Raw genomic sequence first — 131,172 nt, forward strand, 5'->3', positions numbered from 1 at the left:
CATCACACAACACCCAATCATCACGAGGCAGAGAAAATCCCTGACACCGCCGGGAATCGAACCCGGAACCCGGGCGCGGGAAGCGAGAACGCTACCGCACGACCACGAGCTGCGGACGTTGCGATTTAGACGGTATTCGCGTAATTGTACTGATCAAAAGTTATCGTTTCCGAAAGACGCAGGTTCGATTAAAGCTGTGTGGACTTTTGCGCGTATAATGAAAATATTCATAACACGTCGCGTAACAAAAAGAAACATGCGAATCACATCCGTGATCAAATGAAGAAAATATATGATAACATAAATGTTCTTCGCTGTTATTCAGGACAGGCTCAGATTAGACCTTGGAATTTTTAGTTATAGGAAATCACAAGACGTTACACTTTAGAGATATTTGTTTTGAATAACTTGTATTTACCTTCTCTCTCTCTCTCTCTCTCTCTCTCTCTCTCTCTCTCTCTCTCTCTCTCTCTCTCTCTCTCCTCTTTTTACAGCCTTTATACCTTCATAGTTTTGTAGTACAAACAATGCTAATTTATTCCGTGCACTAGAAAGTCTTTGATACACTGAGCACAAAAATGAAAACAATAAAATTATAATTACATTTTTAATATCACGAATACTTCTTTAAATCATGAAAATAAGGTTAGCACTACAGCCTCCAGGTAGGGTTTCATCGTTGAGTACGCAGCGCTCATTGAGAGCACTTCATCTGTCTAAACTCACGTAGAGACGTTATCTGAATTCCGTCCCTGTGGCTGGGAGTTCGCGTTTCTTGTCTGTAGAACACAGAGAGGAGAAGACAGTATTAGATTATACTAGTCAGAGGACCCTCTTCTGAAGTCCCAGTGTTTGATCGAGTTTTTTTTTATATATATATTTTGTGGCTGGAGTTCTTCCGTCTTCGCAGACGTGTAGGAGAACCATCACTCCGACGCATCGGACGCATTACATACGGTTCAGCTTACCAGGGCTATAAAGGTAAGCAGCTGCGATCACGTAAATTTTATTTCCACTGATGCTGCACACCACTGTAGATAATCTTTGAAAGTAGTGTCTTCTAGTCTTTGGTACATAGGTGATGTCAGTCATCTCGCGTTCTTTATATTAGATCACGTAGCCATAAAAAGGGGTAGATTTGGGCAATCGATCAGTAATATTAGTTAGGAAATATAAACATTTGTAATATAAAGGAGTTTTTAATCTACAATTAATGTATGAGCAGAAACAGGATTTATCATTTTATTGTTACTAGTTCCCCTAATCATTCATTTATGTTTATGTCGTAATTTATAGGTTAAAGAGCAAGCTGGAGGAGATAATATCACCATTAGGGGATCCTAAGATCTGCTTCAGGGGGTAGTCAGACAGGGCCAAATCTTCATTTTTGCGATCAGTATTTTCCGTTGCGCACATTCATTTTTACACCCGCCTAGAGTAGCATCTTGGAAGTGTTATCAAAATAATACTGCTGAGGTGACCCAGATATCATATTTATTTAACCAATGACTGTCACAGAAGAAAAGAATACTAACATTCACTTAAAGAATTAAACATTGTGGTCCAGAACCAGTCATCTGATAAGGTCGTTAAACAAACTACAGGCAACATAGACTACCAGTTAAATGTTAACATTTATGTTTTATGTGGTAGAGAGGTACTTCCAACCATTTATGTAAAAATAAAATTTAGAATGAACAAGTATTTTCCTTGGACGAGTATTATTAAACGAGAGTGGAGAAATGGTACACAGACTTTTAATTGTTTTATTAAGCCAAAAACTAATGAGTCAGTCAGAAAATTGGTACTGCTTATTTCTAACAACCTTTTTTTATAGAACAGTCAAGTAATTCCCTGTGCATCTCAACTGATACCTACTACTCCTGTTGTTTTGTGCAGTCATTTAGTTCCTTTACTAGTTTCGAAGTGAATCATGAAGCAGTTTATGATTTATTGGAAGAACTTCCTATAACTGTCAGAAGATATTTTCATTACATATTTAAGCTTATGTTACGTATATGTCTCCATCTCACGGTCATAGGTGCGTGGTACAAAGTATAAACTTCGTGTGCAGTCGGTGGACTATGTGAGGAAGAAGACGTTCATTAATTCTTTTCACAAGCTGTAACCGCCACCACACTGTGTCACATGTTAATGCTAGTACTGTAAATTCAATTAGTGGCAAATTAAGTAACAACAATAACAAGAATAATACTGTGTAAGCTCTACAACAATGTAGCAGCGATTACATTGTCACTGTCGTATGATGCTGTCAATTATCAGTACTACCGTCTTACGAAATAGAGATAATAGTAACCGCATTTTAAAAATAATTTAATTTCTTGGCCAAAGCAGAATGGAAGCCTTTTGTTTTTAGCCCACAAAAAATTTCATTTTATCACTCAGGGGGTAATTACCATCAGGGTGGGTACCAATATTTCCAATAGTAAAAGTACTTCCCAAATCGACACAAAACTAAAGCCCTGACTCAGTATCGCTACCATGTCTAAACACTTGTTGTATAATTTTTGAATAGAAATAAAATATTTGTAAACGTTCGGAATTGTTTCTGAGAAACAAAACACCTGAACCAGCTGTCTTTGATGAAGCAAGTACTTAACGTTGTGTAACAAGATGAACTAAACTGTGCACTGTTTCTAGACTTTGATCTGATCACCCACGATCTGCTACTTGACATAAAAAAAGTTGCCTGCAGCTGCTGAAGTCATATATTTCCGGCACGCAGAACATGGTAGATATATATCATGAGAGCAGAAATTACTTTTTAAGGCGTGGGGAAATTAGTTAAGGAGTTCCTTGGGCTCTGTGTTAGGTCATCTGTTGTTAATGACTAGCCTTTTTTATTGAAGGGCTTATTCAAAACGATTTACAGTGGCATTTATCTGTGACAACAAAAGAGGTGTAAGTATGTATTAGAGTTAATTCTATGGCGGACAATGAGAACAAAACGAAACAGATAAGCTTTAGAGTTTTAAGAACTGAAACCATGGCAATATAGTGCTAAAATTATAAGGATGTATCCCTGAACAGGCGCCTTTCAGAAAGTATCTAGGGTATGGGCAGTTGAGGTGGGAAAACTTTTTGAACTATTGGACAAAAGATTAAGTAAACGTTATTGTTCTTTCCAGTTCTGATTCAGGTATAACACTGAACAGTTACTCTGAGCTTATTGCAATAATACGCACATTTTTTTCAGGTCATGGTGTGATATTCTAGAAAAAATTCATGTATCGCAAAACAATCAATTGAACTCCAATAAAGATATTAAAAGGCCTGTTAAATAGGCAGTCGTGCGAAACTTTTATCCAATTTCAATGAATTTTTTCACAGATGTTTCTTACAGAGTAAAGTTAACCCGTGCAAAATTAGAGGTCAAGATACAAAAAAGTTCATGGCTTTTTGACGCTTTCGCGGAAAAGGCAGATGTCAGGGGTTCGAGTCCCGATCCGGCACTCAGTTTTAATCTGCCAGGAATTTTGATATCAGCACTCACTCCGCTGTATGGTGAAAAATTATTGTGGAATTTTACTATTGCTGCTTTCGTGTTTCAATTGTTTCTGATCAATCAAGTACGCAGCAGCTTGTCGAAGTGTGTCTGGCAAAGAAGAATAACGGATGTGTGAGGGAAGTTGAGTGTGTGAAATGCTGAGAGCGGAATTATGCCAGTATGTATGTATAAATGACTGTAGAAGTGATGAGATGAGTAGAAGGACCATAACATAAGAGTTTGATTGAATGACCTAAAAGTGTATTACATTTAAATCGAAGAAAAAGGTAAGACGACAGGAAATATTTTGGTATTGCTGTATTGTTTATTTATTGCAGATTCATTCTATACGAATGACATGTTAGTTGTTACACTGTGCAGTACCATTTTGGACTGTACAACATCAGTTTTCAGCAGTTAGTAGATGAGTGACAGTTCATACTGTTGACTAATTATAAGCAGCGTGTTGTGCCCATTTGTTTCTCATGCCCGAACTTCACCCACTGGCGTTGTCAGAAGCGCGTTGGTGCTTATGAATGGAGGGAGGTTCTCAGTTATTGGTGACTGCCCTCCTCTCAACAAGCAGGGTGTGTGCGATGCTGGCAGATGTCGGCCGGCGCGCCTTCAGCGGCCAGTGAAGTTCTGAAGGACAGCGTAGTACGAGTAGCCAGCGTTCAGCAGCTGCAACAATTCGGTCAAAGTAGGACACTGGCAGCAAAAAGCAGAAAAAGGTTAAGATATCGAAACACGAACTTGCGTAAAACACTTAAGTTAGAGGTCCACTTCCCGTGATCTACGTATAGAAGAAAGAGTAAGATTCTGTTGGGGTGAAGCCATATTCGAATCCGATTCTCCTTTACTTAATTGTTTTTATTGTATCTCTGCCATAGTCAACTAATAGGATAACACCTCCAGAATGAAATTTTCACTCGCCAGTGAACTGTGCCCTGATCCCGACCGAGTAAAACTATCTGCAAGATCGAGTCTCGAACTCAGGACCTTTGCCATTACGGGCAAGTACTCTACTGACTGGGCTACCAAAGCACGATTCACTACGCCCTCCCACAGCTTTCTGGAAACATCCCCCAGCCTGTAGCTCACCCATGTCTCCGCAATATCTTTCTTCCAAGAGTGCTAGCCTTGCAAGGTTCGCATTCTGTGAAGGGGGTAGAGGGGTAGTGAGTCGGTGGAGCACTTGCCCGCGAAAGACAAAAGTCCCGAGTTCAAGTCCCGGTCTGGCACATACTTTTTATCTGCTAGGAAGTTCCAGGATAACATCCGTTTCTTTGCTCCATCATCTGCTAAACACTCCTCTGTCGATGGGATAAATATCATTAATAATTTTCAAGTAGTGCCAATTGCACGGGATAAACAGTATTAGAAATTTGACTCATTATTACTCTTACAAGTCTGCGAGAAAGCAGCATGGCTGTGTGCTCTTGCCTTTAGTGATAAGATAGAAACCACTTATAAGACTTCAAAATCATTGACAATAAAAAAACTGAGCGTTTAAATGGTGATTCCCTAAACCGCATGGGAGATCATTAGGTGGCTTGTGGAGTACGATGCCGATGTAGAAGAATACTTGTATTTCGTCGTCGCACCATTCTATAAATGAGGAAGAAATATGGAAGCAGTTGACCCTATGAGTATCAACTCTATTTCAAGGCCTTAATCTCATTCAGTATTAAAGGTGGAGGATTTAAACAACCACTATAAATCTTGTTCATACAGACTTATTGTCATGGAACTGACGTCACTGATCCTTACAGAAAGACTTCAAGATTGCCTCCACAAAAAAAGAAAAAAAGAAAAAAAAAACAGCTAACTTCACCGACTAAACGATCATATCACACAGATATTAACGCGGTGGACATGCTCTCGGAAGTAGTGGAGCTTAAATAGAGGCGCGAAAATTCGGATTTTGGGTCTTTGTAGATTCCTAAAATCATTTCGTGCGATTGTGGGATGATCCTACCAAGAAGGCCACGATCAAATTCATTCACTGCTCTAATTCATCTGAACTATCACCCGATTTCCACTACACACAACGTCGATGGGCCGATAATACCTAATCTTCCTTTCTTTCTTCGCTAATGAAGCGTTGACTTCCTTGTATTACGAGTACCACGTTGTTTGATTATGTTACCCCATGATATCCTATTATCACTGTCTGCCGCGGTGGCCGAGCGGTTCTAGGCGCTTCAGTCCGGATCGGCCCGACTGCTACGGTCACAGGTTCGAATCCTGCCTCGGGCATGGATGTGTGTGATGTCCTTAGGTTAGTTAGGTTTAAGTAGTTCTAAGTTCTAGGGGACTGATGACCTCAGATGTTAAGTCCCATAGTGCTCAGAGCCATTTGAGACTATTATCACCCCATACAAAAATAGGCGATTGTGACCTATGTGCAATGCCAACTCTCACATAATGCATCGTGCAGTTTTCAAGGAAGCAGTAGAGAACCAGTCTACCAAATTCGTATAAGCTTCGGGAAAGTGGAATAACTTGCATTCGGTAATGTTGCTAAGGTAGTCTCTATAGCTAATGCATGTTACTGCGTTTGCTTTCAGGTGTCAATCCTCTGGGACGTTGTACCATTTTCACATATCTATTGGAAACTGATGTATCTCTGCGACTGTAGTCAAATGACGTACCAATCATACCGCTTCCGAACATGTGGTCCACAACTTTCATGAACGTCATCAATGTCATCCATCAGCCTCTCAACTTCCTTCTCAAAAAAATCATAAACTATAGTCTCTTTTTTGCATATGTAGACGACACCGTATCCAGTAGCGGCTGTGAATATCCAGCTCTAAGAAACACAAATCAGTCATGCAGAATACTGGAAGAAGCTGTCTCATATTCCAACAGAAGACAGTACTGGCCAAAATGCTAAAAGAAAAAGTAAACATGAGTACGGAAAGAAATACACGTTGAGAGACAAGTTATTCAGTCCTATGGTGCCTTCTGCCTCCTAACATTATCGGACTGGACCCACTGATTTCCCCGTTTTCTGAAATTTCTTTCTGAATAAATGATAGCACCAACGAACACGTACAGAGGGAAGTCGAGTAGCAGAACACAACGCTAGGAAGACGTTGCAAAGGAAGTGGAACATCTACAGAGAACTATGACCAGCGAAGTGAGTGAATGAACTCAAAGTAGTGTTCCACTATTGATTCCTTTTTCCTTTGAATAGTTAACTACGATATTAATATTTTAAGCCGCCTCTGGGACACTTATTTGCAACTTTTGGCATGAATAACAATTAATAACACGCATGGATAATACTTACTGTCTCCAGTGCTAAAGTCAGGTGGTCTTAACGTTTCCGAGAGGTTAAGAGTCTTCCAGCACTACTGTCCAATGTGTTCCATCCAATGCCCAGTCTGGTAGGGAACAGTGGAATAATTATAAAGTTTTACCATTTTAACGAGTCCGTTTTGTAAACAACATTCGACCACGAGCGTTGGAGCAGCTGCCGTAAAAAAACTCTCCCCAGCACTGTGGTGTTTAGAAAGTGAAGCCTAGGCAGTAATGGAAAGTTTTTCAGGGGCCATTAGTCTCACTATTGAGCGACAGAGACTGGCGGGATTTGAAGGTTCAAATGGTTCAAATGGCTCTGAGCACTATGGGACTTAACATCTGAGGTCATCAGTCCCCTAGAACTTAGAACTACTTAAACCTAACTAACCTAAGGACATCACACACATCCATGCCCGAGGCAGGATTAGAACCTGCGACCGCAGCGGTCGCGCGGTTCCAGACTGTAGCGCCTAGAACCGCTCGGCCACCCTGGCCGGCAGCTATCGAGTGGACGTTGTTTACTGCTGCACTCCACTTCCGTGTTTACATCGCTGTCCTTGTGCTTCGCCGAGTGCTGTCCGTCCGTTAATCTCCGTGTTCATTCATATTCCTTGTAATCTGATCGCTCCTTCTGGTCGTGCTGCTGTAATTGGAATTTCAGTTGTTTAACCTAAATTTCGTCGCTGGATTAACCATGCCTACAAACCTCAGGAAGAATAGTATTTGCTTTTGACAAGGAATCCCGTCCTGTTCAGCCCACATCCCTGGAAATAGATGACTGAATTACACAGGTATCTGGTCTCAGTTCTAAAACCGTCCATACCTGACAACTGGATCAGGAAAAATATTGTGTTTTTGTCAAATTATTCACTGCTGCGACTGTTAATAAAGTGTAACGAAAGTGGGGCTATGAAGAACATTTTGTGCATAGAAATGGTTATAAAAGTAAGGTTTCCATCTATAGAGCTGACATTAATTACAAAACCGATCGTGTCTTAAATCTTCCCATTGAAATTAAAAATGATAAGATTAGGGGAGCTCTTTCAAACTATTGGGTCGTTAAATCAATTGCAAATGAAAGATGGTCGCCTCGCTTTAAACTGCAATGTTTCAACGGGGTCCGCAGTGTAGAGATGGACGTTAAGACAAGTATTCCGTCTCACATAACTGTTTATGGGTATAAGGCACAAATTGCTTTTACAGGGCCGGCCGATGTGGCCGAGCGGTTCTAGGCGCTTCAGTCTGGAACCGTGCGACCGCTACGGTCGCAGGTTCGAATCCTGCCTCAAGTATGGATGTGTGTGATGTCCTTAGGTTGGTTAGGTTTCAGTAGTTCTAAGTTCTAGGGGACTGATGACCTCAGATGTTAAGTCCCATAGTGCTCAGAGCCATTTGAACCAGTTGAGTCCCATAGTGCTCAGAGCCAGAGCCATTTGAACCATTTTTGTTTGTATAGGTCAGGAAACAACATGCCATATACTTAACGAAACCGACCACTTCAGACAGGAACGTCCGCGGCGAACTGCTGTTCTTAAAAGTGCTGCAGCGTCCGAGACTTACCTTAAACGACCTGTTACCAAAGAATAGCCCGGATCGAGTGGTTGAGGATATTAACGCAGCGGGCCAAGCTGAAGTCCCCCTTCACAATAACAGTCAATTTCCCCCGTTAACAATAAAGGGAAACCCTGTTACCACTGCCCGTGAAACTGAAATGCAACCGGAAAAACGACCTCTGGAGACAACTGATAGTTGCTCAGATGACGAGCTGTCCTGTACAACTCCCTCAGTTCTCAAGCAAAAACAGTGCGATGCGGAAGCGGAGGAACCGGAAGATAAATGTGAATGTAAATTGATGAAAGAAAGATAATAAACATGCGGTACTAGAAAATGAAGGGGGTGTAATCAGTCTTAATTTGCAAAAAACATCAGGTGAAGTAGCTGATTGCAAAGATCAGCAGCTATCTGTTAGTAAATAAATTCAGGGAGAGTTTGCAAAACTGCCGTCTCAATTTGTTTCAGGAAGTAAGAGGTATTAATAAAGAACAAGGAAGTGGTGGTCAAAATGAAATCACGGTCAACACCGCAGGGTAGGCGCCAGCAACAGAAATTGCGAAAGCGTCTGCTGGTGCTCCACATGACCCGCGAAGTAAAATAGACACGCAACCAAATGTGAATGTAGCTCGTAACCAAGGGAACGAAAAATCTGGAAAGGGTGACCCAAACCCAAGGAATGTTCGGTACCAAACGGTCCCACACGAATCGCTGCAGGAAAAATCAGAAAGTTTACAAGGAAATCAGTCTGCTAGCGGTACAAGATAAAACCTCAGAAGTTGAAAGAAAACAGTACAGTAACTAATAAACTGATTGAAGTGTTATTCCATGTTCAGCGTTCCGAGAAACCTGTTAATAGTTTAACTGAACCCTAAACCACAGGAAACCAAATTAGTTCATGAAAACTGCTACATAGTGACAGGGCAATGACGCAATCTTATTCTGTCACCACTATAAACATAAATAAAATTACGTCCGGTTTGAAATCATCGGCACTTAAGGAATTTTTTATACGAATTCGCGACTGATATTGGCCTGTTACAAGAAGTTTTAATCTCGGATTTAGTGATTCCTCGTTATGTCAGTTACATAAATGTGTTTCACGAAAAAAAGTGCTGGAATAGCTGTTTTGGTGAGTGAAAGGATTCCAGTAAGTGAGATGGAACGACTGGAAACCGGAAGGGGAATAGGACTAAATATCTATTATGTGACTATCATCACCTTGTATGCCCCTGCCCGGAAGTTCTCACTGAGCTGACAGGGCATCTTTCTTCAAAGACGAACTGATATACTTGTTAAGGAAAAATCCAAGACAGTTACTTAGAGGTTACTTTAATTGTGTTTTTAATCGAAAAAATCGATTACCTAATTTTAATTACTCAAGTGAACTAAGACAACTAGTTACTTGTTAAAGGATATATGTGAAATCAAATACCCCTCCATCGTTGAGTTCATTTATGTTACGGCAACATCTCGTAGCAGGATTGATAGATTATATATTCCTAACAATCTTGAAACTTCCGTGACAGAAGTAGAAACCATTCCTACCTATTTTTCAGACCATTCAAGTGTCTTAGCTTGCATAAATGTAACAAGACAGCTATTTCGCCGATTCAAGAATCAGTGGATGGTTCAACTGGCTCTGAGCACTATGGGACTTAACTTTTGAGGTCATCAGTCCCCTAGAACTTAGAACTACTTAAACCTAACTAACCTAAGGACATCACACACATCCATGCCCGAGCCAGGATTCGAACCTGCGACCGTAGCGGTCGCGCGGTTCCAGACTGAAGTGCCTAGAGCCGCTCGGCCACTCCGGACGGCAGAATCAGTGGAATTTGAACATTTCCTTGTTAGTAAATCATGATTTAGAAGACCTGATTAAAGAAGCATGGGCAATATGCCTGCGTGCTCGTAGTAGATATGCCACTGCTATCGACTGGTGGGTTAAAATGGTGAAGCCAAAGTTGAGGAAGGTTCTTATTCAACACTGTGCCCAGAGCGCAAGAGAAATGTAATGCACTGTAGAATATTACTATTCAGTTTTGAGAGATCTTTATGATCAGATCTCAGCAGGTTCCTCACTTCGAACAGCAGACATCAAAAAAGTCAAAGCCAAGTTACTTAATGTCAAGAGAAATCAAATGGAAGGGTTGAAAATAAAATCGAAGACAAATTCGGTGTCAGAAGAGGAAAGTACATCCCTGTATCATTTAGTGAACCATACGAAAAACGGACTTTTATTCATGAAATTCGAACAAAAAAACGTACGATTCTTAGAACCCAGGAGGATATCATGGACGAGATCTATCGCTATTATTGCGAGCTATATTCTGTAAATCAAAGTAGTGATGCATCCTTGGAAGAATTCCTGGACATCCTAGCCCCACAGCTGACAGAAGATAACAACGAAAATTTTCTCGAGTTTGTCAGTGAAGAAGACGTGTATGAGACTCTGTGAGCCTTATCACCAAAAAAATCCCGGGACCGGATGGTCTGCCAGCAGAGTTTTTCATCCGTTACTGGCCAGTAGTGGGTCCCAAAATAACGGACGTTGTAAATGAGGTTATTCAGGGTAAAATGATTCCAGCTCAGTTTAAGGAGGGTAAAATTGTTTTTGTGCCAAAAAATAATGGAAAAAAAGATTTAAATAATTTTCGCCCAATTTCACTGCTGAATTATGATTATAAATTAATAGCTAGAATAGGAAACAAGAGAATTTCATGCCTTACGGAGAAAATTATTAGTAGGCATCAGAATTGTGGGCAAGGCAGAACCATTTTTCAAAATCAAGCAGAATTCAGGGATATCATCGCAATAACTTCTGTAACAAACATGAAGTGTGCTTTTTATTTATTTTAGATTTTTATTAGGCCTTCGATGTAGTAAATCATGAATATCTTCTACAGGTTTCAGAAAATAGGCTTGAACGATAGGGTCATACAGTTGATAAAGAACATAGCAATTGGAATAAATGCAAAAATAGCGGTGAATTGTCACCAATCCAGGCCGATACAAATAAAACGAGGTGTTCCTCAAGGAAGTCCTCTGTACATGTCGCTCTTCGCCATTCCACTGGAACCTTTCCGCTGACATGTCCATGCTAGATTAAAAGGCTTAACATTATCAGGAAATAAAACAGTTATAAAAGCCTATACTGACGATATAGGGGTCATTATAAGGAATAATGAAGAGGTAACCACGCTAGCAACAGTGATTCATACGTACTGTAGAGCATCTGGAGCCAATGCAAACTAAAAAAAGTAAGATGATAAATCTCAGAGGTTTTGATAATATCAACGTCGAATGGGCAAAATTAGTCCGACAACATAAAACAATTGCAACATCGTGACAGCATTCCTCATGAAAATGACGGCTTTAAATTAGAAAGTTGCAGCAGATAAAGTGCAAGGAGCAATTATAGATAATCTAACTCGATGCATGAACCAAGTTCAAAGAACAAAGTATAACAGCTCATTCATCCTTGCTAAAGCTAATTATACTGCCCAGCTGTTTCCAATACCGAGAATAATAGCGAAGAGAATAATGTTCAAAATCAACAACTTTTTGTGGAAAGGTGAAGTGTTCAGAGTACCTGCTAAAGAAGCCACTTCAGATCCTAAAAATGGTGGACTAGGATTAACTGATATAACGAATAAGGCCTCTGCACTTTTTATCAAAAGGCAAGTTAATTTAATAAGAGACTCGAGAGAAAGCATAACCAGCCAACTTTTCGAGATCATTAAACATAGAAGCCTGCTTCCCCCGATTGACGTGCAGAATACTAACAGTCGTTTAGAGCATGTGAGCGTTTTCTATGTTGAGTTCAGTTATATAAGTGCCGAAATCAGACAGTCACGACACTTAGCTTCAAGAGCCATAATGTGTGAACGAAAGAAAAGCGGAGGAAGGAACAAAATAGAACAACAGTTTCCAAATATTGATTGGACTGAGATTTGGAAAAATATTAGTTCTAATGTGCTCACGTCTTATATAAAAACATCATGCTACAAGACAGTTAACAACATAGTTAGCACCAATGAAAAACTGTACGCAATCAGTCTCTGCGAAACAAATTTGTGTCAACGATGCCATCTAGTTTACACAATAATTCACAGATACACTTGCAGCCGTCACATGGATAGTTGGAAGTGGATCCGAGAGCAAATAGTTCTGATTACAGGGATATCCCCTGAGAGTATATCGCTGTCATTGATACACAGGCCTGAAGCACGCTATTTCCCAGAGGCAAAAAATAACGCAGTGTACTGGTGCAGGGAAATCTTGTTAATTACGTCATTAACAAACTAGGATCCGACAGAACCATACAGTTCAAGGTACACATGCCGTGTGAATACCACAAAATTAGAAGGTATTCGACTCACATGAAAAAGTTCGGTAATATGTTAAAAATAATATTTGAAAGAATGGGCTTTGATTAATATAAAAAAGAAGACTGTGTTGACAGCGATGTATTGTAGTTACCTTAAGGATATTATTTAAATTTTTAATGTAAATTTTTGGTGAGTGCTTTTTCTACTTCAGAAAGCAGTTTTTGAAATTTTGTGAGCTAATGTACAGAACTTATGTGACAGTCGGAGTGTGTGTCTAATAGTGTCAATACACACAACATTAAAGCTATATTATTTATTTATAGTACATAAAAAATGATAGCTTAATGGTAAGGCGTTCGCTCACGATAAGCGGAAAATCCGGTTTCCAGTCCCGGTCAGACACAAATTTTCACTGTCGTCAATCGATTATACAGTTGATGGTTGTGCATATTCGCAATAGGGAATACATTTCATGTAGGATTATAAGGTGTTATCAGTTTGTAAAGCGAGAAAAGTCGAAGTAGAATAAGTCACGACAAAATATAAATGTTCAATAGAACCACAACATTAATACAATCAAGCAATGATGTTACAAGTGGTGCAAAGTGTGACAGAACAAATCTGAGAAAATCTGTCGTGTTAAGAAACGACTGTGTTTGGATGCAATCTTTGGATTTTAAAACTGCGAACAGAGTGTAGTTGAAGAGAAGTGCGCTGAATAATACGGGGCATCCCAAGGTCAAAGCAATGGCAGATATTAAAGGCACAAATATCAAACAAGAGCATAACGTGGTGCACAAAACTAATGGAACTATACGAGCATAGGATGCTTAGAAAAAGAATAGTAGGATGTATCCGATAATGATGAGGGACCATATACGAAAGATATTAAATGTATTCGCAGTTGTGTATATGGATAACCATCAGCTCTATAGTGGAAAGACGACAATGAAAATTTTTACCGGACCAAGATTCGAACCCGGATTTCCCGCTTATCGCAATCGGTCGCCTTAACATTTTTTATTTTATTTTGTTCGGTATAAAATAGTTCAAATGGCTTTCAGCACTATGGGACTTAACTTCTGAGGTCATCAGTCCCCTAGAACTTAGAACTACTTAACCTAAGGCCATCACACACATCCATGTCCGAGGCAGGATTCGAACCTGCGACCGTAGTGGTCGCGCACTTCCAGACTGTAGCGCCTAGAACCGCTCAGCCACCCCGGCCGGCTTGTTCGATATAGTTGGTTGCGTTTGGTGTGGGCGGACGTCACGAGACGTCTGTTCAAATTGATCGTTGATTCCTTTACTCAGTTTTTTTCTTATTACAGAGGGTTCATGGTTCATGGTGTGGGTTCCTGTAGTCATGTCCTAGTTCATGAACCACGGGCAACGTATGAGTGGCCAAGTAAGTGGTCCCGACAGTCGGGATACCAGTTACTTTGGAATAAGGCTGGGCATCTCGGACATATTCTGAGTCGTGGTCACCTTTGTGCTCATACGGCAAAGACTACCAAATACACCGGTTAGTCCCTCAGCCGTTAGGGGTAAAACCCAATGGGACTCGGGGCAAGTAAGGCTAGCAACCTGCTTCCCTGGTACTTTAAATATGATGCTGGCAACAATCAGAGCAAAATGCCTCGGACCTTTGGAGGTGACGGAGTCCCACCTCTAACTGGCAAACCAGGGACTCCTAAGATACGACTTGACAAACAAATGGTACTGAGATGGGGAGCTATTAATATCAATGGGGGCTACTCTTGGAAGAAGGTAGAGCTGGCAGAGGCTGCAAGTAAGATGGGGCTGGACGTTTTAGCTGTTAGTGACATTCGGGTAAGGGGTGAGAAAGAATACAAGGTCTACTTGTCAGGAGTCAAAGAAGGAATAACACAATGGGGTGTAGGGCTTTACATCAGGAAAGAAATGGAACCCAGCGTAGTTGCAATAAGGTATGTAAACGAACGACTGATGTGGATAGATTTGACAGTGTCTAGCAAGAAAATTAGGATTGTGTCAGTATATTCGCATTGTGAAGGGACTGATCAAGATAAGATAGATAGTTTTTATGAGGCACTCAGTGATGTAGTTGTTAGAGTAAAGGACAAGGACAGTGTTCTGCTCATGGGTGATTTTAACGCCAGGATTGGAAATCGAACAGAAGGTTATGAAAAGGTTATGGGTAAATTTGGAGAGGATATGGAGGCCAACAGGAACAGGCAGCAACTCTTAGATTTCTGTGCCAGTATGGGCTTAGTAATCACAAACTCCTTTTTTAAACATAAGAACATTCACCGGTATACTTGGGAAAGCAGGGGAACCAGATCTGTCATTGACTATATAATAACAGATCAGGAATTCAGGAAGGCTGTGAGGGACACACATGTATTCAGGGGATTCTTTGATGACACTGATCATTATTTAATCTGCAGTGAAATTGGGATTGCGAGGCCGAAAGTGCAGGAGGTCAGGTTCATATGTAGGAGGATAAGAGTGGAGAAACTTCAGGATAAGGAAATCAGGCACAAGTACATAACAGCGATCTCAGAAAGGTACCAGTTAGTTGAATGTAGTCAATTACACTCATTGGAAAAGGAATGGACAAGGTACAGGGACACAGTACTAGAAGTGGCTAAAGAATGTCTTGGAACAGTAGTGTGTAAAAGTCGGAGGAAGCAAACAGCTTGGTGGAATGATACAGTCAAGGCAGCCTGTAAAAGGAAAAAGAAGGCGTATAAAAAATGGTTACATACTAGAACTCAGGTAGACAGAGAAAGTTATGTTGAAGAAAGAAACAAAGCCAAACAGATAATTGCAGCATCCAAGAAGAAATCTTGGGGAGACTTTGGAAACAGGTTGGAGACATTGGGTCAAGCTGCTGGAAAACCATTCTGGAGTGTAATTAGCAGTCTTCGAAAGGGAGGTAAGAAGGAAATGACAAGTATTTTAGACAGGTCAGGAAAACTGCTGGTGAATCCTGTGGATGCCTTGAGCAGATGGAGGGAATATTTTGAAGAGTTGCTCAATGTAGGTGAAAATACGATCAGTAATGTTTCAGATTTCGAGGTAGAATGGGATAGGAAAGATGATGGAAATAGGATCACGTTTGAGGAAGTGGAGAAAATGGTCAATAGATTGCAGTGCAATAAAGTAGCTGGGGTGGATGAAATTAAGTCGGAACTCATCAAGTACAGTGGAATGTCAGGTCTTAAATGGCTACACAGGATAATTGAAATGGTCTGGGAATCGGGACAGGTTCCATCAGACTGGACAAAAGCAGTAATCACACCAATCTTTAAACATGGAAACAGAAAAGATTGTAACAACTGCAGAGGTATCTCTTTAATCAGCGTTGTGGGTAAAATCTTCTCAGGTATTGTTGAAAGGAAAGTGCGAGTATTAGTTGAGGAGCAATTGGATGAAAATCAGTGTGGGTTTAGGCCTCTTAGAGGTTGTCAGGACCAGATCTTTAGCTTACGACAAATAATGGAGAAGTCTTATGAGTGGAACAGGGAATTGTATCTATGCTTTATAGATCTAGAAAAGGCATATGACCGGGTTCCTAGGAGGAAGTTATTGTCTGTTCTACGAGATTATGGAATAGGAGGCAAACTTTTGCAAGCAATTAAAGGTCTTTACATGGATAGTCAGGCAGCAGTTAGAGTTGACGGTAAACTGAGTTCATGGTTCAGAGTAGTTTCAGGGGTAAGACAAGGCTGCAACCTGTCTCCACTGTTGTTCATATTATTTATGGATCATATGTTGAAAACAATAGACTGGCTGGGTGAGATTAAGATGTGTGAACACAAAATAAGCAGTCTTGCATATGCGGATGACTTAGTTGTGATGGCAGATTCGATTGAAAGTTTGCAGAGTAATATTTCAGAGCTAGATCAGAAATGTAAGGACTATGGTATGAAGATTAGCATCTCCAAAACGAAAGTAATGTCAGTGGGAAAGAAATATAAACGGATTGAGTGCCAAATAGGAGGAACAAAGTTAGAACAGGTGGACGGTTTCAAGTACTTAGGTTGCATATTCTTACAGGATGGCAACATAGTGAAAGAACTGGAAGCGAGGTGTAGCAAGGCTAATGCAGTGAGCGCTCAGCTACGATCTACTCTCTTCTGCAAGAAGGAAGTCAGTACCAAGACTAAGTTATCTGTGCACCGTTCAATCTTTCGACCAACTTTGTTGTATGGGAGCGAAAGCTGGGTGGATTCAGGTTACCTTATCAATAAGGTTGAGGTTACGGATATGAAAGTAGCTAGGATGATTGCAGGTACTAGTAGATGGGAACAATGGCAGGAGGGTGTCCACAATGAGGAAATCAAAGAAAAACTGGGAATGAACTCTATAGATGTAGCAGTCAGGGCGAACAGGCTTAGATGGTGGGGTCATGTTACACGCATGGGAGAAGCAAGGTTACCCAAGAGACTCATGGGTTCAGCAGTAGAGGGTAGGAGGAGTCGGGGCAGACCAAGGAGAAGGTACCTGGATTCGGTTAAGAATGATTTTGAAGTAATAGGTTTAATATCAGAAGAGGCACCAATGTTAGCACTGAATAGGGGATCATGGAGGAATTTTATAAGGGGGGCTATGCTCCAGACTGAACGCTGAAAGGCATAATCAGTCTTAAATGATGAAGAGAGGGCTAACCGAGTATGACACACGACCAGAGCCAAACACCCATATGTCGTCAACCTTGCGTCTACAACATGTACTGGTATATTCACGTGCGGGGGAGACATTTTACTTGAAAGTCGCTTGCCTTGTGTCGGTGGATAAATGTGATATTTCAGTGCCTGTGTTATTCGGGAGAACACCTGCAACACCGGCACTCCAGTATCGTAGATACAAAAGCGGATATTATTGACGATTATTTCAAGAAACTAGTCATAAATTTAAGAACTGAAAGAGATGAGAACAGAACTACTTAACAGTCAGAAAAAGCGATAGGAGCTGGATACATGTTAGCTCCAGTCCAAACTGAAAGAGATAATGGACGAGACGGTTGATACAATTACTGCTTCTAGAAACAGCAGTACATGACATAAGTAACATGACGAAGAAAATTACAGGAGACGTGAATGAGAGCAGGATGAAAATGTAGGACATGAATAACGGTATGGAAAACACGAAAAATAACATGAGCTCAACGAATAATGACATGAAGTCAATGAATGACAAAAAGCGCTCAGAGCTTTGCCGCAAAGTTCCGTTAATCAGAGGGAAAGTCAACAACGAATGCAATATAGAAAGACATGGCCTCGATAAGTAAAGAATGATTGCAGCGTAAAAACAAAACAGAGTCATGAAGCTCATCACAGAAGTCTGAAAGAAGTTTAGGCAGTTCAGGTGAGTCCAGATGATGCTAGTAAGGAAATAACTAAGAGAGGCTAAGGATTCGAAGAGGAGGTAGGCCAAAAATTACCTAAATTGATGGAAAAGTGTTCTCGCTAGCAAAAAAATACTGATCAAGCAAAACTCTTTAAGAAAACGAAAACGTGAGACTTTGCTACCATTCCTGGACGAAATATGAAGAAAAAGACTGATCCAGTGAATAGTTCATTTAACACAGTTTCATCTACATCTACATCTACATTTATACTCCGCAAGCCACTCAACGGTGTGTGGCGGAGGGCACTTTACGTGCCACTGTCATTACCTCCCTTTCCTGTTCCAGTCGCGTATGGTTCGCGGGAAGAACGACTGTCTGAAAGCCTCTGTGCGCGCTCTAATCTCTCTAATTTTACATTAGTGATCTCCTCGGGAGGTATAAGTTGGGGGAAGCAATATATTCGATACCTCATCCAGAAACGCACCCTCTCGAAACCTGTTGAGCAAGCTACTGTAATAAGCAATTTATGACAGATAAAGTGTTCGATATGACAGGCAGAAGGCACCTAGTGGTATTCTGCGACGAATGTAGAAAAATGTTAATGAACGGTGTACGAGAAAAAGATGTATAATTAGAGCAGTTGCTTTCTCGGGATGACTGAAGATGGATACTGAAGGCCATAATGGAATGTGTAAAATCTGAAGAATGTCCAAAACACGGAAACGAGGAAATGAGAAACAGCAGGCAGCCTAGCGTGAATAGGCGATGTTGAGAGGAAATACGCTAAGATTCAGATGTTTTGGGGGAAAGTCGGTCAGAAATTGATTTCAGTTACGAAAGCAGATTTAATTAGACTACGTGTGAGAGTGGTAGAAGGTCACTGCATTACAGCATGTGCAGCTGGTTTTTTTTTTTTTTTTTTACATTTGGTAATATTACATGTAGTCGCTTTCCGGGTAAATAAATGATCAGTTCGCTTTCATTTAGCAGAACGTAAAGTGCGTAATGACCGGCTGTCCGCTGAAGGAAGAGTGTCACCCATAAATACATATCGAATATACTTAAAAAAATCGAAATTTGAAAGAAAACAATAAGCGGAGTTGTAATAGATTCCTTCAAAAGTGGAACCGTCATCGTAGACAAATGGAGAGTGCAGTGGACGAAAGACAGATTATGAAGAGAAAAAATCGCTAATCTAAATTAACAATTCTGTTGCCGAAAAAGGAAGAGGCACGATATAACACTAATCCGAACTTTGGAAGAATCGTGAACCGTTTCCGCTTGGGTCGTTTAATATGGGTCTTATGTATTTCCTCAAACTTATAAAATTAAGTGCTCGGATGAGACCTTGAATAGGATTACTTTGTGTTAGATGTCTAGTCCATGCCCAGTTGCTCTCGTGCTCCATCTACAAGAACACCATTATCGTCAGGTGGTGCCACCATCGCGAAATAGTCCAGAGAATTAATGCTGTAATGTCCACAGCAAACAGTATGAAGAGTCATTAAATGCTTACCGAAAGGAAGGTGGCCCTCTGTATGGGGTAGACCCCACCAGCAGTGAGACTCAGAGGCCTCTGTGCCCTCGCCATGACCACCAGCAATGCTCTCTGGAATCTGATGTCGGTATCTGGCCAGCCACAACTGTATGCAGCCACGGAAACCAGCTCACTCTAAAATCACGAAACAGACCAATATTTAACTATGCAAACTGCAGACAACTCATTATCTGAAGGTTCACGGGAATTACTCACTTTTGGAGCGAATTAGAGTTAATTCATTATGAAAAGTATTCTCTAATTACATTTCTGTAGTACAGACTAATATGAGCCTACTTCGTCGAGACACTTCTGTAACTTTGAAAGATCACATGGATTCCTGTTGTTTCCGTCTATCTATTATCAGAGATGATACTATATATTATCTGTAAATCCGACAATTTAGTTGTTCCCTGGTGTTCCATGAAGTAATTTTGTTATGACCAGGGTAGAGTTCAGACAGAATAACAGCAGTCGAGTGGACTGGAAATGATAACGCTTTTATTCTGGAACAGTAACAAAACGAGGTAACACTTAGCAAGTAACCATCTGGTTCTGTATGAGTTACAAAAACAGATAACAATTGGTTGCAACTCCTTTCAGAGTTCGTGATGAAGCCCTAACACAGTGAAGCAAGCGTGTTCGCCGAGAGGGGAGTGTCCAGCCACGGTCGGCGGTGGTTGGGAGCATGTGTGCTACGAATGAGGGACCTTTTAATAATCGGAGTAAATGGTCGACGAATACTCCAACGTCGGCTGTCGCCGGTGATTGGGAGCACATGTGCTGCGAATGAGGGACCGCGGATCGGTGTCTTCACGTGCCCAGGGTTTACTACCGACGAGGACTGGCTGTCGAAGGCTGTACGCCACCCTAACTACTACCTTGGCGAATGACCACAGCGTGAACTATTTTCAGGCATGTGATCTTTGCAGTGGTAAATAGTCAAGCGATGGCTGCACGTTCTGGCTTCGATAGCAAGGCGTGGCTGGCTTGCAGGCGGCTTTGCTGGTTGCAGACGACGCCTGCAGTTTGGCCACCCGCTGCTTGCAGATGTATGTGCGGTTGTCGACCGGTCAGAGGGTAGGCGCATGTACCAGGAATTTCTCATATGAGACATTACTTAGTTATTTGTCTTGGAATGCCATGTGTGGGGCGGCGGATGAGTTTGGAAAAAGTAAACAAAAATCTGATTGATGGATAAACGCTTGCGTATTGAATCAGTATCTAGCTTTTAGAATGTTGTTATTGCTGTCTTTTGCCGTTCTCAACACTGGCTCTCTATTTACTCCGTGACCCCCAGAAAGTGATTTAATAAAACTTGGAGCCAGTAAATAGATATCCTAGTGCCCACTTTACCTGAGAATGTTCTTATAGCTGCAGCTTATAGCTCTGAGAAATTAGGAGATTGTCCGGGATTTCTAATAAAAACGGTTTTCCAAAATAGTTGAGTATATTCTGAAATTCACTAATAAAAACCACAAGTATCCCTACAACCTAAGTAACAGAACAGTTCAGAGTCTAATGCGCTGATGCAACTATAAATGTCCGAATCAAATGTTAAAAAGAATGCTCGCCATAATTTGATGAAAATACTTCATCAAACGCCACGCTAAATATTTGGTAGAATGTCTGTCCCGCGACGGCACGGGAAAAATACGACAATACGCAAACTGAAGCTAGTTAATGAAAATCATTCCAGAATTAACACTTCACATGAAATGTTCTCATGGTTCCGCGTATCTCTAGTAACTTAATACGGCACCCGAGGCTGTTTGTAGCAGATGCACTGATGCGACGCGACTACCGACACAGATGGCGTGTCATTCAGCGTCTGGAGAGAACTGGGGCCTTCCTTCCTCGCGCAGTGTTCTTATATATAAAGCCGCGGTGCGGACGGCTGAGGGAACGCCTGATTAAATCCGCTCTCCCGACTAGCCGCTGGGCTAGTAACGCACCACTTCAAGTTACATAATAATTTATAGCTTCTTTGGCTGATGGCCGAAGAAGCTCTTAATTTAAACGTGCATTCAGCACGCAGGTAAGTATTGATAATAAAATTTTGACGTGGCTAAGTTAAATACTTTGGGCGAGAGAATTAATCTAATTACACAGCACGCAGCAGATGAGCTCTGAACTGTCCCTTTTGAGATCCGCTATCGCTATAATTTTATAGGTATTAAAAAGAAACTTTACACATCTTCATAATCATAGCGGACCTCCAACCTATTTAAATCTAAACATCCTAGCCTTATTTATTAACCTACTTAATCTATCTTGCTTCCTTCAGTTTTGAGATGAAAATCAGAAAATCATGAATTTCCACTAAAGTCTTAATTTGTGAAATCCAAAGTACTGTTTTTATTAAATCATAATGAAAGATGAATCTAAACATAAATTTTGAAGTCTCTAGCTCTTTTCTGTTGCGCCAGTGATTTTTTCAGAAAAACGTCCAAATCTCGGAAACGGCTAAAGTTATCGAACTGATATTTAACATACATTAATTTAGTATTACTTCTGACATGCAACAAAAGTTTTAAGTCATTTGCTTGATTTTTAAGGTATTGCGCAACATTTATGACGTCAGAGCTAGTTACAGCAGACTGGCTGGCACACAATGGAAACTGATGTGAATTTACTACAGCGTGATTAGGCTGCTTCCCTACATCACCCTCTACTTAAATTTTTTTTTGTTTATGAATGTTAATGAATAAAAAAAAATTTAATCACAAAAAGGGAAGCAAGAGTACAGTTTAACTCCCTATGAAAAATCAAAATTGAAATATAAACCTGTAGAAACATTTAAAAAAAACTGATTACGTACATTAATTATTTAAATTGTAGGCATGTTCACTGCCTTTTAACCAATGTCATTACTCACAATTTTAAGCAAAGTCAACGAAATATTTTGGCATACATATTGCCTTAGACAAACAAACACATATAAATTGAAAAATTATGAAAATCTTAACTACATTAAATACATTTTTACATACACACATTCAAAGAAATAACATGATACATAAACAGATATATATATATATCTCTTAGCAGTCTTTTCTAAACCTGAAAGAAAAAGTTCACAAATAATTTTTACACACGTGGTTGTAGCCGCTTTGGCTGGCGTCCTACACTTCCATTCACAAGGGTAGAGGAGGGGAAGTTGCTATGGTGTGCGTCCTTCACGTTCTCTCTAAATTACATGGGGGAAAGGGGAGGGGTCACTGTGAGTTGTGTCCAAGTCACTCCACGCTTTCACGCAGCTACCAGGCTGCCATTATCTGGTTTGTCCTGTAGAACAAACAAAAAGAGTGCCTCAGACTCTGTTCACTTAATATCTAAGGGAGGGTCACAATGAAATGGGGATATATACATTTTATCCTTCAGTATGTTGCTGGAACAAAGTTAACAGAACCTTTCTCAATTTTACTCTTACTGTTACTTAACTGTCATAAAATCGGTCAACAATTGGCTCAAAACGCCGTTAGTCACGTACTGGAGAAAATTTATGCTCCTAAGGCATACAATCATAAATCATATTTAATCTGAATTTCTTATTTCTGGGCCGGAACACTGAACCAATGCTCGGTACATTCCTGATACATTTGTATTTTAAGCACTTAACTGACTCATCTTTGATTACCTTATTCTTAGAGATAGTATGAGTATGATTAGTGGTTGTTTTCTCAGCTTCTTTGTACATGTGAGTAACTTTTGGTAACAGTACAATTGTGAGTGTTCAAAACACACTACGTTTAGTTGACTACAAAATCCACTTATTGGTCCTCTGCTGTTGCCAGTTCCACATCTGCAATTAGGTACTTACTTACTTTGAAGTGTATTTATGCGGAGCTAAAATAATGTTTTACGTCTGTCATTATGTACTTACTTACTTTGCTAGTGTATGAACTTAGGTAATACTCACTCCATTTAAATTTAAAGCATAGGAAAGCACATTTATTTCATATTCATAGTGTATTGCAGCTGATTAGTTTGCTTACGTGGCAATCCATTTCCACTCGATCGGATGCTGAAACCTCAGGTAGTCTCTCTCGGACCTACCAATAAACTGCATCAAGTAATTATGGACGAGCGTAATGCTAAATTCCTTAAACCTATAGGACACCATGAGCTGCTCTGTCTCATCTAACATAAGGGTACCTATGGTCGCATTCACGCCTCCAACTCATAACCTCAATACGTGTAGGTGTATCCTGTCACACACTACACTAAAATAATGGCCAGCTCCAACCTTATAAATACTTCAGGGACGTGTCCTTCACGTCTCAACCACAAACACTGCTCAATTCTATTACACTGCCTTTCCTTGCTATACCAGGTGAGTTTAATCTCACAACTTATCTGCATATTTTTCATAACACTAAGCAATCTCTTTCTTACTATTTATTAGTTAGCTCTAATGCATACACTAGGTTTCACTACCACTTCAGATCTTGCTTGTACATGAATTCATATATCGTTTTAAATTACTGTTGGTGGACCATTTCCAATACAACAACACTTTGTACTTACTATATTACCAGGGTACTATACATAATTGTTACTCAAATACATTTTATATCTTCATTACGTCATACTTCTCTACTGTTTGTCACTATTAGGTTTGTCACATTAGGTATTTTTCTTCACTAATCGGTAGATAGAATGGTTACATAACTCAAGGCTTGATAGTTATAACGGAAAATTTTCATGTCTGGAAAGAAGAGGTCGAAATTTTTGTGGACAGGAAAGAGGAAGAATGAGTGAGACCTGAAAGGGAAAGAAGATCTCACACAGCTGGGACTGCACAGCTGCCACACTGTGTAGAGGTTACAGAACAACCTCCTCCCTACAGCATTCATTGGTTTAATGCTGTAAAGAAGAGTTAGAAATTTTAGGTGGATAGAAAAGATGAAGAGTGAGTGAGACCTGAAAAGGAAAGAAGATCTCACACAGCTGGGACTGCACAGCTGCCACACTGTGTAGAGGTTACAGAACAACCTCCTCCCTACAGCATTCATTGGTTTAATGCTGGCTTGATAGTCATACCGGAAAATTTTGTGTTGGAAAGTAGAGGTCGAAATTTTTGGGGATAGGAAAGATGAAGATTGAGTGAGACCTGAAATGGGAAAGAAGATCTCACACAGCTGGGACTGCACAGCTGCCACACTGTGTAGAGGTTAAAGAACAACCTCCTCCCTACAGCATTCATTCATAACCTTTGACCACGCCATGTCGATCTGAAAATACTTTATGATGCCTTTTTAGAACCTGTCTCAGTTCTTCCTTTTGATTGCCTGAAATCCTACCGATTTCCTGCAATTAAGCTTCTATCTTGTCTAACATAATTGCTTCTTCTTCTTCTTCTTCTTCTTCTTCTTCTGTGTTCAGCTTATTGTTATTAAGATTAACATCCTCGTCCCAATACCTCCTGTTTTTCAGAACTCGTATAGGCAGCTCCCAAGTTTCATGATCAGTTACTACATGTTTATCACTAAAAGGTACTATAATTACTCCGGTTATTGGCAAGACCATTTTTAACTGGCTTCTTTCAAAGTCAACAACACTCTGATATTTTGACAAGAAATCTATGCCAATTAAAACCTCAATACTGAGATTATTTACAATTAAACATGGATGATCAATTAAATTACCACTTATGTTAAAAGGTAGCAAAGCTTCTTGCTTTACTGTTTTTGACACCTTGCCAGTAGCACCAATTATTCTTAGTCCTGATACCCTCATTACTGTAAGTTTGTCTTTACCAGGTAATGCATCAAAGAAGGATTGAGATATTGCACTCACCTCACTTCCACTGTCTAAGAGACAACGTACATTGATACCCAACATATTCACTATTATTATAGGGTGGCTTATTCTAGGTTGTACAGGTGGTTCCTCAGATTCATCTAGTAGTTCCTTTTGGATTTGTCTCCAACTAAAGTGATCAACATCTGTCTTCATTACATTTAGGTCACAGTGTGTAGGGGTTTCCTGAATTACATTTTCAGCTGCCTTTTCCAGTCGGTCTATTAATTTTAAATCGAAACACCGCACGACGTCATTACATTTAGTTTGCTGAACATGACCCAAATTACTGTAGTCTGAGCGATTCTGCGCCTCCAGACCGGGCATAACATTAGTTACAGCTAAACCACTCTTACTATTTTCGTCGGGTTCCTTCTCCAGTGACAACTGGTCACAGCTACTGGGTTCATCGACCCTCAACAGCCTACCCTCTACATTCTCACTTACCTCCTGTCCTAAATCTATTAGTACATTATCAATATCCTGCACAGGCACTTTAGATAAGAGCACATCATCCTCATCGTAAATATAAGCATGAATTTCTTCTGCTTCTTCACCTGTCAATTCAGTATTTTGTAGCTCATCCCTACTGTTACACTGCTGCGCCTTCTCTTTCTCTTCCCACTTAGAAAGCGTCTCTAACACGGTATCTATCAAATACTGTGAGTGATCTAATATTTCTGTTGTATCCTTAGGTGCTACCGACTCTTCATCCACATGTTCAGTTTGAGTATTCTGATCTGTCTTACCAATTCCCTTAACTACTGGCTTAGGAAAAGTAACCGCCTGGTGAGCGCCAGTGTCCTCATAGACGGGAACTAGTTTTCCTGCCTCGGCATACTACTGTTTCCTTTAGTTTCATTATAGTTAGCTGGCATAGCCTTACTTTCCGTACTGTTGTTTACATGCATATTTCTGTTTGGAACAAAATTATTATCCCTTGGATGCCATTGTTGGTTCTGATAATTATTTCCCCAATTCCTATCTCTCTTAGGATGACGAACACCTACTGTTCTGATGTTTACACTGCCATTTTGCTCGTTCCTAAAATTACTATTATTATTATTGGCATTACGGTTATTACGTGCTTGCTCCTCATTGGCAGCAACACGTTCTACACGTTCCAAATATTCAATGAAACGATCCAGATTGTCTCTAGGGGCTGATATAATTCTAGTTTGCCAGTACCATGGCAGTTTGGCTTCCAGACTTAGTATAATCATTTCTGGTTTTAGCTTTTCCGCCAAATGTGACAAACGTGAAATCCATGACCTAGCAAACTCTTTAATAGATTCCTTGCCTGCATTGAAGCGTTTTCCACTCCAAAATTCTCTCAACACTTCATTTTGCTTATTGCTAGACCAATATTCATTAATAAAAGCTGTTTTAAATTCCGCTAATGTTTTACATTTCAACATAACATCAGCTGACCAACGCATGGCGTCACCTGCTAAATGGCTTCTAATAAATGAGATTTTCTCTCGCTCAGACCAAGTTGGTGGAATCACATCTTCAAAATCGTTCCAGAAATCTAGCGGATGGATATTTTTATCTGGATCGAACCGCAAGAACTGCCGACACCCGATAAAAGCGGCGTTTGCAGCTACAACTTGTTGTATACTACCATTACCAGAAGTTACTGAAGCTACTTTACTCTCAATGTTAGCAATGTTAGTACTTATATTTTCTACTTTCATTTCAACATTATCTACTCTTTGCACAATATGAGTAGTGTCAGTTTTGATTGCTTTTACTTCTGCTTGACATATGTTTACTTTTATATTAACATCTTTAAATCTATCTGAGCACAGTTCAGATTCCGCTTCGATCTTTTCTGTTAACTTGTGCTCCAGCTTCGCATCTTCCATTTGGAAGTCTTTGCGAACCTCAGCAACTTCGGATTTAACTGTTTTATACATTTCAGAAAACTGTTGAGCAACCTTTTTCTTAATATCCTCATGATTGCAATCAATTTTGTAATTCAAACTGTCTAGATCCTCTTTCAACTTATTGCAACCAGCCTTGAAGGTATCGTCCATTACCTCCAATCGTTTATTAAAATTTGTTTGGCTGGCCAAAATTTCAGACTTTAATTCAGCGTTCATCCTAGCATTACTGGCTGACATTTCAGCATTACTGCTTTTGACCTGTTCACTTATTTCAGACTTTAACTCAGCATTCATTCTAGCATTACTGCTCTTGACCTCACTTATTTCAGACTTTAATTCAGCATTATTGGATTCTAATTTATTGTCCATTGCCTCAAACCGCATATTAAAATTTGTTTGACTGGCAGCTATTGCTTGTAATATAACATTTAGATCAACAGCCCCAGCATCTTTGGGTTGCTCACGATCTGGCTTTTTATCACACTCAGGTGACGAAAAACTAGCTCCAACACCAGAATCATCAAAACTACATGAAACTTCTGATTGATTAGTCATATCCAATTGCTCCTTCTTAAACTCTACCATCTCTGATGACTGTTTCATTTTTAATTCATCAGAGAAACTATCATCCCATAAATTTACAATTTCTACTTTCCGCTTTACTACAGGGGTCTCTATTATTGAATCATTGCCCCTTCCCACACTACTGTCAGGAGACAATACTTCATTTTTCACTTTAACATTACTACTTTCATGCATATTTACACTTGAACCGTTGTCTGGATTTACAGTTCCCTCAACAGACATAGGTTCTGATTTAAATTTAACCTCAGCTTCTTTTGACGGTTCCATCGCCGACAGTTTTTTAGTGCAGGTTAGTAAAACTTTTAACAGCTTTTCACTTAACTTAGTTCCTTCTGCACGACGTATGGCGTTGCCGGCGCGGCGTACCAGGATTCCTGATGCGACGTGGCACGTTGAACTGCAGACAGCTCTCCGACGGATGTTGTGTGAGTGCGTGGCCCGCAAAAGCAGGCTCTGCGCCGGCTGCTCCAGGGGACGACTGCGGTGCGGCGAGACTTGCTTCTCGCGATGCCGGCAGCACCGCTAGACTCAGTGCCAGCTCCGTCAATCCAGATGCGTTGTTAATCCAATTGCGTCGTCCATATGCTCACGTAACACATTCACTGTTCTATACTCAGTTGCGTGTCGCATTTCACTCGCGAATCCGAAAAGTTAAAAATCACTTTCACTTAGTTAAGATTCCCGGCCGATGCACCATATGTGGGGCGGCGGATGAGTTTGGAAAAAGTAAACAAAAATCTGATTGATGGATAAACGCTTGCGTATTGAATCAGTATCTAGCTTTTAGAATGTTGTTATTGCTGTCTTTTGCCGTTCTCAACACTGGCTCTCTATTTACTCCGTGACCCCCAGAAAGTGATTTAATAAAACTTGGAGCCAGTAAATAGATATCCTAGTGCCCACTTTACCTGAGAATGTTCTTATAGCTGCAGCTTATAGCTCTGAGAAATTAGGAGATTGTCCGGGATTTCTAATCAAAAACGGTTTTCCAAAATAGTTGAGTATATTCTGAAATTCACTAATAAAAACCACAAGTATCCCTACAACGTAACTAACAGAACAGTTCAGAGTCTAATGCGCTGATGCAACTATAAATGTCCGAATCAAATGTTAAAAAGAATGCTCGCCATAATTTGATGAAAATACTTCATCAAACGCCACGCTAAATATTTGGTAGAATGTCTGTCCCGCGACGGCACGTGAAAAATACGACAATACGCAAACTGAAGCTAGTTAATGAAAATCATTCCAGAATTAACCCTTCACATGAAATGTTCTCATGGTTCCGCGTATCTCTAGTAACTTAATACGGCACCCGAGGCTGTTTGTAGCAGATGCACTGATGCGACGCGACTACCGACACAGATGGCGTGTCATTCAGCGTCTGGAGAGAACTGGGGCCTTCCTTCCTCGCGCAGTGTTCTTATATATAAAGCCGCGGTGCGGACGGCTGAGGGAACGCCTGATTAAATCCGCTCTCCCGACTAGCCGCTGGGCTAGTAACGCACCACTTCAAGTTACATAATAATTTATAGCTTCTTTGGCTGATGACCGAAGAAGCTCTTAATTTAAACGTGCATTCAGCACGCAGGTAAGTATTGATAATAAAATTTTGACGTGGCTAAGTTAAATACTTTGGGCGAGAGAATTAATCTAATTACACAGCACGCAGCAGATGAGCTCTGAACTGTCCCTTTTGAGATCCGCTATCGCTATAATTTTATAGGTATTAAAAAGAAACTTTACACATCTTCATAATCATAGCGGACCTCCAACCTATTTAAATCTAAACATCCTAGCCTTATTTATTAACCTACTTAATCTATCTTGCTTCCTTCAGTTTTGAGATGAAAATCAGAAAATCATGAATTTCCACTAAAGTCTTAATTTGTGAAATCCAAAGTACTGTTTTTATTAAATCATAATGAAAGATGAATCTAAACATAAATTTTGAAGTCTCTAGCTCTTTTCTGTTGCGCCAGTGATTTTTTCAGAAAAACGTCCAAATCTCGGAAACGGCTAAAGTTATCGAACTGATATTTAACATACATTAATTTAGTATTACTTCTGACATGCAACAAAAGTTTTAAGTCATTTGCTTGATTTTTAAGGTATTGCGCAACATTTATGACGTCAGAGCTAGTTACAGCAGACTGGCTGGCACACAATGGAAACTGATGTGAATTTACTACAGCGTGATTAGGCTGCTTCCCTACACATGGATCAAGACAGTCACGTAGACGCCGTATTTCTTGACATCCGGAAGCCATCTGGCTCGACACCTGTCCTGCGCTTACTATAAAAAGCACGCTCGTACGTAGTATAAGGAGAAATTTGTAACTGGATTTCCGGTAGGGGGCACGCAGCATTTTACCTCAGCTGGACAGTACTCGGCCTAATTAACTTTAGGCGTGCCCAGGGAATTTTGTTGGGGCCACCGCTGTTCATGTTGCATATGAGTATTAACGATCTTGCGGACAATGTTAATAATAACTCAGACCTCTCGTAGATGCTGCAGATCTGTAATAAAGTATACTGTCTGAAAAAAGCTGCACACGTCTTTCAGTAGCAAAGACTCACAATTAGAGTCGATCAGCTCATACAAGTACATGGATGTTACTGTAGCGATATGAAATGCAACCATCATATAGGCTGACAAGGTAACATCACCGATTACGTCCGAATCTACCTTGTATGCAGGGCTTAGCCGGAAACGAAAGTGACAGAAGAGGGATTTCCAGATGGCCAAGCATTTAGAAGTAAGTAGCATATTTGTCGCGGGACTGGTAAGGCATGATGCAGAGCCGCGCGGGAATAGCCGAGCGGTCTAGGGCGCTGCAGTCACGGACCGTGCGGCTGATCCAGGCGGAGGTTCGAGTCCTCCCTCGGGCATGGGTGTTTGTGTTTGTCCTTAGGATAATTTAGGTTAAATAGTGTGTAAGCTTGGGGACTGATGACCTTAGCAGTTAAGTCCCATAAAATTTCACATACATCTGAACATCAGGATGCAGGCAGCGGTTGGCGCCGCGGGAAAAATGCGGAACGGTAATCTGAAAGCCTATGGTCGAGCATCTATACGGAACTGTTTTTATTTTCAATTTTTACGTGAGTTGCACTGAAAATAAAGCGAAATAATGCTCAATACATTGTATTTATTAATATTTTCATAAAAGGCATGAAAGGATAGACAAAAGAAACTTTGGTCGATGAGCACGTGACAAAATATACGAACGTCATCATTACTTCATCAAAATCTCGGAAACTTACGTCAATCTTCTACAAAAACTTTGTTGGTGAAGTGAAGAAGTTTTACGTGCAGCAGAACAAAATTCTTCTGTTAATTGGCTCGTGGGGAGGACAAGCAAATCCAAAATTTTACAACGGGATTTTCCAAGATGAGTAAGGAGTGCCATCACGCAGTGTTAACGTGAATCCACACCCCCAAATGCACTCGCTGCTGCAAGCCTGCGATATCTATTTTTATCATCAAGTTAAATACTTGATCAAAAAGCTTCAAAACTTTTCTTATCTCATCGAGAGAGAAAAAGAAATCACATCCCGACAACAGTGGATAAAAATACATTCAATTGACAATCTTTGGCGAAATCAGGGTTACGAGTGGTTCACTACCATATTGTACGACGAGAGAGACCTTTTATGAATGCAGAAACTTTAAAACCACCACGTAATTGTAAAAATGTGACTTTACAGCTGTGCAAGAGGCCAACAAAATTACTGCTTCCTCTGTTTTTACGATGAAATTCACGGCAGAAATTGCAAAACAATAAAAGTATGTAATTTTATGTACGACGTTCTCGTGTACGCCTTACAATGTTTTCCTAAAAATTTATTTGCAAACCCAAATTTTCTTTGACCACTCCTTTACACCCATTTTATGAAAATATTAATAAATACAATATATTGAGCATTATTTCGTTTTATTTACAGTGGAAGTAACGTAAAAATTGAACACAAAAAAGAAAAAATACTGAATAGTGTCTCGAACCCCAGACCCTCCGAGTACCAATCTGTACTCCTTTCGCTGCGATAACCGCTGCTTCAAAATTACATTAACTTAAATATCTCATGCCTCGCTTGATCCACGCTGTTCTAAACGCTTGGTCATCTGGAGCTCCCAATTCTGTCACTTTCATTTTTGGTCAAGCCGGTAGTAGACTTCTGTTTACAAACAGATTATACCAGGAAAATGTAATCAGTCTGCAAAGGAGATTACTTACATAACACACGTGTGACCCATCCTAGAACACTGCTCAAGTTGGGGGATCCGTACGAAATAGGTCCAGCAGGGGATTTGTACGAATAGAAAGAGAGCAGCACGAATAATCAAAGGTTCTTTTGATCCATAGCAAAGCGTCACAGAAATGCTAAAAGAACTAAACCGGAAGACACTATCCCTTGAAAGTATACTTAGTGAGTTTTTAGAACCAGTTTTAATTGATGAATCTAAGAATATACTATGAGTCCCAAATTTCGCTCTCGTAGGGATCGCGAGGACAAGTTTATACTAATTAAAGCGCACATCGAAGGGTTTAAACAACTCTCTCCCCTGTTCCATACGTTAATGGAAAAGAAAGGAGCCCTAATACATGGTACTATGTGTAGTACTCTCTAGCATGCAGTTCACAGCGATTTACAGAGTGCGGACATAGATCTAGAAAGGTGTTTGTGCAGCCTTGACCATTGGTGGAGCCTAACTTATTCCATATGTCTTTGAAATGATCTCTTCTAGATATTTATGCTTCAAACAGTAATTTAATGAGGTTCTTAACGTAGGTTCTTAAACCATTTAAAGCGGTCATTCATTGAGCATTGACCGTTTGCTTAAATTTACTAGCTTGCAAATTGTTTGTTGATTACTGTATAGGAAGTTCTTCGCCAGTCTCTATACGTTATGTTCTTCTTCTGACCACAGTTTTCACACTGTTTGGTCTATGAATGTGTGTGTCTCAATTGCTGATATTCTTCTGACGAAGCAAAATGACAAAGTCAGCAACTTCATGCACGCAGTGTTGTATTACCTCCCAAATACAGCAACCTCTTTCTGCTATTCACGAAGTCTTACTTTCAATCTACGTTGTCCAGAGAAACTGCACACTACTGTGTTTTGTTTCTTCGACAATGTAGCGTGGACGGCAAAGATTATATACAACTAACAGCAGATGCGTATTCCAACCCCATCATTGTAGTTAGAAACACGTAATTTTTCTTTCACAGACCTGCTTTATGTATTGGAAAAGACAATTAAATCATGAAAATTCGTAGTAGAAAAAAAGTGCCAGCTCTTTATGTAGTTCATATCCTAAAAGGACAAGGACAAGGGTTGTAAACGTGTAAGACTAAACAATGATCCCCAACGATACTATGTAATATTAAAGATCATGTGAAAAATTTATAGCTAATTTCATTGTATTTAGAAGATATTTCTAACATTCAGGTGATTATGGAAGAGGGACTGGACCACGCAGTGTAAAAGACAACTTGCTGTAAGATGTGACAGGCCGTATATGGATGCGAACTACACACATCAAAAAAGTTTTGCATCAGTGTTTAACGTCCTGTTGACAACGAGGTCATTACAGAGGGAGCACAAGATTAGGGAAGGATGGAGAAGGAAAGGTGCCGCCCTTTAGAAGGAACCATCCCGGCATTTGTCTTAAGCGATTCAGCAGAATCACGGAAAACGTAGATCAGGATGTCTGGACGCTGGTTTGAACCACCGCCTTCCGAATGCTAGTTCAGAGTGCTAACCGCTTCGCTATCCCACTCGGTAGGTCAGTGGTTAGCACACTGGACTCGCATTCGGGAGGACGACTACTCATCTCCGACTCCGACTATCCTAATTTACGTTTACCGCGATTTCCCTAAAAGTGCAGCAGGCAAATGTCAGTATAGTTCCTTTGAATATGCACAGCCGCTTTACTTTCCCATCCTTGAGTCATTTAGAGTTTGTGCTCCGGCTCTAATGACCTCGATGTCAACGGGACGTTAAATCCTAACCTTCCTTCGTCCCTACCACTTCTCTGAGTTATAAAAGATATCTACTGTCTTCTCCATTCACAGTCACTACTATAGTTCAGTACAACCGAACATCTTTCGCGACAAATGCCACAATTCTCGTTCTTCCGTTGTCTTTATTTGTTTGTCTTGGAGATTTTTTGTGCTGTTTCTCTTCATAAATCTTCTGCGTCGGTTCATATTGTTTCAATCTTCTGCTTTTCTCCTCTCCTCCCTCGTGAAGCCCTAGACTCTGTGGGAAACTATAAAACCTGGATGCTTCGCCGTAATATTCAATGACATTATAACAATGACGCCACCATCCCTCTCTCGCAACACGTTCATTCCGCTCGTCGCTGAACTTTCAGCACTACTTCCCACAATCTCAGTACTTCGACTCTCCTCTCCAAACTTCTCTATCTGAACATTGCCATAAAGAAACAACTTCTTTCCACAAAATACATCTCATTTCTCCGCTAATAAGGTGCCACTTCCCTTCTGCCATCATTTTACCTCAGACACCTCTCGTCAACTATGTCTCCCCCTCTATAAAATTACAGCAATAAATTTTAACTTGTAGGGCTATCGTATTTAATATTTACGTTTAATGCTACACAGAGCTTCCATCTGAGTCCACACGAAAAATAACAAAACAGATTTACTTACTACATTGGGTTCGTTTATATTTATGCTGCAATTTGTGCAGATATATGAAATACAATCCGCGAAGTAAAAAGTATACAAATCAGTATCAAGCTCACCATCCATAAGTAAATGCTGCTGTACTAATTTAATAACTATTCTCCATCCCAACCGGCCTCATAAGGCTCAACGATACCGACCACCCGCCTGTCATCCTCTGCCAACAGGCGTCATGGGATGTGGTTATGGAGGGACATGTAGCCAGCAGACTAAAGGTCTGGGTGCACCCCGCTTGCCTACAGAGCTCGGTAGACCCAGACGGTGATCCATACAAGTACTAGCTAAGCCCGACAGCGCTTAATTCCGGTGTTACCACTGCGGCAAGGTCGTTGAATATTACTTTACAGTGGAGAAAAATCTCCGTTACAGGAGTAACTAACAATTCGTTTCTTCTGCTTTGTGCTTCACTTGTTTTTTATGTTCAGGTCAGTTTTTTTAGGAAGTGACAAAATCTGATTTACACTCATAAGACAATGGCATGATCCACACACACACATACAAAGCCATCTGTCAAGAACATGAACATATCCCTCTCCTGGAGAGCGTATTCCAGGAGCTAGGAGGAAGGTAATGGGTGTGATTCCTGATCGCTGCAGAAAAGCAACACCCGGGATTTGTCCAGAGCCGCTCCCCGCTAGGCGCCACGGTATGAGTTGTTGATAGATGTGTAAGATAAACGTAAAGTTCCGCGCTCTAGTCCTGATGGGCTAATCGGGCCCGACCGATCTGCGTCTCATTCTCTGCCAATGACGTGATCGGGTTCTACATGAATGGACATGAAGTCAGCACACCCCTCTCCCAGTCGTTGTCATGTTTCTTCATGCTGTAACCGAAACTATTAGTCCAGCAGCTTCTCAGCTGGCCTCACAAGGCTGGGTGCATCCCTTCCTAGTCCTCCCACGAAAGAAAAATCCCTGGCAGTATCAGGAATCGATCCCGCGTCCTCCGTATGGCAGTCAGCCGCACTAGCTGCACGACTACGGAGGCAGACTGAGAGATGTGCAGCCTCAGCTTAAAATCGACGTGTCACTGTGCTCATAACACACGCCACGACGAAGTTCCGTGAATTACGTCAGACAGGCGAATAGTGGGGTGCCGATCTGGCTTAAATTTGTATCCCTTCCTTCTAATGGTCCTGAGAAAGTCTCCGTTCATAACAGTCTAATTAATTAAGTATTCCGTAATTTCGTCAGGACGCCATATTATTTCTAACTATGGTATTTTATTTCACTCTATTGACTGAAGCAGTTACTATTGGCGCCCAACAATACGTTATTATATTCTGTTTCGAATAACAAACCATATTATAGAGCGTATTTGGAAAACTTACTACTGACTTCATAGATTTTTTCCTATAACATTATACAGTACATTTGGAAGTCACAGCTTCAGCCTCAGTAGTGACGGACGGGGTGGCCGAGTGGTTCTAGGCGCTACAGTCTGGAACAGCACGACCGCTACGGTGGCAGGTTCGAATCCTGCTTCCGGCATCGATGTGTGTGATGTCCTTACGTTAGTTAGGTTTAAGTAGTTCTAAGTTCTAGGGGACTGATGACCTTGAAGTTAAGTCCCATAGTGCTCAGAGCCATTTTTTTTTCAGCCTCAGTAGGGGCGACTAGGGCATATTGCCATAGGTGCACGAAGGCAAAATGGTATTATTTCGTTAAACTGCCGTTAGAGTACGCCATCGATCAAGGAATTTGCTGGTGACAAAATCGCTATCTTCCCACAGACGCGCCAGCGCAGGAGATTGCTGAGCAAATAAGGGAACGTATTTTATGTTTTCTTGATAGTGAAAGTAAATTTTGGATGCTCAAGATATATTGGTGTGTACCCCAAGAGGACGCTCTTACTAAACAAGTCCAACAATTATAGCCTAAAGACGCAGAATTATTTTGACACTGTTCTGCCGTTAAACGATTTCGTTAACGAACTAAAATATTTCCAGTTTGGCGATAGGAACAATGATCGACTTGCCACGCCGTCTATTTCTAAGTAAATACTCTTATTAACTTTAATAGGTCCAATATAGTCAAGGTCTAGATAACATCCAAAGCAATTTTTAGGTAAGCGCGTTGTGTACTGCATTGATTTTAAACAGGTAGCAGCTATGTGACAATTGATTTCCTGTTTTTTTCTTTAACTAATCAAATAAAACGAATGTAATATAAATTTGAAATTATTCCTTGTAGAATATTGAACGACATATATTTTCTAGTTTCAGACCTACAGGTATCTTAGAATGTAGTCATGTCTTTACTGATCCTCGTTCTGCCGATTTGTTTGCAGGATGGTTCGAAATTATAGAAAGAAAACTGGGGGACTTAACGTTTCTGAAGCGACTAAGAGATGAACAACAACAGAAGTACAGGGCTATTACAAATGATTGAAGCGATTTCATAAATTCACTGTAGCTCCATTCATTGACATATGGTCACGACACACTACAGATACGTAGAAAAACTCATAAAGTTTTGTTCGGCTGAAGCCGCACTTCAGGTTTCTGCCGCCAGAGCGCTCGAGAGCGCAATGAGACAAAATGGCGACAGGAGCCGAGAAAGCGTATGTCGTGCTTGAAATGCACTCACATCAGTCAGTCATAACAGTGCAACGACACTCCAGGACGAAGTTCAACAAAGATCCACCAACTGCTAACTCCATTCGGCGATGGTATGCGCAGTTTAAAGCTTCTGGATGCCTCTGTAATTGGAAATCAACGTGTCGGCCTGCAGTGAGCGAAGAAACGGTTGAACGCGTGCGGGCAAGTTTCACGCGTAGCCCGCGGAAGTCGACGAATAAAGCAAGCAGGGAGCTAAACGTACCACAGGATGGTGCTCCACCGCACTTCCATCATGATGTTCGGCATTTCTTAAACAGGAGATTGGAAAACCGATGGATCGGTCGTGGTGGAGATCATGATCAGCAATTCATGTCATGGCCCTCACGCTCTCCCGACTTAACCCCATGCAATTTCTTTCCGTGGGGTTATGTGAAAGATTCAGTGTTTAAACCTCCTCTACCAAGAAACGTGCCAGAACTGCGAGCTCGCATCAACGATGCTTTCGAACTCATTGATGGGGACACACTGCGCCGAGTGTGGGAGGAACTTGATTATCGGCTTGATGTCTGCCGAATCACTAAAGGGGCACATATCGAACATTTGTGAATGCCTAAAAAAACTTTTTGAGTTTTTGTATGTGTGTGCAAAGCATTGTGAAAATATCTCAAATAATAAAGTTATTGTAGAGCTGTGAAATCGCTTCAACCATTTGTAATAACCCTGTAGAATGGCATTATATACCAGAGAACTGAACAAAGACTTTAACATTCCTAGAAAACTTTAGAGAGGTACTGCAACAAATTCAGAGTTTTAGAGAGCTGTGAAACAGCAACAAAATTCTGGAATATGCACGTATGTGGCTATGCAAAAAAAAAAAAAAAAAAAAATCTGTCAACATAGTCCTTTGCTTTGTATAAGGGCGATCAAAAATTTCTATTCCAAGGCCGTACAGACCAGAATCGGTATGCCAATCTGGCAAAATGTTCGTGAACATTGATGCAATCATCCCACCGACGAACCAAGTTGAAGGTACCCGTCTGGTAAAACACCGTATCCTGCTGCGTGAAGAGGTCCCTAACTGCCTGCTGTACACCCTCATTCAACCGTGACACTTCAAGGGCTTTTTTAAGGAACCGAAGAAGCCAATGACATGGTGAGAGTTTAGGAATATAGAGCAGATGCTTATGTGACACCCACTTGAGTCAGCTGGCCTTCCAGATCGGTCGGCGTCTTGTGTCGAATCGCAACCAGCACAGAACTTTGCGCACCATTACACAACGGTTGTTTTCGACAGACCTGCTGTCCTATACACATTCTTCATTCTCCGATAAATGTGTTTGTCCTCCAGCAGTCAAGAAAAGAATGGCAGCACGCTGGTCATGCTTGGACGCATTTGGTAATAACATCGCTATGTTTCACGTCTCTGCACTTCCGCACGCACATCAGAAAGACATGAATACCACACTAATCCCTTGCCTACATGCCGATGCTTGTATAGCCGCATCGGAATCGCACTACACTGCATATACGCTGCTGAAATGCCCTCAGACGGAAACTTTTTGATATCTCCTTAAAGTGTTCCTCTTCATATCTTCACTGTTTTAGCAACAACGTCAAATATAATGGAAAATATATAAAATTAAGTTTCTAATAATTTTATGAAAGCTTTATTTATTCAAAGATTATTTAAATATGTAATTAAGACAAATTCATTTTTCCAGGTGTTTGAGCCAGAACAGGAAAACGTGCTTGAAGAGTACCTTATTAAAGCTAGTGACATATACTTTACCCCTTCACCGAAAGGAGTTAGACGGTTTGCCTGTAACTAAAAAATGGTTCAAATGGCTCTGAGCACTATGGGACTCAACTGCTGTGGTCATAAGTCCCCTAGAACTTAGAACTACTTAAACCTAACTAACCTAAGGACATCACACAACACCCAGCCATCACGAGGCAGAGAAAATCCCTGACCCCGCCGGGAATCGAACCCGGGAACCCGGGCGTGTGCCTGTAACTATCCTGTTCCCTGTTAACGTAAAATACCTCAGTCTTGGACTGATTTTGGAATTGGGGGGGGGGGGGGGAGGACGGATTGGTTTTCAGACACTTCACACAATGGCTTCAGCGATTAATGCAACGGAGAACATGTGCCTTTATTTTTCGTATGCCGCGGTGTTAACGGTTAGCTTCATTTCATCAGAGACAGTAATGTTGGAGGCAAAGGTGGTGCCCATCCATCGGAGTGGATGACAGAAAGTAGCTTCTTGAAATACAAACAACATTTTGTATCACGAGTTCGATGTTCAAAAGGCCACCCTTGCTTGGTACTAATTGACAACGATAGTTCCTATTTATCCGCTGTTTGCAAGGAAAATTGTGTCACGCTTTTGTCTTTTCCAGGTTACTATAGCCGCAGCTACAGCACTTCGACAGAAGCGCTTACGGTTCTTTTGTAAAATATGTAATCCTAGCGTGCGGTGCATGAATGGCTTCAAGCAAACGAACAATGACAATATACGAACTATGTGAAAACTTGACTAGTAAGTGCAGTTACGCACATAAATATGTTGTCTGGATTCAAACTCACGGGCATTCCTCCCCCCCCCTCCCCCCTTAAGGATACAGGGAACTTATAAATGGTGGAAAAAAATTTTAATGACTTTATTAAATTCTATAGTCATTCCTGATTACATGATATATATATTATAGGGTTTCAGATGAAAAATGATCTATATGTATAAAATTTTAAAGTTACAGTCATGTATGTCGCTACGCCCGCTTTATTTCTGTACAGAAACCAGTATTATTTTGAAAAGAACTGTGAACTTCCTGTTTCCAGCGATTATATGTGTGATACATTGTATATGTTGGTTACAGTGCAGGTTTCTAGTGTCTGGAAATGATTATCTTTGCTGGTATTTACTTTTGTTTCGCTGAAGAAGTTTGTTTACATGTTACTGAATGTTTGTTGCCAAAGTGCTACATACATTTGCGGAAGTACATATCCTTTAGTGTGCAATAAATATGAACTGCGCCACACATCAAGAAATTCAAGGAGATTTCGTGGTAACCAGTTCACAAACAAAGCAAGCCACACTGTTGAAAGTAACCTATGTATCAGTTCTTCAGGTAAAAAACTCCCACATGGCACGCCTCCTGGTGATTCAAATTTTTGTGTTAACAATGACGCTGTTTATAGTGGATTTGTTGTTGTTGATGTGGGCATCTTATCTTCTTTGATAAAGGAAGTGGCTAAATGTAAACAATGTGATGGTGTGAGCTGTCTGGAAATAACTGAACAACAAAGTAGCAGGAAGGATTTAGCGTCAAAATTAGTTGTTCTGTGTATATCCTGCAATAAATCTACCTTTAAAATGACTTCGGGCATTGTGCATAATTCATATAACGTGAATTTGAAGTTCGTGTATGCAATGCGTGCAGTAGGATGCTCAAAAGTTTTGTGGTTTTATGGACCTTCCTCCCCCTCCCATTAGGTTCAGCAAGTACATAAAAATACTTTTAGGTGCCTTGACGGTTGTGTCTAAAGCATCTATGAAACCTGCGGAAGTAGAAATTGTAAATATTAGTGGAACCAGGGATATTGCTGTTCCACTTGATGGGACATGGCAACGTCGAGGACATCGTTCCTTGAATAGTGTTGTAAGTGCTACTTCTCTGGAGAATGGAAAAGTTGATGTTGAGTGCTTATCTTAGTACTGCCACACCTGCCATGGTAACACTGAAGACATATTGAACATCAATGTTCTAAGAATTGTGATGGTTACAGTGGAGGTATGGAGTGTGATGGAGCTCTAAAAATCTTTCAGAGGTTGGTGCCCGTTTATAACATTAGATATACGAAGGGGACTCTAGCTTTCAATAAAATTAGTGAGTTCAATGTTTATGGTGATAGTATGGGAACAAAACTGGAGTGTTATGGACATGTGCAAAAGAGGATGGATGCTAGATTGACTAAGGTACTAAAATGAAAGGAAAGTCGCTATCTGAAAGAAAATCTCTGTCTGGCCGAGGCAGATTGACAGAAACTGAACTAGACCTTCTTCAGAGTTATTATGGACTGTCCTTTAGACGAACTGCACCTCTGATGACGTTACAGCAATGAGAAAAGCTATATGGGCCTACTACTTTCATAAGTTATCGACAGATGACCACCCTGTTCACGGACATTGCCCTAGAGGAGGGCCGGCCGGAGTGGCCGAGCGGTTAAAGGCGCTACAGTCTGGAACCGCACGACCGCTACGGTCGAAGGTTCGAATCCTGCCTCGGGCATGGATGTGTGTGATGTCCTTAGGTTAGTTAGGTTTAAGTAGATCTAAGTTCTAGGGGACTTATGACCACAGCAGTTGAGTCCCATAGTGCTCAGAGCCATTTGAACCATTTTTGAACCCTAAAGGAGGAGATTCTTGGTATGATTGCCAAAAATAAAAAGAAAGTGGTCAAATATACCGTCATAAGCATGCTCTTCCTGAGCCTGCTATTAATGAATTAAAACCAATTTTTAGAGACCTGAGTGACCCTGTTTTGCTTAGTATATGTCTTCATGAGGGCACTCAGAATACAAAAGAAAGTTTCAACCATTGCATATGGGAAAGATTACCCAAGAATGTTTTTGTAGGACTAAATACATTAAAAGTTGGTGTACTAGATGCAGTGATATGTTTCAGTCATGGAAATCCTGAGAAATTTAGGCAGAATATGTGGTTCTAATATGGAAAATCAATTGCTTGCGTCTGACAGACAATGGGTGAATGAAGTTGAACGATTCGCTCTTCAAGTTACCATAGAACCAAGAGGTGCTAAAAGGAATGCCAAGAGGAAGCTTGAAGATGAATAAATGCTGCAGGATGAAAACAATGCTGCAGGAATGTTCTGCGGTACAGTATAATTGGACTCATATCATCATTCGCAACTTCCCACAAGTTGTATTTTTCAGAATTCAGGTACAAATATTTCCTAAAGTTTATAAAGCATTACTCTAATTTTTTCAGTAACTTGCAATAGTCAATACTTAAGTAGTGGACCTAATCTTTATTGCAGAATCAACAAAATTATTGAAAAAATAACACTTTTATTGGGAAAAAAATTATAAAAATTAGAATGTAAGATGTGATATTTTTTATCCTTGTAATATACATAGTAGGTGGAATTAAATAGATCTAGTACCTCAGCCATCATGTCATGCATACCTGGTAAAAATTTGGTCTCCTTCAAATGTATAACATTGGATTAAATGGTACCTCAATTTGAGGAAGAGTTTTGGAAAAAGAAATTGCGTCAATTTCTTTGTAAGTTTTTAATAACCCTAAGCAGGTTCAAAAATATTCAAAATATTTTTAATTTGTTTAGAAAGTGTGCTGCATTACCTGACATCAACAAAAAATCTGTAAAACATCTACCTTATAAACAGTGCCTGAAAGAAATAGGTGTTGATTTTTACATAATATTGAGCTGGAAAAGTACCCTGTATCCTTAAACAGGTAAAAAGGTAGATTATCACGAAATGTGACTGTTTGTCTTCATACATAAGAGATATGCCTGATCTTGCGGTTGGTTATGATTTAACTGCTGGAGCTAGCCTTTCGAATGCTCAAGAACACATTCTAGGTCTATTCGGTCAGTAACAACGCCTGTTACATTAAACATCACATCACCTGGCCAAATATCCTTCCCAACACCTGAAGAGGTCAGGCCATTCGCGGAATTGTGAAAAAGAAAAGATACAGCAAACAAACGAAAGAGAACTTGAGCAATACTGACAGACACTCGAGCGAAAGATATGTCACCACGCGAACCAGCAAGCCTCCACACAGAAGAAAAGAGAACTCCGTAAAGAGAAATACTTATGGTTGGCGTAAAAACCTGTTTCCTCAAAAAGTGAAAATCGAAAACGTAAATCACATTATAGAACTCCTCAAATAAAGCGCAGAAAGAAAGCAAGCGTTCCTGAGAAAGTTCTTCAAGATGAAGAACACTAGGATGATTCGTCTTAGGTGTCTTAAATCTTTTTTCGCACAGCAATCCGTATGATGAATTGATTCAATATTCAAGTTTTAAGAGGTAGATATATCTGTCATGTGTTAAAAATAAAGTGAAAGAAGTTTCTTGTTAATGTTTAACCTGTGAAGATCCTATCGGGCATTCAGACAATGAATGATTAAAATTTTGTACATACTTTTTATCAGACTTATTACAACAATGATACACGATTTATGAGAATAGTTTTTGTCATTAGGCTTTAGTAATTTGTATTACAACAACTTGAGTATAAACTAGATGTATTTTCAGTTAATAACTAATCTCGTAACTAAATTATATGATAAAAGCTTATGGGCCAGCTTGTCCAAACTGCTGAGTCAACTTGCCCCGTGGGTTGGCATCGGTGTCATTAATGTACTAAATTTCTTTTTATAAATTGACAAATAGTGCGAAGCCATAATTAAATAGTTTAAAGCTGCTGGAATAATGTACCAATGTTTCCACATAAAAAGATATATGTAAACATTGAAAACACAAGAGGGAAAGAAACAACAAGAAAAAGAGGCCAATCTGCCCTAGTCTACCCACTTAATTTGTTATGTAAGGACCTACACCACGATGTCATCACGCGAAAATGCGAGTCTGCAGGAGTTATAGTGCACTCTTACCTGAAATTTACGAAATTTCGATGGAATATATACAGAATTACAGAAGAATATTTGCAGAATTTTGTTGATACAGTATACCCCGGAATTTTGTTGATTCCTTTTGTACATGACCTCGTAATGGAGTAATCTACATCTACACCTACATGGATACTACGTAGATCACACTTAAGTGCCTGGCAGAGGGTTCATCGAACCACCATCACAATAATTCTCTATTATTCCAGTCTCGAACAGAGTAGATCACACTTAAGTGCCTGGCAGAGGGTTCATCGAACCACCATCACAATAATTCTCTATTATTACAGTCTCGAACAGAGTAGATCACACTTAAGTGCCTGGCAGAGGGTTCATCGAACCACCATCACAATAATTCTCTATTATTCCAGTCTCGAACAGAGTGCGGAAGAAACGAACACCTATATATTTGCGTTCGAGCTCTGATTTCACTTATTTTATTACGATGATCGTTTCTCCCTATGTGGGTCGGCGTCAACAAAATACTTTCACATTTGGAGGAGAAAGTTGATGATTGAAATTCCGTGAGAAGATTCTGCCGCAACGAAAAACGCTTTTGTTTTAATGATGTTCACCCCAAATCCAGTATCAGGTTAGTGATACTTTATTCCCTGTTTCGCGATAATACAAAACGTGCAGCTGTTTTTTGAACCTTCTCAATGCACTCTGTTAATCCCGTGTGGTAAGGATCACAGACCGCCCAGCAGTATTCTAAAAGAGGACGGACAAGCGTAGTGTAAGCAGTCTCTGTTATGTTTTCTAAGCGTTCTACCAATAAAATGCAGTTTTTAGTTTGCCGTCCCCACAACATTTGCTATGTGTTCTTTCAAATTTATGTTGTTTATAATTGTAATTCCTAGGCATTTAGTTGAATTTACGGCCTTTATATTTGATTGATTTATCGTGCAACCGAAGTTTAACGGATTCCTTTTAGCACTCATGTGGATGACCTCACACTTTTCATTACTTAGCGCCAATTGCGAGTTTTCACACCATACATATATCTTTTCTAAATCGTTTTGGAATTTTTTTTAGTCTGCTGATGACTTTACTAGACGATAAACGACAGCATCATCTACAAACAACCTGGCTGCTAAGATTGTCTCCTAAATCGTTAATATAGATAAGGATCAACAGAGGGCCTATAATACTACCTTGGGGCACGCCAGAAATCACTTCTATTTTACTCGACGATTTTCTGTCAATTACTTCGAACTGTGACCTGTCTGACAGGAAATCAAGAATCCAGTCACATAACTGAGACGATATTCCATAAGCACGCAATTTCACTACATACCACTTCTGTGGTATAGTGGCAAAAACCCTCTGGAAATCTAGAAATGCGGAATCAGTTTGAAATCCTTTGTGATTATCACTCAACAATTTGTGTGAGTAAAGAGCTAGTTATGTTTCACAATAAAGATGTTTTCTAAATCCGTGTTGACTGTGTGTCAATAGACCGTTCTCTTCGAGATAATTCGTAAAATCCTGCTGCATATCGACGTAAATGATATGGGTCTTAATTTAGTGGATAATGTTGTTAATGCTGCTATATCACCGTACACAGTTTGCAAAAATGACACAACAAGTTTTAGAGAACGTAACAAACTGAATAGAATTTCAGTTTTACTGTGATAATATATAACTGTCATGTTACACCTCGTACAACACAACTTAATTATTACAAACATTTTTTACTCATATCCTACAGAAAAACCTATAACGTCATCCGTTCCTGGAAGTAGTTGATATTAAATGTGAACATTAGTACAACATGATTCGTAACATAAATGAGTCATTGAGCAGTCATGTCACTTGGCACAGTAAATCTACTTTATTAACATGTTTTTCATTTACTTCACTGTATATGTTTTGTCAAAAAATACCACATTTTTTTCTGGAAAATGACTTCCTTTTTGATTAAACTAAAACAATCGTTGCTCAGCAATTGCGTATTGTCACATTGTCGGCAAGAGGACTAAAACTTGGGGCCCGTCCTTAGAGCCTATTCTTTAACTCTGCCAAAAACTGGCTAACTAAAGGAGGTTTTTCATTTCATTTATTTTTACTCCCTATTTTGTCGTCTTACAAGAGGTTTATAGGCTATTAGTTATGTAATGTCAACCTCTCTCAGCTATGTGTTTTCATACGCCTCAGATGTTAAAATTTGTAACATTTCTTTGAAATACGTGTTACTGAAATATTACATTGTGATTATTGTGTGTTATGATATAGGCAGTTTCGGTAATGCTAGCCGGACGTTGTGGCCGAGCGGTTCTAGGCGCTTCAGTCCGGAACCGCGCTGCTGCTACGGTTGCAGGTTGGAATCCTGCCTCGGGCATGGATGTGTGTGAAGTCCTTAGGTTAGTTAGGTTTAAGTAGTTCTAAGTCTAGGGGGCTGATGACCCCAGATGTTAAGTCCCATAGTGCTTAGAGACATTTGAACCATTTTTGTAATGCTATGGTCAAGATGTATACGTCAGTAAACTACCAAAGCGAAGTGGAGTGGAGTGAAGTGCGCCACGGCCTGCAGAAATCAGTAAGCTTCATTTGAGTAAAGAAAGAAGGACACCCTGTCAGTCCGAAAAGTTCCGAGAGAGACTTTTAAGCGACGTCAGCCCTGTAACTGTGAAAGCAGCCTGAACTAACAACTGTAAATCATAGATATCCATTCGACCGGTCAGTTGTGAGCGGGTAGTGTTAAGTGCTGGACATGTGGCCGTTCTGTGTCAACGTGTTCTGGAGTAACGAACTGAACACCTCTATATAAAACGTGCAACACATTCTTGAGAACATTTTGAAGAAGAGAAAAGAGTGTGCAATGTTGTGAGCGGGTAGTGTTAAGTGCTGGACATGTGGCCGTTCGGTGTCAACGTGTTCTGGAGTAACGAACTGAACACCTCTATATAAAACGTGCAACACATTCTTGAGAACATTTTGAAGAAGAGAAAAGAGTGTGCAATGTTTTCCCTGCATACCTTGACTTCCGCACAAAACCAACGAAGCGTAGACAACTGGCAAGACTTTTGGCAAACTCATCCCAGGTGACGAAACTTGGTTTTATCACTACGAACCTACCACAAAACGACAATCTGGAGAAATTCACATAAAGGGTCACCGCTTTGATGATACAATGGACATTCAAGGCAACGTGGCGTGCGATTTGAACCATACCCCAAAGAAGAACTTTTCTTGCAGTTTCACATGGTTGTATGAGCATTCTGTGGGCCGTACTCAAGTGTGGGATGCTACTGAGAACACTTGAAGAATTAAAACTTCCACCTTAAAGTTTCTTATTTTTATTAATCCAGTTTCGATCGGGCATGTCCTACCTTCACTTCGAATTTGGTAACTCAGTTCTGCAAAAGGATATACATTTCAGTTTTTTGTTAAAGGATATTTTGTAACAATACCCAAAAGGCCAAAAATTACGCTTTTCCTTAACCTTGCCACAGCAGATTCGTAGAATGTAACAACGAATTTAATGGTCATTGCTAGTTTTCTAATTCGTTGGCTTTACGTGTAGAACGTTCACCAATGGTTTGGCGAGCTTGGAAGCGGCAATAAGAGCGTACTCTGTGAGAAGTTTTAAAATTCTGGGAAGGAGTTAAGGATCTCGTAGTGACAGTATGGAATATTTTACGGGGCGGAGCGACCTCTGAGAAATCTTCGAGAAAATCGTTGCTTCATGCATCCCTTCAACTGGTGTGTTATTAACTTCTGTTCGCAGAGCTGAGTATGTATTGAAACTGAAATCTTACAAAGTAACGTTAGTGTGTCGACTAACTAGTTCAGGCATATTGATCGACTTATTGGATGTGATAGAGATGATAGTCCTGAAATAGTATTATAATTTTTTTTTGTGACGTGCTGCTGCACTTCCTGTGCGTGATGTGAAAACAAGAATGGCGGATAATTAGTGCTACACGAATTGTCAGATAGATTTTTCTCTGACATACCATAACTCCTGATATGGATGTAACAGTACACTGAAACGTCTTTTTCCTAGCGAACTAACAAATAAACATCTGATCCAAGACATGAAACCGTACACACTGCCAAGATATCGGTCAACGTTTACTTTAAGCCTCTAGTAAATTGTAAAGATGGGAGAATTTTATCGATGATTACTGCTGAGCAATCAGGCGAAACACTAATAGAAAAATGTGTTTATGCTAATTTTTGCACAAATGTGTTACAGAAGCAATAAATTATAACGGGTCTCGAAGAACCCTGATTTGCTGACGTATCTAAAAAACAGTATCTCGTGCCAAAATGTCCGAGCAACGACGGCAGGCCTCAATTCAGACCTCTTATTTATACGCTTGACAAAATTAGCTGCAACTGTTTATTTCTTGTCGATTCCATAAGTTCACGTTCGACGTACGTGCCATTATCAAGTGTTCCTGTTGACACTACCTTTACATATCATTTTACTCTACGTCAGTATAGCAGTACTATCAAATTTTATATGAGATTTTATCTTATATATACGTCGAGATGAAGTGACGTCCATAAATCAGCTTGGAACTTAATTTTTATTATGTACTACGTTGTTAACATATGTCACGTATTTACTTTCTGTAGAAGAATAATAGCGAAATTTCTTTTGACAATTACAAATTTGTAGGTCATTCCAATGTCAGTGTAGTAGCACTACGAGATTTTGTCTTATATTGTTGCTACTCACGTCTATGTGAAGTGATGTCCATAAATCATTTTAGAACGTAAGTTATTTTATGTACTTTGTTGTTAACAATCTATAAATATGTCGTGCTAATTTTTGAAAGTTGTAAAATGACAAATCGTTCAAATGATATTTTATGTTTACAAGTAAATTATTTCTTAGGTAGTCGGAGACGTTTTTTTGCCAAAGATATTGTGCATTTGTAGATATGCAATTTTAATGCATTTTATGGTTTTTTTGTTTATCGTATTGTGTTCAAATCTTTTCTCTGTTATTTCAATGAAGTTGTCCCGGTAATTTCTGTGTTTGAGATCCGTCCGTTCATTTAGAATGTCATTCAGAATGGCATTTACATCGAAACAAGCTTGCCGTGAACTTACGTGATCAACAAGAGATAAACAGTTTTCATAATTTTGTCAAAAGTGTAAAGAAGATGTCATATCACGACGTTATGCAAGTTGTGCGCGCATCAGAGAAGAAGTTAAGCAGTTCTCCACTGTGCTGTAATTTGGAACGATCGATGCTCCAGGCCAAGATTAAACGTAGAGTTGAATGTGTTTCATACCGAAGTGAAGCTTTGTCACTGATTTTCCGGCGCATAGCTTGTAATGTTTTCTGGAAAAACACACGAAGAATTTTGTTGCTGCATTCGCGCTTTTACGGTTGGCGGTTCGAACTTCGTGTAAGTGAAGGTTTTTGAGTGATAATATCGCAATTTGATCATTGCTTGAAGCCTTATAGCTTGAACGGTATTATTTGGGAGTGTAATTGATTACATGCATTACGTAGACAGCTCATCAACTCACTGGCTGCATTGCTCATCTTATCGACGATATTTAAGAAAAGTCTTAAAGATTTTCTTCTGATAATTAGACTGTGGGACAATGGAAGGGAAAGATGAATATAAAAGGGCTTGTCTGACGTATGTGGTGAAACAGATCAAAAACCCTTACTAGTTAGAGTGATTTTGCCATGAGTGATAAGGTCCTGATAGCATCAAAAGAGGAGGTCAGTGAAGAGAGTAGCGTGTCTCGAGAAGAAAAGAAAGGAAATTAAATCTACTTAGCATTGTATAGGATATGTTACTAGAATTAGACTCTAATGTAAGATAATTAAATAGTAAGATGGATGTCAGTTATAAGGGTATGAGATTTGATAGTCAAGAATTAAGATATAAGTTAGACTCTAATACTGTTAAATCAAATTCTAATAGTGTCAAACCGGAGGGTAAAACAGATGATAATTATAAGGTACTGAAGTCTGATCTGTATAAATTTGAGCCCAATTGTTAAACATTCAAATCAGATTTAAACCTAAACAAGTGAACTAAGAAGGGTTTTTTTTAGGTTGAGTTCAGTTTAATGCAGCAAGCATTGGGAATAACTGTACAGTAAGAATTGAATAGATGCCACGAGAATTTTTCAATATTCAAGGAGGGAGTCTCTGAAGAAGTACGTAATTTGAGCATCGAAACCACGCACCGACAGGTTGAGGAAGGAACAGATGTCAGACACTATCGGCGCCAGTAACACTTAACTCACTGAAATAACGAATTTTTATGAACTAGCATTAAGAACAAAGCCGAGGTAACTGAAACATTATCCACTGATATAAGTAAGATGAAATCTGATGTAAAACAACAGGTGGAGGCAGTACAGGTGAAATGTGTTGGCTAACACAAAATAAGATGCTTAAATCTGGTGTTGAAAACCTATAAATCAAACCAATCGCAATGTAATGCAAGTACGTATTTTAGACTGGTGTATGATAGGGATTCAGCGAGTAATGATGAATTTGTACTACTTAGGTGGATTAATGATGATCCAGCGGCCAACCTACGCTCAGCTGCTATTGTGAAATTATTCGAGGGAATGAAGGGATGTAAAGAAAATTAATATTTTTGTTGATATTTAAGAGGAGGAGTAATTGTATAGCCTACCAAATATTTAGATAACTTTAAGAGATGAGATGTGTTCCCGTTAGCCCTTAGCAAGGCATTTATATGTCTGAGCGAGTACAGTGGGGTGTACATTTAGTAGTTCGGTGGAAAGTAAAGACTTGAGATGTATCTACTGCCAGAATCCCAGTGATGGATATGTTATGTTGAGGACTCCTGATATCATGACAGGTGCGGTGTTTCTCATGTTGCCAGTCACAGGGCTGGAGGGACTTTCAGTTATGTCAATGGAGGAACAGCAGGAGTTATACCATTGTAGTTCTTTACACCGATTTACTTTTATTTACTTATCTCAGGAGGGCAATGGTCTTGTCATAAATTTATTTGCCTGCTCTTGAAGGAGAAGAGTCTTAGTAAGAGGATTTTATATCACTTCATAATGCAAGGAACACTCTTAAGTATTCAGTTTTTTTGTTGCTGCTGCATGAAATTTAACGTTATACAGAATCAATGGACCGCCGACAGAGAGTAAATTTAGTGTTAAGTTTATTCTTTGGTGGCACTAAAGCGTGGGTGCGCGGTAGGTCATGAAATTAATTTTGTGGAATCCCATACTGTGAATATTTTACTGTCGAGAAAGATTTTTTGGTAGTATGCGTGTTTCCCGTAAAGTTAGTTGTATAAGTAGAGGAGCTTTTATGTTAAAGCAAAGTGTGAAAGTGTTGTAGGTATAAATTACTTGAGTCGTGAAAGAGGGGAAAAACGAAAATAATTGTCTTCACCTGTTCCCGGACGCTGTGAGCTCCGAGACAGTAGACCAGCAGCTGCATGCTGACTGCTGGTGCCGTTACCAACACCTTGATCAGCGACCCGCTCTCGGCGTTCTGTGAACAAACGATATTCCCCTCATTTCTTCATCGATGTTTTAGTGTCACACAATCTGGATTACGAAGCTCGAATTTCTCCACCTTCGGCAACACACGGTAACGAGAGCAAAAAACGTGTGTTTTATATATTTACTAATTAGTGCATAGCGTAGGAACTAAGTTGTCTCTTCGTGTTTCCTGTCCACCGAACGACACTACGGACGAGCGAAGTCTATCCAGTGTAAGTCACAAACGTTCAGCGGAGCTGTCGGTTATTCACTCCAAGGCAAAAAAGCGACGCACCACGAAGGAATTATCCCAATGATACAGAAATTAGTAGATGTGACGTACATGTAGCCTGTTCATCGAGGCTCAGACCTAAGCGGGACTCATCACTGAAGACGCCAGTCAATGAGATTCCAGGCCGAAGACGTGTCTGGAGACGCCACAGAGAGCGCTGCTATACAACCGGACTGTTGCCCGCCATACTGCTCGACAACCAGCAGAGGTCTGGGGTGCCACGTTTTTTTCATAGGAGGTCCCCTTTGGTTGTCATCTGCGGCACCCTTGCAGCACAGCGATACGTCGACGATGTTCTACGCCCTGTTTTGTTACCATTTGTGGCAAGTCTTCCTTGACTTACATTTCAACAAGATAATGCCCGCGTGCACACGGCTAGAGTTTCTACTGCTTGTCTTCGTGGTTGCCACATTCTACCTTGGTCCGAAAGGTTGCCGGATCTCTCCCCAGTTGAGAATGTTTGGATCATTCTGGGCAGGGCCCTCCAAACATTTCGTCATTCTGACGATCTAACGCACCTCTTGGACTGAATTTGACACGATATCGCTCAGGAGATCCAACAACTCTTTCAATCAATGTCAACTCGAATAACTACCATTGCATAATGGCCAGAAGTGGACCAACGCTTTATTGGGTTGGGTTGGGTTGATTTGTGGGGAGGAGACCAAACTGTGTGGTCATCGGTCGCATCGGATGGGGAAGGATGTCGGCCGTGCCCTTTCAAAGGAACCATCCCAGCATTTGCCAGAGGCGATTTAAGGATGTCATCCTTCTTGAGAAAGTTTATGTTGGCACAATACCATGGGTTTATGGCTATGTCTCAAAAACGTCTCTAGGAGATCACTCAGGAACAGAGGGGCGTTTTACATTCGCAAAGAGATCCCAGGCACAGGCATTACACTCCTCCCACCTGGCTGTGGCATGGCTGACACCATCTTTGACTTGTGCGTATTCAATATCTATGTCCTATCTCGCTCCACAAATCGTTGGCAGTGGTCCACATTCTTCGCAGACGACACGACTCCTCTATTTTCCAGACGTTATGATCGCTTCGTCGTGGGTGGCGATTTCAACTGTGTAGAAAGACGAGACACCTGGTTATTAGCCATGCCCAACGTTGTGCACTTTAGTCGAAGAGCCGGCCGGTGTGGCCGTGCGGTTCTAGGCGCTACAGTCGGGAACCGAGCGACCGCTACGGTCACGGGTTCGAATCCTGCCTCGGGCATGGATGTGTGTGATGTCCTTAGCTTAGTTAGATTTAATTAGTTCTAAGTTCTAGGCGACTGATGACCTCAGAAGTTAAGTCGCGTAGTGCTCAGAGCCATTTGAACCATTTTTTAGTCGAAGAATTTCAACTCGTGACTTTTGGGAAATAATTCACGGTGACGTCCTTGGTTATACCAATTATTCAGCGCATTCTGCGAGCAGACTCGATCGGTTTTATGTCTTTGTGCACCTTGGAAACACAGTCTTCCAAGCAGAAAAATGGCCCCTCGCGCTTTATGGATCATTGCGCCTTCATCATCACGCTCATTCTACCACCTCAGTCTGTCTGGTGCAGCAATGGGTTCTAGAAGCTTAAGGCTGCCCTACTTGGAAACCCTCATTGCCGACAATGTACCGCCACTACATGGGTAGCCTGTGAAAAGCATCTCCCATTGCATGCTTATTCCACTGGTGGCTCAAATGTGCGAAACCTGCAGTCACCAAGATCTTCATGCAATGTGGCAAGGAAGCAGCAGCATGGCATCGGGACACCACCAACGTTCATTGGACCGTCCTTTGTGAACTCAATGCTGGTGTCCATAGGGAACATCAGTGCACTAAAGACCGTCTCCTCCCGCTCCAAACGCGATAAATTGTACGGCGTCGTGGTGAGTTCGCGACGAAAGTACCTTCTACACGAGGAATCGCTGTCCACAATTCACACAGCATCTGACCATCGTCGCTGACGTCGATTTTGGTTTCTGAACTCGCCACACAGTAGTCGCCACACAACGCAGGCAGCGGTGGCGCCTGCCTTCGCCGACCGCTACCGCCACTTTTACGACGACTGTTCGATGGCGGTGCCAATTCCTGATGGCTCCGCCTTGCTCCTGGACGGAGTCTCAACATTGCAGAGTCAACATCAATGATGTCTGCGATCACTGCGGACGAGGTGGAGGACGCAATTGACAAGAGGATGAAGAACAAGTCACTGGGACCAAATGGTCTTCCAAGGGAGTTCTACTGGGCGTTCACCACTTTAATACTCCCTCGCTGGACAGAGATACTTCAGGAACTCTGTACTTCTGCCTTACAGATACCACACGAATTTGTCACTGACGTTCTTCTACCAGTGCCTAAACCATCAGGAGCGACCAATGTCTCTTCATATCGCCCCCTTACATTAATGAACGCAGATTATAAAACCTATATGTGCCCCTTAACGGCGTGCACACGCACAGTCTTACCTTAGGTCCTTTTACCAGATCAGACTGCATATGGTTGGGATACCTTTCAAACGGCTTTGGTGGATAGCTGTGACCTCATCACGATAGCCACAGGTTGTCATCTCTGTGTGCCGCCGATCTCCATTGATTTTGCAAGTGCCTTTCATCACATTCGACACCCATTTCTCCTATTGGTGTGGCAAGTATGAGGTTTCCGCGGCTCTTTGTGGATGCTATTCGACAGCTTCTGCTTCGTGGTGTCCCTGTGGTCCAGGTCAATTGGAGACTTGTTGGACCAATACCTACATGCCACTGTATTCCACTCTGTGCACCAAGGATGCCGCATTCCACATTACTGCGTGCCATCGCACTGGAGTCCCACATCACCAGTCTTACAACTCGCCCACAGGGTCTTACCTTGCACAATCATATCTATCGCTGCTGGCCCTATACAGATGAGCTCCTGAACCACTCCACACCGGAACTCAATGACACTATCCACTGGATCAAGCAGAATGGACATATTTTGGGTAGCATCCTTAACTTCGGCAAATCAATGACGATGCATATTGGACATGCACTCGAGACTTGGGCGCTGGACCTGCTTCCTATCTGTGCCACTCTCTGTTGCTTAGCGACAAGTGCAGGGGCTCCGCACACTGCGCCGTGGCATTGCTTACTGCCAGTTTTTACAGTCCATACTGCACCATGTTCGCTAACATGTCCACTGTAGTTGGTGTGTGTTCTACATCAACACATATGTGGTCCCTAAACCGGTACACTTTGCCCAAATCCTCCCAATCCTGTTACTCCTTGGTCACAGTTTCAGTTGGCTTTCGGGTACTTCATGTCAGCTGGGACTCTTTTCAAGGTCCACTTCAAAACTCTACCACTGCCTCCTCTAAAAGGCGTCCTTGGACTTGTCAATGTGTGAGCATGATCCACCGCTCTCTTTGCGCATACTATGTTTCAGCATTGGCGGGGGTTCTGTTCATCTCTAACATGCAGTCTCTTGGATGTCCTTTGACTAGCTTCTCTCCAACCCGCGATCGGCTAGCACATGTCTCTCCGGTGTTATTCCTTACCATATCGTATTTCGTCGAACTCAGTTACGTTTGGAACAATCTCCCAGTTACCCACGCTCCCTGTGGGAAGGACTTTTATCCTTGTTTACATCGTCCACTCCTCCCGCACCATGGAGGTATAGCACCCAGACGTTAACTGGCAGATGGCTTGGAGATTCTTCCATGCACCCTCTTTACTATCGAACTTGTATGTACTTTGGTATGTCATAGTCAACAATACGTTTCCGACCAATCGATGACTACAACATATAGGACTGGTTACGTCGCCACTTTGTTCTGACTGCCAACTTGGCAAAACCAGCGAACACCGTCTGAACTGCCCCCTGAAATGTGACGTATGGCTCCTCATCCAACGCATCATGACTTCGGAATTCCTGCTGTTGCCCAGACGTCACATTACCTTCTTGCAAAACAGCATACCCTCATCTGGTTTCGAGGAAGGCTTTAGAATAACTCTTTCACAACTGCCCACATATATTCTTCGACTTCTAGAATCGCGTTGTGATCGCGCACAGTAAGCTCACCCTGTCGCCCCATTACCAACGAAATTTCGCCGGATATCTCGTCCACAGAGTTTTTCTTGACCCCGCTCCCCCATATAGTTGGAGTGTGCCCTGTCTCCCCATTTCGTGACGCATCCTTGATCACTTTGCACCGTAAAATGCACTAACATGTAATGGCCAACGAACGATATTGTACGAACACAAAATAATAAAAAAAAATTAAAATAAAAAAGGAAAAAATCAAACCTTGTTTTATGGTTATTGGAATCTGCTATCCCTTATTCACATCGCCCGTAAAGATCGACGCTCGAACGATTGCCACATTTTCGTTATCTTAGGTTCCTTAGGAGGAAGAGGTGGGTTGGGGGGGGGGGGGGGGGGGCGTTAGGTGTAGCTTGGACGGCAACGCCTGAAGAAGGATCAGTTTATTTTTGTTTGGTAGGGTCCCAACTGGCGGTGCCCCGTAAGGCTAGTCCTGATTTTTTTGTTGTCTTTTGCTGTGTACCCTTAATGCGAGCGTCCAAAAAAGAAAAAATAGCGGTTAAGGCAAGTGCTCGTGTAAAGTAGGAAATCTGGTTTCGAGTCCCTATCCGGTACAAATTTTCCTTGTCATCGTTCCCTTATACATCTGTTGGTTGTTCTTAATAGCAACAGCGAATACATTTCATGTATTTCATAACGGCTGTAGTCACCACAGTGCCTGCACTGGAGAAAGAATGATGGACGCGTTGTTACACTGATGAGGCAAAACGCTGTAACCACGCCACATCGCGCGACTGAGTGCCGCCTCCTGGCATTGCGGGCACGTGACACGGTGCAGGGCGTACTGTATGTTAGCGGAACAGAGACGGATGCAGAATCGTTCTAGCGACGATACGAGACGCAGATGGGAAAATTCAGTGACATAAGCGATTTTTACAAAAGCCAAATCCTTATACCCTGGCACCTGGGAACGAGCATCTCAGATGTGGCGAAGATGGCTGTTATTTTCCTATTGCGTGAGCATCTACGACAAGTGTTGGCTGTCCACAATTCAGCAGAGAACTTGCTAGTCGGAGGTTTGCCCGCTCTATAAATCGGGATAGGCGGCGATCTGTGGCAGATCTGACCAAAGAGCACAACGATGGTGCAGGCACAAGTGTTTCGGAGCAAGCCGTTCAGTGCACGCTGTTGAACATGAGGATCCGCAGCAGACCACCCCTGTTTGTAGCCACGATGATCCAACGACTTCGTCGATTAAAACGCCTTCAGTGGGCAGAGGATCGTCGGGACTGGGCGATGGATGAATGAAAACGTGTCGCCTAGTCTGATGAATCACGTTTCTTGTAACACCAAATCGAAACAGACCTGCTAGTGTAGTGTTATCATGTGGTGGTATTCTCGTGGGCTTCCATGGGACGTGTGGTAGTAATCGACAGGCCGGTCTGAGTGGCTGAACGGTTCTAGGCGCTTCAGTCTGGAACCGCGCGACCTCTACGGTCGCAGGTTCGAATCCTGCTTCGTCCATGGACTTGTGTGATGTCCTTAGGTTAGTTAGGTTTAAGTAGTTCTAAGTTCTATGGGACTGATGACCTCCGATGTTAAGTCCCATACTGCTCAGAGCCATAGTAATCGACAACAGCACAACAACTTTGCACTACGTGAACATTATTGAGGACCATCTACATCCCTTCATACATGATGTCTACCCTGGCAACGATGGCATCTACCAACAGGGCTAGTGTCCGCTTCACAGGGCGAGAATCGTGCTGTCAAAGTCTGAAGAGCATGATAGTGAATTCCTGTTGATCTCTAGGTCACTAAATTTTCCAGATATGAATTCGATGAGACATACAGTATATCGTACGCAATCAGGCGTCAGCTATATGGCCACAAACTACTGGTTCGTAATTTACGGGAATTGCGTGATCTATACGTAGATATTTGTTACAATGTACCTTAGTGAATTGACACTACGCAGAATTAATGCTGAACTGTATTCCAGATATGGATCCACACACTATTAAGTGGTGGTCATTACGTTTTGGGCCATCAGCGCCGTTTTTGGAAGTTTAGGCGTCACTAATAACGCGTATCTCAGGTATCTCAACCGTAACAAGCCAGGTCTCAGACCTCTCCGAGACTTAAATATCCACCATACGTCGACTTCCAGTACTATAGTTACTATCCCCCCTCCCTTTCTCTTTCCAGGGGGCCCACGACTTTTTCCTGATTATAAAGGTAAAGGAACTAATAACCACTGTACTGAACACCGCCGCCTTATTACATGCGCAATACATCTGATGACTAAAAAGATTCATACCCGTATTCATGTTAACACGCTAAACATTTGCGAGCTGCATCAGCGCTCATTCGACTGACATAGAGCCTCGGGCTCAAGAACATAGACTACTTTCACCTGACTAATAGTCACTTTCCTGTGAAGCAGGTTTAGCAACTCGTCGACGGCGAGGTCATAAAAGTCGGAGCACAAGCTTCCTAAAGGTAAGTCTGGGTAATTTGAGCCCCGTTTTAAGCAAAAGCTTCCCAATGTTTATGACGTCATATCTTCTGAACTACGTATCGTACAGTGATACAAATTTGCGGGTATTTTCAGCGGTATACGTGACTAGTGTCTGCAAAATGTGTTGCGAATGGAGTCTGTAGTAAAGAAATAATAAATGAAAATGCCATGTCTGGTGCTAAAGTTTTATTGCGTGAACTGCGAAAATGTAGTTAGCAATAAGGTTTTGTCCTTTCATTTATTTTTTTTTATGTGTTTGCGAGAAAAATTTTCTTTCAGGTTATGAAATTATGTGCAAAATTTGTTGGAAGTCGCTAATTGCTATCATTTTCAATTACTGCGTGAATACATTCTTGCTGTTTGAACACGGTGAGTTACGCTGTCTCAAGGCACATACACTCAAGTAAGATTGGGTTAAATGTCCCGACGACATCGAGGTCATTAGAGACGGGATATATACACTCTTTCTAAGTGTAATACTTGCCTTACTCTGTTAAACCTTTAACATAAGATTACACCTCTTAATGAGTAGATTATTATTGCGTTTTAAATTTTGAAATTCAGTCAATAATTACATGAAAAATTGAAAATCAGATCTTTGTTGTCCCCGGAAGCAGTCAGATAGAAAAGCTAGGTATGAACCGACTTAGCCATTTATTAATATTTTTCTGTATGTAATATGTTTCGACAATACTTTATAATACTTAAAGTCAAAAGGAAGAAAATAATGTGCTTGTCTACCGTTTATACAAAGACGCTAGCTTTGATAGCGCTATATTATATTTGTATGTTGGAGCAGTAAACGGCATCAGGTTTACTAGTCTAAAAGCTTTCAGGTCGAGCATGATACCGGTCTGTACAGACTTTCAAGGAGGAAAGACGGCCGTTGTCAGGTTAAATGGTAAACCTCTAATAACAGTTCCAAATCTACAGTTGCAAATCTACCTGGAGTATCTAGCTCGCCCGCGTTGGCGTTATTCCGATTAGGAGACTTCATATTCCGAGATTACATTGTCCCCGTGTTTATTCCAAAAAATGCTCATTTTTGTTCATTGCATATTTGTTAGCATGAAACATGCAAAGTTTCCCAGTGGTCCGGAATTCCCTTTAAACTGTTAGTCCCTCTATAACAGGCTGGGTAAGTCCGTTTAAAGGTTGGAGGAAGGCGAAGGCATACCACCTTGAACAGGGCCATGCCTACTTAAGCGCTCTGGTGTCCAATCCAAAATTCGGGTCGAAGACGGTTTAAATTTACTCAGGTAAGAACGAAATAAGCGCTCGGCGCCGAGTGCCACGATCACGGGGTTTGAATGTTACCAATTCATAGTCGTCTGTATTCTAAAAATCAAGAACCAGTAGCATTCCTGCAGCGTCTCTAAGAGAATTGGAATACTTTCTTGGCCAGAAATAGTACAAAAATTCATGTAGCACTATTCGGGATTTATATAAGCTTTTAGGATGCTTCAGCTATCAATATTTGGGTTACACCCTATTTCCCTAGTCCTTGCGTTGTAACTACAATCATAAATATTACTTAATGATAAGTACGTTTATACTAACGGATAGGCTAAACTACTCTCCTGACAAAGGTTCTTTTTATGGGGCAGACGCAACTGTACAAGCCCATTTTGTAAAATGAAGAAACCACACAACAGCTGCTTACTCCACAATCTTTTATTGTGTAGATGACCGGTTCCGCAGCACTTAAAGTTTCATTACGTGGTGTGAACTATAATAATGAAAATATGGTGTTATACAAGAATGGGAGGGGATCCTAAAGTCTGACGTTTCAGATAACGAGCTATACTGCTAAAATTTCTAAATTAAAAGAGAGAACAGGACGTTACTTAAAAATAAATCACTCAACTATCGGAAGTCATCCTCTCCCCAGTGTTGTCATGGTTCCATGTCAAAAGGGTAAAAGGGACCTAAAAAATCAGAAAAAAACGGACATCACGACCGGACACGAAAAGCCACCAAAATCTTGAAACACGTAAAATGAATTGAAAATTGGGTGGGGGATGGGGAGAGAAATCGTATATTGTCTGAAATTACTTACATAAATTTCATAATAACCGTTCTCCTGTGCTACGCGACCGGAAACACGAACAGGAAAACTATGTAATAGTACATACTAGCCTTAGTACATACGCCGCACACGACCCATAGCGTAGGCACGCTATGAAACTTACATGCCATTGATGATCTGTTTGAACTGGAAAAGTGGAGAGTAAAAGCAGAAAGGAGACGAAATCATCACAAAATCAAGAGGAAAAGAGGACCTGTACATTTAAAAAAATAGTGAAAAATATTACGTTATGTGGACACCTCAATTTGTTTGGATAATGTCATAATTACCTAAAATATTTTTATGATATAGGTCAGAGTTTGCGTTAATCGTATCGAGAGGTTATAAATGAAGACTTCTTAAGATTTAAATTTCTTCCAGGACATTGAGTCTCTGACCTTAGTCTGCGTTGTGTAAAATAGTTAGGTTACCGCTAACCTGCTGCAACTCACGCGGGTTGTCAATCAAATGCATTGTCAGAGCTGACCTGGAAATGGCCAGGTCTTTATGTTCTTTAAATCTCGTATAAAAATTCCTGTCTGTCTGACCAAATGGTTAAGTGATTTTATTTGCAAATAACGTCCTGTTCTCACTTTTAATTTATTCTGGTTAGAAATTTTACCCACATAGCTCCTAATCTGATATTTCAGACTCGAGGACCCCCTTCCATTCTTACGTAAGACAATATTTTCATTATTACGGTTTACACCAAATAATGGAACTTTAATGTTCTGAGACTGGTCATGCACGCAATAAAAGATTGTGGATTAAGCCACTGTTGTGCGGTTTCTTCATTTTACAAAGTATACTTTCCTCGCAAATGGCAAAAGAAAATAAGTTGCCCCAGGAGCAGAGGTTTAGTGCGACGGAGTGTAATACATGTAACTGTCTCTGTCAATATGAACATAAGCGTATAAATTAATTTCGCCTCCCAGAACAATAATAAACATTCTGTAAGTTGTTAGCAATTCTTCCTGAGGCTACTGGAACGTAACTTAGCGGACAGTGCCGCTCCTAATAAATCTGTGCATGTCATATTTTCCATTGCAGTATTATAGGATTTTTCATGCAAATGTCAGACAACCACATTCGTTTTTGGCGTGTGTTCTACGCCGATTTGTCTGCGGTCTTCAGGGGGGCGAGGTACACTGAGGTGACAAAAGGTCATGCGATAGCGATGTGCACGTATACAGATGGCGGTGGTATCGCGTACACGAGGTGTAAATGGCAGTGCACTGGCGGAGCTTTCCTTCTGTGAGAAGGCGGGAAAATCCCGCAACCGGCTCGTCCTTGGCCTGGACCACCAACCACACCACAGGTCAACAACACGTTGGCCTGACTTGCTGCTAGAGTAATTTTCTCACAGCAGACACAGAATATCATCACCACATCATCCTTGAAAAATTCGTGTAGATAAGGTTCTTCTTTTCCTTCCCACAGGAGCAGCAGAAACAGCATTTCTATGCTTACACTGCTCAACACGCCGAGCAAGGAAAGCTCGTCAATGAAGCGTCAACGTCAGGAGCTGTGATTTGGACTCAGATGATTCAAGTGCAAAGGTTTCCGATGTGATTATGGCCGCACGACGGCAATTAACAGACTTTGAACGCGGAATGGTAGGTGGTACTAGACGAATGGAACATTCCATTTCGGGAATTGTTAGGGAGTTCAATAATCCGAGATCCATAGTGTCAAGCTTGTGTCAAATTTCAGGCATTACCTCTCACTATGGAAAATGCAGTGACCGACGACTTTCACTTAACGACCGAGAGCAGCAGCATTTGCGTAGACGTGTCAGTGTTAACAGACAAGCAACACTGAGTCAAATAACCACAGGGATCAATGTAGGCCGTACGACTAACGTATCCTTTTGGACAGCGAGGCAAAATCTGGCGTTTAATCGGCTATGGCAACACCAAGACATCATCTGCTCCGCCTCTCCCGGACTCTTTGCCATATCGGTTGGACCCTAGACGACTGGAAAACAGTGGCCTGGTCAGATGAGTCCCCATTATAGTTGGTAGGAGCTGTTGGTGGGGTTAGAGTAGCGCAGACCCTACGAAGCCAAGCACCCAAGTTGTCAACAAGGCACTGTGAAAGCTGGTGGTGGCTCCGTAATGGTACTCGCTGTGTTTACATCTAATGAACTGGATCCTTTGGTCCAACTGAAGCGATCATTGACTGGAAATTGTTCGGCTACTTGGAGACAATTTTCACCCATTCATGGGCTTCATGTTCCCAAACAACGATGGAAATTTTGTGGACGACAATTCGCCGTGTCACCAGGCCACAATTCTTCGTGATTGGTTTGAAGGAAATTCGAGCGAATGATTTGGTCACTCAGATCGCTCGATATGAATACAGTCAAATATTTATGAGATATATTCGGGAGGTCAGTTCGTGCACAAAATCCAGCAACAGTAACACTTCCGCAATTATAGATGGCTATAGAGGCTCATGGCTCAGTATTTCTGTAGAGTACTTCCAGTCAAGTGCACTTACAACGCTAGATCTACGATCCGTTCTCCTTCAAAAATTCGATAACAGCAAGTCTTCAATCGAAAAATCGTCCCAAGTATGCCCTTTGATTTAACCGATGTACTTTACGGTAATGCATAACGTCTCCATAATCTTCGTTCAATAATTCCCTTTAAAACTGTTGCAACGGACAGTCTAATGATACGACTGACTTCTGAAAATTTGCTATTCGTACCACCAATGCTCCATTCCTTCAAATTTAGCACATAGAGCTTCTTGATGTACAAAACAATGAATCCCATATAAATCATCTTCGATCGTAGTAATTTTTTGTTCTTTCATTGTCAACTAAAACTTTAAATTGTTTCTGCTTGGCGTAGTAATGCCGTTTCGTGGCAAATCCGTGACACCTGTCGTTTATTAGACTTTGCATTTGCTATTACAATTTCTCATCTTTCCTTACTGCGATTTCCATCCATTTTTAAAGATTTACTGCGGTGGTGCTCTTTTTGTGCAAACAGCCACTGGACCTGTGAACTTCCTTTCAACAACGAACAAATAGCAAATGTTAAACAGCACAGAGAGCAGGATTCTATCGAACTGAAGGAAGTCATGTTGACAGGAAAAAAAAATAACGCACCAAATATCACGAGAAACGGTGCAACATCGCATGCTAAATGATATGTCGCGCTTACACAGTTCCGAGAAGGGCTGTGTAAAGCTGAGACGTACCAAGGAGTGCTGTGACATCCAGAATCTTGGTATGCATGCATGTAGCAACTTGTACATGTGAGCAGTTTTGCTTACCGTGGCTGACACTGGCGTAGATAGAGGAGAGTAATGATACAAGGGCTATTCGGGAAGTAAGGAACGATAGGTCGCGAAATGGAAACCACAGTGCAAATCAAAACTGTTTTATTTGCAACGGTTAATTACACCTTCCAGCTACTTCTCTACACAGTCGCCGCTCAGACTTAGGCATCTGTCGTAGCGTTGTAGCAACTTTTCAATTCCCTCGTTATAGAAGGCAGGCGCCAGTGCTTTTCGACAATTTTCTACTCTGGACTGAAGCTCGTTGTCTGAGTCAAAATATTGTCTTCATAGCCAGCGGTTCAGTTGAGCAGAGATGAAGCTCAGGGGTAGCCAATTAAGGGCTGTATTGTGGGTTATCAAACACTTCCCTCCGAAAACGCTGCAGGAACATCTTCATTGCCCCTGCAGAGTGCTACCGAGAATTGTCGTGTAGAACGAACGGCATGACAGTTACGTTATGTGGATCACATAGCTTCAGGCAAAATGTTTCGCCAGGCCCCTATACTTGGCGGGAGACCCTAATTTCTAGCCATATTTACGTTCTCACTGTGAGCTCAGAACTGAAAAGAGCCACATGATGCGATCGACAGGCGTACTAGACACAGTGCCCAACGCATCTGTGCAAAGCTTCATCAGATTTTCACTGTATTTTCCATTTCGCGACCGATATTTCCTTTCTTTCCGAATAACCCTCTTATTACTGTTTCCAGAACGAAATTTTTACCCTGCTGTGGAGGGTGCGCTGATATGACTTCTTGGCAGATTAAAACTGTGTGCTGGACCGTGAATCGAACTCAGGGCTTTCGCCTTTCGCAGGCAAGTGCTCTACCGACTGAGACACTCAAGCACGACTCACGAGCCGTTCTCGCAGCTTTACTTCCCCAAGTACTGACAGAAGTGCAGCTATGAAGGCGGGTAGCGAGTTGTGCTTGGATACCTCAGTTGGTGGAGCATTTGCCAGCGTAAGACAAAGTCCTCAGGGTCTCGGTCCAGCACGCAGTTTTAACCCGTCAGGATGTTTGATATTACTATTTCCTGTCGTATTGTCAAACCAGTTCAGTACCTTACCAATGGAACAATAGCTCCCATGGAAAGTGACATGAATATTCAATGCTTGAGAGAATACCACCTGTCGGAGGAGGATGTGCAGTACTTATAACCATCGTCTATGGGTGTAAAAAACCTAATGGTTTGAATAATGGGACACATGGAACCTCACTGGGAACTGGGACCCAAGTAACTCGAACCTAATGGTACAGATTCGTCATTTTTTACCTTCTCTGTGATTAGTAAAAGTAATGTTAATCTTGTTTGTCAACATAACCTTATAAATCGGTTATGATGTAAAACACATAGGTTATTGACGTATGGTGTATAGTGGTATCTTCAAACCCAATTGTTCATTTTTCTTAGTGAAACAGTAAACACAAAAGTACCGTAATTCTCATTTTGACTCGACAGGTAAACGATACCGATGTAACTCGCTGTGGAGACTCGTAGTAAAGTTACTTCCTCGGCTGAGTTCTATCTTCTATGATGATGTGGATAAGAATAGTCACAAAGATATTAAGACTGTGTAAGGTTTTGAAATTCTTATTCATTTCCAAACCATCATGCTATTAAGGTAATGGGCAAAATTTCTCGCATACAATTCAACACGAATTTACTTACATACGCTGCCGGGAAAATGAGCATGCAGCCGTTGAAGACTCCGAGGGCCAGCTGCAGCATTGCGATGGGATTCATCACTCTTTCTAGTTGTTTGATGAACCTGAAAAGTAAAGAAATAATGTAAATAACAAAATAATAATGATGAGAAATGTAAATCCGTAGTCTATGCGTTATTTGCATCAAAAGGATTATTTCATTCGCATATTTGTAGATCCATAATTCTACAGGGTGTTCCGAAATTCCCGTTACAAACTTCTAGGACTTGTAGAGGGGAAAGAGAGACAATATTCTGAATAGGAACTCATTTCCAGAAAGGTAACGTTTCCGTGCTACAGCCGTTTAAAAACATGTTTACTAACTGAGTACGAACAGGGTAGCTGTGGTGAGCGATGGTTACGTCGAATTTGCTGATGTCATTTGTCGTCTGTCCTACTTCTCTGACCTGGTTTGAGCCTCATTCACGTGACTGTGGGTGTTAGACCAACATGGCTGAGTCCACATTTGCAGAATAAACCGACATGATACTACTGAATGGCCAAGCTCATGGCAATGGAAATTCTCCTCGTCGCCTTTATCAAGATCGTTATCCACAACTTCCGACTCTATCGCATACCCTTTTCGCCACAATTAAGCAACGGCTTCGAGAAAGGATAGCTTCAAGGTCAGCAGCAAGGTCAGATGTGGATGTGGAGGGGAATGGAGAGAATAAGCTGGATGGAGAGGGTGAGTAATGAAAAAGTATTGGAAAGGATTGGTGAGAAAAGATGTCTGCTGAAGGTTGTAAGAGAAAAGAAAAATAACTGGCTGGGACATTCATTGAAGAGGGAGAGAATTGGTTAGGCGTGACCGACTACATCATATTTTGAGGTTCCGCTCGTTAATAGCCAAAGAAATTGCTCGTGTACTACTTGGCGGGGTCCGGGGTCTCTTCAACGTGATGCAGTACGGCTTCTTCCAGTTCGGGTGTGCGGCGTCCCCTTGGAGCACTATAGTCACGCCTGCTTTCCTTCATCATCATCATCATCAGTGGTCTGCCAATAGGCAGGTTTTCACATGGTAGTTCTCCAGGCCGTCCGGTCTGCTGCCATCCTCTACAGGTCTGCATAATTTCCTCTTCCCTTTATGTCGTCTATCATTTTGTATCTCCTTCTTCCTCTCGGTCTTCTCCCACAAACCAATCCTTCCAAAGCATCTGCGTTGGCAACCTCAGGAGGTGTGTCCACAGATCCCGAAGTGAACAGGTGTGACGTACCAACAAATATGTGGAGAAGAAATTATCGCAACGACCGTTTTGATGTGCAACTGAATTTGAATGTGCAACTTAATTTGCAACTGGATTTCCTATTTCTCATGAACAATCGTTCTAAGCTTGAGCAGCTGTGGCTCTAGTGCAAATTGTGATGTGTCACTTTAGCTATATCAGATTTTGTCTGAATCAGGTTGATTGACCGCCAATAGCCCAACAGCATTGTCGAACAGTGCGACCGTCCTTGCCTGTTTATGTGGATTGCTTCATATTTATATGCGTTCCAAGTCAACTGAGGGTTTCTGCACTAACCATCGATCTTTTGGAAATCTTCCTGCGTTTCACTACAGTGTTTTGCCGTTGTAACCTTCCTATAAACAACAATTTTGTCCGTGAACAGTCTCACCTGAGCTTCCACGTTATCCACTGTTCATTTATGTACGGGTAAACTTTCACTATTTGAGAGGGCCACGATGAACAATAAGTGATCGCAGAACAATGAATCAGGTACTGAATCAGGTTTTGTCTGGATCTAGAACTTCCTAGCAGATATAACAAAACACGTCGTTCTTGAAATAACTCTCGCCACTTGATCGAATGTGGACTGCGTATTCAACTTAATAGCAATGATGTTCTCATTGTGTGCTGAAGGATTTGCGTTGTTGGTGGTGTCAGCGTCATGGCTTGCTGTTAGGCGCCGGTACAGGTAGGACGACGTAGGAATGAAATGCCAAGCACCGGTGTGCATTACAGTTGCAGACAGTCGACATGGGTCTGGACGAGGTGAGCACGGCTTTACTCGTAAAACTTTTTAGCACAACAACAGCAATAGTGCTGCTACTCTTCGCGACTATCCATGCATTGCTCTTTAGCTCCCTCGGTTATGCCGTAACACATTTGGAGAAAACGGAAACATTGACCGGTCCTTACAAACTGCGTGGCCACTGAGATCTTCAGATTTTAACCCGTGTGACTCCTGGCTGTGGGGACTTATCGAGGACAGGTTTTCTCAACGAGACGCAAATACACGTTGGAGGTTGCAGATAAGCATAGCGAGGGAGGTAGCCGACATCCCACTTGAGATGTTTAGGGCGGCAGTACGGCAAACTCTAGAGCGATTCCAGGCTGTTGTGGATCCAGTTTTTCATCACATTGAGCAACTTTTGTGACCTGGAACGTAAACATGGTACTCGGATAACAAATGTTACCTTCTCATGTGGAAATTAAAATGTGTTTGTTTCATTGGTTTATTCGTTATTTCTCTTCCACATGTCCACACACATGTTTCTACAAAGCTTCATTGTTTTACGGTCACTTGTTTTACATGGAGGCCCTATCAAATAGCGAAAGTTTAATTATAACCATCCCGTATATAAATGAACAGTGGATAATGTGCAAGCCCGGGTGAGACTGTTCACGGACAATATTCTACATCTACATCTACATTTATACTCCGCAAGCCACCCAACGGTGTGTGGCGGAGGGCACTTTACGTGCCGCTGTCTTTACCTCCCTTTCCTGTTCCAATCGCGTATGGTTCGCGGGAAGAACGACTGTCTGAAAGCCTCCGTGCGCGCTCGAATCTCTCTAATTTTACATTCGTGATCTCCTCGGAAGGTATAAGTAGGGGAAAGCAATATATTCGATACCTCATCCACAAACGCACCCTCTCGAAACCTGGCGAGCAAGCTACACCGCGATGCAGAGCGCCTCTCTTGCAGAGTCTGTCACTTGAGTTTGCTAAACATCTCCGTAACGCTATCACGGTTACCAAATAACCCTGTGACGAAACGCGCCGCTCTTCTTTGGATCTTCTCTATCTCCTCCGTAAACCCGATCTGGTACAGATCCCACACTGATGAGCAATACTCAAGTATAGATCGAACGAGTGTTTTGTAAGCCACCTCCTTTGTTGATGGACTACATTTTCTAAGGACTCTCCCAATGAATCTCAACCTGGTACCCGCCTTACCAACAATTAAACTTATATGATCATTCCACTTCAAATCGTTCTGCACGCATACTCCCAGATATTTTACAGAAGTAGCTGCTACCAGTGTTTGTTCCGCTGTCATATAATCATACAATAAAGGTTCTTTCTTTCTATGTATTCGCAATACATCACATTTGTCTATGTTAAGAGTCAGTTGCCACTGCCTGCACCAAGTGCCTATCCGCTGCAGATCTTCCTGCATTTCGCTACAATTTTCTAATGCTGCAACTTCTCTGTATACTACAGCATCACCCGCGAAAAGCCGCATGGAACTTCCGACACTATCTACTAGGTCATTTATATATATTGTGAAAAGCAATGGTCCCATAACACTCCCCTGTGGCGCGCCAGAGGTTACTTTAACGTCTGTAGACGTCTCTCCATTGATAACAACATGCTGTGTTCTGTTTGTCAAAAACTCTTCAATCCAGCCACACAGCTGGTCTGATATTCCGTAGGCTCTTACTTTGTTTATCAGGCGACAGTGCGGAACTGCATCGAACGCCTTCTGTATAGGAAGACTGCAACGCCAAAATACTGTAGTGAAACACAGGAAGATTTCCAAAATATCGATTATTGGTGCGGGAGCTGGCAGTTGACCCGGAACGTAAATAAACATGATGCAGTGCATATAAATAGGGCAGGAGGGTTCCATTGTTCGACAATGTTGTTGGGCTATTGGCGATCAATTACTGGAAAGAATAACAACCGTAAAACACCTAGGAGCAACCGTTAGGAGCGACGTAAAATGGAATGACTGCATAAAAACAAATTGTGGGGAAAGCAGGTGACAGGCTGGTCTTCATTGGGGGGGACGGAAGGCTATTTAGCTCGTCCAAGGACTCAATGGCTTACGTAACAATTGTTCGACCGATTTTTCATTACTGCTCGTCAGTCTGGGAATGTTACCAAATTGGATTAATATAAGAGACAGAGAAGATCTAACGAAGAGCGGTGTATTTCGTCACGGTTTGGTTGGTAAGTGCCAGAGTTTTTCGAAGCTGCTGAACGAACTTCAGTGGCAGACGCTAGAAGACAGGCAGTGTGCACTATAGAGAGGTTTTCAGTTTAATTTTCCAGGATGTATGTTTCAAGAAGAGTCAGATAACATATTACATCCCCACAAATGTCTCGCAAAATGATCACCAAGACAAAATCAAATAATCTAGCGCTCATACGGAGTTGTTCTTCGCGAATGAAGCAAGGAAGGAAGCAAATGATGGTGATATAAGGAATACCATCTGCAACACATCATACGATGACCTGCGGTATGAGATGTCGGTAGAGAATTTCTCCGGTCATTGGTTAGCAGAGAATTGTTTCCGCTCTTTCCTGAAGCAGTGCTAGTCCCGTGGTGCGAGAATCTCTGTATGTAAGACACCAAGAACTATGAAGGAATCATCAAGAGACAACGAGAAATTGGATCAGTCCAGCAGGCTTGCTTAAATAGCCTAGGCGACTCCTCATGAAAGGCAGCAAATTATTAGGGGACTGATGACCTCAGATGTTAAGTCCCATAGAGCTCAGAGCCATTTGAACCATTTTGGAAAAGCAAATTATTCTAGTCCCAGTTCTGGAGCAAGTTTTCTTGTGGTACTTTCGAGTAAATGTTTTTAAGAGGGGTAGGACGTCAAACGGGCCGACTTGGAGAGGGAGAGGCACCACAGGGCATTTTAATTTCCACTGTCTATACTTTTACAAGTAAATTTATAAAACTTTGTCCGCATGACCAGGAAGGATTCAGGATTCACACTCGTAGCAGCGGAAGTTGAAAAACATAGCAAAGTAATTTTTTTTTACATGTGAAATTTCATTATTTTTTCACTTACTATTGGCTGCATTTGTTGCTATAGGTACACTTTTCTTCATAAGTAAGAGAGACTGTTCGATGAATTTTGCACAGCATACAAACCATACTTACAGGTGTCTGAAACTTCAGAATCTATTTAATTTATGAAAAAATGAATGAGCTGTTACGTTTTAAACTTTATGTTTAGAAAAAAATCAAATTTTGTAGTTAATTATCTCAATTTTTACCACAGTTTTTATTAGATTTGGAAAATTCTAGAGTTTCATACACCTGTAAGTATGGTTTGTATGCTGTGCAAAATTCATCACAAAATCTCTCTTACTTGTGAAGAAAAATGTACCTATATGTACTCCCTGCCGTCGTTGGATAAGCAGCTGCAGCAGCAAGTCGTATACTCCTAGCTCAGTCATTTGTTACATAGTTTAATTCTTAATTTCTTTGCGTGTTTTTGGTACTTGCATTGTCTAATTCATAAATTTCTGGCGTATTATAGTTTTTGAGAGTTGTAGCATCGCGTTTTAGTACCTGAATAGTGTAAAATCGCGTAGTCTCCTTCCGCCGTCGAGCAGTGTGTCAGCAGTGCGCAAGTAGCAGCATTACTGCATTTACTAGGCAATCTTGTATTTTAATAACCGTTTAAATTTTGTGTCGATTTGTTTGCGCTCTCTGTAGATTAGTTCAGACGTTCTTTGCACAACAGTTTTTAGCATGGATAGGGACTGCAACTGCTGTGTTCGGATGCAGGCTGAGTTGGCATCCCTTCGCTCCCAGATTCAGGCAGTGTTGGCTTCGGTCACACAGCTTGAGGCTGTTGCCAATGGGCATCACTGTGGGTTCCGGATGGGGGTTTGTTGGGGACGGCCAGCTCGTCCCACGCATCCCCCGATCGGACTACGACTGTGGTTGCCCGGGATACTGCCCGCATTGAGGCTGATCCCTCACCTGTGGTAGAGTGGGAGGTCGTCTCAAGGTGTGGCAGGGGGCGAAAGACATTCCGGAGGGCTGAACGGAAGGCCTCTCCAGTTTGTCTGACGAACCAGTTTCAGGCTCTGTCTCAGGCTGATACTGATCTTCGGCCTGACATGACTGCTTGTCCTGTTCCAGAGGTTGCCCCTCAGTCTGCAAGATCCGGGCGGTCGCAGAGGGTGGGCTTACTGGTAGTTGGGAGCTCCAACGTCAGGCGCGTAATGGGGCCCCTTAGGGATATGGCAACAAGAGAGGGGAAGAAAACCAATGTGCACTCCGTGTGCATACCGGGGGGAGTCATTCCAGATGTGGAAAGGGTCCTTCCGGATACCATGAAGGGTACAGGGTGCACTCATCTGCAGGTGGTCGCTCATGTCGGCACCAATGATGTGTGTCGCTATGGATCCGAGGAAATCCTCTCTGGCTTCCGGCGGCTATCTGATTTGGTGAAGACTGCCAGTCTCGCTAGCGGGATGAAAGCAGAGCTCACCATCTGCAGCATCGTCGACAGGACTGACTGCGGACCTTTGGTACAGAGCCGAGTGGAGGGTCTGAATCAGAGGCTGAGACGGTTCTGCGACCGTGTGGGCTGCAGATTCCTCGACTTGCGCCATAGGGTGGTGGGGTTTCGGGTTCCGCTGGATAGGTCAGGAGTCCACTACACGCAACAAGCGGCTACACGGGTAGCAGGGGTTGTGTGGCGTGGGCTGGGCGGTTTTTTAGGTTAGATGGCCTTGGGCAAGTACAGAAAGGGCAACAGCCTCAACGGGTGCAGGGCAAAGTCAGGACATGCGGGGACCAACCAGCAATCGGTATTGTAATTGTAAACTGTCGAAGCTGCGTTGGTAAAGTACCGCAACTTCAAGCGCTGATAGAAAGCACCGAAGCCGAAATTGTTATAGGGACAGAAAGCTGGTTGAAGCCAGAGATAAATTCTGCCGAAATTTTTACAAAGGTAGAGACGGTGTTTAGAAAGGATAGATTTCATGCAACCGGTGGTGGAGTGTTCGTCGCTGTTAGTAGTAGTTTATCCTGTAGTGAAATAGAAGTGGATAGTTCCTGTGAATTATTATGGGTGGAGGTTACACTCAACAACCGAGCTAGGTTAATAATTGGCTCCTTTTACCAACCTCCCGACTCAGCAGCATTTGTGACAGAACAACTGAGAGAAAATTTGGAATACATTTCACATAAATTTTCTCAGCATATTATAGTCTTAGGTGGAGATTTCAATTTACCAGATATAGACTGGGACACTCAGATGTTTAGGACGGGTGATATGGACAGAGCATCGAGTGACATTATACTGAGTGCACTATCCGAAAATTACCTCGAGCAATTAAACAGAGAACCGACTCGTGGAGATAACATCTTGGAACTACTGATAACAAACAGACCCGAACTTTTCGACTCTGTATGTACAGAACAGGGAATCAGTGATCATAAGTCCGTTACAGCATCCCTGAATATGGAAGTTAGTAGGAATATAAAAAAAGGGAGGAAGGTTTATCTGTTTAGCAAGAGTAATAGAAGGCAAATTTCAGACTACCTAACAGATCAAAACGAAAATTTCTGTTCCGACACTGACAATGTTGAGTCTTTATGGAAAAAGTTCAAGGCAATCGTAAAATGCGTTTTAGACAGGTACGTGCCGAGTAAAACTGTGAGGGACGGGAAAAACCCACCGTGGTACAACAACAAAGTTAGGAAACTACTGCGAAAGCAAAGAGAGCTTCACTCTAAGTTTAAACGCAGCCAAAACCTCTCAGACAAACAGAAGCTAAACGATGTCAAAGTTAGCGTAAGGAGGGCTATGCGTGAAGCGTTCAGTGAATTCGAAAATAAAACTCTATGTACCGACTTGACAGAAAATCCTAGGAAGTTCTGGTCTTACGTTAAATCAGTAAGTGGCTCGAAACAGCATATCCAGACACTCCGGGATGATGATGGCATTGAAACAGAGGATGACACGCGTAAAGCTGATATACTAAACACCTTTTTCCAAAGCTGTTTCACAGAGGAAGACCGCACTGCAGTTCCTTCTCTAAATCCTCGCACAAACGAAAAAATGGCTGACATCGAAATAAGTGTCCAAGGAATAGAAAAGCAACTGGAATCACTCGACAGAGGAAAGTCCACTGGACCTGACGGGATACCAATTCGATTCTACACAGAGTACGCGAAAGAACTTGCCCCCCTTCTAACAGCCGTGTACCGAGGGTCTCTAGAGGAACGGAAAGTTCCAAGTGATTGGAAAAGAGCACAGGTAGTCGCAGTCTTCAAGAAGGGTCGTCGAGCAGATGCGCAAAACTATAGACCTATATCTCTGACGTCGATCTGCTGTAGAATTTTAGATCATGTTTTTTGCTCGAGTATCATGTCGTTTTTGGAAACCCAGAATCTACTATGTAGGAATCAACATGGATTCCGGAAACAGCGATCGTGTGAGACCCAACTCGCTTTATTTGTTCATGAGAACCAGAAAATATTAGATACAGGCTCCCAGGTAGATGCTATTTTTGTTGATTTCCGGAAGGCGTTCGATACAGCTCCGCACTGTCGCCTGATGAACAAAGTAAGAGCCTACGGAATATCAGACCAGCTGTGTGGCTGGATTGAAGAGTTTTTAACAAACAGAACACAGCATGTTGTTATCAATGGAGAGACGTCTACAGACGTTAAAGTAACCTCTGGCGTGCCACAGGGGAGTGTTATGGGACCATTGCTTTTCACAATACATATAAATGACCTAGTATATAGTGTCGGAAGTCCCATGCGGCTTTTCGTGGATGATGCTGTAGTATACAGAGAAGTTGCAGCATTAGAAAATTGTAGCGAAATGCAGGAAGATCTGCAGCGGATAGGCACTTGGTGCAGGCAGTGGCAACTGACCCTTAACATAGACAAATGTAATGTATTGCGAATACATAGAAAGAAGGATCCTTTATTGTATGATTATATGATAGCGGAACAAACACTGGTAGCAGTTACTTCTGTAAAATATCTGGGAGTATGCGTGCGAAACGATTTGAAGTGGAACGATCATATAAAATTAATTGTTGGTATGGCGGGTACCAGATTGAGATTCATTGGGAGAGTCCTTAGAAAATGTAGTCCATCAACAAAGGAGGTGGCTTACAAAACACTCGTTCGACCTATACTTGAGTATTGCTCATCAATGTGGGATCCGTACCAGATCGGGTTTACGGAGGAGATAGAGAAGATCCAAAGAAGAGCGGCGCGTTTCGTCACAGGGTTATTTGGTAACCGTGACAGCGTTACGGAGATGTTTAACAAACTCAAGTGGCAGACTCTGCAAGAGAGGCGCTCTGCATCGCGGTGTAGCTTCCTCGCCAGGTTTCGAGAGGGTGCGTTTCTGGATGAGGTATCGAATATATTGGTTCCCCCTACTTATACCTCCCGAGGAGATCACGAATGTAAAATTAGAGAGATTCGAGCGCGCTCGGAGGATTTCAGACAGTCGTTCTTCCCGCGAACCATACAAGACAGGAACAGGAAAGGAAGGTAATGACAGTGGCACGTAAAGTGCCCTCCGCCACACACCGTTGGGTGGCTTGCGGAGTATAAATGTAGATGTAGATGTAGAATGCACCCAACAGTAATTGAAAAAATGATGAAATGTCATATTTTAAAAAAATTTATTTTGTTATGTTTTTGCACTTCCACAGCTATGAGTGTGAATCCTGAATCCTTCTTAGTCATGCTGACAAAGTTTTATGCATTTATTTGTAAAAGCATAGACAGTAGAAAATAAAATGTCCTGTGGTACCTCTCCTGCTCCAAGTCGGCACGTTTGACGTCCTACCCCCCTTGATTATATGTTCTAGGTTCATATATACCTTGCGATATCCTGGTGAGTCTGGATACAGAGACATAAATCCTTGTAGGTGTCATCAATCATCGAATCATTCTTCACTGCTACGTTTCGCGGATGCAAATCAGCGATTCGCGAGCCCACTAATTTCAACTGAGCTCCGATGAGAATCATAACTGCTGTAAAGAAGCAGTCCAAATGCACATTGATTAAACAAATGATTATGACAGAGGTGCCCTGTAAGGCGTAGGACAGTTCGTACAGTGGGAAGGTTGTCGTATTCGCCATGGGCAGCTGCTGGAAGGGCAGTCTCTTGTCGCCAGAGGAAGCGATCAGTGGTGCAACGGTCCACAGGCTGAGCAGGGAGACGTTGTACGTGTCGAGACCTTTGGAGATGCGACTGGCGCGTTGCCGAGCTTCCCTGAAGATTGCCTCGCGCGACGGCTGGTCGCGCACGTACTCTGTCTGGCGCTCCACCAGCGCGTCCAACCAGCGCACCAGGAAACAGAAACTGCCCTCGTTACGGAGGAAGATCGCCACTTTGAGCACTCCGACGATTATGACCGACACGTTGGACAGCGCCAGTGTGTAGTCTTCCAGCTCCCCTCGCAGTGTGCAGAGGTTGATGCCGGCTTCGGCAATGTGACCCAAGCACAGAGTGACTATGGTGGCAATACAGATGCGAAACAGTTGGAAGCCTTGCAGTGGCCACAGACCAGATACATTCAGAAAACGCACGTTGTATTTAAGAACGGAGCTAGCAGTGTACTGCCATGTCAGGGGCTGTGATCTCTGTGGATCCCAGTCCATGATGAACAACGACCAAAATCAGAGACTGCTGCGCTCCCAAGCCCCTTCCTTGCCTCCACCGTTCTCTGCCCAGCACGAGCACCACTGACGTGAATAGCAGGACACTTTTCCAGCATCGGCTCCGTCCCCCACACGATCGCTGCTCTTATAAACGAAGAGCGCGAGATCAATACAGAAGACGCCCAATATTTTTATTACAAAATTTTCTGACATTCAGACAGGTCTCACCGCAAGTTAAAGAGAATTCCTAATCCACGTAACAGAATCTCTTAATTAAATGCGCATGACGCTGATTTACGTCACACCTCCTTACATAACTTATACCAACGGCTGTACGGAATGTATTGCGTAGCCTATCACTAAAATCCGACAAGCGTAGTCAAGCACCCCTACAAATAAGTAATACATTCCGGTTTGGAGTGCCCCAGCTTGCATCATTACAAATATTAGTCAAAGGGAATATTCCTCACTCAGCACAAATTCTGTTTCTCGCCGTGTAAACGAGAAAATTTATGAACGAATAATTAACCAGACTCGATTAAAACTGCGAGTAATTGCAAGTCAGCTGTAAACACAGCTTGCGTACCCCGAACGGAATCAGATTTCTAAGCTAATTAATAAAGCACTTAGTGCTTCTGTTTTCTAATTTATGCTCGAGGTGGACCGTTCCTCAGTGTCGGTAAACTGAACGCATATTGTACTAGAGGTTCCCCTTTCCCGTTCAGCACAGTAATTTACTTGTAGGACCAAATGTAGCACAGTAGACAAGAGGCGGAAGCGGCAGAAACCTGTATATATAATTTCAGAAACCGGTTTCCTTCCATGGTTAAAATGTGGACTACTGCCTACACTCGGAACTATTGGCAGTACATAGTTCTACTGACATCTCCGCTGCTGGCGCTAGTGTGCCAGGAGAGTTTTTTTTTTTTTTTTTTTTTTTTTTTTTTCTTTTTTTAATTGACAACAGTTACTGAAGAGGGATGCAGGTAGACGTATCTAGAAATAAGTCCGTATACTCATTACTGTGTCTTTCTAATTATTAGACGTAAGTATACAGAAATATTCCTCCTCTTTTTTCCTGAAGGTTGTATATTATGTAAGAGTTGTGCACATGCAAATTAAGAAATCATTCAATATGTTATTATATTTTCCAAACAACAAAAAGTCAGTCATAATTCACCCCTCTCTTAACCATTTACATCTGGAAGTCGTACCCTGAATCGTCAACGTTCTCCGTCACCACTCGAATTCTTTTTAAGCTAGTCAAGACTGTGGCAGTTTATACGTCACAGACACAATACCGACGATCTTCAAAGAATTACATCTTGAAACATACGAAGAGACCTCTGTCTTGCAGACTCTTATCTACATCGCTTGTTATAAGAAAGGCGGTCCGAAGACTTTGATGATATCAGAGGATCATGCAGTCTCAAACACTTTTCATTAAATAAAACTTATCTACTTTCACTGTGCATGTTGAGCGAAACGTTGAGCGTAAACACTATCACGCAAAAAATTCTTCAATTTAAAACTGTAATATTCTGGTTAGTTCTAGACACGCTGAAACTTGGAAGTGTCGTGGAAAGACCTACGGATGCTACTCGAAAATTGTCCAGAAATACGGAATACAGATATTCTGTCTATAAGCAGGAGAGAGCACTCCAAGCTATAGCTCAGTTATATCTTAACGAAATATTCTAAAGATAAAAGATAATGGCAATGTATTTCAGTGAACTGCTAAAAGCGGGTTCTCAAGGTCCCAGTGCCCTATATTCAGTCCCTTTATGTGCAGGGCGGGAATCAAATGATGTTTTCTTGACTAGATCCTGGAGATGGTTCGATGTTGTTTTTCTCCGAAATGACGATGAAACATCTTATTGTATTATGTAAACTGAAGACGGAGGGGGAGAAAAGAAAGGAAAGGCAAGGAACTAGTGATGTCAGCTGCATCGGGACTGCATGCGGAATCAGCGGCGACGAGTGAAAATGTGTGCTGGACCGGGGCTCGAAAACAGTATCTCCTGCTTCTTAAGTAGTTGCTTTAATCACCGCCCCACGCGAACACAATGTTTACCGCAAATGCGCGAACAATGTCGGCACACTCCCGCCTAGCGTCACCTGTTCGCAGTTCCCGTCCACGTCCTTCATATTTGCTAGTTTTAGAGTCCTGCTGAAGGTCGAAGGTATATGTGCATCTGTGATGAAGGTTACGGATTCATTGTCCATCGAGGCGAATCGATAATAATGTCGTGTGGCTAGGGCCTCACGTCGGGCAGACCGTTCGCCTCGTGCAAGTCTTTCGATTTGACGCCACTTCGGCGACCTACGCGTCGGTGGGGATGAAATGATGTTGATTAGGACAACACAGCGACCCAATCCCTGAGCGGAGAAAAAACCCGACCCAGCCGGGAATCGAACCCGGGCCCTTAGGATTGGCATTCTGTCGCGCCGATCACTCAGCTACCGGGGGCGGACGGCGAATCGATTATATGAATGCATACTGTCTGCTCTTTCGAACATCTCTGAATGAACAGACACCATGCATTCATATTGTCTTTGTGTATGTAATACGAAGTTGATAGTTGAAACGAGTGTCTGTGAAATGTAGAGGAGACGAATATGAAAGCAAAGGAAGGGAAGGGAATGGAAGGGAAAGGAAGGGAAGGGAAGAGAAGGGAAAAATGCAACCCATAACAGCCGTATAGCCACTGCTGTCAAATAAGACACCGAGCTAAATTTCCCAAATTAAAGACGAGAAATCATAGACAGCAGTGTTACATAAAGTAACCCTATGAGACAGCGACTACAAAGAGAATCCCGCCGACAACGATATAGCTAAAATCGGAACATAAGTTCGGAAAGGACAAAACGAATAATATCCTGCTTCAGTGACAGAATTGCTCTAGTATGATACTAAAAATGGAAGACCAACGAAGCAAAAATAGCTACGGTAGTGAGACAATAATCAAACACTAAAGTTAGCAATATACTTGGGCATACTTTTTTACATTAGGATTAATTTCAAAGTGTTTTATAATCTTTCACTTTAATGCTCAAGAGAAAGTAGACTACTGTTGCTAAGTTCTACTACGTAACCAGCTGTAAGCATTCTCACTGGGAATTTTCAACGTCCTTTACGGTGAATGTTGAACATATTTGGCAAGTATTGCATACAGATATTACGCCTTATGAATTTTGGGAAACATATGATGCTGCTGTTCGTTATCGTGCAGTGCTTTTAATGTAATAGCTTCTTAGTGCTGACAATTTTTTCTGTAAAATATCTGTTCTCATTTAACAAACAATTTTTTTCTTTGTTTCAGTAAGATGAAACGAACTAAGCAAATTGAAATCACTTTTGTGAGAGACACTAGAAAAGTTATGAAGAAAGCGTAAAATCGTTGGAGAAAGTCGGCACGGACGTAGCACTGCTGTGCCGCGTAGTTGAGGCAGTCGGGAAGTTGCGCGGGAGTGGATGGAGCAACTTACGGGAAGCGGGCGGCGGCAGTCTGGTGTGCTGTGGCTTGGGCCCTTTGTCACTCATGCATATCGCCGACAACTGCCGCCGCTTTGTCAGCGTCGTAAGCATCTCGCCGGAAGTGGCAGACGAGTACTCGAAAGGTGTGAGTGTTTTTATGTGCCAGTCTTCCCCTAAAAATTTCGTTCGTATTTGCGATAAATTAGAAGGTCTTATCTACAACCAGCTTTTCTATTGGTACAGTTTGATGATCACTCATTGCTGGTAATTGGTGTTACAGTTTCAAGAACTGACTTCCAAGTACATTTTTCGGTAAATTCTCGCATACCTTCAAAATTCTTTAAAAAGAACGATTGAATTTTGATACATGGAGGCGCCAACGTTTCATGTTTCTAGAATAAAATGGATATGTTTTCATTAACACAGTTAAGGCTAAGAGTCCTATACACACAACAATCATTTCTGGAGTTTGATTTCACTTATCAATATTAAAAAGTTCATTCAAACAGTACATCAGTGTCCTAGCTACAAAAATCGCAAGACAGAACAATCACTTGCCTGAACTTATAACTAATGCTTGATTACGTGTATTGTATTGAGGGTTTTCTTTTTTTTTTTTTTTTTTTGACATGTAGATTGTCTTTATATAATCTGCATTGGGATTCGTCTACAAAGCTGTAAAAAGAGTCGGTGTTGCTATCGTGTTGTTTTCAGCATTCCTGACCTGTACGGTGTCTCAAGTATTACCTAAGACTTAGAAAAGATACTAGTTTAACGACTAGACTGGGTGGGGATTACTACGAGAGCAAAACTGCAAATCATTGTGCATGTACGACCTCTAGCACCTACTATTGCATTGTCACGTCTACTTGCTGTCTTACTTACATCCATTGAAGCAGAAATCATCTTATCTGTGCCATTAGAATGCTTATCACTCAGTATGAAGTTTTAATCATAATTTTTCTCCTTTAGAGTTGTTGTATTGTACGGTACAATCATCGCGAGTTATCAGAAGCTTTGCGTTGTATTTTGCTACGATCCACTCGCCGCCTAATTAGACTGACAACCTAATTATTTTCTAAATTTCTGTTTCGGCAAGTTCTGAGCATTTTGTCCGTTGTACATTCAATTTTATTCTACTTGTAATTTAATCGCGTCCCATCTTTTTTTTTTACAATCGGTTTGGGTAGAGTCGGATGTACGTCTCGAATATGGTGTTTAACTCTAGCAATACCAAAGTGTTTTCCATAACACGTATTACCAAGAGAGGGAGGGGTTGGATACTTTATGTTCGCCACAAAAAAATTAAAGGAAAACAAATTTCGTTAATTGTTTTTGATTTTTATTCACATCATACTATTTAAAGATACATAGATATGTAAGAAGGATCTAGAACTTGAAAATACGAATATAACAGTTGCAAAAAGTCACACTTGCTACCAAGATTTAAATGTTTTGACTGATTTTAGTGAATAATTCTAAAAACGACGATGTATGCCATAAGAAATCATTAAAAACAATAAATATTTTTATTTAAAATGTAAATTACATGACTAGGTTACAATATTTCCGAAAGGTGGGTGCAAAATATCTCCCCCCCGCCACCGTTTGGTATTGCGAGGGTTAAATTCAGTACCTCGATTGGCTACACAATCCAAGCCAATGAAGAATCTAGTTGAGCCGTTGTATCGTATGTTCAACTTAAAATAATTTGGAGGTATCTGAGATTGCTTAAGTAAATTACAGTTTGTTCCTTGGTTTCTGTAGTGATTTAGCATTTGTTCCGTATACAGGTGGATGATCAGAAATAGCCTGAAAAGCTTGTAAGAGTATTGCAGGGTAGTCTGTGCAGAGAAATAATTATTAAGAAAAATATCCGACACGCTGCACCGTTTCAGAGTTATTTAGCATTGAAGTTAACCAATCAACTCTTTGAGCTCGCAAAATTTGAGCAGCCCGCCAGAAACGCTGTCGCCAAACGCCTTCTTCGTTTAGTTTCCTAAAATCGAACAAGAGAGCGATACAAAAACTGGACACGGGACGGCACTAATCGTCGGCCTTGAGCAAAAGGCTAAGCAGTCTCGTTTTCGGGCCGCTTGTATTTACGCGCGATAACCTGATTGCCTAACCTCAATGCTGATTAACTCGAAAACGGCGTAACGGATCAAATTTTTTTTCTTAACAATTATTTCTCAGCACAGTCGCTCATTCAAATCCTTACAAGCTTACCAGACTGTTTCTGATCACCATGTATATTGAGATACTATTTCAAGTACAAATATATGATACACTGATGATTTTTATTTCTTTTTTACTGTTTCATTGTTCTATTAATCTATCTCCTCCTTCACCCTCTTTTTTTCCAGAGGTTCGTCCCCCAAGTTCTCTGTCCACCTCATGCATTGCCTCTCTCTGGCCACTTCCTGCACCCCTCCTTCCACTCTCTGTGCTATTCCTTCTGTCCCTCTCTCTGTCAGTCTGCTCCTCCCCCGTCCCCCACCCACCCTGTCGATCTGCTCCTTGCCTCTCGACCATCTCCTCCTCCTCCCTTTTCCATCTCCTCCTACCCCCTCTATTCCCTCTCCTCCTCCCCCCTCTCCTTTCCATCTCCTGCTACCTCTCTCTTTTTCTATCTCCTCGTTCTGACTCCTCCTATCCATCTCCACTCCCGCCCTCTCGCTGCTCATCTCGTCCTTCCTTCTCTGTCTGACCATCTCCTCCTCTTTCCTTTCTCTGCCCATCTCCTCCTCTCCTCCTCTTCACTTTCTCTGTCCATTTCCATCCTATCCTCTCTGTCTACCTCCTCCTCTCTCCTCTCCTTGTCCATCTCTTTTTCTCCCTGTCTGTCCACTTCCCCTCTCCCATCACTCAGTCCATTGCCCTCTCCCCATCTCTGTTAATCTCCTCCTCTCCCCTATCTGTGTCTATCTCCTTCTCCTTCCCTGTCTCCTGTCTGCCTACCTCCTCCACCCCAGTTCTCTCTCCACGATGTCAGCCCCATCCCAATAGGTGGCTGGTCATTCTTACCCCCACAGTATTTCTTTCCAGATCGTGACTAAGGTGAACCAAATTTGCTTGAAATATTAACCGACGTTTATTAAATTTTATTGAAATCGTTCCATGTCTTTAGGCTGAGCTTTTTACCCTTGGCCTCGCCTACGTATTCAAATGTCAAATATATTTCACATATATTTAACACATATGACAAGTATATGTACGCACATTTCACCTGGATCTCTAGCGAATTTCGCCCCACTGTTTCATTTTCACACAGCTCCATGTTTTTGATTTTTTATCACTTGAATTGTGTCGTACAATATTCTAATTTTGCTGGAACACCCGGTGGTATATGTAACACTCCCTGCGAAGTATGTTGCGAATAGAGTTAGTAACAAAGAAATAATAAATTTAAACTTCATACATCGAGCGGCAGTTTTTCACGCATCTCAGTGTTTGACGTCTTATCTCATGACCTATGTGCCGTGCAATGATATAATTATGCTGGTACATACAGTGGTATACGTGAATAATATCTGTAAAACTTATCGCGAATACAGTTAGTAGTAAAGAAGTTATAAAATGAAACGTCATGCCTCATGCGGTAGTTTTACTGCTTGAATATCGAAAATGTAGCAAGCGATATAGTTTTCTTTCCTTTCATCATTTTGTGGGAGTTGTTGTCGAGAGAAAATGTCGTAAGGCTTTGAAATTATGTGTAAAGTTGGTTGAACTCACATTGTCCAATACTTGGTGAATAACTTTCGAATACTCGCGCGTCGTGCATTACAATGCTTTTACGCCCCCCGCCGTTTTGTTAGGTAGGTGGTTCTTATCCCAATAGCGATTCTTTCCATTTGTAAGTGATACGGGTACCAAGTTTGGTTGAAATCGGTCCAGTGATTTAGGAGGAGATACGGAACACACATGAATAGATTCATAAATACGTACATCCATTTATTTAATAATTTATTATCTATTTATTCGTCCATAGACATTTGGTACAATAGCATCGGACATGTCAGAAATATTGCAGAAACAGTATATACACTTAGAACATTAACAAAATAAGATAGGATAGGGTGAGAATGGGGCAGGAAATCGATCATGACTTTATCAAACGAACCATCCTAGCATTCGCCTTAGCGACAAGGGGAAATCATGGAAAACCCAAGTCGGGATGGTCGGACGAAGAATAAAACCTAGTCCTCCCGAACTCGAATCAAGTACATTACGACAGGAGTAGACACCTCTCTCGGTACGTCACTGGAAGGTGATTCACAAAATACATCGTCTGCACTGTGAGTGCAACATTCAGAATAAATAAATCAGTGAACAAAGAATTTTGAATATAAAAACACTACATAAAAATGGAAATATTTGAACAATTCACATAACACTGCAGAACGGTACAAAATACATAGTAATCAATCAATGATGTATGCAAATCGTGAAACTCTTATCTCTAACGCCCATTAAAAAAATATAACACACGAGCACATTATGTAGCACTGCTAAAAAGTATAATGCACGAACGAACAAAGAGTTGCCAACACTACAACCATTACAATTAGGCCAGCTCCAGATCTCTTCTGATAGGTGGTGTATTACACTGCATCTGAAACAGAGGAAACAGAAAACCAATATCAGAAGCATTCCTTGCAAGACTAACATAGCTTATATGATACACTAGTTAACAGAATCGAAAGAATTCGACAGTGAGTGAGGTCCTTCAGTCTTCTGACCGGTTTGATGCAGCCCGTCACAAATTCCTCTCCTTTTCCAACCTCTTCATCTCAGAGTAGCACTTGCAACCTACGTTCTCAATTATTTGCTGTCTTCCTCTACAGTTTTTGCCTTTTACAGCTCCCTCTAGTACCATGGAATTCATTCCCTGATCTCTTAAAGGATGTCCTGTCATCCCGTCCCTTCTTCTTGTCAGTGTTTTCCACATATTCCTTTCCTCTCCGATTCTGTGCAAAACCTAACCATTCTACCTTATCAGCCCACCTAATTTTCAACATTTGTCTGTAGCACCACATCTCAAATGCTTCGATTCTCTTCTGTTCCGGTTTCCCCGCAGTCCATGTTTCACTACCATACAATGCTGTGCTTAAAATGTACATTCTCAGAAATTTCTTCCTCAAATTAAGGTCTCTGTTTGATACTAATAGACTTCTCTTGAACACGAATGACCCTTTTGCCCGTGCTAGTCTGCTTTTGATGTCCTCTTTTCTCCGTCCGTCATTGGTTATTTTGCTGCCTAGGTAGTATAATTCCTCATCTACTTCGTGACCATCAATCCTGATGTTAACTTTCTCGCTCTTCTCATTTCTGCTACTTCACATTACTTGTATCTTTCTTCGACTCATTAGACTGTTCATTCCATTCAGCAGATACTGTAATTGTTCATCACTTTCATACAGGATAGCAATGTCATCAGCGAATCATATCATTGTATCGTTTATATCCTTTCTCCTTGAATTTTAATCGCACTCATGAACCTCTTTTTATTTCCATCATTGTTTTTTCGATATACAGATTGAACAGTAGGGGTGAAAGACTACATACCTGTCTTACACCCTTTTTAATCCGAGCATTTCGTTCTTGGTCGTCCACTCTTATTATTCCCTCTTGACTCCTGTACATATTGTATATTATCTGTCTCTCGTTATAGCTTACACCTATTTTTCACAAAATTTCGAACATCTTGCACCATTTTACATTATTGAACGCTTTTTCAAGGTCGACAAATCCTATGAACGTGTCTTGATTTTTCTTTAGTCTTGCTTCCATTATCAACCGCAACCTCAGAATTGCTTCTCTGGTGCCTTTACCTTTTCTGAAGCCAAACTGATCGTCATCTAACATGTCCACAGTTTTATTTTCCATTCTTCTTTATGTTATTATTGTCAGCAACTTGGCTGCATTAGCTTTTAAGCTGATGTGGCCATAATTATCGCACTTGTCAGCTCTTGCAGTCTTCCGAATTGTGCAGATTACATTTTTCCGAAAGTCAGGTGGTATGTCGCCATACTCGTACATTATACACACTAACGTGAATAATCGTTTTGTTGCCACTTCCCCCCAAAAGATTTTAGAAATTCTAATGGAATGTTATCTATACTTTTTGCCTTATTTGATCTTCAGTCCTTCAAAGCTCTTTTAAATTCTGATTCTGATACTGGATGTCCCATCTCTTCTAAATCGACTCCTGCTTCTTGTTTCGCCCTCACACAGGCCTTTAGTGTACTCTTTCCACCTGCATTTTACAGTGGAATTCCCGTTGCACTCTTAATGTTACCACCCTTGCTTTTAATTACACCGAAGGTTGTTTTGACTTTCCTATACACTGAGTCATTCCTTCCGACAGCCATTTCTTTTTCGTTTTCTTCACATTTTTCATGCACCCATTTCGTCTTAGCTTTCCTGCACTTCCTATTTAATTCATTCCTCAGTGACTTGTATTTCTGTATTCCTGAATTTCCCTAAACATTTTTTACTTCCATCTTTCATTGACCAAGTGTTACCAATGGTTTTTTCGCACTTACCTTCTTTGTACCTACGTTTTTCTTTCCGACTTCAGTGAGTGCCCTCTTTAGAGATGTCCATTCCTCTTCAACTGTAGCGCCTGCTAAGCTATACCTTATTGCTGTATCTATAGCCAACGGTATCTCGTCATTTCTTATCACTTTTGTATCCTACTCCTATGCACTCTGATTCTTTCTGACCAGTCTCTTAAACTTCAGCCTACTCTTCATCACCACTACATTGCGATCTGAGTCTATATCTCCTACCGAGTACGCCTTACGATCCAGCAGTATCTGACCGAGCGAGGTGGCGCAGTGGTTAGCACACTGGACTCGCATTCGGGAGGACGACGGTTCAATCCCGCGTCCGGCCATCCTGATTTAGGTTTTCCGTGATTTACCTAAATCGCTCCAGGCAAATGCTGGGATGGTTCCTCTGAAAGGGCACGGCCGACTTCCTTCCCTAATCCGATGAGACCGATGACCTCGCTTTTTAGTCTCTTCCCCCAAAAAACCAACCAACCAATCCAGTATCTGATTTCAGCATCTCTCCTGACCATTATGTAATCTAACTGAAATCTTCCCGTATCACCCGCTCTTTTCCAAGTATACCTCGTCTTCTTGTGGTTCTTGAACAGGGTACTCGCTATTACTACCTGAAATTTATTACAGAACTCAATTAGTCTTTCTCCTCTCTCACTTCTTGTCCCAAGTCCATATTCTCCTGTAAGCTTTTCTTCTCCTCCCTCCCCTACAACTGCATTCCAATCCCCCATGACTACTAGATCTTCATCTCCCTTTACATACAAAATTACTCGTTCTATATGCTCATATACTTTCTCTCTCTCTTCATCTTCAGCTTGCGACATCGGCATGTGTACGTGAACTATCGTTGTCGATGTCGGTTTATTGTCGATTCTGATAAGAACAACTCTATCACTGAACTGTCCAAAGTAACACACTCTTTGCTCTACCTTCGTATTCATATAGAATCCTGCTTCCGTTATACCATTTGCTGCTACTGTTGATATTACCCTACACTCATCGGACCAGAAATCCTTGTCTTATTCCCATTTCACTTCAGTGACACCCATTATATCTAGATTGAGCATCTGCATTTCCCTTTTCAGGTTTTCTGGCTTCTCTACCACATTCAAGCTTCTGACATTCCACGCTCCCACACATAGAACGTCGTCCTTCCGTTGGTTGCTCAATTTTTTTCTCATGGTTACCTCCTACTTGGCATTTCCCTCCCGGAAATCTGGATGGGGGACGATTCCGGAATCTCTTGCCAGTGGGTAAATCATCATGACACTTTTCAATTACAAGCCGCATGTCCTGCCGATACACGTTATGTGTGTCTAACGCAGTGGTTTCCAATGGCTTCTTCATCGTCATGCCGTTGATCATTGCCGATTCTTTCGCCTTCAGAGGCAGTTTCCCACCCCAAGGGCAAGAGAGAGTCCTGAGCCTCCATCCGCTCCTCCACCCCCTTTGACAAGGCCGTTGGCAGAATGAAGGTGACTTTTTATGCCGGTAGCCTTCGGCCGCCAATGCTGATTATTAATCAAAATTAAAGCGGTGACAGGTTTCGAACCCGGGACCGACAACGTCTCGATTAATATTAGACTACCCCTTTTTTGTTGATCTCATTTTATTCGTTAATGGTCGTTGTATTTGTTCGGGGCGGACGTCCCATGACGCTCGTTCAAGTTCATCGTTGATCAATTCACTCAGTTTTTTATTACAGATGGCAGGTAGCCGTCTGACCGAACACGCCGAGCTACCGCGCGTGCTGTTTGTGTTTTTTTATATAAAGTTACATGATAGTATGATAGTTCCTTTGTTTTTGTTTGCATGTACATGTTCAAATGTGCGTGAATTCCTAAGGGACCAAACTGATGAGGTCATCTGTCCCTGGACTTACACATTACTTAAACTAACTTATGTTAAGAAGAACACACACACACACACACACACCCATGCCCTAGAGAGGATTCGAACCTCCGGCGGGAGGGGCCGCGCAGTCCATGACATATACCACTAGACCACGGATGCACTCAGCTAAACTGTTAGCAATCATATAAATTAACATATTCTTTTACAGTGTAGAAACACATCTCAACAACAAATGATTTTACTCCATCTAAATGCTGTTTCCATCTCCAACCTCTTAATGCATGTTGGCAGCACATAATAATGAATGACACTACAGTGGATCACATATCTTTGAGTGCAGATTGTTTTAATTTGTTGTATGTGTAGAAATCGGAGATGATTAGTATGTCAGCAAATCTAGCTGTAGTCATCAACACACATTCGTATGTGTACGAAGAGGGTACAATAAGCAGCAAGCAAAACATAACTCTTTGAAAAGGGGCTCGCAATGAGCCCTATCCTAGCCATGTGACATGATTCTAATAGCCCTTTTCTGTAATGTAAAAATTTCATTTAATCTACTATTTATTTCATCACAGAAAACTATTCCAAAAGCAGCAGGGGATTGGAAGTAACCAAAATAAGCCATCTGAGAAACAAACTTTAGAAATAATTCTCAGAGCAAAACACGCAGAACTAAGCTTCTGGGAAAAATTAGCCACATGTTCTTTATAGTTTACGTCTTGGTCAACACTCATTCCTAAATCTTTTGTGCATCATACCCTTTCTAACTCATTTCTACCTAGTACCAGATGGAAATCTTGGTTTTGAATCGACTTCGGAAATTGTACATAGTTTGTTTTCTTCACATTTAAGGTCAGCCTGTTGGCATTCAACCATAAATCCCAGGACGTAAGGACTTTGAGTTGTAGCGGACAGAAAATCCTTAACATCACTCACTATTGCACTAGCCTTATCTGCAGACAACATGGTCTTGGCTGCAATGTCTAAGGTGTGTATATAATTTACATACATAAGGAACAGAAAGGGGCCTAACACACCACTCTGGAGTACACCTATTTCGACTTTCCTTGCATCAGATACCACTCTGATTTTGTGATCAGCATGGCATGATACGAGCTCCACAACCTGTAATTTATTTTGCAAATATGTCTTCTATTCCTTTTATCCCCGCTGCATCCACCTTACCTAGAACAACTTCGTGACTGACCGTATTAAAAGCTGTAGAAAGATATAAATTATCCCACATCATTATTATTGCAACCAGTTTACTATCTGTTTCATCAATGTAGTCACGTATCGCTGTTTATCTATTCCTGCCTATCGAAAACCCTTATGGTTATTATTCAGCAGGCTGTGGTCGTCTAAGTACTAGGCGATTCGTTGTTTTATCACTCTCTCAGTTATTTCAAAGAATCTCGAGAGGAGTGAAATGGGTCCGTAGTTTTCAACTATTTGACTATTTTCAGGCTTCAATAGAGATACCACTTCCGATATTTTTAATCGTGGAGAGAACAAAACCTCAGTGAATGATAAATCAACAATGTGGGCAAACGACTGTGCAATTTCTGAAGCAATATCTTTTATAACTGACACTGGTATTTCATCTACACCACCTCACAGTTTGCAGTTGACGCTTTTAAGCACCTTTACTACTTCGTGCTCATTGGTGGTAATTAACGTTATGCTGTATGCTGGTGTGCAAAACCTAAGTTTATCCTGATCAGTGAAATTTAATTACAATTCCATTTTTGTAATATGTATGGATTCACAGAAATTGACAAGTTGACAGATTATATTTCTGTGTAATATAATTCTGAAGGTAATTTTGTCGTCAGTGTTCTGTGACAAGACGCTTATGTAATTGTTAGCGTTGGTCCTCCTTTTCTTTCTGTGGACTGTGATAATTCTAAAATCTTAGACGTCGATCCAAGTTGTTGGCCTTGAGGCTCTCCTCAGTGAACGACATGTTGATTAGAAAACTGTTAAACACGCTTTGTAATTAACAGTGTTGTTTGAGACTATTCTATTTGTATTGCCTTCAAATCTCACACAGAAACTTACCTTTCTTTACCACGTGTTGCATTAATCAGGCTACTCAGTGGCAGTTCCTTTGCTTTATGAATGTTGTTATGAATCAAATGAAAACTGCAGAAATGACTCGCATTTTGCTTTCGGAAATATCTCAATATTCATTTGACTACAGGAAATTGCTACTTACGCCACTTGTACTGGAGATAAAAATAAACTTACCAGGAACCCCTTGAGTGCGACGTTGCAAGTTCAATCTTTATAAGACTCATTTGAAAGTGTTGTGTTAACAGTTATGACAGGAAAAATATTAGCTGTTAACGAATCACGATGTGTATCTGGAGGGTGAAAGAAAATGAGTGTCTTGGAGCTGCAGAGATTAGTCTTCTATTGGATATATGTATTACACTTCACAAAATGGGCATCTTCGACATTCAAGAAATGTTAACTTGCACCATGAACATCAACTGAAAAATGGCGCGCCATACTGATCATAAAGGTTTGGACCATCAAGATCAAAACCGAACTCCTTGGGAGTTATAAAGCGTGCAGGACGTTCACCTAGGTATCCACTCTTAAAGAATGCGGGTCCAGGGGTTAGAATAGGCAAGAGGTATTCCTGCCTGTCGTAAGAGGCGACTAAAAGGAGTCTCACACGTTTCGGCCTTTATGTGCTGGTCCCCTATAGGGTTTGACATCCATTTTTCAAAATTTTCCCGAAGAGCGAACCATTTGGCGAAGGGTGCCCACATGGTTCATCATGTCCATCGTGCCTTAAGATCTGTTCCCCGCTTTCTCGTCGTCGCATATCAGTCCCGCTCATTCTCCATCTCTTGGACGAGGCCACCTTCCTGGGTGCGTTTTCCACCATGCACTATGCATTGTCGCTTTCTGCGACCAGGATGACCATGGTCTTGTTTGCACCTCATATCTAGCATGGTGGCCAGTCCTTTGTGGTTGGGCCGCCATGTACCCTGCCGGTTGTAGCCTCCTGACAACACAGGGATCGCTCTGCTGATACCTGCACCGTTAACTCCCCACGTATGCCAAAGAGTAGATGCCTCTCACCCTGGGGCATCAAGACTCCCGGCAATGGACATCCTGCCTGGTGTCCATTGCTGGGGCCGGGTGGCGCCTGTGGGGAAGGCCCCTGCTCGGAGTGGGTGGCAGATAGCGCGTGGTGAAGTATACCAGGTCATCACTTGCTGGTGATCAAACACCAGCTGTCTCTAAGTGTTCTAAGTCTTAGTACAACGCAAGGAAGTATGACCCTAGCCACACCATGGAAGGAATGCCATGTTAAGAATGGCAGTGAACCTTATTCAACCTGGTTCCTCATATGTGCGAGAACTGATGGGGACACCATTGTTTCAATGAAGCCACATTTTTTTGTAGACCATTTAGAGGACAAGTTTGGGGAAGTGGAGGGCTTGTCCAAAACGCGGTCAGGGTCAGTCTTGATAAGAAGAGCATCCACTGCCCAGTCACGGGCCTTACTCACTTGTGACAAGCTGTGGAATGTTTCCGTTACCATCACGCCCCATAAGAGCTTAAATATGGTGGAGGGTATTATATTCCACAGGGACCTTGTTTTGCAGCCTGACGACGAGTTGCGCGCCAACTTAGAGCGACAAGGCGTTCATTTTGAGTGGCACGTCCATCGGGATCCGAGGGATAACCAGGTTGCCACTGTTGCCTTCATACGAGCGTTCAGGGGTGACACATTGCCTGAGAAGGTCAAGGTGATGGTCTACAACTGTGCTGTAAAGCCATATGTCCCTTCCCCTATGTGGTGCTTTAAGTGCTGGAAGTTCAGTCATATGTCTTCCCACTGTACTTCCAGAGTCACATGTCGAGATTGTGGACGTCCATCTCATCTCAGTACTCCATGGTCCCTGCCTCCCATCTGCGGCAGAAAACACGATTCCTCGCTCTTTAGGGTGCCCACAGCGAAAGGTAGTCCCTTGGTAGTCGCTGGAAGTCGCTGAAGCAATTAAGGAGCGTCGGCGAGCTCTACAGGGGCATAAGAGGCACCCTTGCGTGGAGAACATCATAGCCTTTAAATGGCTCCATGCCCGCGTTCACCATCTTATCAAACGACGGAAGCAGGAGTGTTGGGAGAGGTACGTCTCGACCATTGGATGCCATTCGTCACCTTCCCAAGTCTGAGCAAAGATCAAACGTGTTTTCGGGTACCAGATCCCAACAGGTGTTCCCGGTGTTAACATAAATGGCGTGTTACCTACCGACGAAAACGCGACTGCCGAGCACTTTGCTGAGCACTATGCTCGAGCCTCTGCGTCGGAGAATTACCCCCCAGCTTTTTGCATTCTCAAATGGCAGCTGGAAGGGAAAGTGATTTCTTTCACTACACGTCACAGTGAATCTTATAACGCCCCATTTACAGAATGGGAGCTCCTCAGTGCCCCGGCACACTGCCCTGACACAGCTCCTGGGCCAGATCGGATCCACAGTCAGATGATTAAACAACTCTCATCTGACTACAAGTGATGTCTCCTCGTCATCTTCAACGGGACCTGGTGCGATGACGTCTTTCCATCGCAATGATGGGAGAGCACCACCATTCTGGTGCTCAAACCTGGTAAAAACCCGCTTGATGTGGATAGCTATAGGTCCACAGCCTAACCAACGTTCTTTTGTATGGTGTGTCGCGGTTGGGTTATGCCCTGGAGTATGTGGGCTAGTGGCTCCACTGGCTCCACGTCAGGGCGGCTTCCGCCAGGTCGCTCTACCACTGACAATCTAGTGTCCCTCTTGTCTGCCATCCGAACAGCCTTTTCCAGACCTGGTTGCCATCATTTTTTATTAACGAAAAGCGTATGACACGACCTGGTGACATCGTATTCTTGCCACATTATACGAGTGGGTTCTCCAAGGCCTGCTCCCGATTTTTAACCAAAATTTCCTGTCACTTTGTACTTTCTGTGTCAAAGTTTCATAGTTCCATCCATATCCAGGCAATGGGGTCCTGCAGGGCTCTGTAATGAGTGTCTCTCTAATTTTAGTGGCCATTAACGGTCTAGTGGCAGCTGTAGACCCTCCGTTTCGCCTTCTCTGTATGTGGATGACTTCTGCATTTCTTACTGCTCCTCCAGTACTGGTGCTGTTGAGCGGTGCCTACAGGGAGCCATTCACAATGCGGAGTAATGGGCTCTAGCTCACGGCTTCCAGTCGTGTGTCCCGCGCAAAGTCGTGTGTCATGCACTTCTGTTGGCGTCATACCTTTCATCTGGAACCAGAACTTCGGCTTACTGTCAATCCACTCAATGTAGTGGAGTCATATCGATTCTTAGGACTGGTTTTCGATGCTCAATTCGCCTTGGCTACCTCACCTTCGTCAGCTTAAGTGGAAATGCTGGCAGCACCTCAGTGCCCTCCGCTACCTGAGCAACACCAAGTGGGGTGCAGATCGCTCTCGTTGCTGCAGCTCTACAAAGCTCTTGTTCAATCCCGCCTTGACTATGGAACTGTGGTTTATAGTTCGGCAGCGCCCTCGGCGTTGCGTTTACTGGACGCAGTGCACTACTGTGGCGTTCACCTAGCGACCGGCTCTTTTAGAAAGAGTCTGGTGACCAGTTTCCTGGTGGAGGCTCGAGTCCCTCCAATGCAGGTTAGGTGTGCACAACTGCTCACCAGTTACGTTTCACACGTTCATAGTTCTCCTGCGCATCGGAATTACTATCTCCTTTTCCTACCCACGGCAGCCAGTCTCCGGCATTGGTGGCCCAAGTCAGGCCTAACGATTGCAGTTCACGTGCGATCCCTTCTCTCTGAACTGGTGTCCTTCCCTTTACTACCTATACTTGAGGTCCATTCACATACACCTCCATGGTGTACACCTAGGCCGCGGCTTCGCCTGAACCTTTCACATGGCCCTAAGGACTCAGTTAACCCTTCTACACTCTGCTGTCACTCCCTCTCGATTCTCGACATGTACCAGGGTCATGAAGTGGTTTACACTGATGGCTCGATGGCTCATGGTCACGTTGGCTTTGCCTATGTTCACGGAGGACATATAGAACAACACTCCTTGCCTGATGGCTTCAGTGCTGGCGGCCATATTTCGTGCTCTTGAGCACATCTGCTAACGCCCAGGCGAGTCTTTCTCCTGTGTACTGACTCCTTGAGCAGCCTACAAGCTGTCGACCAGTGCTAATCGCGTCATCCTTTGGTAGCGACCATCCAGCAGTCCATCTATGCCCTGGAACGGTCCGGTCGTTTAGTGGTGTTTGTCTGGATCCCAGGTCACGTTGGAATCCCAGGCAACGAACTTGCCCACAAGCTGGCCAAACAGGCTATGCAGAAACCGCTTATTGAGATGGGCATCTCTGGATCTGACCTGCGTTCTGACTTACGCCACAGGGTTTTTCGGCTTTGGGAGACGGAATGGCATAACAGTACAAACAACAAACTGTGTATCATCAAGGAGACTACGAATGTGTGGAAGTCTTCCTTGTGGGCATCTCACAGGGAATCAGTTGTCCTCTCCTGGCTCCGCATCGGCCACGCTTGGGCGACCCACGGTTACCTCCTGCACCGTGAAGACCCGCCTTAGTGTTGATGTGGTGCCCGGTTGACAGTGGCCCATCTTCTGGTGAACTGTCCCACTTTGACTGCCCAGCGATGGAATCTTGGGTTACCAGACTGATTGCCACTAATTTTATCGGACAACGCCTCATTGGCCAGTTTATGTTTTATTCGTGATTGTGGCTTTTATCATTTGATCTAAGTTTTAGCGCATGTCCTTTGTCCCTCTGTGTTCTCCACCCTAGTGCTTTTAGGATGGAGGTTTTAATGTGTTGCACAGTGGCTGGCTTCTCCTTTTTATTCTCATGGTCAGCCAGACATGGTCATCTGATTTGTTGTTTTAATCGCTTCATCCCGTTTCTTGCGTTTCTGTGGTTTTCTTGTCCCCCTTTTGTCCATTTACACGTTTATTGCCCTTCATCGTTCTTGTGATTTTTCCTTTCATTCCATTTTGTGTTGTCAGTCTCGTCTGATTTAGTCTCACACTTGTGGCATTGTTTTATTCGGAACAAGGGACTGATGACCTTGTAGTTTGGCCCCTTCCCCCCCCCCCCCCCATCCCCTATCCAACCAACAAACCAATCAACCAACCTTGAATATCCATAGTTTTTTCTTATGCTCTACTCGGTCATACTGCTGTGTATTTATTCTAAATCTGTTCATAATAGTCTTTTTACTGTGCTGGCGATACATGTACGTAATTATGTTTAGTATCTGCTCCATGGACAACAGTTGTCCTTTACCGAGTTTCACTGGAGATGGGATTTGTGGCTCCCTATCCTACAAGAGTGAACTAAATGGCTCTACACCTGTTTCAATATCATTCTCACTTGTTAAGCACGTATTGTCATCTTTGTGCACCTCATGTTCATTGTCCGCACAGTCGAACGTATACACTACGTATGCCATTGACTCATCTCCTTTCTGACTCATCTCCTTTCTGACGAAATTTCCACTTCAGCAGTTGTTGTTGTAGATGCAATACCATGTTTGCTTCCTTTATCGTTGCCCTTGTATTGTATTGTATTGGATGTTAACCGGGGACCTAGAAATGATGGAGAGGCTCCGTCCCCGCCGCAGCCACAGTGGTCCACAACCCCACAACGACTACAGCAGTTCACTTCATCCCTCCGCCGCACCACACCGAACCCAGGGTTATTGTGCGGCTCGGACCCCGGTGGACCCCCCCGGGGAACGTCTCACGCCAGACGAGTGTAACCCCTATGTTTGCGTGGCAGAGTAATGGTGGTGTACGCGTACGTGGAGAACTTGTTTGTGCAGCAGTCGCCGACATAGTGTAACTGAGACTGAATGAGGAGAATCAGACCGCATTCGCCAAGGCAGATGGAAAACCACCTAAAACCATCCACAGACTGGCCAGTTCACTAGACCTCGACACAAATCCATCGTTACCATTGATCTACTCTGAATCAATGCCACAAGCACTGCAGCACAGTTGAATGTTACTCATCGTCTAAGCAGTTCAACTACACTCCATAGCGTATTACTGTGATCGCTATTGTATACCTCCAGTCCCGCCCCCCATTATCAGCCAATATTGTGGTTGTATGGTAGACAATATGTGGAGCATCAAATGCCATAAACATCGTTGGATTTTCACGACCTTGCACTCAGAAGGTTCCATGTGAGATAATCACAACTCAGTTCAGCAGAACGTGCTTTGTCTCCAGTTGTGAATGGGACAATGCTACTTGTGTACACTTGTTCAACTTGTCAACGTGTCTCGAAGGGTCATTTTCCGATTGGACGGTGCCCCCACTCTCACTTTAGGCAAGGTGGGTTGTCAGCATTTATATGTATCCTTTGAATTAGCGTACATTCCAGCGGCGCCTTTCGAAAATTCAACCACTATAGCGAAGATCTGCCTCGTAGTGGTTGTTAGAGATCCACAACGCCAGGTGGTCACCTTTTTTTTTTTTTTTTTTTTTTTTTTTTTTTTTTTTTTTTTTTTTTTTTTTTTTTTCCAGGCAGCTAGGATGGCTGTGGCGTCACAGAGAGCGTGCAACCGTCTATACACGATCAATTCGGCCTCTTGGCGTCCATTACAAATGACAGTACAAAACTTCCGGCACTGTGGTGAATGAGACAGGCGGGCAAGGGAACACTTGGAGTGGAGCTTTGATCTACAGCGTCTATTTCTCATCGCCGACAAGTTCAGGATTGTCCTGGTGTCTAATGATGGACTAATAGAGTGTGTAGCCGCCCAAATTCCACCGCGCGTCACGGGACGGAATATATTATGTTATGTACTAACGACTTCATCCTGCTTTCGGATTACTATGTATATAGTGCGTTTAAAATAAGTTGCGACTTTTACAGTTAAGCACGAAGCGAGTGGAGGGAAGCTTAGTTGCCAGCGTGTGTAGGGCGCGTTAGCAGATGACCACATGCGGAATGTGACAGGGTCGCTTGACTGCGTGAACAGTAAGCTGGCCAATCTATGATCTTCTTGAAACGATTTTAAAGATTCTATTTGGTAATAAACGCTCATTCTCTCACATCCTATAGTTTAAGTCGTCAGCTTCATGACGAACCACCTATCATTTCGTTAATGGTCATAGCTATTGTGATTTTTCGGTAGTAGGTAAATCACTACAAGCAATTCTTAGTTTGCAGTGAAAAACAAGTGTCGCTATGAATTTGTGTTTGTTGCGTGTTAGGTTGCATGTTGCTGTGTATTAAATGTAGATAATATATTGAATTATCCTTTCAACTTGCCAGGATATCGCTGCTTGTTTCAAATCTTGAGAAAATGGAATGTACATAGAGCACTCCGGCACGAACCCGTGCGTCAGTGAAAAAACTAGAACGAAATTTTCATAAATTCCTCGTATCTCATAAATGGTTTGACATATCGAAATGGTTTGACATATCGAAACAAGATTTTGGTGAATGATAACGATTACGAGACTGTTTTGCCATATGATTATTATGCGGAATTTCCCATCTACAGCGATATTCAAGTGACTGCAGATTTTTTCAAAGAAATAATTTAATTATTGAGGGCCATGGTGAAATGTGAACTGCTGTGGGTTTTGTAACAATATAAGTGAAGAAGTTACACGTTTACTTTTATACTGAGAATTTGCTGTTTCATAGACTACTGAACTGACTTGCACTCAGTTGTTAGTTTAATAATACACTATTTCAGGATTATGTCGCAATTTCAACTGCATTACAAAGTAAGTGAAATGAATATTTCTAGTCTCTGCTGTGTTTTAACAAGAGAAGATTTTAAAGCGGCAGCAGGAGAAGTTACGTATTCCTCAAAACTCGTCACAGTCCTTCATGAATCAATGTCTGCTCAATTACCTTCTAGGTATTATGGCTGACAACGCAAGACCTGCCATGTCGTGTAACATTTGAAGTAGCTTCTAATATCAGCATTTCAATCACAGTGAGCGTAAACTTCTTGCAGCATTACTTTTCACCTAGGCCCATATATTCTGTCGAATTTAAATGAGTATGATGCGGATGTAGACTGATTAAACTATGTCCTTTACCGTTTGCCAGTTCGCATGAAGTTCCATTAACTTTGCCTTATACATGCTAGGTTAAACTTCATTTCATGGAACATTTCTTTATACCTAGAGCAAAATATTCGCTTTCGTCCGTTGCATTCTTGGAGCTTTATGCACCACAACAGAATGGTATGGCGTTTCGTTCATTACTGTTGTCGAATTCCAAAAAATGTTTCGCAGCAGAACGTTATCTCCCAGCGGTTGAACGTGTTCTTGGACGACACTTTTATTGCAAATCTCGTATTCAGATGCACTGCACTGTCCTCATTAGTGGAATGCCAACACAAAACACTTGTTCACCATACATGACGACTACAAATCTCTTCAACGCCAGAAAATATGACTTCACTACGAGAGCTGACAAACGTTGATGCATCCACAGTGTGACACCACGTGGTACTGTTCACTCATGGTTTGGCAACAGGGGCGCTTTACCAGCCGAACCGCTGGCGGCGTGGTAGGGAAAGCCGGCTCGCCATTGGTGTTACATAGGCAACGGCGTCATGTCCCCCTCTGGCCAGCCAAACATCAAAAGTTGCAACTAATTTTAAACGCACTATAAGTAACCACAGAGTCGCGTAGTTGCGGGCAGCGCTGAAAACTAATGCCTCATTTTTTACGTCAAACTCTGAAGGCTTTTTTAAAATAAAACGAACTTTATTAACTTTCTACACCTTACTATTCGTGTCTGCCGCTAGAGGGCTCCGAATTGTAGCGTATAACGTGACGGTTTGTAACATAACTGTGTCAGTGCGTGAGAAACAGCATTCTGTAATCGAATTTCGATTTCGAAGAGTTCGGCCACACATGAAGCACCCTCTCCTTCGGCATGACAATACCAAACAGCACACGAGCGCAGCGATATCTGCAACGACCCGACACCTTTAGTACACTGTCGTCGATCATCCTCCATACAGTCCCGACTTGGCCGCATCCGATTTTCATAGTTCTGAAAATTAAGAACACCCTCGACGACATCACTTTGATCGTGATGAAGCGATGCAAGCAGAGGTGAGATTGTGGCTCTGTGACAAAAATTCAGACATTCTTCAGTGAAGGTGTCAACAAACTAGTCTCTCGTTCGGAGGAATCTTTTCACCACGAGGGTGACTATAATGAGCAATAAGTATGTACACATGAAGAATAAAGATGTAGAATGTTAATAACGTTTGTTTTATTTAACAATCTTTGAGTATTCATAAAAAATTTAGGAGACATTGCTTTTCAGCATGTTCTAGTTCTAGTCACCGAGGTGTCTCCACGACGTGTTCATAGTATGTACAACTGGCTTTCTACCATCTACGAACAGCTTTACGACTATGAGATAGTCTATAATATTGCTAGATCCACTGCTGCCTATCAGCCTTGATTCTGTGGTCCTGCAGTTGTGCGATGCTGTGTGGTAGTATTCAGCCTCAGCTAATTCATCTGCTGCTGTGTCATAAACAAAAATTAATGCCTTGTAATGACGGCATCACAGAGAGGAAAGTTTTCCAAAGCAGTAATTTCGTCTCTGTTATTCATACGACTAGCCCAATTTTGACCGCCGTTGAGAACAGTAGGTTACCACGAAGTCAAACTTGATACTACACACAACTGTAGGACCACGTAATAATGTTGTCCGAGACTCTAATAGTTGTTCGAGTAGATAATAATAACACTGACGCAGTTACTGTTTTGAAAACTTTTCTCCCAGAGATGTCATCGCATACAAGACATTAAAGTTGTTCGAGACTGTGTGATCGTATTCTGACTCCGCTGGTGCATCTGTTGCTGTTGATAAAACGTTGTGCTTTCCAATATTGGTGTTCATGGCGGTCAAAACTGGGTTGCTTCACCTGTTGTTCGTGCAGATAATACAAGGTGCGTCTCAAAAATCGATGAATGGCCTCATTTGTTAAAAACCGCGCTGAGTAGAACACACACTGAGAGACATGACACATCTCCTTCTATACTCATAGTACAAATCATCGAAGTGAAGCAATGGTGCCCGCTGCGACCAAGCTAACGGAGGCAGTGTGGGAACTCGTGTCATTGCGAAATGAAGCAACACGTTAACGTGAAGTTTTGTTCAAATTAGGAAAAAAGGTGACGGAGACTCATGTGGGCAGCTAGTGCACGGAGTTAAAGCAGTAGGTAAAAAGTGTATTCTTGAGTGGTTTAAATGATTTAGAGACGGAAATGAAGGTGTCGAGGATGAGCCGCGTTTGGGTCGACTGTCAACAAGCACAATCTCAGAGGACATCAACCGATTGCGACGGATCATTACAAATGATCGACGGCTGTCTTAATGAATGATATTACAAGAGTCGAAGATAAGCAAAGTCAGTGTAAGTGCTATTGTTCACGAACATCTGAAAAAACGGAACGTTTGTCACGGGTTTGCACTACACTGCACTGGCAGACGAGCAGAAGCAAACACTGATGGAAACGTCAGGAGGTTTTGTCGACGTGTCAGACCTGGATCAGCAGGTTTTGGAAGCCATCATTATGGGATATGAGGCATGGTGCTGGCAGTACGATCAGGAGACCAAGAGACAGTCAATGCTACAGTGTTCATCGTCCTGCCGCCTCGCAAAAAAAGAAAAAGAAAAATATCTAACTACAAAGCTAGCTCAAGTTGCAACCGCAGTTGCAACAAAGTTTTGGTTTGAGTATGAGTTTTACATTTACAGTACAAATATGGACACAATATTTGCCATCGACAGTTACACTGCATTTCACAATGTTCAGTCACAGAATTCAAAAACTAGGGTGGCAAAAGATTACAAGGATGAACATCCACAGAGTATAAAGTGCCAGAAACGGAGTTGTTTATCACAGTAGGAGCAATTCATGAAAACCTACATGAAGACGTCTTCCGACTCACATCAAAAATACGTTCGGGCGGTGTTCGAAACCTCTCTGGTCTGAGGTCATCATATTCAGCTACAGTTCAGGAGTACTGAACAAAGGCTGCGAAGACTAGAGAACAGAACTGATTATGGAGAATACAAATCAGAAACGAAATTGTATTCTTTGTCGATGGTGCCAACTGTTAGTCGTTAACGGTACTGTGGTCTTCGATCTGCTTCAGCACCGCCTCAAACTGTCGGAAGAGCAGGATGTAAGGTGTGCATCCAGTAGGCTGGTCTTGACTGTATATACAGGGTGTTACAAAAAGGTACGGCCAAACTTTCAGGAAACATTCCTCACACACAAATAAATAAAAGATGTTATGTGGGCATGTGTCCGGAAGCGCTTAATTTCCATGTTAGAGCTCATTTTAGTTTCGTCAGTATGTACTGTACTTCCTCGATTCACCGCCAGTTGGCCCAATCGAAGGAAGGTAATGTTGACTTCGGTGCTTGTGTTGACATGCGACTCATTGCTCTACAGTTCTAGCATCAAGCACATCAGTACGTAGCATCAACAGGTCAGTGTTCATCACGAACGTGGTTTTGCAGTCAGTGCAATGTTTACAAATGCGGAGTTGGCAGATGCCCGTTTGATGTATGGATTAGCACGGGGTTCTAGCGTTAAAAGGTTTTTTGGCTTTTCTCATTTAGCCAAATATAACATTGATGATGATAATTTATGGCAATGTTTGCCGACAAGATAAAGAATGCAACCTTTTAACACTAGATTGCGTACTCACGGCAGTTCTCCTTGGCCGTTTTTTTTTTTTGGTACGACTTGGAAAGAGAGATAAATTAATGAATGATCGACGATGCGTCGGTTCTCGATTGTGTTCAGGAGACGTACAGATTGATTGCGTGAAAATAGTTCCTCAAATGACCTCTTAACCCGGATTGCTTTCACGCAATCAGACTCTTCAATGAAATTACCTAAGGGACCTATTTGAATAATAAAAAAAATGCAAAACAGTGAAATTTTGTAAAAAAAAGTTGACAGATCGGAAACTGAACACATTAATGGTCTCCCAAATACAATTGAGACACCGCGATAAAGAGCGAACCTGTAACAAAGTTCATTTAAACATAAACATTATTTGTGGTTAATTTAAAGAAAAGAATAAGCATAGATTTTCCATACAGTGAAGCATCAATATATTCTCAAAGAACAAAGGCGTTAAACTATAAACATTAACAAATTTACAATGAATACAAAACTTACTTTTTTATGTTTTTCTCATACTTGGAGCAGTCCAACAATCGCTGCTTTTGTATGTGTGATATTTTGTAAAAATTAAAAGTCCTGGCGTGCGCGTAAGTATTTTTTATTGTCACAAGGTTTCCAAAGCGTTTTCTTTCTTGGTGATAACGTGGTTTTTCACACTGCATGAAATATAACTTGTAGCGGTGCTACACAACACGTCTTAACAAGTCGGCGACCAAACATCAAAGGTAATGAAGTACATGCTAACATATCGGCGACCAGAAGTACATATCGGCGACCAGAAGTACAACTAACTATAAAGACTCTAGAATTTTCCTAACAAATGATAAATTGTTCTTTCTTCTGTTTCGCAGCTTCTTGCTATCAAGCGCTGCGGCAATGATTTTAAATATCTGCGCCCAGCGAGTCATAGTATTTAAAAGTACCTTTTAAACGCTGGCCGCGCGTCTTGGTATAGGCGCGCGTTATAAACAGATTTCGTTTCTTTACTCTCGCGTTGTCATGCTTAGTATCATTACAAACTACAGCTCGATGGCTGTCCTTTTCTCGTATGCAAAATGTCTGAAATCCAATAATATCACATTGCTTCCCGCGTGAGGAGCGATGACTCCGTCAGGATCATCGCGACTCACGCGTAGTCATGATATTATTGCTTTCGTGAAACAAGTTAGTATTACTTGCAAAAATTCTTTACAATAGATTTTACACACTACATCAGGCAAAGTGGTTAACATACAGAGTATCAGGTAAGTATATTCGTACGACGAAATTGATAGTAATTTGTCCATAGGGTAACTACATGACAATTGAACTGTGCTCTTTCTAATGTGTTGTACAAGGATAACAAATGTTCATTTCTCGGTAAAAGATAATGAAATTAAGATGAAGATACGCATGCATAGATACATTATACACGGCATAATAAAATTAAAAAATAACAAAGAAATAAATTACTTGACTTCGCAGGAAGTCTGGGTGCTGTGTGCACTCGTGGAAAAAATATGTTACAAAAAATTGACATTCTTGTTTTACAATGACGTATTACAGGAATATTTTTGTCGTGATTTCGTCGAAAATTTATTGCAGTAAATATGTAGCACTTTACTTATTTGTGGCTTGCAAAAAAAAGAATATTTCACTACACTTGGGTAGGTATGAGTTGCACTGGGAGTGGTAGAACTTCGGGTATAAATGATAGCACTGCACTTGAGTGGGGAAATTGATTACACTTTCACAGTGGAGGAAAAGTAGGGCATCACTTTCACTGTGGAAGTTGGAGTAGTTGTCGGGGTGTGATGTTGCGTTGGAAATACGTCGTGGGTCAGGAACTGGAAGATTGGTTCTGCAACATGTTGAGCCGTATGGTGGCGGTCTCTATTTCACTTGACACATGTCCGTGCTTCCATTTATGTTTTCGTACATGAAAAATATAGAAAAAAAATCTGTATTAGAATGTGCTTACTTACTAATAACTTAGTCTAAAAGAAAATTGGATAAGGTAAGGATAACAATTGTTTATGTATATAAGGTCTCATTCTCTTAGGAATGCTTGATTCCCACATGTATCTATTTTTCTGGTTTTATTTGGTTCGACACGTTTTCGTCATTACTCGGCCTGGTCAGTAAATTCGGTAGCAATTGTCAAAATCGAGCTTAAGACTCTTCCGACTAGTGTCTTTATAATTTCACAAGGTACATGAGTGCTTAATTCATTGCTTTATCATATTTTATTTTGAATGCATTTCAAACACATTTGGCATCCGCGCTCGTTGTGCAAAGAAAAATTGATTGTTGAGCGCTCAGCGTACAGAGTGTTACGTCCGTTTGTCACAATCACGTGATAATAACTTGAGAGTTCCACAACGGTAGCAGCAGTATTCTGCGACAAGCAGAGCGTTTGGTGTCTACTAGCCGTGCTGTGAGTTTTTACACAGTTTTTCATCGACTCTGGATTACGGAAGCAGCCAGATGCAGCGACTCCCGCAGCTGTTTCGAAGAATGTGTCTGTGGAAAGGCGTACAGTACCGTTTGTGGTAAGTACAACACTTTTTCACTTTCACTCTTCGGCTTTCTACATCGTGGTTTCGTGGTAAAAGTACTTATAACATTACTTCACACGCGGTATTTCACACGTGTCCTTTGAGTTATCACCTTTTCAGTTCACACGTTATTATTAATTGGTGTTCACATTTATTTGGTCGTTATGTTAAGGTTCACACGCACCACTTTTATACGTGTCCATTAATACTTGTCTATAGTCGGTTCACACGCAGCAGCATATACGTGTCCATTTATTACTGACTGCATTATTACTACAAAGTACAGTTAACATTTAGTATACATACCATGTCTAAAAATTATTTACAAAGAAATATTTAATCTCTGTGACTACAAGGCCTGACGAAAAGCGTGTCTCTTGTTCGTAGTTTGTGCTTCCTAGGCACTTTAGGTTTACACTTTGTTCGAAATCTTGTTATTTTTTTCTTTTTAGAATAGTTACTCTTTTCTCAAGTTCAGCTCTTTTATTTTCTCTCTATTACGTCGTTAGTTTGAAGACATAGTCAATGTGGCTTCGTTTACGTGATGAACAGTTCGTGTTCAAACTACCATTAGGGAAATTGGGAAGCTTGGTGTTCCCTGTCGTGCAATTGCACATAACAAATCTTAATAGAACTCGCAATTTGCGGAGAATAAGCATAGCCCGTCGACAACCAATGTGTCACGACTATCCATTCGTATAGCCTGTATGTATCGTATCAATCATGCAACCAGCCCGTAAAATTCACTTCTCTACTAGATAAGGTAGGATGGTAAGGATACTGGTTAGAGGAAAACACAAAAGACTTTTATGGAGTGAAGAGATTTGAAGACACAGTGTTAATGACGTATGATATGATGAGCTTAACATAAATTATTATCACCTTAGTTTTTCATGACAAATAGTATAATTAAATCGATACAGCAGTTTCAGTGTCGTCTGATCCAGCTCTCTAAACAATTTTCTATACATATCTAAAATTACTTAAACCATGCATTAGCAGTGAACTGTGTCTGTTAACTATCTTCTGTTCCATGTATCGTAAAATTGGTTTTCTAAAAAAAAAGCGTCTTATCTCGAGGACCTGAAATAGATATTTTCAGTACTAAATTAGTTAATTTATAAATGATCTTTGTATTTCAGCTGCACTGTGCCGTAAAATTGTTATGAGCGTATACGGTTTTCTCCGTATTATAATAAAATAATTGAGTTGCGCACTTCTTTCCTGCTACCTGGATCGTTATTGACATACTTGATTCTTATATGCTAAGCTGCTGCTTTTTGCCTGCTGCGTTTCATAGGTGGCCTCATAAAATTTGTTGTCACACACTCCTTATGCATAACATAACATTTACCTCATTAGAGTAAGCGACCTTAATAAATATTTTTTTTATACCTACGAGCAATCATTCTGGTCTGAATGATCATTTTAATTTATTTCATTCAAGAGGAGAGAGCTTTGCTATACTTAAAACTAGTGGTAGCAGGTGGCACTTAGCACGTCCCTACGAAAATATTTGTCAGCTCTTTCGGCTGTGGCCGTTCATGGCTCAATTAACTTAAAACTAACTTACATCTAAGGCAAATCTTGCTCTCCTACAATAAATGTGTTTTATTTCAGGTGCTCACATAAATTACTTATCTTGTTGTGGCAGGTCAACAGGGTGTTAGTCCTCTGCATTACTCTTACATACGTTGGTACTTCACACATAGTATGACAACTTATTGTGTGTGTATATTTTATTTTAGCAGCTTAACTTAACAGATATTTTCGATGGTTGACTCTGTATTTCTTCAAGTCTGCGTGATGGAACAATCCTTTTATTCGTCCAGATACAGGGTCAGCTAATAGATGGCAACCAACGTGCGGCTTTCTTAATATAGTATATGGTCCTTCATACAAGTGCTGCCACTTGCGATTCTTATGATGAATCAAAGATGGTTTGAAATGGGTCTTTAATAGCACTCGTTCATTTATACGATACGATAAGACTTTGCTAATGTGTTTGTCATGCGCCTTTTTTCTTAGGTTGGCATGAGTGGTTAAAGATATGAGAGCTTGTCCTAACTTGTCGTCTTTCGTCTAATAGTTCGTCCTGTAAGTCTCTGTCGTCTTCTTATTTAATTACGTTGATATGTCTTTTAATGAAGTTGCCCCGCATTGGTTCCGCAGCTTCCCCGTGGACGCCTAATGAAGCTGCTAATGGTTTTCCGACTGGGGTGGAGCATGCGACAAATTGTCTTGACTATTGTTCCTGAACTGTTGGTTGGGTTGGTGAGAAAATGTCGCATTTTTCGGCTGTGCAAAATTCATTTGGTGAGAGGGAGTGAAGTGACTCGGCTGACTGTACTGTTGTGGTCTGTTACAATTGTTCCATTTCTTTCCCTTGTGACGATTTCCATTATTCGTCTTGTTGTTCTGGTACTGGTAATTACCGTTGTGACTTATCGGTGAATTACCGTATTGTTGCTGTGTGTTTTGATAAATCGGATTGTATGTATTCTGGTGTGGATATTTGTTATATCGTTTTCCATTACAGCGGTTGAAGCTGTTATGAGTGCCGTAAGGCTGAGCGTTTGGTTGTCCCGTGTTATGTTGGTACGACATTCCATTAACGCAATTTCTTATGTGCTGCTGCGGAGCGGGCGGTCCATTATTATAATCATTCCGCGCGCTCGCACGCACATCCTCATAGATCATATCCAAATTGTCAAGAACAGAAAGAAAGGCTTCTAGGTCTTCTTCACTCACATTAACTAGTTTTTCTCTTATTGACACAGAAAGTTTTGACTTTAAGATCATGATTACATCTTTGGTTGAAATGGGCGTGTCCCAATACTGAATTTTACTTAGATATTTTTCAAAATAACGCCTCAAACCTCCTCCTTTGGTGTTGAAAGGTTGTAAACCTCCTTTCGGAGTCTTTGTTGTATACCTGAACTCCAGAATTTATTCAAAAAATGCTTTTCAAAATCTGCATAGGTGTGACATTTGTCTATTATTTCTGTACCCCAAATTGATCCTTCACCGTGTACATAGCCTAAGATGAACTGTATCCGCTACCTGTCGTTCCATGATTCTGGAAAAGCACGTGTGAATGATTTTAGAAATACCATGGGATGTATATTTCGTTTTTCAGGTATAAAAGGCTGAAAAACTCTGTGTTTTAGCACACTCTCGTCTCGCATAAGTTCAACGAGTGTTAGTTGATCGGCATGACTACGTGACGTAGAAGTTTCGTCATGCGTATTATTTACTGTTGGTGAGAATTGTACCTGACACTCGGGATATTGACGATTATCGTGTTCTGGCGGTAGCGAATACTCACTTTGATTGTCACCTTGCAATTCCGTAACTTGTCGTTTCAGTTGATCTATATCATTGCTTAGCTGACGTTTCCATTCCGGAAGATCGTGGCTAAATGCTCGTCTGATTTCATCTAATTCACCGGTTAAAGTGTGACCAGAAGTACCGGGAGCGGTTAAGATTTCTGCTGTAGCAGATTTAACCGTACCCTTTAGTTCAGCGTGTACCTTGCTGACAATGTACCGTTCTTTGGATTGCATCCACTCTTCAAATTCCCTATTAAGTATATTGCTTATACCGGTGTTGACATCTGCGATCTTTTTGTCAATATTGACATCCGATATTTGCTGAGCAAGGTCTTCGACTCGCTCGTCAACGTGGTTGACACTTTCTGTCAATTGGCTTACTCTCTTTGAAACATTACTGTAATGTTTCAAAGAGTCACTCGCAGTTGATTTACACACATCTATTTGGGCCTGCATATCGGTGAACTTCCTACCAATATTGATCTCGGCGGAATCCACCATCGAAAGAACACTATCAATTTTTGCGTGTACGCTTGCGTTTAGCTCGCTTGCGTAAGCAGTGGTAATGGCTTTAATTTTTTCCTCCATGGTGTCATTCGAATTTTTGATTTGTGCTTGGATGTCGGTAATAACAGAATTTATATTGTTCATTCGCACTTGAGTGTCCTCTATCCTTGATTCTAAACTGTTGAACTTGCTGTCACTTTGATTTGCTAACTGACTGATTTGCGTTTCAATATCGTCACTTTGGTTTGTTAACTGACTGATTTGCGTTTCAGTATTGTCACTTTGGTTTGTTAACTGTGCCATTCGAGTGTCAAGATTACCCATGTGAGCTTCAATGTTATCACTCTTGTTTGTAAGCTGTGCCATGTTTGCTTCAAAGCTGGTTTTCATATCAGCAAACAATTTTAGTATATCTGACAGCGAGCATTCACGTGACTGCGACGCGGGCTGTGGCGCCGACAGCTCACGTGTCGCTTCGTCCTCTGCTGTTCCCCCACTACGAGATTCAGTTTACACCCGCGCGCGGTCTAAGTTGCCTTGCTTGCTCATCAGCCATCGTAAATTTGAAGTAGTTACACTGCACGAGCTAGAAAAGATAATTTTTTTTTAAATTATGATTTTCACTTGTCAGGTGCGCCAAGGATTTCGCGTCCTGATTTCTCAGATATTGCTTGCGCGTTACAAACATTTGAAACTCTGACACACGAAAATGCCAATATGGCAACGGGAGTGATAAAATAAATGAAAAACACTTACAGAGCACTGAAACTGACACAGATAGCGGCCATTGTGATTTACTAAAATGCACTACAATAGAAATTCTTACTATTTCTAACTATTGTAACCGAAATGATGTGATAGAGGCGGATCTAATAGCAAAAGGAAACTGAAATTTGGAAATTAAATTGCTTGAGGAAAAGGAAAAAAAGCGTAGAGAGTGAATGTCACGAGCCGACTGAATGCTCGGTACGCAAAGCTTGAAACGTAATGAAAAATCGTACTCACATTAGTTGTCTTGCGCGCTGCTATTTATTGCTGTTGTGGATTCTTACTGCGATTTTCTGCATATGCGTCCTTTTTTTTTTTTTTTTTTTTTTTTTTTTTAATCACTGGTTTTGGCTTCCAATTTTCTCCAGATGGTAGCATGAAAATAAAAAGAACAAATTAGTTTTTTAGTTAGGTCCCTGTTCGGGCGCCATATCTAGCGTTAAAAGGTTTTTTGGCTTTTCTCATTTAGCCAAATATAACATTGATGATGATAATTTATGGCAATGTTTGCCGACAAGATAAAGAATGCAACCTTTTAACACTAGATTGCGTACTCACGGCAGTTCTCCTTGGCCGTTTTTTTTTTTTTTTTTGGTACGACTTGGAAAGAGACAAAAATTAATGAATGATCGACGATGCGTCGGTTCTCGATTGTGTTCAGGAGACGTACAGTTCCTCAAATGACCTCTTAACCCGGATTGCTTTCACGCAATCAGACTCTTCAATGAAATTAACTAAGGGACCTATTTGAATAATTAAAAAAAATGCAAAACAGTGAAATTTTGTAAAAAAAGTTGACAGATCGGAAACTGAACACATTAATGGTCTCCCAAATACAATTGAGACACCGCGATAAAGAGCGAACCTGTAACAAAGTTCATTTAAACATAAACATTATTTGTGGTTAATTTAAAGAAAAGAATAAGCATAGATTTTCTGTACAGTGAAGCATCAATATATTCTCAAAGAACAAAGGCGTTAAACTATAAACATTAACAAATTTACAATGAATACAAAACTTACTTTTTTATGTTTTTCTCATACTTGGAGCAGTCCAACAATCGCTGCTTTTGTATGTGTGATATTTTGTAAAAATTAAAAGTCCTGGCGTGCGCGTAAGTATTTTTTATCGTCACAAGGTTTCCAAAGCGTTTTCTTTCTTGGTGATAACGTGGTTTTTCACACCAAATGAAATATAACTTGTAGCGTTGCTACACAACACGTCTTAACAAGTCGGCGACCAAACATCAAAGGTAATGAAGTATATGCTAACATATCGGCGACCAGAAGTACAACTAACTATAAAGACTCTAGAATTTTCCTAACAAATGATAAATTGTTCTTTCTTCTGTTTCGCAGCTTCTTGCTATCAAGCGCTGCGGCAATGATTTTAAATATCTGCGCCCAGCGAGTCATAGTATTTAAAAGTACCTTTTAAACGCTGGCCGCGCGTCTTGGTATAGGCGCACGTTATAAACAGATTTCGTTTCTTTACTCTCGCATTGTCATGCTTAGTATCATTACAAACTACAGCTCGATGGCTGTCCTTTTCTCTTATGCAAAATGTCTGAAATCCAATAATATCACAGGGCAATAGCTGGGGCGCGGTATGTTTGTATCGAGACAGATTTCCAGAACGAAGGTGTCCCGACAGAAAGACGTTCGAAGCAATTGATCGGCGTCTTAGGGAGCACGGAACATTCCAGCCTATGACTCGCGACTGGGGAAGACCTAGAACGTCGAGGACACCTGCAATGGACGAGGCAATTCTTCGTGCAGTTGACGATAACCCAAATGTCAGCGTTGCTGCTGTACAAGGTAACGTTGACCACATCACTGTATGGAGAGTGCTACGGGAGAACCAGTTGTTTCTGTACCATGTACAGCGTGTGCAGGCACTATCAGCAGCTGATTGGCCTCCACGGGTACACTTCTGCGAATGGTTCATCCAACAATGTGTCAATTCTCATTTCAGTGCAAATGTTCTCTTTACGGATGAGGCTTCATTCCAACGTGATCAAATTGTAAATTTTCACAAGCAACATGTCTGGGCTGACGAGAATCCGCACGCAATTGTGCAATCACGTCATCAACACAGATTTTCTGTGAACGTTTGGGCAGGCATTGTTGGTGATGTCTTGATTGGGCCCCATGTTCTTCCACCTACGCTCAATGGAGCACGTTATCATGATTTCATACGGGATACTCTACCTGTGCTGCTAGAACATCTATCTAGAACACTTATCTAGACATTTACTCAAATGGAACAGACAAAAAGCTCCAGTAACAGATCTGCTACGTTTGTCTCTTTCTTTACCAAACTTCGTTAGTTTTTATACATTCGTCAGAAACTTTACATTCGTTCATATTCCCCAGCAACTTAAATAATTGATACTACAGCAGAAACATTTATAACAGAGAACGTTTCTTTTACATTTAGTTAAAGTAGGAACCTCCAGACCTTGTCGTCCAACAAACACAGTTATTCCTTTCCCTTACTGACAACAAGTCACAAGGATTCAAGTAATGGGCATGACTAGTGACATAAGACTAATTCATGTTAGTTAGGTTTAAGTAGTTCTAGGTTCTAGGGGACTGATGACCTCAGATGTTAAGTCCTATAGTGCTCAGAGCCATTTTACCATTTTTGAACTACCCTGACATCCATCCAAGAGCCCATTCTGTGTAGTTCATACACTAAAATACCCAATTTAGGTATTATTTCAGGTTAGGTTGGCCAATGCCTCAAAAAAGCTGGGGTCACAGTGGCATTTTTTATACCAAACAGAACTGGTCTTCAGTATAGACACGATGAAGCTAAGACCCAAACCACCACATAGGCTCAGGCATTAATCAAATTAAGTGCAATGATTACCAATGCCTCTACATTGGGCAGATTGGGTGCACTTTTAACATATGATTCAAGGAACATCTCGACCATAATAATTGTAAGTCCACTTTGTCCAGTCATTTGAAAATCAAGGGCCACTTCATTGATGACATAAATACCAATTTGAGTATCCTCCATCGTCACCACAAAGGCCACATCATTAATTGATTAAACGAAATAGAAATTATGCACAGCTTACACCAGAACACTTCAACAATCCAAAATGAGCAAACCACACTGAAACGCATGTATCTTCTACATTTTTATTATTCTTTTTTGAAATAGCGCTCAGACCTCATCAATATTCCTCTTAAACTTCTCTCCCGAAGGAATTGTAATTTTCTTTTTATCCCTTTATTTTAGTCGCCAACTGGCGTTTTTTCTCCTTGTGTATATTCACTTGCCTTAGTTGTTTATCTAGCTTGCCACTATGGGCTCGTTTGTGGCTTCTTTAAGTTTAAATTTTACCTTTTTATAATTTTTAACAGACTGTTGGGTGCTGGCACTATTTATGCCCAATTACATTACTTTTTTTTATTTTGACAATGAACGTCTAACCATCTTTCATTCAGTTACATATTCGTATTATGTATCCATTTGCTAATGATCGTGCTAGTCAGCTCAGGCGCTATTTGCCAATAGAGGGCTTTACTTTCCCTTGCAAGTGATGGTCATTAGCTTTCGTGAACAACAGCTTTCTACCATCATAGCACACTGTATCTCAGCTTCATGTGCAGCTGTCACCTCCTGCAGCCTGTACTCCAATGTACAGTGGACACGCACCTCATGGTGTAAGTTCTCTAACGTTGTTCATTGAAACTCTTAGTTTTTTCCCCTTTTTTCTTCCTTTGGCTGTTCACTTCTTTAGATAATTTTTTTGAGCATCTTGTGTGACACCATGTTTCATTGTGACCAACCCCACCACATCAGTTTCATATTTACAGTTGGGTAGTGTATTCCCACTATTCTTATAACAAACAAGTGTTAAGTGACAAACAGTATCTTGTCATAGTTTCTCTATTTTCCTATTGCAGCCTTGTTCACCTGAAGCTGGTCTTATAATCACCCAAAACCATTTGTGATTGAACCAATAAAATTTTTTCCAGCTGAAGTGGTTCGTTCTCTGGGACCATTGTGAAATTTTTCGATGTTAGGGAAGATTCTAGTGACGATGCTAGTTATCTGAAGTCTGGTCATCTTAAAAATACCTAATTCTACTCATGTGTCTGATAGTGATGGTGATGATCATTTAAACACTAAACAAAAGTAATGATTCATAAACCCTGGTGATGACATGGGAAAAGATGGAAGTTTTCTTTACAACATTTGGATGAGATTAGAAAAAGGGCATTGTATCAAGTCCTTTTGGAAAAATCTGGCCGAGATAAACAAACAACTGTATCCAGAATGGCGGAGAAAGTGTCCAAAAGTATTTTTAAACATTTCAAAGACAGTCTAAGTACTAGTAACCAAAATTTGAAGTCTATAGAGACCCAAAGTGAAAATGGTAGTGGAAAGAAGAAAGGTCACAATTCTGCACAAGCATTACACTAGATGAAGGTTATCTAACATCAGTATTAATAGTAATGGTAGCAGTACCGAAATAAATCGCATACAGTGTGATAAGTTAAAGAAACATGTTGATGACACATCTTGTAAATTAGGGGGACCAATACAGTTTGAAAACACACATTTACCCACAGGTATTGGTTGAAAGAAAAGAATTTCACAGACACATTACCTCAAGAGAGTATTAATCATTTCAGAATACAATACAGTTGACAAACAAAGGTACTGAGCTGTGCAATGTTATTTACTATAAATTGCTGAGCATTGTAATGAAATTCTTTCTCTTGTTATAGCCACCTTTTCAGCTGCACCTTCTTCTTTTCATTTTCCTAGGAGTTCACCAACCATTTTGGTGGTTTGACGTCTCAGCCAGAATGTGTTCTATAGTTTCCGTTATTATAGGTTCTTGTTGTTCACAGTCATCATCATCTGTTGCGGAGTAACTGTTCTCAACATCCTCACCCACCCTTGCAGTCACCTTTTCTACATATGTTCGGAAGCCATGCTTGTTTCCAAATCTTTACTTTGTTCGACATCAGGTGCTTCTCCTGTTCCCTTAATATCTATATTCTGTTATGCTTAGGGACTGATGACCATACCAGTTAAGTCCCATAAGATAAAAAAAATTCTGTTATGCTCCATCATCTGCAGTGTGTGTGGTCTTCAGACAAAACACTTTTGAAACTTTGTTAAATTTTGTGGGGAAGACATCTCTAGCCAATGTTATTTTCCCTTTTTCTGGATGCTCAGTCTGTAAGCTTTCATGATTTCTGAATATTCAACCATTACATGAGGTTGTCTTTCTGGTTCAAATCTGGCACATTCGTTTTTCATTTTTGCCCATGCACAACATCCAATTAATCGCAAATGATTACTGTTAGGTTCTCGTCCATCCATCATTTGTAGAGAGTTACTCCATCGTTTGCTGTCATCAGTCGCCCATTTTGTAAGTAATTTGCCGTTACTAATGCTTCACTCCTGAAATTTTGTGGCATTTCACAGTATATGAACTGCTTTGGTTGAATCATTCTGGGACACTTATTTGTTAAGGCGTGGCAGGGGTGCTCAAATTCCTCCAAATTCCTTCTTTTCGCAGATATTCTTCGAATCTTTTACTCATATATTGGTCTCAAAAATTGTCCGAATGTAGCAATCCTGTTGTTTTCTTCTGAAAATTTTCGACATAGGCTTTGTGTTCCTTGAATGAATGCAACACTTACTTTTTACTTTATGTAAATATATTACCGCATATCTAGAGTAATCATCAATGACTGTGACAACATTTTCACTGCACCAACTGACTGCGGGCTGGAGACACAACTTACATCAATGTGTATCAAATGCTGTCAACACAGAAGGAATGCAGGAGGTCATGTATCTTCAGGCTGCGTCTCTATTGCCACTGGAGTGTTTCATGTCTCAATACTGGCTCCACTGCTTTGCCTCTCTCTACAGAACACGGAAAATTCACCATATTTGCTGATGACACCGCTATGTCAGTTAATAAACCTTCACGAAATATATTAAGTGAGGTAGTAAATAAGGTATTTCCAGATGTAGTAAACTGGTTTCGAATTAAGTCTTTCAAAAAGATAAATTATGTTAATTTTTCTACAGTACTAAAGTCATAGATGGAATAAATCTAAAAATGAGTGAGCTGGAGACTTAAAAAGGTGGGTTCTAAAAGTTTTTGCATCTGTAAATCGACAGAAAACTGAAGTGGCACTACCATAATCAAGATCTCTGCAAAAGATTAAGCCTTTAAAATCATACCTGACACTAGGGAGATGAGAAAATAAAAGAACATATTTCGGCTATTTTCATCCACTTACAATCTCTGATATAATCTTCTGGGGAAATCAACCGCAAAAAAAAAAAAGAGTGTGTTAAAAAAAAAAGTGTTCCATGCACAGACGTGAGCTATAAGAATTGTGTGTGAAATCTGTCCTAGGCACTCACGAAGAAATTTGTTTAGAGATCTTACAACTACTGCTCAATATACTTTTTCCCTGATGTGTTCATTACTAAAAATAGCGACTTGCTCAAAACCATAGGAAAGTTAAGGTTCACTATCATCTAAAAAAGAGGTAGGGTGCAGAAGGGGGTCCCGGGTCCCGTACAGTGGCACAAAGATTTTTAATGGCCTCTCACCACACATAAAGATCTGGCTCAAAATATGCCCAAGTTTCAAGAAAAAACGAGGCAGTTGCTTCCAGATGGGTCTCATTATTGTACAGATGAGTTTCTTAGCGACAGTGCATAATATTTCCTCCGTATGTTTAAATCTATTTTTGTTCCCTATATGGCGGGTTCATCATTCTTTGCTTATGTGTACAGTAACTTAAATTAGGCATACTGTATATTTCAAGTGAAGTCGTGTACGGTAGCTTATATGTTGAATTGTTTATTAGTTTCTATTATTTGCATCATATTATCAATATAATAAGCTCAATACACTCGCGAACTAAAGTTTAAGTGGTAAAAAATGACTCGATCTATATCCAGTGACCTGTTTACATATCGATCTGTGGAACTTGAAATAAATAAATAAATAAAGAACATAGATATCCACTTGCTCTGTTTTCAGTTTGGGGAAAGACTTGGCTTTCATCTTGCCTTCAGTGCATACTACACGCAACTGCTATATATGAGGTCAACAACGATGATAAGCATGGGGTTGGAGTCCAAGGCTACACAGAACTATTCATTTTTTTACCTCTAGCCGAACACGTGCTCATCACAGTACTGGCAAAGAAACAATAAATATTCCGTGTCTATTCGTAGCTATAAGACAACAGCAAAAGGTGACAGGTTCAAATTCCTCTTAGGCAAAAATTATTTGTATCACCATTTCAGGTTCCAGTATCACGCTATTGGTGAACATACTTAATGTGTGACATCTGACTGTTTTTAGTTAACAATTCATATAGATACTGGGTCCTACTCCCCATCTGTCACCACACCTCAACTTCCGGTGATTCACACTTGTGCGTTGCACTTTATTACATACCATTCCTGGCTCTTCTCAGGGGAAATTTAAGCTTCATAGGATTCCCAGTGCACCACTAAACATATTGTCATTTCCTTCCAGGTTCAAACATTCAGCCTTGTAAACTGATACTGCTGAAAACTTCGATATTTTACATCTCTTTATGCCTATTTGAGTCTCAATCAGACACACAAGCTTCGTCTGGTTAATAGTGGGTTCAAATTCAGATCATGAACAAAAACTCATCTCATCATTTAATGACTGATAAGACTTCTGTAGTGTCATTCACTGTAATAAAGTTTAATCTACAAGTGTTAGGGACTGTCTCATCTCTAATAATGTGTTTTCTAATACCTGTTCTATCACGGTATTAATTTACATCTGAACTGATTGGCATCATCAACAGTATTCTCTGGTAGTCCTTTGTGGTAACCAGTGTGTGTAGTCAAACGACAAAACCTACAGGTTTCGGCATTTAGAGGACCTGTGATCCAGCTATGTTATGTTGTCTGTAGTGAGCAGTGGCCCACATTTTTAGTTGTCAAGCATACATTTCTAATGTTTATTTACATTTCTATATTGTGTTTTAGGCTGTGGAAGTATAGGGAATGTTGTTAACAAATATGTACGTTTATGTCATAATTTTCTGCTACCAGTGTAGCTTTTGCATGATGCCTCACTGCATAGTGACATAACATGATGAAACTTGGACCATGTATAGAAAGAACTGCTACAGTATAGTACAGAAAATAACTGAAAGAAGTGCACAGTGAGACGTACAGCAGTTATGCTTTTAATTAAAGACAACTACTACATTTAAGTCACTATGACTTATGATGGTCCCCTTGACATTACAAAAGATGGACAGCAATGCATGCTCTACAATACACTCTGATGATGGCCACAAGTTAGGTAAGGAGTTATCATGGTAAAGCGTTTATTTCTCCACCAGAGTGGTCATTGGTGCCTGTGAACATGCTGCAATATGTCTCCCCAACACATTCCACAGGTGCTCAGTGAAAATTTAACTTAGGGAATGGACAGGCCAGTCTATATGCCAAATATCCTCTTGTTCCAAGACCTCCTCCTACTGTGCAGTTTGATGTGGTCACATATTATCATACATAAAAATTGAATCATGTTCGATGCACCTCTGAAAACATGTGCATGGGGAAGAAGTGCAGCATCACAATAACACAGACCAGTGAATGTACCATATTCACAGATCTGAAGTTCATAATGCCCACAGAACATTTTATGTCCCCACACCAAAGTACCTGGACCACCAAAAAAATCATCTTCGACAACGTTCTTTGGTTCATTATGTGTTCCTACCTCGCAATATGAGGGTATGTCTTGCACCCAGAAACAATGCTGAACATGATCGTTTTGGTCATCCAGGTGTCACAGTATGAGGATGTATAGTGTGCATGGGTTTACTGATCTCCAAATCATTGAACTGGGTACACTCATTCATCGATCAATGTTACGTGAGATATTCCCCTTCACCATGTGCATCTTCTCAAGGGTGCATTTGCCCCTAACTTCATTTTTATGGATGACATTACATTATAGCATATTTGACATTATGTGTAGAGAGAAAACCAAAATTATAAGGAAATAAAATAATTTTTTCCAGTTGTCTTTAAAGTTTGATTTCTAATTCCTTGCCGTATTTTAACGTGTCAGGTAGCCTGCAATGTAACTGCTGTCCAACAAAGATTACCTTTTTGAATTTTTACTTTTCCCTGGAGGTTCAATTGGACATTTTGGCTGTGCTTTCTTCTCTTCTGTTATTGGTTAGCTGGTTTTCAGTAACTCTCAGACAATGTTCAACTTGCTTGAGGTATATTTCACTAAAATTAAAAATTTTATCATGAATTATTTGGAAAAGCACTGCTAAATCTGGACTTCATACAAGAACCAAAACAGATGAGAAAAGATAAAAGGAGATCAAAAATGTTCAATTTTAATGAACAGTGCTCTGACCTCTTCAGCAATATTATATCCTAGCTTTCCTGAACATCTTTATTCAATATAATTACATATTGTCAATAAAAATTTGTTTTTATCATCAGTCCTTGTACCATTTGTCATTAAAATTTTTGTGTCATTTTTCCAAACAAAGGACATTACATCACATATGCCTCCACTGTCTGCTGTAAGCAAAAACATCATTATTTGTCAATGATAGTAGACGGTAGTTGCATACCTCACTGAAAACGCAAAATTACAATTTCTTGCATGTACAGTCACAAACTCATAAAACACTGACACAGATTTATAATTAGTTTTTATATTTGCAAGGTACAATTTTGCGTTTCTTACATTCTTGAATACCATTAGGTGAGGATCAAGGTCTGGGGATGTAATGACTTTATTATTAGACAAAGGATATGTATGGAGCATCAGGAATTGTTTGTAACTTTTCTTCATTATTGTCACATGTAGGGTCAAAGTGAAAGTTAAAACTAAAATTCAACAGAAACATAAAATTTATAAACAACATTTTTAAAATACTTAATACTACTCACAGGTTAACATTTTCGAACAGTTTTTTGCTGTATCTTTACAGGTGAGCATTTCCTATATAAAAATGTCTTTCAGTTATTTCTTAAGGAGTGACTCCATAAATTTTCATTAGTTCAGGTCAGTCAACATTGTACATCAGCTTTATGGTTATGTTGTGTCTAACACCATTTCCTCTCAAGTAGATTTGTTTTGGACCAACCAATGGAATGCATAGTGTTGTCAGTACTTCAGTTCATGTGAGTGCCTGGTAGAAATCAAAGATGGCACAAGATGTTGTATATAAAACCAAGATATCAGTTTGCTAAGTTTGCAACAGAATTGTAATTTACTTTGACGTAGTCCATCTTAGGGCACTGGTTGCTGTTCTGTTGGAGCACAGCACACACATAGCTTCACTCATGCTCGAAATTATACTTTGAACCCTACACTTCACTGCAAAAGTCAATTTATCATTTAATTGAGAACCATTTACAGATATGCATCATAAAATTGTAACGTTTTTTCCTTTCTACAAACTTCACTTTATCTAAGTCTCATTTATCCCTCCCTCAATGTTCTGATAACTGTCATTGTTAAGTAGAGTCATAGCTGAGTACAGCTTCCATATATACTTTTACATACAGTGATCTTTACATATAAAGTTACATTAAAGTTCAAGTTCTTACTTTTGCATTACAATGAAAAATTTCCTTTACAGTAATTACATCATACAGTTCTCTTTTGTTATCTATTTTGTTGTCTATTTTCTCATGATCTATTAATTCATAGCATCTTGAGGGACAGTGGGCTAATTAATTGCACTGCATGTTATCAATTCCACATTGGCTATCAGAAAACCTTAACCAAAAATCTATAATCCACACAACAACAACAATTGTATTTGACAGTATCTAAGGAATAGTTTACTATTGTATCTACTTTGGAGCTTTTTTTGTTGCAGAAATCTTCAACAAATAGAAAAGACATGACTGATGCAGTCGGAATGTGTTGCTGAAGCAGACATTAAAACGGATAGTTTAGTGTAACCTGACATTTTATAATATGTGCACGTTTACATGGATAATTCCGAATAGGAGGCGACATCTTATTCACACTTTGTTGAGTCAAAACATTATTTCAAATTTGCATTGGTTGTATTGTTTGCAGCTTTCCAACTTCAGTATGTTTTCTACATAAGCAAACATTGTTCATTGTTGTAACTGTCATTTTACCTTTTTAATAGCAGTAAGTATGTGTGTCTACCTTTAATCATTTCTTCATCAGTCATTTTTGTAACTATAAATATTTACGTAATTAATCTCATTTTCCCATGTAGCAAGTCATAGTAATCCATATCACTTTCACATTCTTATGCAGAAATGCATGACTGTTCTACTAATGTAATCCCTTCAAGCACAAGCAACACAGTATTCTACTTAGTGTAACTGTTGTGCACAGTTCTAAAAAATGTATTTTATGCAAGCATTTTACCATCTGAACTTGTTCTGTACTAATTTCATGTGAAATGCAAGTGGTTATATCCTGATTGTGGATGAAAGTTTAAATTTACTCTATATTGTGAAACATTTTCAGCGAAAACATACTCTAGCGACTGTTGTGTAACTCAATTCTTCAATGATCTTCCATGACTCACTGTACATATCAGAACACCCAGCATACATTTTCACCTGTTACATTGTAATTATCATTACTTTTACATCCACAATAATGAGTATTCATTCTGTACATGCTTTACTACTCCATATATTGTTTGTCTTCACACACACTCATATGTTCATACATTATTATACATTTCTTACTACCGTATCTACACATACCCTCTTCTAGTAATTGGTATGTGCACCTGCATCATTCACTTAAAATTTACCACTAAACAAGATAATTAAGTGCTTGACTCCCCATAGGTTAGCCAGTGCGCCATTCCTATCTGACCACAATATTTGCAGAGTAGTTTACAATGCATTATTTCCCACTTATGTGAAATGTTATCTATCCTCTATGTCTTCCACTGTCTATAAATGTGTTCACACATTAACTCTTGTGTTGGTAGGATAATTTGCACAATTTATTACATTTGTCACTGGTAGAATTTAATTTTCAGTATTTTTTTCATTGAATTATATTGTAAGTGCTTCATAATAGTATGATGTACTGTTATGTCTCAAAATCATAACTCATTCTACCCATATTATTCATTGCATTTAGCTATTTTGAGTTACTGGAGTTGCTATTTGTGACCATTAGTGCACATATTTGTTAATATTATAAGTTTAATTAGCTTGTAGTATAGTGCAGTTCAGATTTTTGTATATAATGATTCACATTTCCCTTCTTGGTCTTTTTTCTTAACTCTAAACTTAAAATTAACGTTTGTACAGTTTTAGCAGTTCCTTCATTATTGGGTACATCATCTGGATATAATTCATCTCCTATATCCTGCTACCAGTCATACTGTGCTACCAGTCATACTGTAAAATGTGTATATATTCACTTTGTGTGCCCCCAGTATTCCCATCAGTAGTCATCACGGCACTTTGCATGACCAGTCAGTGTTTTCCATTGGAAATGGCGGAGTAACATCGCTATTGGCCCCCACTTCAACTATGTGGACCACATGTTTTCTATTGTGCCAGTTAGTATCCTGATTACTGAAGAAACCTTGATCCCTTTGTCTGACCTCTCTGTTCTGTATGAGACCAGCATTCATTGGCCTATGCTCATTATATGTCTCATTGTTTACTTGTCTATTGTCCAGACCACTTTGCCAGTTGTTATATGGACCTCTATTGTCATTTTTCAATTGGTTCTGGTACTCAGTTTTGTACCTACAATCTCCTTTATTTTGATAAAGGTTATTTCCTCAATAACCAGAATTTTTAGGGCATAAGGGTGCAAGCCATTGGTATTGTTGTTGTTATTACTGAACTGTGTGTTCCCACTGCCCTGAAAGTTTGACTGTATGTGCATGTTGCTTCCTTGACCTCTTCCTTTTTCAAAAATTATGTCAATGTAGTCCAACATAGAGAAGAAATACTCAAGATCTATTTCTGGTATTCTGACTAATTTTACTCAGACATTCAACACAAATCTACCATTTAAAATTTTTAGCACATCTACATGAGAGATAGGTTTACTCCAGCATTTCTTTTTATTTATATATTTCTCAAAATATTTTTGCAATACCCCTTGTTTACTGTTGAACAATTGCAGGTCAAATACTTCTCACTGTAATCGTTTCTGAATACCAGTAGACCAAAATTTGCTAGAAAGGTTTGTTCAAACTTATCATATGTTTTACAACATTCTGCCACATCTGCTGCCCAGAGTAATGCTTCTACTTTGGTGAAACCTACCATGAAGTGTATTTTTATATTTGGTTCAGCTACATGGCAATATATTACCAAATGTTCTTATACAAACTACTGGGTGAACCTTTTTGATTCTGTAGTAAACATCTGCAATTAGCAAAGCTTTAAGGGGCTTTCATCTATCAATATTAATGAAAGACAGGGTCATGTGTGCCCAGTAAGAGTCATACTGTTGTGTGTGGCAGGGGGGTTACTTATATGGTTTGTCATTGGCGTTGGTAATTGATTATAATTGCCACAATCTTTTTCAGCAGCATGGTGAATCTGCAGAGTTGTAAAGGTATTTTATCCTTCATTTGCTAAACTATCCTGCATGTTTCGTGTGTTAACAGTACTCAATCCATTCAAGCTGATTCAGCCAGTGAGCAGTTCAGAATGAATTCATTGTACAGCAGCTTCGATGACTACATCTTCTTTGGTAACTCCTCAAACTAAGTTCCCTTGAACACATGTGGGATGCATTGGGGAGACCTATTGCAATGCGTCCACATGTGTCAGTGACCATCGAAGAGTTTTCACTCACACTGGTTGATGAATGGATTGCCCTACCAGAAGAACTCCTGACCAACCTTGCAGCTAGCATGGAAGCATATTGTAGAACACAAACTGCCATCTGCGGTGATCACACATCTTATTAAGAACAATGTCCTACCTTTCGCAATGTCTAGAGGACAGTCGTAAATCATAGTGATGTCTGTGTATTTATTGTCTTTGAATAAATGTGTAATTTCTGTTTGTCTCACTGCCTATTTCTTTCAGTTACCTTCCGAACTAAACTGTAGCATCTCTAACTATGTATGGTCCAAGTTTCATTGATTACATTATTTGGCAGTGAAACATCTTGTGGAAGATACTTTCACCTGTAAGTTTTGTGCACAGGTGTATTTCAGTGGGCTTATCTACCAGTTGAAATTATAGGACATGTTGTCACCAAGGCTCATGTAGTAGATTCAGATGTTCAAAAGCTTAAACACTAAATTTCAGATACAAAAATTCTAAGGAACTTAATCAAATGGATACCAAACTTTTGAAAGAATGTTGGGAAACATACAGTAAGACTACATCAATATTATGGGTATAGAGAAAAAGTTTCAGAAATCAGAAAGGAATTATATGCTCAAGTGGAAACTGAGATTTCAAAAACAAATAAATTGGTGTATAAACGAAAACTGAACTGAGTACTAAGATTAATGAGGTAAGAAATGAGTTAGGAAGCCAAGTAATGACTATAAGTGAAAAATTAGTGAAGTTCAGCAAAAGAGTAGGTAAGATGGGTGACAGAATAGCTAACACACAGTCCAAACTGGAAACAGTAGAACTGGAAGTGACTGAAATGGAGTCAGAGGTCAGAGACGAAACTGTCATTCCATAAGTTAATTGTAAGATTAAAACTGAAAACATAAACAGCCAAAATATTATTCATGTTAATACTTTAACTGAAAAAGATTAAAAATAACAGACAGTAAAATGTCAAATTTCCATGCATATTTTTGTTCATATTCAAAAACAAGTGCAGAAATTTCACGACTGATTTCGATTTTATTTCGTGTTCCGTAGGTCCATCTGTGTTGGGTTCACAAGGACGCGGAATGAGTCCATTGTTTTACAAATAGAGTATGATAATCTCACAGCTTCTACAGACATTTGAGTACATAATTATATAAAAATTTATACAGTAAATTCTTTGAGCAGCAATACAGAAAAAAGACGATACATATTTTCTTAGAATCATTAAAGCACTACAGAAAAACAGATGCAGAGCACACACAGATACAGAGCTCAAGTTAAATAACATTCTTAGTGGCATTATGTCAGTATGTATTATATAATATTAAAATTTTACAATTTATTTTTTAAAAATTCATCTAGACAGTAAAAATCTTTTTCTAGCAGAAATATTTTTAGTGCTTTCTTAAACGTACTCTTGTTATGAATCTCTGTCTTTATTTCAAGAGGAAGGGAATTGAAGAGTTTTGTTCCAGGGTATTGGACACCCTTTTGTGCCAAGCCCAAATTTCTATGCTTGCTGTGTATGTCATTCTTCCTCCGTGTGTTATGCTCATGATAATTACTGTTTGGTTGAAATATCTCTATAATTTTACGGACAATACACATGAGATAAAAAATATATTGACTTGCAGTTGTGTATATTTTGAGTTTTCTAAAGCTATTTCTACACAAGTCTCTTGGGCACAATCCACGTGTAACTCTTAAAGCTTGCTTCTGAGCAGTGAACACTTTCCTTGCTAATGGCTGGTTGGCCCAAGAAATAATGCCATATTCAATGAGTGAGTGAAAATAGCCATAGTAGCCACTTGTGCACTGTTAGGTTCAACACATGTAGTGACAACCTGTAAAGCATACGTAGCAGAGCTAAGCCTCTTACAGAGATCTATAATATGCAAAGACCAGTTCATTTTCTTGTCGATGTGCACTCCAAGAAATTTTGTTGTTTCCATTCTTTCTATTGGCTAATTACCACATGTCACACTTATCTCTCTCTCTCTCTCTCTCTCTTTCTGTTTTTGTACAGAACTGAATAAAGCTGGTCTTACTCGAATTTAATGGGAGACCATTCACCTTGAACCAATTAACCACATGTGAGAGTATATGATTAATGGATTCCTCAAGATCTGTTCTACTTCTCATAAAAATTGTGGTATCATCAGCAAATAATGTAAATTTACATGGTAGGCTTGTGCATGATGATAGATCATTTATAAAAATCAGGAATAATAGTGGCCCAAGGTCCTTTGCTTTTGCAATTTCGCCCGTCGGCAGTAGTTCCATTATATGTAGAAAATAGAAACCTAGTCCCAACAGGGAATCATATAGCGCTCTTAGAAAAAAGTGTTCCGAGACTGTTACCTGAAATGCTCCTCCATGATACTGACAAGAGGGAGATTGAGTTAATAATTAAATCACTAAAGACCAAGAACTCTCATGGATATGACGGGGTATCTAGCAGAATACTGAAGTATTGTTCCACATATGTTAGCTCAGTACTTAGCCATATCTGTAACTTTTCCTTTAGGAGTGGTCGGTTTCCTGACCGATTAAAGTACTCGGTAGTGAAGCCACTTTATAAAAAGGGAGACAGGGATAATGTTGACAATTATAGACCTATTTCTATGCCATCGGTGTTTGCTAAAGTTATCGAGAGGGTTGTATATACAAGGTTACTGCAGCATTTAAATTCACATAATTTGCTGTCAAATGTACAGTTTGGTTTTAGAAATGGCTTAACAACTGAAAATGCTATAGTCTCTTTTCTCTGTGAGGTTTTGGACGGATTAAATAAAAGGTTGCGAACGTTAGGTGTTTTCTTTGATTTAACGAAGGCTTTTGACTGTGTTGACCACAAAATACTACTGCAGAAGTTGGAACATTATGGAGTAAGGGGAGTAGCTTACAATTGGTTCGCCTCCTACTTTAAGAACAGAAAGCAGAAGGTAATCCTCCGCAATATTGAGAGTGGTAATGATGTTCAGTCCAAATGGGGCACTGTTAAATGGGGCGTTCCCCAAGGGTCGGTGCTGGGGCCACTGCTGTTTCTTATTTATGTAAATGATATGCCTTCTAGTATTACAGGTGATTCAAAAATATTTCTGTTTGCTGATGACACCACCTTGGTAGTGAAGGATCTTGTGTGTAATATTGAAACATTATCAAATAATGTAGTTCATGATATAAGTTCGTGGCTTGTGGAAAATAATTTGATGCTAAATCACAGTAAGACTCAGTTTTTACAGTTTCTAACCCACAATTCAACAAGAACTGACATTTTAATCAGACAGAATGGGCATGTTATAAGCGAGACGGAACAGTTCAAGTTCCTAGGCGTACGGATAGATAGTAAGCTGTTGTGGAAAGCCCATGTTCAGGATCTTGTTCAGAAACTAAATGCCGCTTTATTTACCATTAGAACAGTATCTGAAATAAGTGACATTTCAACACGAAAAGTAGTATACTTCGCATATTTTCATACGCTTATGTCATATGGTATTATTTTTTGGGGTAATTCTTCTGATTCAAAAAGGGTATTTTTGGCTCAAAAACGGGCTATTCGAGCTATGTATGGCGTAAGTTCGAAAACCTCTTGTCGACCCCTATTCAATAGTCTGGGAATTTTGACATTGCCCTCACAGTATGTATTTTCTTTAATGTCGTTTGTTGTTAGCAATATTAGCTTATTCCCAAGAGTTAGCAGCTTTCACTCAGTTAATACTAGGCAGAAATCAAATCTGCATGTGGAATGCACTTCCTTGACTCTTGTGCAGAAAGGAGTGCAGTATTCTGCTGCATCAATTTTCAATATGCTACCACAAGAACTCAAAAATCTTAGCAGTAGCCCAAACACTTTTAAGTCTAAACTGAAGAGTTTCCTCATGGCTCACTCCTTCTATTCTGTCGAGGAGCTCCTGGAAGAGCTAAAAAATTAAGCAAATTCCAGTGTTACATTCTTGATTTTCTTTATTTAAACTAATGACTTGTCATCTGAATATGTTTCTTATATTTCATTTTATCTGTTTCTACAATCGTGTTATAATTTCATGTATTGACTCGTTCCATGACCATGGAGACTTCTCCTAAATGTGGTCCCACGGAACAATAAATAAATAAATAAATAAAATTTAAAAAAAAAGTTTTGAGGTCACCTGAAGGTGCCCTGTAGACAGCTAACACTATTATTGTATAGAATTTAGTTACTGCCTCTGTTGCACATGTCTTAAAGTGTTGTTCCACACAATATTTCTTAATGTACTCAGAGGTTTCTGTAATATTGGGTATTATAACTGGTCTACACTGAGGTGACAAAAGTCATGGGATAGCGATAACATATACAGATAGTATCATGTACACAAGTTATAAGAGGACAGTGCATTGGCAGAGATGAAATTTGTTCTCAGGTGATTCATGTAAAAAGGTTCCAACATAATTATGGCTGCATTATGGGAATTAAGATTTTGAATGCAGAATGGTAGTTGAAGCCAGATGCATAGGGTATTCCTTTTTGGAAATTGTTATGGAATTCATATTCAGAGATCCACAGTGTCAAGAGTGTGCCAAGAATAACAAACTTCAGGCATTACCTCTCACCATGGGCAGTGCAGAGGCTGATGGCCTTTAATTAATGACCAAGACCAATGGCATTTGTATGGAGTTGTCAATGCTAAAAGAGAATGAAAACTGTGTGAAATAACTCTAGAAATCAATTTGGGGTACACAGCAGACCTATACATTTGAACAGTGTCTTGAGATTTGGTGAAAATGGGCTATAGAAGCAGAAGGCCAAAGCAAGTGCAAGTGACATTTAAAAAATCGAATTTTCAAAAATATATTCATTTTGTAGCGCACATCTTTCTGAAGAATCTGATACATAAAACATACATGTTCGAGGAAATGTAAGGCAAGTTATTTGGTGTTAAGTGTGCTGGAGTGCAGTGCCATCCCTCTTCACATAGCATTCTTCTATCGCACGTCACTGTATTTCGCTCCGTGGAATTGAAACGTGTATATTTTATACTGGATGCCATCTAATTATATGCAGGATAGTGGAAATTAAAATGTCCTGTGGTGCCTCTCCTGCTCCCAGTCGCCCAGTTTGACACCCTGCTCCTCATTTTAAAAAAAAAAGTCATTTTTATAACACGACAGAATATAATTCACGAAGACCAACATAAAATGCCTATTAGGCCTACTACAAGGACAAAGCTTTATGTTAGAAAATAGTTTCACATTTCATTCATATGCTCCAGTTTCTCGAGCATGAGATCGAAAAGTAGCAGTATGAGATTTTTATATAAATTTGGAATCATCATATTCTTCCCTAATTTGTGTGATGTCCCCGTTTCTTCTCCCTCCTCATTCTAACAAACAATCTTGTCATGACTAATTCTGGAACTATTCCTGCCTTTGTCAAAACTTATTCGCCGGTTAACTTCACTAACCCTGATTATCCTCCGGTTAGGCGTTGTTATGTTCGTACAAACAATTTTCCGCGCTACTTCCAGGATAGAACTTAAGAGGCTGCTAGACGGGGACTGTACAACTGGCCCTCATTAGTGTAGCGATCTGGCCAAAAATTTTCTGACAAAATTTCATTTTCCTGGATACACCGAGAAGATAATACGTAATCTTTCTTACCTGCTATTCCTGTTAGTCGTTTATTTCCACTCTGGTAGTCTGAATCTATGGATTTCCTTAATAATTATAACAACGCTGATCATTCGCAAACCCAAACAACAACATAATCAGACAGCGATCGGCATTCACTCATTCCGCTTTACTCCGCTCAGCTTGTATAGCCTGGCCCCCTTTTGCCTGCAGGAAAGTTTATTTCTAGATGCAACGAGGATTCCCCTGACAGAGACATCACGTACACTATGCACACATTCAAAAATCAACTTATGATTTTTTTCCCATGGGACCAAACTGCTGATGTCATCGGTCCCTAGGCTTGGACACTACTTAAACTACCTTACACTAACTTACGCTAAGGACAACACACACACCCATGCCCGAGGGAGGATTCGAACCTCCAATGCGATTCGTGACAAGTCGCCTCACACTGCACAGGTACCCTGCGTGGCTTATGATTCATTCAGAAATCAACTTACAGAGTGTGTTCAAAAACCAACAGGGATGCACATCAAAATTATATGAGTAATTGATAGACCAATGTGCGCTGGATGGTAGGCGCTTTGTGAAACAATGTTTTTTCTCCTCAAGAATATGAATTTGGCGCCCCACCCCCACCCTCATAGATCAGGACCCGCTGTGCATGCGTGAATCTGGCAGCTTGGGTGCGGCAGTAAAATTTTTCCTGGTTGCATCTAGCTGCTTGCTGCGACTGCTTACACAGCCAGCAGCACTGTTTCTGTAGCCAGAAACGGGAAAAGGTACTACTCGTATGGCACTCAACTGCGCATGCGCATGAGCCCGCTCGGAACTGCTAAAACAAATCAAGTGTAAACAGTAGTGATGTCACGCTCATTGGAGGCAATTTGTTGTTACGAGGCATTGGATAGTCTTCCTAAAGCCTTTGACACATTTTGCTGTTGGCAAACACTTGTATGATCACTGTGTTTTGTTATTGTATATGGCACATTTCCCTTGCAATTTATGATTTATTCTTGTTGTTTTTCTCGTTCACGTTTTATTGTTGCAGTATAATTCTGCAGTAGCGGGATTCAGTAATATCCTTTTAGAGAGTATCGATTTTTACCAGTAAAAATTACAAAAATTTAACTGAAAACTAAAACAATGAAAAATTCCCGGAATTCTAAAAAATTCCCGGGTTCTTCCCGGCTTTCTCCCGGATGAAAAAATTCCCGGGTTTTTCCCGGATCTCCTGGTTGTCCCAGGTCGTATACACCCTGACTTTAATTTCTTGTCAGGTAAAACTTTTAGTGACAGTTGCGTATCTTATCTTGAAAACTGGGCAGCTAGAGGAGCTAATTTACAAAATAATTGGAAGCACATTATGAATGCCGTTTCAGTAAATTAATGACAAGAGACTGCTAATGTCAAGAATAAGTAAAAGCAGACTGTCAAATTTAACTGCTTTATTGTTACAATATGGCACAGGTGCTAAACATGACTTACATGATATAATGAGTTTCCTTCATTCAAAGCAATGAAACGAAAAGTAAAATTGTTATAAAAACAATCCCTGGAAAAGGCAAACTTTGGCCCTTTTCTTTTCATCACTAATTTATGTAATATTAATCGCTCAACTGTTTCAATTAAGGACATATTCGCATTACTCTTTGTTTTATTCTCAGGGCATAAATTGGAGGAAAAGATGGATACAGAAAAAGTGATTTTATATTTGATATACAGTCATGAAATTTTGCAGTTTGTTCAAATATGATTCTATAGATATTTTCTGATGCACAAACAGTGCGCCTTCTAATTTTATTCTCCTATACTTTGACAGTGCTACATATGCTGGTGAATATCTTTCAATATGATAGAGAAGATCATCGTTTGACTAACTCACTTTCCAGCTCTATCTTCCACATTTGGCTTGTTCTTCAGAATCAGCTTTCCAAACAACATCTGAATTATGTATTGTGACTTTCAGTCCTGGGCTTACATTAAACGAACATCCTGTTGGTGTTACACAAATGTTATCCAAACACATCTACTATAAGCTCCAATCAAATAACGTATACAATGAAACTACTTTGTCGAGCTTACTTATGATGCTACTACAGGTTTCACTGCTTTTGCTGGATATTTCATAGTATTTTTCATCCCTATACACTTCTGATCACCTGCGAAGAGGGAAAAGTGGAGGGATCTGACAATTTCATGCTCAACCTCTTTCTGCATATTGTGCTGTGAACTCACAATATTATAAATAGCTGATTTATACATCTACCTGTTAACAAAGGCAAAGAGAATGCTCAGACAGTTCCAATGATGCCAGCAGAGTGCACACTGACCAGAAGTGGGCAGTGTGACAAATTATGAAGATAGGGAAAAACAAAATACAATGTTATGAGCCATAACATAATATTATCTCAAAATAAAGATAGTGTCACCCAGCTCAGCTAAATATTATGTCAGAAGTATTAAAGGGATTAAGAATTTATGAATAGTAAATAAAATCTGTTTTTATTATACATCATACTAAAACCAATGAATGGTAGCTGCCACAAGCAGTAAGATGTAGATTTTGTTTTACATTCCGTTTTTTATAGTAACAAAAATAATCAGTTTTTGAAAATATAATGTACTTGAATAGATAAAAAACAATCTACTCACCAAGCAGTGGCAGGAGAAAACACACATAAAAGGTATTACATACGTATTAATCAGTTACTTCAATAAGGCCATGGCTTACTAAAATCGTGCCCTGAAATAAGGTGGTGGTAGGAGGGCCTCCCCCCATGAACCATGGACCTTGTCGTTGGTGGGGAGGCTTGCGTGCCTCAACGATACAGATAGCCGTACCGTAGGTGCAACCACAATGGAGGGGTATCTGTTGAGAGGCCAGACAAACATGTGGTTCCTGAAGAGGGGCAGCAGCCTTTTCAGTAGTTGCAAGGGCAACAGTCTCGATGATTGACTGATCTGGCCTTGTAACACTAACCAAAACGGCCTTGCTGTTGTGGTACTGCGAACAGCTGAAAGCAAGGGGAAACTACAGCCGTAATTTTTCCTGAGGGCATGCAGCTTTACTGTATGGTTAAATGATGATGGCGTCCTCTTGGGTAAAATATTCCGGGGGTAAAATAGTCCCCCATT

At 40.9% G+C, this 131,172-nt stretch overlaps 2 protein-coding genes across 2 annotated transcripts; both read right to left on the bottom strand.

Annotated features, from left to right (window-relative positions):
• Nucleotides 1-3,922: 3,922 nt before the first annotated feature.
• LOC124612234 (odorant receptor 43a-like) lies at nt 3,923-75,076 on the bottom strand. The gene is made up of 5 exons (XM_047140312.1): nt 74,992-75,076; nt 65,117-65,216; nt 51,180-51,281; nt 19,557-19,712; nt 3,923-4,189 (listed from the first exon to the last, which is right to left on the bottom strand). Exons 1-5 carry the CDS (start codon nt 75,051-75,053, stop codon nt 4,133-4,135), a joined length of 477 nt encoding a protein of 158 aa, XP_046996268.1. The 5' UTR covers nt 75,054-75,076; the 3' UTR covers nt 3,923-4,132.
• Nucleotides 75,077-75,090: 14 nt separating this feature from the next.
• Nucleotides 75,091-75,776, bottom strand: LOC124613472. The gene is made up of 2 exons (XM_047142179.1): nt 75,229-75,776; nt 75,091-75,145 (listed from the first exon to the last, which is right to left on the bottom strand). The coding sequence occupies exons 1-2, from the start codon at nt 75,774-75,776 to the stop codon at nt 75,091-75,093; spliced, it is 603 nt and encodes a 200-aa protein (XP_046998135.1).
• Nucleotides 75,777-131,172: the final 55,396 nt, after the last annotated feature.

Source organism: Schistocerca americana, chromosome 4 (genome assembly GCF_021461395.2).
Source record: "Schistocerca americana isolate TAMUIC-IGC-003095 chromosome 4, iqSchAmer2.1, whole genome shotgun sequence".
NCBI lineage: Eukaryota > Metazoa > Arthropoda > Insecta > Orthoptera > Acrididae > Schistocerca > Schistocerca americana.

Coding starts and splice junctions, on each gene's coding strand:
- LOC124613472 (XM_047142179.1), bottom strand. CDS start 75,776: ATGGACTGGGATCCACAGAGATCACAGCCCCTGACATGGCAGTACACT. Junction 75,146..75,228: donor AATACGACAACCTTCCCACT/GTACGAACTGTC, acceptor GCTTCTTTACAG/CAGTTATGATTCTCATCGGA.
- LOC124612234 (XM_047140312.1), bottom strand. CDS start 75,053: ATGATTGATGACACCTACAAGGATTTATGTCTCTGTATCCAGACTCAC. Junction 51,282..65,116: donor TCATTTTCCCGGCAGCGTAT/GTAAGTAAATTC, acceptor GTTTGTTCACAG/AACGCCGAGAGCGGGTCGCT. Junction 4,190..19,556: donor AGAGGGCCACCTTCCTTTCG/GTAAGCATTTAA, acceptor GAATTGTTGCAG/CTGCTGAACGCTGGCTACTC.